Below are 144,179 nucleotides of genomic sequence, written 5' to 3'. Positions count from 1 at the left end.
TCCTGTCTAGACAGAGAACAGGGCCCTTCCTATAATTGTTTGTTGGCATTGACCAGCAGGAAAAACAGGAAGCTATCTGTAGTCCAGCCAATAAAAACTGTTAGTCAGAGGAGCTCCAGTTGTGTGAGCCAACACAGCTTCCTGCTTTGATCTCCACTCTCTGGAGGCTAGGTGATGCTGTATCTCTGAGAGACAGTTTGGTTCATGAGTTTGTTTCAGGACACTCACTTGTCTCTTTTCAACCTGTTGGATGAATGAGTGAGAGAGAAGCCAGACAGTGGTTGAGCAGGTAATGTATATGATATACCACTGGGTGGCAGCACCACATAGTGTAAAAAGTGCAGGTCCATTTACATTAGCTGGTAATGGAGACAGATGTTACATCCCAAGACCTGGCCCTCCCTAAACAAATTGTCACAGCAAAACATACATTAGATAATACAAACAATTTAAAATCAAATCAATCAAATACGATATTATTTGTCACATGCTTCATAAACAACAGGTGTAGACTAACAGTGAAATGCTTACTTATGGGCCCTTCACAACAATGCAGAGAGAAAAATATAGAACAAATATTAACACAAGGAATAAATCCACAATGACTAACGAACGATAACTTGGCTACATACACGGGGTACCAGTACCGAGTCGATGTGCAGGTGTATGAGGTAATTGAGGTAGATATGTACATATAGGTAGGGGTAAAGTGACTAGGCAACAGGATAGATAATAAACAGTAGCAGCAGCGTATGTGATGAGTCAAAAGAGTTAATGCAAAGAGGCTCAATGCAGATAGTCTGGATAGCTATTAGACTTATATCTCCAGCCTCCAGGCTTCTTCTTTATTCTTGTCAAATAGAGATTAGTACCTAGTTAGCTCCCTCTTTCCACCCAATGACTTGTAAACACTATATTCAAATCAGACAGACTGCATGTACACACACGCAGGCCATTGCAGTGATGTCCGAATATTTCCTTCACCTTCATAAAGGTCATACACATATTTCACATTCCTTTTCTGGCCCTTCTGTCCTAACCCAAAAAGAGACAAGTAATTATTTTCCGCCAGCAAAGTGGTTGTTTCACCTTAATGTTTGCGTTTGTAACACTGTAATTATGACAGAATTTACAGCTGAAACAGGGGGCATGGACATTCCAGAGCCAGATGGATGTCTGGCTGTAAATCTGGAGCCTCAGTTACTTGGGGTGATTCCCCCCTGCCTGGCCCGCCCCACTCCCCCCAGCCCGGACACTCACAAAAGGTGAGAGGTTTCCAGATCATTCACACGATATGGCCCCCTGCCACACATAACCTTTTTACAATCATGGAGGGAGACAAGCAGGCTCTCTGGGTTATGGTCCGGACTCCTGACTCCTGTTAATCTAAACGCATCCTCTACAAGCTATGCTGGTTCCATAGTATCATTGATCCCACATATGAAGTGACATTGTAATGGGCAGTTGTTGTGGGAATTGGACACAAAGGTTCTTTTAAGTTCCCAATCCACTCTGGAATTCTCCACCAACACAAAGATTAACAGACTAAGCTTCTGAGAAGTCACACTTAACATTCCATTCAAGCATGACAGGGGTGAGCTAGTATGCCACTTACAAATGTCAAACAAGCTTGTGACCATCCCTCTCTAAGGTCATATTTTCCCGGTGGTAGCGGAGGGTGAGAGGCCCACTGTAAGCCGTCTGTCACAGGCATGGTCCAAGGCCAGAGGAGCTCAGCCAGAACTGTAAGCAAAGCTTCACTGAGGCCCCTCTCCAACTCCATACTCCAACTCTACATGAGTGGGTGAGTCACAAGGTCTGAGGTGCCAACCACCAAACCCAGAGACACTATGTGTCACTACATTTCTATTAGTGTGAGTGATGCTGTTGGTCCTTGTTTGAATGAGTAGTGAAGGTCCACAATGCCGCGGGTGTAATGCCCAAGGGTATGCTATTACAACTCTACCCAGGTCTCTGACAAATCCTAGTAACGTAAGTCTTGCGGTAAGGGCTGCGGTCATATGCAAGCCAATGGACCGCAGATGGAAAAACAAAGCTTGCCTCTTCCTCTCCTCCATTGATTGTGAATGGATTTATGTAATGTAAGTGTTTAATGATAAGTAAATCCTAATAGACAGCTCATGGTTTGTTTGAAATATTGGGCAGTCCGTTTCCTGTATCCCTCCACGTCCCTGAGAATGCAGGGATGAAAACATCCTCATTATCTTAAAGGTTAAACAACAGTGATTACACAATAATACTTACGCCATTACCTCTCTCACACAATGTTAGGGGTCAGGCCTGATTTACTGCTTGTGGACAACACTTCACACAGTAGGGTCATCTCATGGGGTTTTCCCACACTACAAAGCCAGAGTGGTGTATAACCTATTATCAGTGCTAGTGAACTCACTGAATCCTCTAACTCTCAGGTGTACTTATTGCCAGGGGCATTCTCTTGTTCTCAGTCCCAGAATGCATCCCTCTCCCTGGCCTTCCAACATTGCTGTTCTCTGACAGCTCAAAAGGTCAGAGAATCCAACATGATGGACACATGCCTGCTGTGTCTGTCAGCCTGTCAACCTGCTGTCAACCTTGGTTATTACAAACCCTTCACTGAGAGGAAGAAAGTGTTTAACTCCATCTAGACCAGACCCCACAGAGAGAAAGAGAGTGAGAGAGTGAATGAGAGAGAGAGAGAGAGTGAATGAGAGAGAGAGAGAGAGAGATGCTTCCATCGTTTGGTGGTGTAGTGGAGGGTATAAGTAGGTATAGGCTGTATACCCACTTATTTTTCAGTGGGCATGCGTATACTCACTTCTTAATCCCCACTGATAAGTATCAAAGTAGTGTAGTGGAGGTATACACCGTATCAATTAATAGGGCTGATGGAACAGATCGGAAGGTTTATCTTAAAATGTTGATAAAATATTATTTCTTCACATTTTATGCGCAGCAATGTACACACCACAGTACGCCTACATGTGAATGTTCCTAAATGCAATTTGCAGGAAAACACAGGGGGGATTTAAAGATGCAAGAACTATCATGGTTGCTAATATGATTGGGGGAATGCTTTTGGCTGCTAGACAATGAAAGAAAGTTGAAAGAAAACCAATAGAACAGGAGTGTGACGATCCCGGCTGTCTGAGTCGGGTCCTGTCTGGTGACTAGTGTTCCTGTTCGTAATCTCCAGTTTCCCGAGGGTTCGGGAACGCTCCGGGGAGCGCTCTTGTTTTCCGCACCTGCATCCCATCAGCAATCTGCACACCTGGTCCTGATCATCACCCTTCTTAGGCTCTGGCCCAACATCCAGTTCCTGCCGGATCGTTAGCCATGAACAGTATGTTTGTCAGCGTATCAGTCTCTGAGCCAGTAGTGTTAGTTTTGTTGTTTTGCACCCTTTTGACTTGCTGTGTACTGACCTCCGTTTTGTTCTGTCTGCAGTCTCTCACCCGGAACCTTCACCCAACCTCTGCCTGATGGTCGGCGGCTGCCGAGCCAGTACCGGACCAACCACTGCACCCTCAACAACCCATCCACGCCACCCGCTCTGTTCCCTGGATTATTCAGCCTCACTCGGAATCTATTAATAAACACTCACCTTTGTCTCAACGTACCTTGTCCTGGTCTGCTTCTGGGTTCTGGCTTAGTTAACCGTGACAGAACGATCCGGCCAGTAATGAACCCAGCGGACCTGGACTCTGTTCGCCATGCTATTACCCAGCAGGAGAAGATGTTGGGCCATCATAGCATGGTACTACAGGAGATCGTTGTCAGTTGAACCTTTCTACCGGTCTGACGGAGGTCCAGAACCAACGCAAGTGTCCGGTGGAGGATCCACTACCGGTTTCACCCATCTCGCCTGCCGCTTCTGAAGCGGTGTCCATCCGTGAGCCCAAGGTTCCGACGCCGGATAAGTATGAGGGGGAGCTGGGAAGATGCCGTTCCTTCCTTATGCAGTGTGGACTAGTGTTCGATCTACAGCCCTACTCTTATGCCACAGACAAGGCTAGGATAGCCTTTGTGATTGAGTTGCTGCGTGGTCGGAGCGCTGGAGTGGGCTTCAGCCGTTTGGGGGAACGACAGGATCCCTGCATGGCTTCATACCAGGGGTTCACGGCCGAGATGAGGAAGCTCTTCGACCATTCCGTCCGAGGAGGGGACGCAGCTAGGCGCCTGTTTTACGCTCGCCAAGGAACTGCTAGCGTGGGACTCCGTGATCGAGTTCAAGGCGTTGGCTGTGGAGAGTGGGTGGAACGAGGAGTCTCTGCAAGCGGCCTTTTACCAGGGTCTGTCGGAGCAGCTCAAGGATGAGTTGATCTCCTATCCGAGCCTAGTGACCTGGACAGCTTGGTAGCTTTGTCTATTCGGGTGGATAATCGAGTCCGAGAGCCGAAGGAGGGAGAAGCAATGGGGTCCGTCCAATCGATCAGCTTCTCGGTTCCCAGTCGGGTCGGGTGGTGGACCAGAACACGTCGATCATTCTCCACCACAATGGATTAGTGGAGAGGTCCTCTCTCGATTCTGAACCCATGCAAGTGGGCGGCACGGGTTAACCAAGGAGGAGCGTCAACATAGACGTAAGACCAACTGCTGCCTCTACTGTGGTAGCTCGGGACATTACATCTCCACTTGTTCCCGGCGGTCGTCAAGCTGCCCGGCTCGCTAAAGTTGGGAGGACTTTTAGCGAGCCAGTTTCAACCTCTCAGTACCTCTGTCAGACCCGTTTCCCGGCTACCCTTGTGAACAGGAATCAGAGCTTAGCGCTTAACGCTTTTATCGATTCAGGTGCCGATGGAAGCTTTCTTGATGCCGAGTTGGTGGAACAGCTGGGGCTTTCCAAGGAGCAATTGCCGGAAGCCATTGAGGCGACCACTCTGAACGGCAGTAGTCTGGCACGTATCACGATGAGGACTGAACCGGTTAAGATGCGGTTGTCGGGGAATCATTCTGAGATGATTTCATTCTTCATTCTGCCGTCTTCCCATGTTCCTCTGGTCCTTGGATACCCCTGGCTGAAGGGAACACAATCCCACGTTCGATTGGGTGACGGGCAAGGTAACGAGTTGGAGCCTTGATTGTCATGCTAACTGTCTCAAGACTGCCTGCCCCATTCGGTTCCCAGTCAGGTGATTGAGGCTAAACCCCCTAGATTTGTCCCTGGTTCCCGAGACATATCACGATTTGGGGAAGTTTTCAGTAAGCAGAAGGCTCTGTCACTCCCTCCCCACCGACCATATGATTGTGCCATCAACCTGGTTCCTGGAGCTGTCTACCCCCAAGGGAAGGTTATACAGTATCTCCCGACCTGAACGTGAGGCGTTGGAGACCTACATCAAGGAGTCCCTAGCTGCTGGTCTCGTTCGTCCTCGTCATCACCCCTGGGGGCTGGATTCTTCTTTGTGGGTAAGAAGGATGGCTCTCTTCGACCGTGTATTGATTATCGGGGGTTGAATGACATCACGGTCAAGAACAAGTATCCCCTGCCCTTGATGAGTGCTGCCTTCGACTCCTTACAGGGTGCTACGGTGTTCACCAAGCTAGACCTACGCAATGCGTATCACCTGGTCCGGATCAGAGAGGGGGACGAGTGGTTGACGGGTTTCAATACACCGATGGGTCACTCGAGTATCAGGTGATGCCGTTTGGACTGACCAATGCTCCAGCGGTATTCCAGAGTATGGTGAACGACGTCCTGAGAGATATGATCGGTCTCTTTGTGTTTGTTTACCTGGATGACATTCTGATCTTCTCGAAGGAACCTTCCGACCACGTCCAGCATGTCCGGCAGGTTCTGCAGCGATTGTTGGAGAATCGCCTGTTCGTGAAGGCCGAGAAGTGCGAGTTTCACGCCCACACGACATCCTTTCTCGGGTACATCATCTCCAGGGGAGAGATTAGGATGGACCAGGAGAAGGTTAGAGCGGTTCTGGAATGGGCCCAGCCCGGTGCGAGATTGCAGCTCCAGAGATTTTTGGGGTTTGCGAATTTCTACCGCAGATTCATCCGGGATTACAGCCGTGTGGCGCTCCATTAACTGCCTTGACTTCCAGTATCAGGACCTTCAAGTGGAATCCGGAGGCGGATCGTGCGTTTCTGGATTTGAAGAGGCGATTCACCAACGCACGATTTCTCTCTCAACCGGACACGGCCCGTCAGTTCGTCGTTGAAGTGGACGCGTCTGATGTGGGAGTTGGCGCCATCCTGTCGCAGCGATGCTCCACGGACAGTAAACTCCATCCTGCGCCTACTACTCTCGTCGCCTTTCGCCTGCGGAGAGGAATTACGATGTGGGTAACCGGGAGCTTCTCGCGGTGAAACTTGCCTTGGAGGAGTGGCGCCACTGGTTGGAGGGGGCGGAGCAACCGTTTATGGTCTGGACTGACCACAAGAATCTTGCTTACGTGCAATCGGCTAAACGTCTCAACTCCCGTCGGCCAGGTGGGCGTTGTTTTTGGACGATTCAAGTTTTTCCTGACGTTCCGACCTGGATCTAAGAACGGCAAGGCGGGACGCCTTGTCCCGGATGTTCTCAAGACGGAGGAGAGTGGGTCCAAGACCGAGACAATTCTCCCCCGGAACTGCGTCGTGGGAGCAGTTATGTGGAAGATTGAGGAGGAGGTGCTGGCGGCCCTTCGGACTCAGCCCGGTCCCTGTAACGGTCCACCCGGTCGGTTGTTTGTGCCTGAGTCGGTTCGTCCTGCTGTCCTCAAATGGTCCCACGCCAGCAAGATGGCTTGTCACCCTGGCGTGGCTCGGACAATGGCGTTTTCTTCGCAGACGTTTTTGGTGGCCTGCCATGGCCGAGGATACTGGGGTTTTGTTGCTGCCTGTCCAGTGTGTGCGCAGAATAAGAGTACCAATCGGCCCAGCTCTGGACTACTTCACCCCCTTCCTATTCCCGGCGACCATGGTCGCATCTGGCCCTGGACTTCGTCACGGGTTGCCCGCTTCTGAGGGGAACACGGTCGTTCTGACTATCGTGGACAGATTCAGCAAGTTCGCCCACTTTGTGCCAATTGCCAAGCTTCCCTCTGCCTCGGAGACGTCCGAGATCCTGGTTAGGGGAGGTTTTCAGGGTCCACGGTTTGCCCAGTGATATCGTTTCCGACCGTGGCCCTCAGTTTACCTCTGCTGTCTGGAAGTCCTTCTGTTTGGCCATTGGAGCTACTGTCAGTCTCACATCTGGTTTTCACCCCCAATCCAATGGTCAGGCGGAGAGAGCCAACCAGAAGATGGAATCAACGCTACGCTGTCTGGTCTCTTCCAACCCCACCTCCTGGGTCTCTCAGTTGCCTTGGGTTGAGTATGCCCACAATACTCTTCCTACATCTGCCACTGGGATGTCTCCCTTCCAGTGCCTGTATGGCTACCAACCTCCCCTGTTTCCTTCTCAGGAGAAGGAGCTCTCGGTGCCTTCTGTTCAGGCCCATATTCAGTCGTTGCCACCGGACCTGGCATCGGGCCAGAAAGGCACTCCTTAGAGTTTCGGACCGGTATCAGCTCCAGGCGAATCGTCGCCCGATCCCCGCTCCCACCATACCATCGGAGATAGGGGTTTGGTTGGCCACACGGGATCTTCCGTTACGGACTGAGTCTAGGGTTGTTACCGAAGTTCATTGGTCCGTTTGTGGTGGAGAAGGTGATCAATCCAGTGGCAGTTCGACTCAAACTACCGAGGGACGCTCAGAGTCCATCCCACCTTTCATGTCTCCTGCCTCAAGCCTGTCTTCCTCAGTCCTCTGTTGCCTCCTCCGCCTCCTCCTCCTCCTCCTGGATGATCGGAGGTGGTCCTGCCTACACGGTGCGTCGCATCATGGATTCCAGACAGGCGGGGCCGGGTTTCCAGTATCTCGTGGACTGGGAGGGTTGGCCCTGAAGAGAGGAGTTGGATTCCGCGGCGACAGGTCCTAGATGCGGACCTCATCAGTGACTTCTACCGCCTCCATCCTGGCGCTCCGGGAGTCCGCCCGGTGGCGTTGTCGGAGGGGGTACTGTGACGATCCCGGCTGTCTGAGTCGGGTCCTGTCTGGTGACTAGTGTTCCTGTTCGTAATCTCCAGTTTCCCGAGGATCCGGGAACGCTCCGGGGAGCGCTCTTGTTTTCCGCACCTGCATCCCATCAGCAATCTGCACACCTGGTCCTGATATCACCCTTCTTAGGCTCTGGCCCAACATCCAGTTCCTGCCGGATCGTTAGCCATGAACAGTATGTTTGTCAGCGTATCAGTCTCTGAGCCAGTAGTGTTAGTTTTGTTGTTTTGCACCCTTTGACTTGCTGTGTACTGACCTCCGTTTTGTTCTGTCTGCAGTCTCTCACCCCGGAACCTTCACCCAACCTCTGCCTGATGGTCGGCGGCTGCCGAGCCAGTACCGGACCAACCACTGCACCCTCAACAACCCATCCACGCCACCCGCTCTGTTCCCTGGATTATTCAGCCTCACTCGGAATCTATTAATAAACACTCACCTTTGTCTCAACGTACCTTGTCCTGGTCTGCTTCTGGGTTCTGGCTTAGTTAACCGTGACAAGGAGAGTGCATATGAGCAAGTTTATCAAAAGAATTGCCTCCACGTTTCTATGGTTGGATTTAGCCTATAGGCTACTTTAAAGCAAGTGTCACACCCTGGCTCTGGGGACTTTATATGTTGAGCCAGGGTGTGTAGATTCTATGTGTTTGTGTTCTATGTTAATTTTCTAGTGGTTGTATTTCTATGTTGGCCAGAGTGGTTCTCAATCAGAGGCAACGAGTGTCAGCTGTTGCTGGTTGTCTCTGATTGGGAACCACATTTAGACAGGCTGTTTTCCCACAGTAGTTGTGGGATCTTGTTCCGTGTTCCGTGTTGGTTGTGTTTGGACCTAGGACGTCACGTTATCGTTTGTTTATTGTGTTTGTGCACTTAATAAAATAAGATGTACGAATTTCACGCTGCACCTTGGTCCTCCTCCTTCGACGATCGTGACAGCAAGGTAAGACATGCCTCATAATATGAAGTAAAACGTCCAGGTTTCAAACAATTGTCACGATCGTCGGATACAGAGGACCAAGGCGCAGCGTGGAAGGTGAACATATTTATTAAATAATGATTACACGAACAAAAACAACAAATCGATACGTGACGTCCAAAGGTGCAAAACACAAACCTACACAGGAACAAGATCCCACAAACACTGTGGGAAAACTGGCTGCTTAAGTATGGTTCCCAATCAGAGACAACAAGCAACAGCTGATACACATTGCCTCTGATTGAGAACCACACTGGCCAACATAGAACTACAAAACTAGAACGAAAAACAAATGAAAACTCACACCCTGGCTCAACATACTAGAGTCCCCAGAGCCAGGGCGTGACAGTACCCCCCCCCCTCCGGCCGCGCCAACCCAACACCACAGGGGACGGACCGGGTGGGCACTCCGCCTTGGCGGCGGATCCGGCTCCGGGCATGATTCCCACTCCCTCTCCAACCCCCCAAAGTACCCCTGGTCCGGTCTGACCCTGCTGGCCGGAGCTGGACTGAACACCGGTGGAGCGGATTGCTCTAGCTCCGGCGTGGAGCAGCTGACCGGTGCCGGACCAGGCACCGGTGGAACAGGCACGGGCTGTGCCGGACTGACGACGCACACCACTGGCTTGGTGTGGGGAGCAGGAACAGGCCGAACCGGGCTGACGATGCGCACCATAGGCTTGGTGCGTGGAGCAGGAACAGGCCGGGCCGGGCTGACGACGCGCACCACAGGCTCGATGCGAGGAACAGGAACAGGCCGGACCGTACTGGGGACACACACCACTGGCCCTACGCAGGGATCAGGAACGGGCCGGACCGGACTGGTAACACACCCCAGTACCTCTCGCCGTGCCTCTACACTTTCCCTCTCCTCTGTGACCAGTGGCCCCCTTAACCTGGCGGCCTCCTCTGCAAACCCGCTGGACCGCTCTATCGCGGCCTCCTGCTGCCCCGTCGTCCACGGCGTGAGCCCCCCCCTAAAAATTGTCTGGGGGTCTCTCCTCCCCGTGGGCCAGGCCCAGTCGAGGTTGATGTCCTTTAGCGATACCTCTGGCGCTGGCTCCTGGACACGCTGCTTGGTCCAGTGTTGGTGGGATCTTCTGTCACTATCGTCGGATACAGAGGAACAAGGCGCAGCATGGAAGGTGAACATATTTATTAAATAATGATTACACAAACAAAAACAACAAATCGATACGTGACGTCCAAAGTTGCAAAACACAAACCTACACAGGAACAAGATCCCACAAACACTGTGGGAAAACTGGCTGCTTAAGTATGGTTCCCAATCAGAGACAACAAGCAACAGCTGATACACGTTGCCTCTGATTGAGAACCACACTGGCCAACATAGAACTACAAAACTAGAACGAAAAACAAATGAAAACTCACACCCTGGCTCAACATACTAGAGTCCCCAGAGCCAGGGCGTGACAACAATGAAGGAACAAAAAGAATATAGCGATGTTAATGATAGGCCTAACCGCTTTCCCAAAAACCCTCTTTATTATGCAGAACAAAAATATAAACGCAATATGTAAAGTGTTGGTACGATGTTTCAAGAGCTGAAATAAAAGATCCCAGCACAAAAAGCTTATTTATCTCAAATGTTGTGCACAAATGTGTTTACATCCCTGTTAGTGAGCATTTCTCCTTTTCCAAGATAATCCATCCACCTGACAGGTGTGGCATATCAAGAATCTGATTAAAGTAGCATGACCATTACACAGGTGCACCTTGTACTGGGAACAATAAAATGCCACTCTAAAATGAGCATGCAATTGGCATGCTGACTGCAGGAATGTCCCCAGAGCTGTTGCCAGGAAATGTAATGTTCATTTCTCTACCATAAGCCGTAGTTTTAGAGAATTTGGCAGTACGTCCAACCGGCCTCACAACCGCAGACCACGTGTAACCAAGCCAGCCCAGGACCTCCACATCCAGCTTCTTCACCTGCGGGATCGTCTGAGACGAGCCACCTAGACAGCTAATGAAATTGAGGAGTATTTCTGTCTGTAATAAAGCCCTTTTGTGGGGAAAAACTCATTCTGATTGGCTGGACCTGACTCCCCAGTGGGTGGGCCTATGCCCTTCCAGGCCCACCCATGGCTGCGCCCCTGCCCAGTTGTGAAATCCATAGATTAGGGCCTAATTATTTCAATTGACTGATTTCCTTATATGAACTGTAACTCAATAAAATCATTGAAATTGTTGCATGTTGCATTTATATATTTTTTCAGTATAAATGTTAACTAGCTACAAAGTAGCCCATGCCTGCCTGTCAGAATGATATCATGATTATTTGATCATCCAGTGGCCATTTATTTAGCAAACTCCATCTAATTTGCTACAGAAACACGCTAATCAAACAATAGTGCTAGGTGCCTGCACACTTGAATTAAAGGGTAACTCTATTTGTCCCTGACCTCAAAGGTGGTCTCCTGATGTGGTTTAAGCATTGTTATGGACTTAGAACATACAATTTTGATGCTTTTCTGAAGAAGAAAAAAAGTGTGACTTTGAGAATGAAAACCTGACATTTTTGGGGGAAAATCTAAAACCTGTGAATTTCTGACTCAGTTTATCTGTTTCAATAGTAGGCCTACTATTAGCCTACTGCACAGTACAGCTTGGGTTGGCCTAACTGTGAAAGACCAATCTGGGATTTATAATTTTAGGTCATTCAGAGTGTATGTCACTGTTTCTCATAGAATCTTTTCACACAGGCCGCCTTTTGGAAAATGTTTGGCAAAATTAGAGTATACCAAGTTCTCCAGGCTCCACTACACTACTGGGGTTTCCTCAGTTTCTCCACAGAGGCCCCAACAAATGAAGGATGTATAGTGAGAGTTGAAAGTCCCTCTGGATAGTAATTATGGAAAAGGAAAGTAATAACCCCATGTTTGTTATTACCTCAATATGCAGTACAGATGTCGGAGACAGGCAAGACTAAGTGTTGTGTTGTATTCATCAACTTTCTGCCACATACCATGCCATCAAAAGCTAAAGAAACTTTGTTTTGGTTCATTAGCATTCTTCCTCATATTCATGTTTTCTCTCTTTTGAGTGAGTAAGCGATGAGTGTATAAGAAACAGATGACCTAACTAACATTGCTTGTGTTTAAACAGGGCCATTCAGCATGCTCTGTCACTTACTGCAGCACCAACAGCTCCATATCTCCGCTGCTATTCATTATAGACATATGAACGGCTGGAAAATGCTTTCAACTGTCACTATGTTTGCATTGCCATCACCATGGCCTTGAGGCCCAGCTCAGCGCTATGCGTTCACTGATAAGTGTAGCGTGTGCGATAGCAGGCCCATATATCCCTCCTTACAGTAAAAGCCCTGAAACACATCCTCAGGCCTGTAATCAGGTGTGCCGCACGCTGCCCACTACATACACACTCAACACATAGCCCTCTAGGCTGTAACACATAGCCTGTGGCCATGGAAGGGGTTTGCTGCGTCACCATGGGCCCTGTACTGTGGGTCTGTGGCAGCCTCTCCAATGTGGCCCCAGCCTAATAACCCCCTCCAGCTGTACTGTAGGCCTCCTCAAGTAGGGGACGACGAGACAACCAGGGTCTCTGTGTCTGCACCTTGGGGTCATGGTGGGGTCAGGGAGCTGACTTCACGGACACGCTGCAGGTTGGTGGAGTTAGTAACAGCAGCAGCGCCCCTGGTGCTCCTTACCCCATGAGTCAGTCCACCAGCACATTCAAGAACTGAGAATGTATGGTAACCCACCAGATCTCTGCTCATTGCCCTGGGTACAGTACATGTACTCACAAACAAACACACACGTTTTGAAACATCACCTCTAAGTTACCAAGAGCTCTGTACTAAGATAACATTTCATTTAAAAAGTGTCAAAATGAGTTGCTTGAGGTCAGAGACAACAAAGGTTTCCAGCAGGCATCCAAAAGCCTTGTTCTCCTTGTTTCAGACTGAGGCCAACTGGCCTTATCAGAGTGGGTATAATGACATTGAACTCTGTATGTCACACTTGGCTTGTTCCCAATCACTGAGGTTCTGACAGACAAATGATGCCTAATGATTTGCTCTTGAAATACCCCAGCTTTCCCATCCCTTCCAGGAGTTGTGGGCTCTGTGCTGTTGTTCCAGACAAAGCCAGATCTGATTAATAGCTCACACTACATGGAGAGAGAGAGAGAGAGAGAGAGAGAGAGAGAGAGAGAGAGAGAGAGAGAGAGAGAGAGAGAGAGAGAGAGAGAGAGAGAGAGAGAGAGAGAGAGAGAGAGAGAGAGAGAGAGAGAGAGAGAGAGAGAGAGAGCAAGAGAGCGAGAGAGAGAGAGAGAAGTGTTCCCAGAGCTTTGGTGTCCGTCCACCCTGCCAAAGCAAACCCTGCTTTCCCGAGTGGCGCAGCGGTCTAAGGCACTGCATCACAGTGCTAGCTGTGCCACTAGAGATCCTGGTTCAAATCCATGGGGCGGCGCACAATTGGCCCAGCGTCATCCAGGGGAGGGAATGGCCGGCAGGGATGTAGCTCAGTTGGTAGAGCATGGCGTTTGCAACGCCAGGGTTGTGGGTTCGATTCCCATGGGGGGCCAGTATGAAAAATAAAATAAAAATGTATGCACTCACTAACTGTAAGTTGCCCTGGATGAGAGCGTCTGCTAAATGACAAAAATGTAAATGTAATAGGGAAAGATGAGTGGCCTTTGCGTAGCCAGCTGGACCTAGTTAAAAGCTGATCCCGAGAAAATTGGTAATTCTACCTCTCGGGGGGCTGGATCTTTACGAGTGAATGGAAACTAACCTCTGCCTCCAATCTGTCGTTGGAGGGCAGCGGGCAACCAGCAGTCGGTCCGTTTGAGAGGAGATGTGAGGAGGGGAGAAGGGTTAGGGAAACAAGAGCAGGGTTGTCTAGCGAGAGCTGATTATGCGTGCTGGAGGCTGGTTTCCTGGATGCAGTGTTTGTGTTGGAACCTTTTTTCCCACAGCAGATGTTGCACATGAAGGAGGTGTTATTGGATGTTTACCATATTAATAGAATATTTTGGTATGGCATTAGATGGCTGCTTCAATGTGTCCTCTATCATTACACTCCTCTACGGCAACACTATGTGTCTGACTGTAATTCATGTTTATAGCAAGCCTTATAAGGCACTATGTATAAAACAAGGTATTATAAATATAGTGTAAGCCAGCTAATGACTATTACCCCTTCTCCCTCGCCTTGCCTTGTTTTCCCCATCTCCCCAATGCTGTCTAGAAGATCCAGAAGCCTCTTCCTCAGGATCTTACCTCATGGTTCACATAAGGCTTTTGTCTTCTGTTGTTGACACTACTGGGAGCTGGGTCTGTGGCTCTGTCCTGCCCACAGCAGCTGTGCCTACACACAGAGCATTAATCTGCCACTGCAAGGAGACAAACACACTGCAAGGAAACAAACACACTGCAACGAAACAAACACAGCCTAACCTTTTACCTTTTCAACTCACTTGCACTCACACCTAACATTTAACACCTACACAAACAAATGTGACATGCCAGCCCAACAGGGGCAGATGACGCTAGTTCCTTCTTCATAGTAGGGCCATTTGAAGAAAAAAAACAAGAGCATGTGAACTTTAATGTGCCTTAATTACAAACTTGTATGGGATCAGTAAATATATATCTAATTTTTTTTTATTGATAATGAGCCTAGTTTAGCCAAGGAGAAAACACTAAGCTATATAGTAGAGGTCTTCACGGATCTATCCAACCAGGTCTGATCCCACATTTTGTAATTAACCCTCGGATCCCGGGTCGGATCCCGCTCGGTGGACACCGACCTCGGATCTGTGTGAAAATATGTGAAATACAGACCGGATCCGAAATTATATTTGAAGAGTTTAATTAAAACAGCATCAACGCAAATTTCACACCTTTACATTTTATTCTCTTAAATGATTGCTCATCAAACAAAATGGATCAAAATATAATTTGGTGACAAAACGGCATATTCGCAAGAAAACGGCATATTCGCCACTTGTGGGAGAGGAGGAGGACGCAGCGGAAAAGAGTGATAGCCTAGGCCAGAGTTCCCCAACTGGCGGCCCGCGGGCCAAATTCGGTTTTATTTGCCCCCCCCAAAAAAGTTTTCTCAGCAAAAAAAATAACAATAAAAAGTAACATTTTGGAATTTTCATTGTTGTACATAAAACACTGTAAAAACACCAGGAAATCAGCTCCAAGTGATTTTAATTTAGGAAATCTGTTCCCAAGTATTTCAACGCATAATAGAGAGAAATATGTGACCATATAGAAATAATAATAATTAATAATAATTGATTGGATTTATATAGCACTTTTCTAAAAACTGATGTACTCAAAGCGCTTTACATAGGTCACCTCATCCACCATCAATGTGTTGCACCCACCTCAGTGAAGCACGGCGACCAATTTTGTGCCAGAACGCTCACCACACATCACCTATCAGGTGGAGAGGTGAGGAGTGATATATACCAATTAGGAATGAGGGGGATGATTAGGTGGCAATGATGGAATGTGGCCAGGTTGGGAATTTATCCATGACACAGGGGTGAACACCTTTAATCTTACAATAACTGCCATGGGATTTTGAATGACCACAGAGAGTCAGGACACTTGTTTTAACGTCCCATCCAAAAGACAGCACCCTACGCAGAGCAATGTCCCCAAATGTAATCAAGGTTTGAAATGATTGTGTTTTAGTCAAATATTAGATCTGTTTAGGCTTCTTGTGGTCAATTTCCAGTCTAAAAATATTTGTTTTATTATGTTCCGGCCCCCCGACCATCCGCTCAAAAAAAATGTGTCCCGCGGCTGAATCTAGTTGATGATCCCTGGCCTAGGCTATATAAAGTGAGTTTCTGAAACATCGAGTCGTTCTTTGCTGGTGTGAAAAAGAAACTGAATGAAACTGAATGAAACTGAATGAAAGAGAGTACAGGATAGTCTGTATTGCAAATCGTCTGTATTGGCCTCATTTATGCACAATGTGGATACGGAGGGGGAAAAGATTGCCCATATTTTCAAGACCTGAGCTATTTAATATAATTGTTTTATTTATTCAATTTACTAGTTTATTTAGGCTACTTCATTTATTTGTTTAGACTTGGCCTACTTAGTAAGCTATTTTGCTATTTTATTTGGGCTATTTTCTTTATTTAAAAGAACAGTTTGTTAACAAATGTTGAATGACTCGAGTCAAGTGTGATATTTGTCAGCATAAAGCTGAGTGACTCATATGTTTCATTCAAAATAAATAAATTATAGGCCTACTATAATACAGAGTTACTGACACATAATTTCTGATCATCTGTAATAAAGAAAATGTTTGACCAAGTGTGCGTGTGCGGTAGAATGATAGCCATAGGCTTATCTACAGAAAATATTGTAGGATGCAAATGTATTGATTGTGTAAGGCATGGATAGGTAAAATAAATGTCAGAACAACTTCTCCCTTCAATGATGAATCTTTAATTAACTCTATGAACGGTAGGCCTACACAGACGTGGCGTGGATGACTTTTCAAACTCGCATCCAAACCAATCTCAGGCTGTATAGGCTAATTCTGTAAAGGATACACTATCTATCTACATTTAGAACAATACATATTAGGTTATTATAATGAGATTGACCTGAGTTATAGAAACAGCCTACCAAAATATGTCTAACACTGTCTTAACACACAGTTCTCGCTGACTGTAGCCTATTTAGCGTCCTAAAATCACCACATAAAAATCCTGTAATCATAAAAATGTGTTCAACAAAAACAAAATTAACAGATCTCTGAAAACCTCTAAATATTCTACATCGAATTATAGTAGTGTTGTCATAGCGGGAATAGGCTTCTAACCTAGACCTACAAATCCCAATTGTTGGAAATGACACAGGAATGCAGATGGTAGACTCCATCCTTCCGTAGGAAGCTTGCTGGTCAAACAGGCAATAGTCTACCTTTAGTAAAAATCTATGTTTATCAAAACAGTTTATCAAAACTATGTAATAGGCTAGTGTTAATGTTGTTAGTGCTAATGTTGCACAGTAAAATAATAGGCCTACAGAATATTAGGTTACAGACAAAAGTGAATTAACTATTCGCTGCTATTTCTCAAAACCTCATAATGTTCTCCATCTAACTACAGGTATGTCATTATGAAAATACTAAACTGTAGACCACAAATCAATTATTTTAGATACAACCGAAAATGCATGTTAAAGTTCACTGCCAGACAAATCCAAACTATTTTACTGGCTTGCACAGTAAGAAAGCAATTAACTTTATTTTAAATACTGTTGCATACACATAAAACCCAAGTGTTTTTAAGACTAGCTCATTATCTCATCGACCCACTGTCATTCTCCCTGCTTTCACCAGTGGGTTTCACTACCTGCTAACTCCAGAGAGGGTTAACAGAACAGAGTGGGGCTGTGAGGGAGGATGAGGACTCTCCATGCCACCTACAGTAGTGCCCAGGGGGGATACATACTGTGGTGTGTACATGTTTCTGTTACAGTACAAACAACTTCTGGAGGGACTAAGGCCCCTGTTACAAAACTGACTCATGTGCTCCAATGGTACTAACAGACATCAAGAGGTTTTCTGTCTTAGACATGGCAGTGTTGTGCCACATGGTCAGATATGTGACACAATGTACAAATATGAGGGAGCTGTTCTGGTATACACTGAGTGTACAAAACATTAGGAACACCTTCCTAATATTGAGTTGCATCGCCTTTTGCCCTCAGAACAGCCTCAATTTGTGCATGGACTCTACAAGGTGTTGAAAGCATTCCACAGGGATGCTGGCCCATGTTGACTCCAATGCTTCCCACAGTTGTGTCAAGTTGGCTGGATGTACTTTGGGTGGTGGACCATTCTTGATACACATGGGAAACTGTTGAGCGTGAAAAACCCAGCAGCTTTGCAGTTCTTGACACGAACCAATGCGCCTGGCACCTACTACCATACCCCATTCAAAGGCACTTAAATGTTTTTGTCTTGCACATTCACCCACTGAATGGAACGCATACAAAATCCATGTCTCAATTGTCTCAAGGCTTAAAAATCCTTCTTTAACCTGGCTCCTCCATTTCATCTACACTGATTGAAGTGGATTTAACAGGTGACATCAGTAAGTGATCATAGCTTTCATCTGGATTCACCTGGTCAGTCTATGTCATGTATACTCTGTGTGAATATATTTTTTGTTTTAATGACCAGATCCTGTCGGGGTCAGGTAAGAATTTGACGTATCCAATTCTGTTTAGATCTCAATTTCAGGATTCGAGAAGACCTCTATTACATAGTCCCTTGCGGAATGACATTTCAGAGTGGCCTTCGCTTAAAAAACGAGAATAGTACTGTTTGTCCATTTCGTGAAGTATACACTTCCTCAAAATAGTCCGAATTAATCTAAGGTTGCAGTCCAAATTCAAAGTAGACAGCCCTCGGAACCTAAACCCTCAGCCCTTGAATTACGTTTTACATCGTCACATCCAAGTGTACCTTAAATGTCCCTTGACCAAGCGAGGGAGAGTGATGATCGGAGAGGCAACGTCCTTGGTGGAAATCTTGAAATTGAGATTAAAAAAACAACAAACCTAAAACTATTAATGTACCTAGCAAGCTAACGTAGCTAGCTAGCTACAGTTACCCATAGCTGGCTAGCAAGTTTTATAGTTTGGTCATTTATTCCAATACATTTCAGAATTCCCCCCAAAAAATTTATGAAGCTAGATACATTTTATAGGGTCCTCACTACAAGAATAAGTCAATTTGCCAATGCTAAAATCAATGTAATCTATATATACACTACCAGTCAAAAGTTTGGACACACCTACTCATTCAAGGGTTTTTCTTTATTTTTACATTGTAGAATAATAGTGATAACATAAAAACTATGAAATAACACATATGGAACCATGTAGTAACCAAAAAAAGTGTTAAACAAATCAAAATATGTTTTATATTTGAGATTCTTCAAATAGCCACCCTTTGCCTTGATGACAGCTTTGCACACTCTTGGCATTCTCACAACCAGCTTCATGAGGTAGTCACCTGGAATGCATTTCAATTAACAGGTGTGCCTTCTTAAAAGTTAATTTGTGGAATTTCTTTCCTTCTTAATGCATTTGAGCCAATCAGTTGTGTTGTGACAAGGTAGGGGGGGTATACAGAAGATAGCCCTATTTGGTAAAATACCAAGTCCATATTATGGCAACAACAGCTCAAATAAGCAAAGAGAAACAACAGTCCATAATTACTTTAAGACATGAAGGTCAGTCAATACGGAACATTTCAAGGACTTTGAAAGTTTCTTCAAGTGCAGTCGCAAAGACCATCAAGCGCTGATGAAACTGGCTCTCATGAGGATCACCACAGGAATGGAAGACCCAGAGTTACCTCTGCTGCAGAGGATAAGTTCATTAGAGTTACCAGCCTCTGGAATTGCAGCCCAAATAAAAGCTTCACTGAGTTCAAGTAACAGACACATCTCAACATCAACTGTTCAGAAAAGACTGTGTGAATCAGGCCTTCATGGATGAATTGCTGCAAAGAAACCATTACTAAAGGGCCAAGAAACACGAGCAATGGACAATAGACTGGTGGAAATTAGTCCAAATTTAAGATTTTTGCGTCCAACCGCCGTGGCTTTGTGAGACGCAGTGTGGGTGAATGGATGATCTCTGCATGTGTATTTCCCACCGTAAAGCATGGAGGAAGAGGTGTTATGGTGTGGGGGTGCTTTGCTGGTGACACTGTCTGTGATTTATTTAGAATTCAAGGCACACTTAACCAGCATGGCTACCTCAGCATTCTGCAGCGATACGCCATCCCATCTGGTTTGGGCTTAGTGGGACTATCATTTGTTTTTCAACAGGACAATGACCCAACACACCTCCAGGCTGTGTAAGGGCTATTTGACCAAGAAGGAGAGTGATGGAGTGCTGCATCAGATGACCTGGCCTCCACAATCCCCAGACCTCAACCCAACTGAGATGGTTTGGGATGAGCAGAGTGAAAGAAAAGCTGCCAAAAAGTGCTCAGCATATGTGGGAACTCCTTCAAGGCTGTTGGAAAAGCATTCCAGGTTAAGCTGGTTTAGAGAATGCCAATAGTGTGCAAAGCTGTCATCAAGGCAAAGGGTGGCTATTTGAAGAATCTCAAATACAAAATATATTTGGATTTGTTTAACACTTTTTTTGGTTACTACATGATTCCATATGTGTTATTTCATAGTTTTGATGTCTTCACTATTATTCTACAATGTAGAAAATAGTAAAAAAAACGAAAAACCCTTGAATGAGTAGGTGTGTCCAAACTTTTGGTCATATAACACCACAAATTCTTCACTCGCTCCCCCATGCTAAATCGAGGGCCGAGGGGGCAACGTTAGTGAATTGGACCTCCACTTAAGATCGCAATCAAAACTAGTCTGGGTAGCCAATGCAATAGTCTGGGTAGCCATTCTGTTAGAGAAGTAATGTAAGCCCATTACTTCTCTAACAGAAACGCTATTATGAACATCTCCCTTTGAGCCAATATACCAGTCATCTTCAAACTCCTTATGCATCAATAAATGAATGAAATATATATATGAATAATTTTTATTCAGTAAAGGTCCCGTTCATAATTATAAGAGAGCAAATCTGTGCACAAGGACTCATTTATCCTTTGCTAAATCCAGTATTAAACCCCAGTAGATTATTTCTTAACACTTGTTGAGTTTTAGTGAGTAGCACTGTTTTCTGTTCATGAGCACAAGCAGGGAAACAGATTCTCACCAGGAGTCATAGTGGGCTGAAAACGATTCAATAACCTTTGGTGCTTGCCGACAAGGAACATAAACAAATGTGGAAATATTGTGCGTTACGAGACCTTTTCTGGCCCAATATCTGATATGCCGTCGTAACGTAAACAATGTGAATAAAAACAACTGTAGCTAAGTGAAAGCGGCCTGTCCTCTGTGTGAGTATCATTGAGTCCAGGACCCTGACTGTATGACATGAAGCCGGGGCCCCCAGGGGCCATCAGGGACCCCGCTCTGAGCTACAGCAGTGGACTCTCAAGAGACCCACCATGTTTCAAAAGCACCGAATATCCAGTCTTAAGGAGTTATCTTTAACGGTAGCTACGTTTTACTGAACTGCTCAAGACAATACACATGACTAGGGCCTATAGCCAACATGTCTTAACTCTGGCGAGCTAAACAGCTAACAGGGGATGTTGTAGGCTACTTTGTAAACAGTATTGTAAACGGCACAATATGACCTACCTCATATTGACTTGACCCCCGTGTCCACTGGTCATTGGCACTACTACTGTAGGTCTCCACTGGTCACTGCACTGTCTTTCTATTAAAATAGAAAACAGCATGAAAATGTGAAACATTTTTAAAACTATGCATTTGTCATTAAGTTAAAAAAATATAAAAGAAAAGTAAAAGTGGAAAGAACATTTCGTTCAACGGGACAGTCAGGGTTATATTGAGAATACGTACCTATTGCGTAACAAAATGAGAGTACCAGCCGAACGATTAGGGGATATCTAAATTCAAATCCTCCCTCCGTTCGCTACTTGTGACTGGGTGGCGTCCATGTCAGTCAAGAGGAAGGGGTGCTGCTAATTTCTATATGCCTGTAATGTCAATTTGGGTCTCAGATTGCATCCCCGTGTTTTGGTGTTAGGGCATCCTCACTCCTCTCCAAACGCAGAAGACAGACATACGCGCACTGTGGATGTCATAGGACGCGGCGTGAGAGTAGCCTAATATTATTTTAATTTAAACGACACTGAAAGTACACGTACCTACTGGCATTGAAACTAATTTTTTTTCCTGATGATGGCCTATTGACAGTGGAAGGTAACCTACCGGAGAGACCAGACCAGGAGCATCCGTGCACTTTTCCGCGGTAGCATATTCTAGACTGGGCTATATGCTGCCTAGTCTGCTGTAGTGAAAGCACTGACAGCGCAAGGCACCAACAACTTTTCTAATTCCTTTTTCAACGTCAACTTTTAAATTCTGGAATAACATCCAACGGACCTCGCGGATTTCATGTGGCGATTCACTTGACAGAAGAAAATAGTCTGCTTACATTTTTAACATACCGAACTTGTTGGGCTCATCATCAGCTTTGAAATATGTTCAGTAAGTGTTTGGTCGCGTTCTTGAATTTCTCAATTCTGGTGCGTGTGTTGATGGCTCATGAATGTATGCCATGTGATATCCGGACGTGTCTGCCGAAAGCCTGCGAGAGCGGCCGGACTCTGGCCAAGGACCCGTGCGGATGCTGCGACCAATGTATCCGGCTGGAGTGGGAGCCGTGCGGCGGCCAGGACTGGGAACTAGGCTACTGCGCCTTGGGACTAACCTGCGCGGCTGTCAGCCAAACGGGAGCTGTAACGCTCCCTGATATAGGAGTTTGTAAAGGTGGGTAGCCTATCTCTAAAATAAGACTTTTATCACTTTACAGTAGTCCCAATTAAATGTTGGTATTGTTTCCCATTCTGAAATGTGAGCATAACCTAGAGTGGCACAATCATCTTTATTTTATATTAAGGCTACTAGGCAATGATTTCTTATTGATTGATGGAAGAATATGAGGTTTGGCTTTGAGGTTCCAACAACACGATTATTCATCAAGATCACTCTCAGCTCAGGGCATAACAGTTTCATCTCCATAGTAAGTGATTATTGTCATTTGGCTTGAGTACACCACAGTGTGCCAGCCAGTTCATGATTCCATTGACTGTGCTGTGTTGACATTGGGCTGGTTGGACCAGGTTTCAAGGTTTAAGTAGCTCTTGACTGCCAACAAAGGACATCTCATGTTAGATAGACTGTTCACTTTCCCCATTTAAACTCCAGCTCTCTTCGCTTGCAGGCATGACAATAGGTTTGGCAACAGCTTTGGCACCATGCCTCCACGTCAGTCTTACTAGAGTTCAGGCTTTACTGCCAGAGCCCAACCTGACATCTCTAAAAAGTCATTGAATTGAGATGAAACAAAATGACAATTTTCATTTGTCTGATTTAAAAAGCATGGGCGGTCTAACAATGGGAAATGTGTTGACTGTAACTGTGTGTGTACACTTCAAGTACTCTGTCTTAATTTGATCCTGAAACAGATTGGCTGTCCTTGTAGAAAGTGTTTTGCTGTGATGTGGTTGCACAATCAATGGGCTTGTGATGTGCCTCTGAGGGCTCCGTTGGGGTCAAGGCAAAATTGCAAAGGTCTCACCAGCAGGTTTTCATTGGCAGATTTTTCTGAATGACCTAACCATGAATCACACTGTAGTGTCCCCGCCTTCCCTTCTATCAGACCCATGTCCTATACCAGTTGTATACTAACAGTCTATTAAGCTGTTGTGCACATGATATCCCTGGCTCCCAGGAACATTATACTCCAGAGGATGGCTCTCTAAATCTCTTATAGGGCCTCTAGGGTACCCATCCATCACCATTGTGTGTGTGTGTGTGCGTGCAGGCGTGCGGGCACGTGCATGTGTTCTAGCCAAGATTAGCTCTTCACACAGTTGGTGAGGGAGGACAGAAGTTGCCCCCTGAGAGAGGTGGGCATGGGGCATGGTCAGGATCACATCAAACACCCTGCAAGTCAGTCCCTCACACAGGTCTCTGTCCAGACTGAAATAAAGTGATTGCATGGGACTGACATTACCAGAGGTGAGAGAAAGCAGTCCCACGTTGGGGCCGGATCTACATGACACTGCCCTCCATCATCACTCTGTGGGGTATGGAGGTCCGGGGGTCTACAACCCCAGGGTGTCCCAGGAGACAGTGACCCTGATTGGGCTTTATTTAAAGGTTGTGCTCGGAGGCCTTAATCCCCCTCCATACCCCCAGCTACTTCCTCTGTCAAATTAACAACTTTGAATGGGTCTAAAAGTGAATGGCTTCCATGATTAGGTCGTGCCTCTGGTCCCTTAGCGGCGGGCCCCAGCGCATGCACGCGACCCCCCAGCAGAGTTGGCTGGGTGCGGGTGTAACAGATGTTAATCGTACTCTCCTTGCTTTGTGTTTAGTTCAAAGAAATCACCCCAGCCAGTGGTCCCAGTTTAACGTTATTTATTATCTGTGATTAAATAGGAAACAGCACGTTAGTTGTGCAGGGCTTAATGATGTTGATGGCTGTCGATGGTAAAATCTGTAGCATGAAAACAATTGTGTTAGCAGTGAGCTTATGTGACCATTACGTCGGTGCATGCTTAGCTAACACACTTATATACAGCGATCATATACGTCGCTCTGTATAAGAGTGTCTGCTAAATGATGTAAATGTAAATATACCAAAGCACATCCCAGAAAGCCCCTCAATCGCTAACAGGTACCATATACCCACACGTATGAATCACGAATGTACAGCAAACTTGTACACATTGTAAAATATAAAAATAGAATACAGTATTCAGAACGTGACCTACCCCTTGCATCACATTTTCATACTGGGGAGACCTGACGTTCACGATCTCCCCCTATCTGCTAGCGGGGCCAATAACAGCACGCCTTATTGTCATCGTAATTGAACCAACCAATAAGAGTGCTTGAACATTAAATACACATTTCTTTAGAGGCAAGTGGAAACATAAACACCTCCCTCTGTGTTTGCAGGGCCCACACAGGGCCCAGGTTGATCCGGGATTTCCCTCCCAAGCTAGGGGTAGTGTCTTAAAGTGATTTGGTCGCAATCAGGAGTAGGGGGTAAATGTTTCCGCTCTCTGATCCCTGCTCCTATACTCCTCTGCTCCTTGTTCTGGGTGGTCAATATGGAAGGGTGATGGAGTTCGAAGGAAGTAGACCAAGTCTTCAGGTGACATCTGTAGTAGACAAACGTGTACAGTGTATGAGAAAATAATTGGTACAAATGATATTGAACAGAATTCAAAATATCCAGTAAGTGCATACTGTACATCAAGTACGGTCATTTTGAAGGACAGTTTTCACGTTAAAGTGGTTGTTTATTGTCATGACAGCTGTGATTAGGGAAAGTTGCCTGTGAATCCGAACACGTAGATAAGTAACTTCACCCCCAAAGGGTATAGCACCACTTGAGTGATATCAATGTTTAGCCAGGGTGTTTTTGTTTTAGCTGTCTCGCTGTGTTAGTGCCACCTCTTCTCTCTTCAAAGCTCCCACCTTCTCCAGAGCACTTCCATACCGCCTAACAGAATGTCTGTCCTCAAGAGCACAGACTGGACACTGCGTCTTGTCCAGTCCAGTACTCCTTCACATGCTGTCCACTTCCCTCTTCCTCTAGCATTATCTAATGTTTCAAAGACTTCCTTTTTAGCTCGCTATCAGCCACAGGGTCTCAGAGGTCAACTTTCCCATCGCAGCTCCGGATGCCAAGACAAGCAGTCTCCATGGCTGAGAGGACTCCCCCAGAGACCCAGCTGTGATCCAAGCCCTGGCCAGTCAGAGCATGACCAGGCCAGGCGAGCTGAGTGGGGTCATATCACAGCCAGAGGTTCAACCTAATCATTAGCTACAGTAATTAGAGGTTCACCCCCCCATCCTCTCATTATGCTTTGTCAACCTCCTGCCTCCTACTCCTGGAGGTCCCATTTAGTACCCCACAGACTCAGACACCCAGATTCAATGGCCGCCGCATAAAAATACTCTCCCAGGCACAGGAAGGCCCAGAGATGGAAAAAAGGTGGAGGTGCAGATCATTTAGAAGTGACAGGAAATAAGAAGGAGAGTTTTGGCGAGGCAGGAGAGGTCTGTTTGAAAAGCCTGCTTGTCCTTTCTCTCTACCAGCCAGCTGGTCTACCCAGGCTGCCTGATAGACAGAGGAGTTTTCTATGAGATGACATTTCAAGGCCAAGCCAAAGTTAATATGGGTAGTGGGTACCTCTTCCTCCCCCCTCTACTCTCCCCAATGTCACAGCTGGTTTAGCGCATAGGGACAATGACTGTCTGCCACCCAAGATACACCTTGCTCTCTTTCAACTCTGGAAATAATCATTTTTAGAGTCTCCAGACCGAGAAATATTATGTTTGGCCACATTCACACTTTGAGCTCCAGAATTAACATATCAGAGAGAGACATGGGTTAGTCTGGGTGACCACTATAGGCTACATACGGACCTCTACTTCAAGGACCACTTCTGAAAGGAATAGAAGTTCATCCCTGCTTTCCCTCAACATCTAATAACACAATTCTCTGTCTCTTATTAATAAATTAACGAAGTGATTTTTCTTAAGTATTTTCTTCAAAGCCAGCCAAGACGTTCCATCCATACACCATCATAGTTAACCAAGATGGCGTAGCAGTGCGGTCGTGTTTTCTGTAGTGTCCTCATGTAAATAGACTGTTTTTTTTTGTTGTTGTCTTTTTCGTACATATTTCTCAATCTCACGTTCCATCCTTTAACTAAATATACTTTCCTGCAACCCGCCTCACCCAATGTGGAACGGATTCAATTATTTCTTTATAAAGCACATTTTCATCTAGAACATCCGGCTGAAACTAGCCAGCTAGCCAGCTAACTAGCTACTTGCTATTAGCCACCGTTAGCGGTCTTCACCATTGTCCGTGGCCTGCACTACCTACCAGCCAGCTCTAGCCTGGACAATTATCGGCCAGTCTGCACATCGCACTATCGAGCCAGAGCATATCGGATTTTCTGCCGGAATCACTGGACCTTAACACCAGATCATCGCAACTAGCTAGCTGCAACCAAATGGCTGTTGTTGTTGTTGTTGGCTAATCACCACTGTCCCGAAGCAAGCCCCAATTAGCCTTGAGCCAGCCTCGAGCCAGGCCCATCTCCCGGCTATCTACCTCTCTATCAACCGGACGGGACCTCCTAGTGTTGACACGGAGCCCCGCCGATCCACCACGACTGGTCTGCCGACGTAATCGTCTGATGTGGTTTCAACAGGCTTCCCGTTGCGACGACCACGAAAATCCATCTGCTAGCCCCGGCCCGCTAGCACGCGCAATCAACAGCCGTGCCTCCTGCTCGTCTGTGGTGTAGCAGCCTACGAACTGCTCCCGGACTTACCTATTGCTGTTCACTGGACCTTATGATCACTCAGCTACACAGCTAATGCCTGCTGGACTGTTCCTTTACACGGTACCCCATCCTGTTTATCTGTTTAGCCTCAGCTCAAACTTTCGTCGCCATTACCAGCCGTTGTCTTAGCTCTCTCGAATAACACCTGGGATTGCTTTATGCCTCTCTCCCATGTCAATATGTCTTGCCTATTGCTGTTTCGGTTAGTTCTTACTGTACTTTTTCACTGTAGAGCCCCCAGTCCCGCTCAACCTACCTCAGATAGCTCCTTTGTCTCACCCCCAACACACACGGAGACCGGCTCAATCGGTGCCTGCAGTGATGCTATCTCTTTTATCGTTACCCAACGCTTAGGTTTACCTCCACTGTACTCATATCCTTCCATATCCTTGTCTGTACATAATGCCCTGAATCTATTCTACAACGCCCAGAAATCTGCCCCTTTTATTCTCTGTACCCAACGCACTAGAAGACCAGTTCTTAAAGCCTTTAGCCGTATCCTTATTCTATTCCTCCTCTGTTCCTCTGGTGATGTAGAGGTTAACCCAGACCCTGTCGCCCCCAGTATCACTCCTACTCCCCAGGCGCTATCATTTGTTGACTTCTGTAACCGCAAAAGCCTTGGTTTCTTACATGTTAACATCAGAAGCCTCCTCCCTAAGTTTGAGTTATTCACTGCATTAGCACACTCCACCAACCCTGATGTTCTAGCAGTGTCTGAATCCTGGCTTAGGAAGGCCACCAAAGATTCAGAAATGTCCATTCCCAACTACAACATTTTCCGTCTAGATAGCACTGCCAAAGGGGGCGGAGTTGCAATCTACTGTAGCGATAGCCTGCAGAGCTCTATCATACTATCCAGGTCTGTGCCCAAACAGTTTGAGCTTCTACTTCTAAAAATCCACCTTTCCAGAAATAAGTCTCTCACTGTTGCCGCTTGCTACAGACCCCCCTCAGACCCCAGCTGTGCCCTGGACACCATATGTGAATTGATTGCCCCCATCTATCCTCAGAGTTCGTATTGCTTGGTGACCTAAACTGGGATATGCTTAACACCCCGGCCGTCCTACAATCTAAACTAGATGCCCTCAATCTCACACAAATTATCAAGGAACCTACCAGGTACAACCCTAAATCCATTAACAATGGCACCCTCATAGATATCATCCTGACTAATTTACCCTCTAAATACACCTCCACTGTCTTCAACCAGGATCTCAGCGATCACTGCCTCATTGCGTGCGTCCGTAATGGGTCCGCGGTCAAACGACCACCCCTCATCACTGTCAAACGCTCCCTAAAACACTTCAGCAAGCAGGCCTTTCTAATTGACCTGGCCCGGGTATCCTGGATGGATATTGACCTCATTCCATCAGTAGAGGATGCCTGGTTGTTCTTTAAAAGTGCTTTCCTCTCCATCTTAAATAAGCATGCCCCATTCAAAAAATTCAGAACTAAGAACAGATATAGCCCCTGGTTCACCCCAGACTTGACTGCCCTTGACTAGCATAAAAACATCCTGTGACGTACTGCATTAGCCTCGAACAGCCCCCGCGATATGCAACTTTTCAGGGAAGTCAGGAAGTAATATACACAATCAGTTAGGAAAGCAAAAAAGCTTTTTCAAACAGAAATTTGCATCCTGTAGCACTAACTCCAAAAAGTTTTGGGACACTGTAAAGTCCATGGAGAATAAGAGCACCTCCTCCCAGCTGCCCACTGCACTGAGGCTAGGAAACACTGTCACTACCGATAAATCTACGATAATCGAACATTTCAACAAGCATTTTGCTACGGCTGGCCATGCTTTCCACCTGGCTACCCCTACCCCGGACAACAGCTCTGCACCCTCCACTGCAACTTGCCCATGCCCCCCCCTTCTCCTTCACCCAAATTCAGATAGCTGATGTTCTGAAAGAGCTGCAATATCTGGACCCCTACAAATCAGCTGGGCTAGACAATCTAGACCCTTTCTTTCTAAAATTAGCCAAAGAAATTGTCGCAACCCCTATTACCAACCTGTTCAACCTCTCTTTTGTATCGTCTGAGATCCCCAGAGATTGGAAATCTGCCGCTGTCATCCCCCTCTTCAAAGGAGGTGACACTCTAGATCCAAACTGTTACAGACCTATATCCATCCTGCCCTACCTTTCGAAAGTATTTGAAAGCCAAGTTATCAAACAGATCACCGACCATTTCGAATACCACCGTACCTTCTGCGCTATGCAATCTGGTTTCCGAGCTGGTCATGGGTGCACCTCAGCCACGCTCAATGTCCTAAACAATATTATAACCGCGATCGATAAAAGACAGTACTGTGCAGCTGTCTTCATCGACCTGGCCAAGGCTTTCGACTCCGTCAATCACTGCATTCTTATTGTCAGACTAAATAGCCTTGTTTTCTCAAATGACTGCCTCGCCTGGTTCACCAACTACTTCTCAGATAGAGTTAAATGTGTCAAATCGGAGGGCCTGTTGTCTGGACCTATGGCAGTCTCTATGGGGGTGCCACAGGGTTCAATTCTCGGGCCGACTCTATTCTCTGTGTATATCAATGATGTTGCTCTTGCTGCTGGTGACTCTTAGATCCACCTCTACGCAGGCGACACCATTTTGTATACATCTGGCCCTTCATTGGACACTGTGTTAACAAACCTCCAAACGAGCTTCAATGCCATACAGCACTCCTTCCGTAGCCTCCAACTGCTCTTAAACGCTAGTAAAACTAAATGCATGCTCTTCAATCGAACGCTGCTTGCACACGCCCGCCCGACTAGAATCACTACTCTCGGCGGGTCTGACTTAGAATATGTGGACAACTACAAATACCTAGGTGTCTGGTTAGACCGTAAACTCTCCGTCCAGACTCACATTAAGCATCTCCAATCCAAAGTTAAATCTAGAATCGGCTTCCTATTTCACAACAAAGCCTCCTTCACTCATGTTGCCAAACATGCCCTCGTAAAACTGACTATCCTACCGATCCTTGACTTCGGCGAAGTCATTTACAAAATAGGCTCCAACACTCTACTCAGCAAACTGGATGCAGTCTATCACAGTGCCATCCGTTTTGTCACCAAAGCCCCATATACTACCCACCATTGTGACCTGTACGCTCTCGTTAGCTGGCCCTCACTACATATTCGTCGCCAAACCCACTGGCTCCAGGTCATCTATAAATCACTGCTAGGCAAATCCCTGCCTTATCTTAGCTAATTGGTCACCATAGCAACACCCACCCATAGTATGCGCTCCAGCAGGTATATCTCACTGGTCATCCCCAAAGCCAACACCTCCTTTGGCCGCCATTCCTTCCAGTTCTCTGCTGCCAATGACTGGAACAAACTGCAAAGATCTCTGAAGCTGGAGACTCTTATCTCCCTCACTAACTTTAAGCATCAGTTGTCAGAGCAGCTTACCGATCACTGCACCTGTACACAGCCCATCTGTAATTAGCCCACCCAACTACCTCATCCCCATATTGTTATTTATTTAGCTCATTTGCACCCCAGTATCTCTATTTGCACATCATCTTCTGCACATCTATCATTCCAGTGTTAATACTAAATTGTAATTATTTTGCACTATGGCCTATTTATTGCCTTACCTCCATAACTTACAACATTTGCACACACTGTATATAGATTTTCTATTGTGTTATTGACTGTACGTTTTTATTTATCCCATATGTAACTCTGTGTTGTTGTTGTTTTTATCGCACTGCTTTGCTTTATCTTGGCCAGGTCGCAGTTGTAAATGAGAACTTTTTCTCAACTGGCTTACCTGGTTAAATAAAGGTGAAATAATTGTTTAAAAAATAATTGTATTTAATGAATCATCACCGCATTGTCTCCTGGCCCCTAGCAAAGTATGAATGCAAGGCCTCCCTTTCTGAAAGGAAAGAATGAAAAGTACACCTACACTGATTACTGCACAGGCACTCATTTTCTACAACAGTTGTAAACGTGTCTGTGAGAGAAGCCAGAGTATTTTGATAAGCAGTAATCAAGTCTCTACATTGTTGATTGAGGCCCAGGGGCTAAGCCTTTGGAGGGAGAGGAGAGGAGAGGAGCAGAGCGCTGTGGCGTGTTCTGTTTGAGCCTGTTTACTCTGTGGCAGGCAGCACTGCATCAGGCATGAACAGAGCCACCCTGTGGGGGTCCCTGAGGAGCAGAGAGGGGGGCTCGCCCCAGCAGCTGACGTGGTGGGTCTTCTGATCCCAGGGGTTTGGTGGTAATTAAGCCACATGGTAATAGGGGCCCTGTCTCCCCTCCGTCCTCCACCCACCATTGTCATTAGATGTGTTTGTGTAGAGCTCAGCCTGGAGAAGCTGGGTCGTTCCACGGAATGAGTCCCTTTTGGGTAGTGAATTATAAAAAATGTATTTCACATATGTCACGACTTCCTCCGAAGCTGCATACTCTCCTTGTTCGGGCAGGCTTCGGTGTTCGTCGTCACCGGCCTTCTAGCCACTGCCGCTCCTCATCTCATCATTCCATTTGTTTTGTCTTGTTTTTACACACACCTGGTTCATATCCCCTCATCAGTCCCTGTATAAGTGTTCCCTCTGCCCCCCATGTCTTTGTGTGTGATTGTTTCATGTGGAGGTGTCGATAGCTCGGTGAAGCTTTATGTACTGTTATCGGCGGGATATTCACCCGTGTATTTTTTTTCCTCCAGTGCACCGTTATACCGCACTGTATTTGTTCTACGCATTGCTGCAAACCGCTGTATTGGCTGAATAAACAATTTATTCTGTGATTTTCCCCTCCTGCGCCTGACTCCGTCCAAATCACCCGCTACAACATCATTTTTACATTCTGTCATGATGAGCACATGTTCACCTTAATAAAAAACATGTTTTCCCATCTCAAGAGGTTAAATAAATAAAATACTATTGTAAGTGACTATTAAGTGCCAAATAAAGTAACAGGGTTGACCGTAACAGGGTTGACGATTTCATTTTAAATCATTCATAAATCCCCTTGTGACAGGGGGAATGGAAGCTTGTTGTGGCAACAGGGAGGGGCAACTGAATGAAGTTTCAGCAAATTATATATATTTGTAACATTACTAGCCTGTCTATCTATGGGTAACAAGGTTGACGTGTTAGACTCGACCCACTCAGTTTTCCACCACAAAACACCAGAAAAGGGCCAAAAAGAATAGAACCAGCTAACCTACTTTTACACCATGATTTGACTATCAGATGTTCAATGTTTATTTTGTAGAAAATAATAATTAAAATGAATAGTTTCACTATATTAGAATGAGAGTTCAGTTCATGTAACATGGTTGACCTGAAAATGAGGGAAAGGCGCTTTTTAAAAAACCTTAAAATGAAACACTAATCACAAGGTTTGGCATAGGCCATGGTGTAGGTGGTGGCACACAGACAGCAGAGGAGGAATCAGGACAGCCAGCAGAGGGGAACCCTGGGAGGGACCTTCGCTGTGGAACAAAAGCAAACACATCAGCTCAACTGCAGTGGCATGGCACGATATGCAGGACAGGAACAGATCAGGGAGGGATGGCTGATGCAGCCCAGGCCCCACTACACTGCACTGCATCGCTCTGATGATGCTTCTCTTCTTCTTCTCTCCTCTAATATCACATCTCCTCTTCTCCACAGTTCTGCCTGACAGCCCAGAGGCTGGGTTGGAGGATGAGCGCTGCCCCCTGCAGACGGGCTGTGACAGAGCGGGGGCCATGTGTGTGTGTGACTCCCGTCAATCCTGCCTGGGCTCCTTCTCCTACCCTGACATGGAATCCTGCATGAAGGCCAGCAAGACAGGTGAGTCTCCCACAACTAGCAGTCAGGAGCAAAGAATGCAATTCATTGAACGTTGCTAATCCATACCAGATGTCGAACGCTGGTGACTAACGCTAGGAACATATCTTAGTGATGACACACATGCTCAGGCTTTGTCTGAGGGTGCCCCAGCATGGATCTGTGTAGTGCCATTGTCAGTGACTCACGATGACTGACTATGTCCTGTCTCCCCTTCTCTTTCTTTTAGAGAGCCGTAGACATGAGCACCGGGACAGGCACAGGGAGAAGTTTGTGGGCCCCTCCAACCCAGCCTGCATGTTTTCTGGGTGCAACCTGACAGCACAGGGCTGTGTGTGTGAGTCCCAGAGCTGCCACCACCACTTCGCCTACATCAACCGCAGCCAGTGCCAGGAGGCTGCAGGTAACCTTGAACTAACCCAAAACTAACCCAAAACGAACCAACAACTGCTCAAGTCATGTTGCAGAAAGGGGGCTGATATAATAGCTGATACAGTGAACAAAAACAGAGCTGACCTTTTTTATCCTACAAAATTATTGTATCGCTGTCTTTTACGCGATCTCTATTTGAGTTGATCTTAGCGTATTAAGCATATGCGGTAATAGTGAAAGGTATGTACCCTAATATTTACATAGAGTAATGTGCTACCTGACTCATACAGTACAGCGAGTCAGCACAACCTGTGAAAAATCACAGAGGTGTAGTAGACAACCAGTCAGTCTATTTCAAAGTCCTTTCCATGCCAACACTGAGACAGACAGAGAGGCAGAGAGAGGTTCCATTATGAGGAGAATCCACTGTGGAAATATGAAGTGTTAGAAATCTACTTACACAGTGTTCAGGCTGTAAAGTGTAACAGTATAGTGTGTTGGCTGAATGCTGTCCCTGTCCAGGGTTAAAACACTGAGTGAGGAGGAAGATGGAACTCCACAGAGCTCAGGTACCAGAGTGACTATTATGGGCTGTTTGTTTAAATGTGTTTCATAGAGAGGCCAAGGGTAAGTATCCATGTAGCTGCCTCTCTGACTGGCACTTCTAAGTGAGAATTGTTATTGAGGTGGGTTCTATTTCGCCCCTTTGACAGAACTGTGAGAGAGATGCATAAAGCCAATATGGCAGCTCTCTCTGTATGTATGAAGAACATTGGTCTCATTGAAAAAGTGCCAGTGAGTGAACTCAGAGACTCTCTCTCTCTCGTTGTGTTAGTGGGAAGATCTCATTATCTGCTTTATAATAATGCACAACCACATTGTGCCAGAAAGCTCGACTCACGTCAGTTTACTGAGGACTGGAGCACATTTGTTCGGCTTAGTAGGCCCAATTCAAGACATGTTTTTATTCTTATATTTTTTATTCATATTTTTATTATTCTTTTTTTACTCTGCATCGTTGGAAAGGGCTCATAAGCAAACATTTCACGGTATAGTCGCATGTGACAAATACAATTTCATTTGATATGACTAGATTCAGAACTAAAAAGTTTGTTTTAGATTTGATTATATTTGTGCTTTCATTCCTTTTTTTTATTTGATAGTTCAGTTGGAAAATGACAAAAATCTGTTGTTGCAAATCTGTATCATTCCTGATAATATAATGATGTATGGGGTAGAGCAGCCAGTGTAGCTGTAGTAGGGTAGCCGGCGACGTGCCATAGAGGCCTATCTGAGGTTATTAGATCTACAAAGAAATGTTGGGGTTGTTACAGAGCATTTACAGTCCCTTGGCTGTGTATTTGGATATTTCTCCTAAGCCAAATTTGTTCAGTAAATCCCTCTAGACATGTGGGAAACAGTGCTCATATTGTATTGTTGAGCGAGAGTGTCATCACCCTCTCCTGTGTCACTATGAAAAATATACACTAGTCGTCTGCTGCATTTCGCAACTTCTTGTCGTCAAACGCGGCCAAGAGAGGATGACAGCGTGAAATCAAAACACTGAAAACAGTAAACAACAATTTTCAGCAGCTTATGGGTTTTCACCACTCCACACACACCCTTCCGACAGCCCATAATTAAGTAAGGGGTGTTTGCGTGTGTGTGTGTGTGTGTGTGTGTGTGTGTGTGTGTGTGTGTTCAGGGCAGTCATAATTAACTTGTTTTGTTTGACTGGCTTGGTGGAGATCTTGCTGTCTGTCGTCAGTGCTTTTATTATGATAAGTAACCCTGGTTGCAGTGCTCCTGCTAGCATAGTGGCAGGTTGTTTAGAGGGGCCATTGGCCTACCCATCTCATCAAGTAGTGATTTAGCTCTGGGTGAATGTGTCCCTTAGCGCGTGATGTCTACGTATAATATAAGCTCTGGTTTGGCTGCATGAGAGTTACAGTGATTCCAACCCCTCTTCACACACAGTTGAAGAAGAATGCTGACCTTGTTGCCAGTACTTTAAGTACTTTTTCCGCCCTGTATTTGAACATAGCATCCCCTGTCGTTGCTTGGGGCATGTACATTTACACATGGTAGTGGTTTAGGACTGGCTCTTAATGCTCAGAGAGTAGCGTAGCCTTCTGAGGCCAGCCGACCGTCCTGACTAGTGTTCCTGTTTACTGTTTGTTTGAAGACTTGGGGCACAAACCTCATTTGCTACTTCACTTTCTGCAGCACTTGATCACCAACAGCCATCTCTTAGTATCTGTAAAGGCTCTCTATATATGTACTTTAGGTATGCTGACGCACGGCGGTCAATGTCATGATGGGAGCTGTTAGGTGACATTGACACAGGCACCATGTGTTGCTGAGGAGGAAGTATTAGACAGAATCTGAGGATTGATCAGATTAGGGGAAGAGGAAGAGGCCAGGCCAGGCAGCCAGCTAGGGAGCCGGCTAGGGGAAGTCAGGGAAGCCATCTTGACAAGTTATTTGTGTCAAGTGCAGGAAATGGCCTGGGGTCTGTGCTTAGTTCTCCGGCCCTGTGTGTGCTTTTATGGCTTTGATTAATGATAAGGCTTTGAGCTGCTGTGCGCAAGGAGTTTCCCGATGTGGCCTTCAGAAGAGGGGCTTGTTCTGTAGCTCTTAATACTTTGATTTGATTCATGTTGCTGATATGACCTAATGTTGTAATGGCCTACAGAGAGCAGCTCTGGGAAAATGGAAGGTGGATTTTGCACAACTACTGTATATCACGTTACATCAATGTACTTTAAACTCCCAACCATGCGCTGGTCCTCATGGCTAACCTCAGAAGGTTAATATGGTTGAAATGCAATTACATATATACTGACACACTGTTTTGAAGTCACCATGCCTCCATGTTGGTACTCCTCCTCCATTGTTAAAAATATATTGGAAGCTAAAGAAATGCATTTATTAATGTACACATTAATTTTTGCCAGATTTATTATATTACAGACACCATCATTCATAAGTTAAAATTATATTATGTGAGCTAAACATAAAGAATATATACAGTGGGGAAAAAAAGTATTTAGTCAGCCACCAATTGTGCAAGTTCTCCCACTTAAAAAGATGAGAGAGGCCTGTAATTTTCATCATAGGTACACGTCAACTATGACAGACAAAATGAGGGAAAAAAATCCAGAAAATCACATTGTAGGATTTTTAATGAATTGATTTGCAAATTATGGTGGAAAATAAGTATTTGGTCAATAACAAAAAGTTTCTCAATGCTTTGTTATATACCCTTTGTTGGCAATGACACAGGTCAAACGTTTTCTGTAAGTCTTCACAAGGTTATCAACACTGTTGCTGGTATTTTAGTCCATTCCTCAATGCAGGTCTCGTCTATAGCAGTGATGTTTTGGGGCTGTCGCTGGGCAACACAGACTTTCAACTCCCTCCAAAGATTTTCTATGGGGTTGAGATCTGGAGACTGGCTAGGCACTCCAGGACCTTGAAATGCTTCTTACGAAGCCACTCCTTCGTTGCCCGGGCGGTGTGTTTGGGATCATTGTCATGCTGAAAGACCCAGCCACGTTTCATCTTCAATGCCCTTGCTGATGGAAAAAGGTTTTCACTCAAAATCTCACGATACATGGCCCCATTCATTCTTTCCTTTACATGGATCAGTCGTCCTGGTCCCTTTGCAGGAAAAACAGACCCAAAGCATGATGTTTCCACCCCCATGCTTCACAGTAGGTATGGTGTTCTTTGGATGCAACTCAGCATTCTTTGTCCTCCAAACACGATCGAGTTGAGTTTTTACCAAAAAAGTTATATTTTGGTTTCATCTGACCATATGACATTCTCCCCCAATCCTCTTCTGGATCATCCAAATGCACTCTAGCAAACTTCAGACGGGCCTGGACATGTACTGGCTTAAGCAGGGGGACAATCTTGCACTGCAGGATTTGAGTCCTGGCGGCGTAGTGTGTTACTGATGGTAGGCTTTGTTACTTTGGTCCCAGCTCTCTGCCGGTCATTCACTAGGTCCCCGCGTGTGGTTCCGGGATTTTTGCTCACCGTTCTTGTGATAATTTTTGACCCCAAGGGGTGAGATCTTGCGTGGAGCTCCAGATCGAGGGAGATTATCAGTGGTCTTGTATGTCTTCCATTTCCTAATAATTGCTCCCACAGTTGATTTCTTCAAACCAAGCTGCTTACCTATTGCAGATTCAGTCTTCCCAGCCTGGTGCAGGTCTACAATTTTGTTTATGGTGTCCTTTGACAGCTCTTTGGTCTTGGCCATAGTGGAGTTTGGAGTGTGACTGTTTGAGGTTGTGGACATGTGTCTTTTATACTGATAACAAGTTCAAACAGGTGCCCTTAATACAGGTAACGAGTGGAGGACAGAGGAGCCTCTTAAAGAAGAAGTTACAGGTCTGTGAGAGCCAGAAATCTTGCTTGTTTGTAGGTGACCAAATACTTATTTTCCACCATAATTTGCAAATAAATTCATTAAAAATCCTACAATGTGATTTTCTGGAGAAAAAAAATCTCAATTTGTCTGTAATAGTTGACGTGTACCTATGATGAAAATTACAGGCCTCTCTCATCTTTTTAAGTGGGAGAACTTGCACAATTGGTGGCTGACTAAATACTTTTTTTCCCCACTGTATATATATATATATAGCACCAGTCAAAAGTTTAGACACACCTACTCATTCCAGGGTTTTTCTTTATTTTTTTACTATTTTCTACATTGTAGAATAATAGTGAAGATATCAGAACTGTGAAATAACACATATGGAATCATGTAGTAATCAAAATATATTTTATATTTGAGATTCTTCAAAGTAGCCACCCTTTGCCTTGATGACAGCTTTGCACACTCTTGGCATTCTCTCAACCAGCTTCACGAGGAATGCTTTTCCAACAGTCTTGAAGGAGTTCCCACATATGCTGAGCACTTGTTGGCTGCTTTTCCTTCACTCTGCGGTCCAACTCATCCCAAACCATCTCAATTGAGTTGAGGTCGGGTAATTGTGGAGGCCAGGTCATCTGATGCAGCACTCCATCACTCTCCTTGGTCAAATTGCCCTTACACATCCTGGAGGTTTGTTTTGGGTCATTGTCCTGTTGAAAAACAAATGATAGTCCCACTAAGCGCAAACCAGATGGGATGGCGTATCGCTGCAGAATGCTGTGGTAGCCATGCTGGTTAAGTGTAGCTTGAATTCTAAATAAATCACAGACAGTGTCACCAGCAAAGCACCCCCACACCATCACACCTCCTCCTCCATGCTTCACGGTGAGAACCACACATGCAGAGATCATCCGTTCACCTACTCTGTGTCTCACAAAGACACTGTGGTTGGAACCAAAAAATCTCAAATTTGGACTCATCAAATCAAATCAAATTGTATTTGCCACATGCGCTGAATACAACAGGTGTAGACATTACAGTGAAATGCTTACTTACAAGCCCTTAACCAACAATGCAGTTTAAGAAAAAAATTAAAAAAGCAAATAATTAAAGAGCAGCAGTAAAATAAAATAACAGTAGGGAGGTTACTGTATATACAGGGGGTACCGGTACAGAGTCAATGTGCGGGGGCACTGGTTAGTCGAGGTAATTGAGGTAATATGTACATGTGGGTAGAGTTAAAGTAACTATGCATAAATAATAAACAGAGTAGCAGCAGCGTAAAAGAGGGTGTTGGGGTGGGGTGGGGGGGGGGGGGCAATGCAAATAGTCCGGGTAGCCATGATTAGCTGTTCAGGAGTCTCATGGCTCATCAGACCAAAGGACAGATTTCCACCGGTCTAATGTCCATTGCTTGTGTTTCTTGGCCCAAGCAAGTCTCTTCTTATTATTGGTGTCCTTTAGTGTTGGTTTCTTTGCAGCAATTCGACCATGAAGGCCTGATTCACGCAGTCTCCTCTGAACAGTTGATGTTGAGATCTGTCTGTTACTTGACTTCAGTGAAGCATTTATTTGGGCTGCAATCTGAGGTGCAGTTAACTCTAATGAACTTATCCTCTGCAGCAGAGGTAACTCTGGGTCTTCCTTTCCTGTGGCGGTCCTCATGAGAGCCAGTTTCATCATGGCGCTTGAAGGTTTTTGCGACTGCACTTGAAGAAACGTTCAAAGTTCTTGACATTTTGTGGATTGACTGACCTTCATGTCTTAAAGTAATGATGGACTGTCGTTTCTCTTTGCTTATTTTAAAAAATCCAGAAAAACGCATGTCAAAAATGTTATAAATTGATTTGCATTTTAATGAGGGAAATAAGTATTTGACACCCTCTCAATCAGAAAGATTTCTGGCTCCCAGGTCTCTTTTATACAGGTAACGAGCTGAGATTAGGAGCACACTCTTAAAGGGAGTGCTCCTAATCTCAGCTTGTTACCTGTATAAAAGACACCTGCCACAGAAGCAATCAATCAATCAGATTCCAAACTATCCACCATGGCCAAGACCAAAGAGCTCTCCAAGGATGTCAGGGACAAGATTGTAGACCTACACAAGGCTGGAATGGGCTACAAGACCATCGCCAAGCAGCTTGGTGAGAAGGTAACAACAGTTGGTGCAAATGGAAGAAACACAAAATAACTGTCAATCTCCCTTGGCCTGGGGCTCCATGCAAGATCTCACCTCGTGGAGTTGCAATGATCATGAGAACGGAGAGGAATCAGCCCAAAACTACACGAGAGGATCTTGTCAATGATCTCAAGGCAGCTGGGACCATAGTCACCAAGAAAACAATTGGTAACACACTACGCCGTGATGGACTGAAATCCTGCAGCTCCCGCAAGCTCCCCCTGCTCAAGAAAGCACATATACAGGCCCGTCTGAAGTTTGCCAATGAACATCTGAATGATTCAGAGGAGAACTGGGTGGAAGTGTTGTGGTCAGATGAGACCAAAATGGAGCTCTTTGGTATCAACTCAACTCGCCGTGTTTGGAGGAGGAGGAATGCTGCCTATGACCCCAAGAACACCATCCCCACCATCAAACATAGAGGTGGAAACATTATGCTTTGGGGGTGTTTTTCTGCTAAGGAGACAGGACAACTTTACCGCATCAAAGGGACGATGGACGGGGCCATGTACCATCAAATCTTGGGTGAGAACCTCCTTCCCTCAAGCCAGGGCATTGAAAATCGTGGATGGGTATTCCAGCATGACAATGACCCAAAACACACAGCCAAGGCAACAAAGGAGTGGCTCAAGAAGAAGCACATTAAGGTCCTGGAGTGGCCTAGCCAGTCTCCAGACCTTAATCCCATAGAAAATCTGTGGAGGGAGCTGAAGGTTCGAGTTGCCAAACGTCAGCCTCGAAACCTTAATGACTTAGTGAAGATCTGCAAAGAGGAGTGGAACAACATCCCTCCTGAGATGTGTGCAAACCTGGTGGCCAACTACAAGAAATGTCTGTCCTCTGTGATTGCCAACAAGGGTTTTGCCACCAAGTACTAAGTCATGTTTTGCAGAGGGGTCAAATACTTATTTCCCTCATTAAAATGCAAATCAATTTATAACATTTTTGACATGCGTTTTTCTGGATTTTGTCTCTCACTGTTCAAATAAACCTACCATTAAAATTATAGACTGATCATTTCTTTGTCAGTGGGCAAACGTACAAAATCAGCAGGGGATCAAATACTTTTTTCCCCTCACTGTACATGATTCCATATGTGTTATTTCATAGTTCTGATGTCTTCACTATTATTCTACAATGTAGAACATAGTAAAAAATTAAGAAAAACCCTTGAATGAGTAAGTGTGTCCAAACTTTTGACTGGTAATGTATATAAAACCATTTCCGTTAAAGTATCATTTTTAGAGAGTACTAATGTTACTGTCCCCACTACAACAACAAAATACTTAAATACATGTAATTTTGTTCTTGAAACATTTAATTGAAATTCTGTAGAATTCCATTAATTCCTATTGAGGGCTGCTCCTTCTGAGGAGTGATAAATATGGCTGACTGGTGGCTTCAAAGCCTCTCATTGGTCAATACATAGCATTAGCAATCTGGTGTTTGTATACATCATTGGTGAAATGGGGCAGTATTAAAGTTTAGTATAAGCGTATGAGTACTTTTTAAAAGGGAGGAAGTGGAGGGAGGAAAAAGGGAGGAATTGTAGTTGATGCGGTTCAGACACGGGAGCCGTGCCCACCATGATGCCATGGTACAAACGAAGCTGCGCACTACAGAGTTGGCCCACCTGTAGCACCACACTCCCTGCCGCCCGGCTCTTTCCCCTGAAAGCATCATTAGTTCTACTTGGCTGCAGCATCTTTGTGGTATCGCTATTACTTGCCAGTCCAGACTGCCAGCAGCTGGCAGAGGTGCTAGACTTCTCCTCGCTCTGTGTTTGTGTGTCATTTGCGGAAACTACGGCCCCTGTCGTGCCCAGTGAGCCTGCTCATGTCCAAGTGTGTGTGTTGTGTGTGTTTGGGTGTGTGTGTGTGTGGGGGTGGGTGTGTGTGTGTGTCTCACCGCATTGATTTCAGAGGGGAAACAAAACACAGCTTGTGTGGCGGTTCAGACAAAGAGCGTCCCCGCTAGGCGAGGTGGGATCACTGTCTCAGCCTGTCAGTCCTCTCACTGCTCCCAGTCACCTAACTGATAGCCCTGATCACCAGACACCACAACTCTTCCCAAGACCCAGCCTCAACCCACGAGCCCTGCCCTGCTCCAGCCATCAAGCCCTGCCCCAACCCAAGCCCCAGCCCCTGCCCCTGCCCCCAGCCTCAGATCCATCCCTGCCCTCCTGCCCTTGCCCCAGCTCTCCACCTCTAGCCCGGCCACAAACTGGGCAGCTGCAGAGTGTAGCAGCCCAAATAATGTTTTATGTTCAGTGTCTTCTAAGGCTGATCCAGAGACCGTTAACTCTGTTTGAAGCTCCCCTCATGGCCCCTTTGTTCCTGTTTCATACAACTTGGACCATACTTGTGCCATCCTTCCACTCCCATGCATTCTGTGCCAGCTCATTTGTAGACAATGGCCCATTGAAAAGAATCAGTCCCCTTTTCTCAGACATTGTTCAGCCCTTTCAGCATCATAAAAGCTCAGCCTCTCACTCACTTTCCCTGGCCCAATCTCATTGGAGATCTGACAATACGGGGAAGGGTATGTGTTGAGCTACTCTGAGCAGAGAACACTCGACCCGCAGCTGCAGCTCTGCTGCCTGGGACACCAGGATCCCATTTTTCAGCGTGAGAGAGCGAGGAGCTGTGAGGTCTGTGTGTGTTTTTGAGTGTGGATGGTGGGCTGCTGCTGCTCTCCCTCCTAACTGCTCTAACCAGAGTGTGAGGTTCAGACATCTTTGTTTCTCTCTCCTGTGACCCTGTGCCTTTTGCCACCTCCCAGACTTAGTTCTTTAACATAGAGAACAACGCAGACGTTTTCAGACCCCTCCGCCAGTGGGCACGTGGCCAGACCTCCACAGCTTTTGTGAGAGAGAGACAGGCCTGATGTGTCCCTTTGCGGACAAACTGTATAAAACCTGAGGACGGACCAGAAGCCCATGTACTAAGACAGCTTTGTTCTCTGCTGACTTGCTTCCAAAGTCAGTCACTGAACAGAACTCACATTGTGTGCTTTTTCCATGAGTAAACTCAGGCTGTCAACACAGCCTCCTCTGCCTACCAGAGCTGCTGTAGTCAGACAAATACTGTGCATCTGTGCCCTCTGTAGAAAAAAAGCTCATTTACAAATAGTTATTTTTTCTTGAATGGGCTTCTGAGATGCCAGAAATATGCATTGTTTACAATAGCCCATTATGTGGTAATAAACCAATTTCTGGATTCCACCTCAAGCCCGGCTTCCGGTTGTGTGTGTGTGTGTGTGTGCGTCTGCGTGTGTGTGTGTATTAAGGCTTTGCTAGGGAGTTGCTAGGTTTTCCATACTATCTCACCACCCCAACAAGAGAACATTTTGGCCATTCTACAGACTGAATTGATCAAGCATGCCAAATTAGGCCTTTGTGTTTTTGTTTTGAGCTGGAGAATAGCAACCATTGTGATACAGAGATTGCTCTAGTGACCACTGACTCTCTAATTACCCTATTGGTGCTTCTAAATAGAACACAAACATGTGCTGAAATCTATCCTCCAGTGAGTTTACCATGCTGTTTCCAAGCTTTGTGTCTGCCCATTGTACTCATAAATGTATCCTTTAGAAAATTATATTAATTGGACCTCCAAAGTTTGGAGCATTTCCACAAATGGATACAATATCATTCATTTGAATGACAATAGTATGTCTGCCAGCTGGTTTTCCCAGCGTACTCCAGTCCACCCATTGTTAGAAGTGAATAAGCAATCTGTTTTCTTTGACTGGAGCACATACAATACACTGAAAGTTTTATTCAATGCAAACATTGCACAACATTTAATTCATGGTTTAAAAAGTGTTCATATGCAAATCACTCTGTTGGACAGCAGTACACGTACACACACTCACACATAGACACACTCTTCACATACGCTGCTGCTACTCTGTTTATTATCTATCCTGATTGCCTAGTCACTTTTACCCCTACCTACAATTACCTCAACTACCTCGTACCCCTGCACATTGACTCGGTACTGGTACTCCTTGTATATAGCCTCATTATTGTTATTTTATTGTGTTACTATTTCCTTGTTTGTTTTTTTGCTAATCTTTTCTTACTTTTTAACTCTGCATTGTTGGAAAAGTAAGCATTTCACGGTAAAGTCTACACCTGTTGTATTCGGCACATGTGACAAATACAATTTGATATGATTTGATTTGACACTGACTTAGAAATAAAACCTCTGAAAATCAGCCTGTCTAACTGAAGTTTATTTAACTCAAATGCAGGGATTAGGCCAAAAACCGTTAAAAGTGTTTTTGCTCGCCTTAATTCAGCGGAATTTTCCACCTTCTCTATGACACTATTCAGTAACAAAGTTTATCAATGCGAGCTTTGTGCCTGCCCCCACTGTTCACAGGTTCCTATAGCAAACCGTACAGTACAGATACCTCACGCTAAAGGTATTTTAGGATCCAAAAAGTTGGATTCGGAACCAAATGGCCTGAGGACCACCAGACCCGGATCCGAACGGACCCGAGGACAATCAGACCTGGATCCGAACGGACCCAATATATTTTTTTAAAGGGGGACTCGGCCCCGAACGGACCAGAAAACAATCAGAACCAAACCCGAATGCACCCAACAATAACCAGACCTAGGCCCGACCCATAACCTAACTGGTCCGTTTCTAGACCAGACCCAATTGGACCCGTGTGACAATTGTTTTTATGTTTATCAGCGAAGTTGCTCTTTTGGTTAAGAAATATACAGTGAGGGAAAAAAGTATTTGATCCCCTGCTGATTTTGTACGTTTGCCCACTGACAAAGAAATTATCAGTCTATAATTTGAATGGTAGATTTATTTGAACAGTGAGAGACAGAATAACAACAAAAAAATCCAGAAAAACGTATGTAAAAAATGTTATAAATTGATTAGCATTTTACTGAGGGAAATAAGTATTTGACCCCCTCTCAATCAGAAAGATTTCTGGCTCCCAGGTGTCTTTTATACAGGTAACGAGCTGAGATTAGGAGCACACTCTTAAAGGGGGTGCTCCTAATCTCAGTTTGTTACCTGTATAAAAGACACCTGTCCACAGAAGCAATCAATCAATCAGATTCCAAACTCTCCACCATGGCCAAGACCAAAGAGCTCTCCAAGGATGTCAGGGACAAGATTGTAGACCTACACAAGGCTGGAATGGGCTACAAGACCATCGCCAAGCAGCTTGTTGAGAAGGTGACAACAGTTGGTGCGATTATTCGCAAATGGAAGAAACACAAAAGAACTGTCAATCTCCCTCGGCCTGGGGCTCCATGCAAGATCTCACCTCGTGGAGTTGCAATGATCATGAAAACGGTGAACTACAGCCCAGAACTACACGCAAGGATCTTGTCAATGATCTCAAGGCAGCTGGGACCATAGTCACCAAGAAAACAATTGGTAACACACTACGCCGTGAAGGACTGAAATCTTGCAGCGCCTGCAAGGTCCCCCTGCTCAAGAGAGCACATATACAGGGCCATCTGAAGTTTGCCAATGAACATCTGAATGATTCAGAGGAGAACTGGGTGAAAGTGTTGTGGTCAGATGAGACCAAAATTGAGCTCTTTGGCATCAACTCAACTTGCCGTGTTTGGAGGAGGAGGAATTCTGCCTATGACCTCAAGAACACCATCCCCACCGTCAAACATAAAGGTGGAAACATTAAGCTTTGGGGGTGTTTTTCTGCTAAGGGGACAGGACAACTTCACCGCATCAAAGGGACGATGGACAGGGCCATGTACCATCAAATCTTGGGTGAGAACCTCCTTCCCTCAGCCAGGGCATTGAAAATGGGTCGTGGATGGGTATTCCAGCATGACAATGACCCAAAACACACAGCCAAGGCAACAAAGGAGTGGCTCAAGAAGAAGCACATTAAGGTCCTGGAGTGGCCTAGCCAGTCTCCGGACCTTAATCGCATAGAAAATCTGTGAAGGGAGCTGAAGGTTCGAGTTGCCAAACGTCAGCCTTGAAACCTTAATGACTTGGAGAAGATCTGCAAAGAGTAGTGGAACAAAATCCCTCCTGAGATGTGTGAAAACCTGGTGGCCAACTAAAAGAAACGTCTGACCTCTGTGATTGCCAACAAGGGTTTTGCCACCAAGTACTAAGTCATGTTTTGCAGAGGGGTCAAATACTTATTTCCCTCATTAAAATGCAAATCAATTTATAACATTTTTGACATGCATTATTCTGGATTTTTTTGTTGTTACTCTGTCTCTCACTGTTCAAATAAACCTACCATTAAAATTATAGACTGATCATGTCTTTGTCAGTGGGCAAACTTACAAAATCAGCAGGGGATCAAATACTTTTTTCCCTCACTGTATCTTTATATGTTGGCTAGGCCTTCTACACTGAAAAAATATATTAATGCAACATGTAAAGTGTTGGTCCCATGTTTCATGAGCTGAATAAAAGATCCCAGAAATGTTCCATTCGCACAAAAAGCTTATTTCTCTCAAAAGTTGTACAATTTGTTTACGTTCTTGTTAGTGAACATTTCTCCTTTGCCAAGATAATCCATCCACCAGAAAGGTGTGGCATATCAAGAAGCTGATTAAACAGCAGGATCATTACACAGGTGCACCTTGTGCTGGGGACAATAAAAGGCCACTGTAAAATGTGCCGTTTTGTCACACAACACAATGCCACAGATATCTCAAGTTTTGAGGGAGCATGCAATTGGCATGCTGACTGCAGGAATGTCCACCAGAACTGTTGCCAAATAATTTAATGTTCATTTCTCTACCAACGTCATTTTAGAGAATTTGGCAGTACGTCCAACCGGCCTCACAACCGCAGACCACGTGTAACCACACCAGCCCAGGACCTCCACATCCGGCTTCTTTACCTGCGGGATTGTCTGAGACCAGCCACCCGGACAGCTGATGAAACTGAATAGTATTTCTGTCTGTAATAAAGCCCTTTTGTGGGGAAAAACTGGCTCCCCAGTGTGTGGGCATGGCTCCCAAGTGGGTGGGCCTATGCCCTCCCAGGCCCACCCATGGCTGCGCCCCTGCCCAGTCATGTGAAATCCATTGATTAGGGCCTAATGAATTTATTTCAACTGGCTGATTTCCTTACTTGAACTGTAACACAGTGAAATTGTTGCATGTTGCGTTTATATTTTTGTTCAGTATATAAGTCAATAAATTCCCCTTATTAGCGTAAAATAAATATGCTATAGGCTATGCAGAGCCTTGGTCGGATCCATTCAGGTCCACTCTGATCTATCAGCTGTAGTTACATAGACCCGATGACAGTCAAACAGGACCCGACCCGTACCTAAGGGAAAAGCTAGAATTTTTGACCCGGACGGCTCAGTTCCCGGGTCGGGTCTGGGGTATTCGGCTCGGGTGGACCTGTGAAGACCTCTACCTCAAACTCCTGCACTATTTATTCAGAGAAGGAAAAATCCAACACCTTCATCCTCAATTTCATCTGTCAGATATTCCCCTACCCCAAATATGATTATCTTGCTCAAGTCACAACTTAATGTTTCAACCTTTCTGGGTAAGGCAAACTTCAGACGATTATCATGACGGGGAGCATTGGGTCGGACCGATATGTTCAACCTCAGAGGGTTTGACCACTGAAAGTAATACTTGAGGCATTGGCTGTATGTGGAGTTGGACTGTGCCCTGGGCTCCAGACCCTCCATTTGTCATTTCAGTTTCCCATCTGGTGGGAAAAACCTCAGGGATCTTCTTACAGGTGCTCAAATGTTAGGGATGAGACACATCCTCTGCTAGAGTCGTGTTGCACCAGGGAACCGCCAAAAGTCTGGGAAGGACATCAACAAACCAGCTTCTGGACGATCCACGAACCCCAAGCTTTTTCAACCCATTTTATTCTCTCTCCACCAAAACCATAATGCATGCAGAGATTGTCAAGTATTCCTCTCATATTCAATCATAGCCATTACATTTCCCTCTCTTATGAGGCAATAAGATATTTATCAGCTTCATGGCGTTCCCTTTCCTAAAGGCCCAAGAAAATACATGAAATAGAAACATAATTACCCATTTTCTCCACAGTCATCAATCATACACTGCTTTATTCCACCCTTCCACTCTCTCTCCCCCAGTCCTCCGTAACAGCCATAGATCTACACTCTAGCCTAGTCCTAGTAGGAGATCTGTGAAATGACTTAGCCATTGACAATTATAGGACAGGATGTGAGTCTGCAGCACCCAATCCCTTGATTCTGTATACATTACAGTGACATGGTAGAACCAATAAACAGTGGTTAAGGATTGGGTAAGCCAAGCTTTGTAAGGTAGCTACTGTTCTTCGACAATATGAGTACAGAGGGGCACTCCAGTCCACTTTTATTTTCCTGAATGGTGTCCAAAGTACACCCCTGAGCCCCTGCACCCCCTAACCAGGGTATCAGGACCATTATGTTGGCTCTGGCATCTGAATAGACAAGCTCTTCCTGCTATGCTAAGTTTAGTGTGATTTCTAAAATAAGGCTCAAGGCAGGAGAAAAAGGCCAGTGTTGAACATGGCCTTGTATTAATGGGTGGTGAGATGGAGAGGCTGTTTGGATTGAGAGCTGGATCCAGTGGGCAGGCAGGGATCAGGGCAGGCATTAGACAGGATGTGCTGAGAGGTTTGTCGTGTCTAGAGCCGAGCGTAGCTCTCACTCTCCGTCCTAACAGGATGCTGTAAAGCTGCCACGGAGTGAAGGGGATCTGAAGACTGTACTGAGCTGTGAACTCAGCCCCCAGCCTGCAACATGAGCACCACTGTTCCACACTGTTCCACTAACACTAGCATGCAGGCCAGGGAGACCCACTCCTCTACCCCCTTTTTCCTGCCGCCCTGCGAACAGTGTGGGCACTGTTGTAGCCTGGAGCCGGGTGGAAGGTGGTGTTACAGTATGCCTTAGTGAAGGTTGTTATTGTATGTGACTGACTCGGTGTGTGTGTATTTCAGAGGAGCTGAAGTGTGCCGGGATCACATGCCCTGCTATGCCCGTGCCTTCCTGCCCTGAGGGCTCGGTTCTGAGCAAGAGCTACACTCCCCCTGCTGGCTGCTGCCCCACCGTGCCCCCCCAGTGCACCTGTGATCTCCGCGCGTGCCACAAGCCCCGGTGCCCCTCCGGCCAGAAGCCTGTGCCACTCAGCCAGGCCACCGGCGAACCAGGGGACTGCTGCGACGTGTTCGAGTGCCTGAAAGGTAACGTATATAAACCTAGCAAGCCATAAATTGGTGTAGGCTTCTTTGTTTTCTTGCTGAGAGAAGTGGTGCTGGTGTGAAATGTAATGCCTTTGCGGAGGTAATTATTTCAATCAGAAAACAATTTTCCCCCAAAGTCCCAGTTGACTAAATGTCCTGTGATGAAAAGGAGAGTTGGTAATTAGATGGTAATTACGGTTGGGTTGTTTATCAGCCTCTCCGCCACTGCAGAGTGTGACGACGGTTCATATATTTTTTTCAGGGGTATATCTGCAAATAATCATAATGAGCCTCGTTATGCAGATTGTGTCTGTGGAGTGTGTTCGCAACTGGTGTGTGGGTGTGTGTTTGTATGTGTGTTTGTTTGTGAGAGAGAGAGAGAGAGAGAGAGAGAGAGAGAGAGAGAGAGAGAGAGAGAGAGAGAGAGAGAGAGAGAGAGAGAGAGAGAGAGAGAGAGAGAGAGAGAGAGAGAGAGAGAGAGAGAGAGAGAGAGAGAGAGAAAGCGAGAGCAGATGTTGGTAGTGCGGCCAGGTCACTCTCCTCCTCCAACAGCCCAGAGTTAGACTTCACATTCACAGCAGCTAGCCAGTCAGGGAGGCACAGAGTCAGGGAGAGAGGGAGTTAGTCAGGGAGGGAGGCAGGAAGGGGACCTGAACCTGGCTGTTTACTCTGCGCTCCCAGCAAATATTTGCTGTTTTACCAACAGAACAAATTCCCATTCTGGCCCCTCTGTGTCCATAAATGTGTGCCGTGTCCCGGAATGAATGGACTTAATGAGTGCAGTGACCAGAAAAGTGCTTAGGCTACCAATATGCTCAACAGAAGTGCAGTGTCAAAGAGTTCCTGTCTGGTCACACGTCCAAAAGGAAAAGGTTCAACAGTTCATTGATGGGAATGCTTTTTATGTGCTCCAGTCTGCCAGGGGGAGTGTAATCGAGTCAGGCAGGCCGTCGAGGGCTGAATGGCGGCTGCAGAGGCTAGGGGATCAGTGTTTTGATAACAAGTGTCTGCTGCTCTTTGGATCCGGACTTGACACCCTTTGTGCCTGCCCTACTGGCGGTTAGCCCTGCATGACTGCGCCCACATCAGAAAGCACACAGAGAGGGACTGGGGATGAAGACATGGCACCTACCCCCTAGTATCCCCCCTAGTCTCCCACAAGAACTCCTCAGAAAATATGTTGGGTCACTCACAAACACCAAACCCCATCCACAAAACACACTATTATTAACAAAGTTTTGGATTCCTATAATATTTTTCAGTGAAACACATAATAGTACCCAACTGTCAGTGACCTTAGGTATTGAGCACATGTTATTATAGACCAGAGGTTGGCTTTTGGTGGGTATTTGGTCAGTGTACAGACTAATGTGACAATGGGCCTGACCTGTGTGTTTTGCCCATGTTTGACGAGAGACCGTTTCCAGCTCTGGCTGAAGAATGAGTCTGAGTGGCTGGGCAGGAGCTTGCATGGTCTTCCTGACCTGATGTTATGTGACATTACAGATGGTCCCAAATGACCATGCTAACAGCAGCCTACTGTTTATCATCCCTTTGACAAGCAAACAGTCTGGACTCGCGTGTAGCATGGATTTAGGTCAGGACAGGACACTCACTGGAGTTTAACCACGACTTGATGTAGACTAGTATGGTACATGCTTTCCAAGAACTTTAAAGCTGTAAACTGAGAAAAATCCCCTCAGAATTCTTGTTTATAATTTGGGTTTTGCATTTTTGTTTGCTGGGAAAGAGAAGTTACACCATGTCGGTTTGTAATGAATGTTTTAGGGTGGGCCAGTGTCAGGGTTTTATGGCACGTTCAGCCCCAGCCACTATCCCATCCTCAATTTGGATAGTACTGGAAATCAGAAAGCATGAATGGAATTTAGTGTCCCTGCCACAAGTTTGTTTTAGGGATTACCATTAACAAATACTGCGGAAATCACATGTGAACATCCTGTCATGTGACTTCCTATTGTTTCCCAAGCGTTAAAAATGTTTCCATGCCTTTTGATTTCTGCCTGGCAAAGTATTTATTGCATTTTCTCTGCTTGGTTATGCTTCACGCAAGGCAGGCAGGCAGGCAGAGAGACAGACAGACAGACAGACAGACAGACAGACAGACAGACAGACAGACAGACAGACAGACAGACAGACAGACAGAGAGACAGAGAGAGAGAGAGAGAGAGAGAGAGAGAGAGAGAGAGAGAGAGAGAGAGAGAGAGAGAGAGAGAGAGAGAGAGAGAACAAATCCTCACTTTACTTTCAACTCAGTTGGCCCACCTGCTTTGTATTAGAGTGCAGGGCTGGTCCAGGAAGCAGGGAGAAAGGTGAGGGGTCAGAACAGCACTCTACCAGGGTATGGTATACAGATGCTGCCTCCCCCCATGGAAACCTTAATGGGGATAGCTACATCTGTTAGCATCTGGGCACCCTTGACTGCCAGAGCCAGACTTCTCCTGTGTGTGGTGCTGGTACCTCTCCCTCTGCTCCGCCATATATTAAACCATGACCAGGGTCTACTTACGTAACCATTCTCCTGCAGTAACCTAATGGTCATGGTTTTAATGAGAAGCTAATGTGGTCTTTCAAGATCCTGAGTCACTGAGTCATAGGCATAGCCAATGACAGTGTCATAGACAAATGGTTTATCTGGTAATCCAATAAAATGACATATGGCAATCACTGAAATTATGGAACTTCATGGCGATAAAGCTGTCTTTGATTAACAAAATACTAAATAGATAGAGTGCTTTTCCTTTACCACTCTCTTTCTCACACACATACAAACAGCCACTCTCTCGGGGTGTTACAGGAGCATCGCGTGCAGTGGCTGGACGGTAGTGTCTGCGAGGCGGCTGCTCAGGGCTTGTTATGGGTCTCTAATGATCCGTACAGTAGTCATTGTTCTGTGGGTTGGCGCTTGGAGACAGACAGCGGAGGTTTCCGGTACTTACGCTGGCTTTACATCGCCTGTCTGCTGTCTGCAGCTCAGCTCTCAAGACCACACTGTGCCAGCCCATTGCTGTTTTCTTTTACAGAGCACTGGGCTGAGCTGAGCTACGCTGCGAGTGCCGCCTCCACCAAGACTCCACAGATCTCTGCTAAATTCCACCTAATGGAGCTGGCTTCATTGTCTAATGCTGTTGGAGCCCAGTCCCCAGGGCTCTCGGCTCAAGTGCCTAGCTCAGCACGACTATACACAAATACACTTCTGTTCCATCCACAGCTAGCTACACTGTAATTATTGCTTCTGAGTTAATGCACGGATACAGAAGCAACAAACTCATTCTGACCTGGGGTGGATAAGCTATTTAATACATACCAAATGGGATGGTTTAGCATAGTATGGTCATTCACAGCCGTGAATGTATGTTAGCCATCAAGAGCCCCACATGTCGTTCAGGTTGACAGCGTCTGTTTCCCCTTCCACTTTTCCCAGTTTCCCCCAAGTGTGTCCACAACGGGAAGGAGTTTTCCGAGGGGGAGGTGTACCGTATGGACCCGTGCTGGCTCTGCCAGTGTCGAGGAGGGATATCCTTCTGCTCCAAAGCGGAATGTGCGGAACTGGACTGTGAGAACTTCTACATCCCAGAGGGAGAATGCTGCCCCGTATGCATAGGTACACACATCATTTTAAAGTTATACAACAGTATCTATTACAGATAGATAAATAGATGGTTTTATAGATATGTGAAATTTTGTATGACATGACTAGATTGGTGGAGGTGAGCTGGCACAGTCCGGGAGGCCGTTTGTCATTAGTGTTGCTCTGAGTGTGGCCAGACAGGCAGGGAGGCTAGCAGGGAGGTTAGCAGGGAGGCTAGTAGGGAGGCAGGCAGACGTACGGAGCAGACAGGGCTGTAATACATTCCCCCAGGGCTCCCAACACGCTGTACAATATCCTTACCTTAATGGCTTCCGTTTACATCCAGCTGGACTCAACACTCATTAACATGCTTCACATACAAGGACCGGTCAAAAGAATGAGCAATGGGTAGGAGGTCAAGAACATGAACCTCCTTTGAGTGAGTGCTTTGGCTTCATTATATCTGGTTGCCTTAATGGAGGGAGACCCCTTTTGTACCTGACCTCGACACTAAAACACATGCCCTCAGAGGCAGGTAAAAACACTGGTACCTGCGGTTGGAGCTGTTAAAAGGCTTCAGTTTGGGCAGCGCATATGGCCAACAAATGACGGTCTCGTGAAGCATAGTGGTGGTGGTGGAGAGATTTGGCTGTTTGTGTTTTTGTAATTGATCAGACACAAGAGAGGGAGGGAGACTGAGGGATGTTATTGGAGGTCAGTGTTGGAGGTACACCTGGAATGTTCAGCCCCTGAGATTTTGGGGAATGCTTTCATCTTGTGTCCCTGCTTGGCCATGGAAAGCTCCAGTCATTGATGAGGCCATTGTCAGTGTTACTGTGCTAAGCTGGGGATGGTATCTGGTTCGTGGTCGTTATTAAGAGCAACCTAAGCTGCACACCTGTTCTAATCCATTTGTAGACAGGTCAAGTCACCTACAGCCCTAAAAGTGCTTAAAGGCTGTGTGTGAAGGCATCACAATTTGTATTTTTAGGCTTGCTATTGATAGTGTGAGAGATGGATGGAGAGAGAAAGAAAGGGATGGATTGAGAGGAAAGCAGTATAATCACACACAGATTGAGGAATCACAGCAGCCAAATCTCTGCTGGAATCAAATCGGGCAAATAGGACTCTGTCTTTAGGGAGACCCACTCCTTCACCACACACACAAACACACACACACACACACCTCAGCCATGAGGTGGTCATTCAAAAATCCTGTTAAACACTATTATTGCACACAGAGTGAGTCCATGCAACTTATTATGTGACTTGTTAAGCACATTTTTACTCGTTAATGTATTTAGGCTTGCCATAACAATGGGGTTGAATACTTATTGACTCAAGACATTTCAGCTTTTCATTTGTAATTAATTAGATTTTTATTCTACGAAAAATATAATTCCACTTTGACATTATGGGGTATTGTGTGTAGACCAGTGACCCAAAAATTTCAATTTAATCCATTTCAAATGTAGGCTGTAACACAACAAAATGTGGAAAAAGTCAAGGGGTGTGAATACTTTCTGAAGGCACTGTAATGCTCTTGCTATGGAGTGAAATATATGGCGCTGAACCCTGAACTGTTCTTTGGCCTTTGGGGGCACGGATGAAACTGTATCTGTGTAACATGCACGTGGCTGAGGTTAACTCCTCTTAAGGGAAATTACTGGACACTGCAGAGACAGGAAATTAGATATGTATGTCTCGCTGTGCTTTTAATGAACTCATCTCTCTCCAATATGACATGCTCTTCCATCCAGCTCTATTACGTACCACACAGCATTTACAAGTAAGGATGGTATACCAAACAGCACAGTATAGTTGCCACACTTCTCTCCTTCTGATCCCAGCCTCTGTCTGTCTCCTTCTCTGTGTCCAGATGTGGAGCTCCTGTCCATGGACAGCACGGAGGCCAGCTGCTGGCTGAACAACAAGCTGCGTGGCCACGAGGAACAGTGGAAGGAGGATGACTGCACCTTCTGTCAGTGTGTGGATGGAGAGCCCCACTGTACCGCCATGGCCTGCAAACAGAGCTGTCAGAACCCCGTCAAGATCCCTGGAGAATGCTGCCCCTTCTGCGAGGGTACGTATGGAGATACACACACACAATAATAGCTGTATGCACATACTGTACCTGATCACATACAGCCTGTAGCAGGGAGTACAGTTGGCTTATAGCTGCCTTACACATACAACTGACAAAAACTGACTGGCTAAGTTGAAGTAGTTGGAGATTTAAGTCTGAAAATAGCAAAGAACAGGTCAAACGTAATGCTAAATATGTTCTAGGCATAGCCCACATAGTCATAAGAAGTCAATTTCCTCACAAGGAAATATCTCACGTCACGCTTCTTCTGAAGTAGCCTTATATTGCATGTATAGCCAATGGACATACCAAACGTTTTGATGGAAGATTGAATTTTCTGTTCATGTAGCCTAATAGTGCAGGAAAGACTGTTACATGAACTCACAGTTTTAATCTAATTACAATGTCTAATTCAATGTTTCTGATGTATTGTATAAGGTTCAGGGGCACCACCATCAATCGCATCTGGCATTCCATTGAACTCTTCATATAGCCAACAAAGTGTTTCTGTCAAAGCTGATATCATAAACAACTTGCAACTCACCAGCTGATTTTCAGGAAAACACCCCCATTAATGCCACACCCTCACATGTCAATGTAGCTACATCCGATGTATAACAAGTCAATGTACATCTGGCAATTGACGTCTTCATCGGTAAATGGAACTGTTCCTACTGCGCTGGACCAAACTACAAAATAATTTGTGTTTGACAATACAGTCAGTTTGAGCTTGGAACCTGACTGGTGGAACTGAACTGTAGGATAGTCTCTCCCCCTGAAGCTATGTGGAGGCCATGTTGGCGGCTCATTAAAGGGGAGGCCACGGAGCATTCTTCAGCTGCAGGCTCCTTTGTGATTTTTTATTGGCCCAGCCCGCAATATGAGACCCACCTGCATGAGGCATGGTTTAGACTGAGGGCTTAAAGCCGATTTATGGTAATTCCGGAGTCTGTATTGGCCGTACAGTTTTCACTGTGATGCGGCCTCTGCAGAAGTCAGGGCATTCATATTTATTGCGCTTCGCGGAGCAGAGCATAGCTGTTGTGAAGGAAGTTGTCAACCAATCATGTCAATGCGGAGCTATACGGAGCTCTCCGCATTGTTACAAAATTTGGGAGGCTCACGGTGATGCGGTACGGAGCTTGATTTGGCCTCCGCAAGCCTCCAGAGGCTCTGCAATTGCGTCACAACTTCCATACGGAGCCTCCGGACTGCATTGCCGGATCAAGCTTAATTGGAGTGGATCACAGTTTTTTCGTTTGGTGCTCCTCCCGCTGAACGTGGCAGGATAATGGAGGGGCCCCCCAACTAGACCCCCACCTAGCTTCCCCTGGTTGTGGCTTGTACATGTGTGACTCAGGCCAGCATTACACCTCATCCCTGGTGGGCTCCAGTGATGATGTGGCCCTCTGGGTCTGTCCAGTGCCAGCCTCTGACTCACCAGACTCCCACACAGGGGCTTCTCTGTTAGGGCTAGAGCCAAGCCAAGCCGTGCTCCTGCACTCCTCCAGGTCGTTTAGACAACATGTGAGATGCTCATTCATCAAAGCCCTATGATAGAGAGCACCTATATCTGGTGTAATGGCCCTGCATTTATCTCTAATCACAGCTCTCTCTCTCAGATGGGAGCAACGTGAACACTGAACCATTTATGTTGGCATGGAGATGGATGTGTAATATTATGTGTCTAACTATACTGTTCTATACTCTTTACTCTCTACTCTCATAAAAGCCTCATTTGAGAATAGCATGACATGTCTCTGAGTGTTATAGGTTTCACAGAGGCAAGTATAGTATGACATGTATAGAGAGTTATAGCAGCATCATATGAAGGTTATAACCTGCTTTTCTGTCCCACAGAGCCTTCGTATGAGACAGTGAGCCCTATGCTGTGTCCTCGTCTGGAGAACTGCACTTTCTCAGGGAAGGACTGCCCCTACGGCTTCCAGCAGGACAACAACGGCTGCCTGCTCTGCCAGTGCCTCAACCGTGAGTCTCACACCAGACACAAAGAGTTAAACACCGATACATAAACACACATATACAGTGCCTTGCAAAAGTATTCATCCCCTGTGGCGTTTTTCCTATTTTGTTGCATTACAAGCTGTAATTTAAATGGATTTTTATTTGAATTTCATGTAATGGACATACACATAAAGTGGTGTGTGCATACAGTGAGGGAAAAAAGTATTTGATCCCTTGCTGATTTTGTAAGTTTGCCCACTGACAAAGACATGATCAGTCTATAATTTTAATGGTAGGTTTATTTGAACAGTGAGAGACAGAATAACAACAACAAAATCCAGAAAAATGCATGTCAAAAATGTTATAAATTGATTTGCATTTTAATGAGGGAAATAAGTATTTGACCCCCTCTCAATCAGAAAGATTTCTGGCTCACAGGTGTCTTTTATACAGGTAACGAGCTGAGATTAGGAGCACACTCTTAAAGGGAGTGCTCCTAATCTCAGTTTGTTACCTGTATAAAAGACACCTGTCCACAGAAGCAATCAATCAATCAGATTCCAAACTCTCCACCATGGCCAAGACCAAAGAGCTCTCCAAGGATGTCAGGGACAAGATTGTAGACCTACACAAGGCTGGAATGGGCTACAAGACCATCGCCAAGCAGCTTGGTGAGAAGGTGACAACAGTTGGTGCGTTTATTCGCAAATGGAAGAAACACAAAATAACTGTCAATCTCCCTCGGCCTGGGGCTCCATGCAAGATCTCACCTCGTGGAGTTGCAATAATCATGAGAACGGTATCAGCCCAGAACTACACGGGAGGATCTTGTCAATGATCTCAAGGCAGCTGGGACCATAGTCACCAAGAAAACAATTGGTAACACACTACGCCATGAAATACTGAAATCCTGCAGCGCCCGCAAGGTCCCTCTGCTCAAGAAAGCACATATACAGGGCCGTCTGAAGTTTGCCAATGAACATCTGAATGATTCAGAGGAGAACTGGGTGAAAGTGTTGTGGTCAGATGAGACCAAAATCGAGCTCTTTGGCATCAACTCAACTCGCCGTGTTGGGAGGAGGAGGAATGCTGCCTATGACCCCAAGAACATTATCCCCACCGTCAAACATGGAGGTGGAAACATTATGCTTTGGTGGTGTTTTTCTGCTAAGGGGACAGGACAACTTCACCGCATCAAAGGGACGATGGACGGGGCCATGTACCATCAAATCTTGGGTGAGAACCTCCTTCCCTCAGCCAGGGCATTGAAAATGGGTCGTGGATGGGTATTCCAGCATGACAATGACCCAAAACACATGGCCAAGGCAACAAAGGAGTGGCTCTAGAAGAAGCACATTAAGGTCCTGGAGTGGCCTAGCCAGTCTCCAGACCTTAATCCCATAGAAAATCTGTGGAGGGAGCTGAAGGTTCGAGTTGCCAAACGTCAGCCTCGAAACCTTAATGACTTGGAGAAGATCTGCAAAGAGGAGTGGAACAAAATCCCTCCTGAGATGTGTGCAAACCTGGTGGCCAACTACAAGAAACGTCTGACCTCTGTGATTGCCAACAAGGGTTTTGCCACCAAGTACTAAGTCATGTTTTGCAGAGGGGTCAAATACTTATTTCCCTCATTAAAATGCAAATCAATTTATAACATTTTTGACATGCGTTTTTCTGGATTTTTTTGTTGTTATTCTGTCTCTCACTGTTCAAATAAACCTACCATTAAAAGTATAGACTGATCATGTCTTTGTCAGTGGGCAAACGTACAAAATCAGCAGGGGATCAAATACTTTTTTCCTTCACTGTATGTATTCACCCCCTTTGCTATGAAGCCCCTAAATAAGATCTGGTGCAACCAATTACCTTCAGAAGTCACATAATTAGTTAAATAAAGTCCACCTGTGTGCAATCTAAGTGTCACATGATCCGTCACATGATCTCAGTATATATACACCTGTTCTGAAAGGCCCCAGAGTCTGCAACACCACTAAGCAAGGGGCACCACCAAGCAAGCAGCACCATGAAGACCAAGGAGCTCTCCAAACAGGTCAGGGACAAAGTTGTGGAGAAGTACAGATCAGGGTTGGGTTATAAAAAAATATCAGAAACTTTGAACATCCCATGGAGCACTATTAAATCCATTATTAAAAAATTGAAAGAATATGGCACCACAACAAACCTGCCAAGAGAGGGCCGCCCACCAAAACTCATGGACCAGGCAAGGAGGGCATTAATCAGAGATGCAACAAAGAAACTAAAGATAACCCTGAAGGAGCTGCAAAGCTCCACAGCGGAGATTGGAGTATCTGTCCATAGGACCACTTTAAGCCATACACTCCACAGAGCTGGGCTTTACTGAAGAGTGGCCAGAAAAAAGCCATTGCTTAAAGAAAAAAATAAACAAACACGTTTGGTGTTCGCCAAAAGGCATGTGGGAAACTTCCCAAACATATGGAAGAAGGTACTCTGGTCAGATGAGACTACAATTGAGCTTTTTGGGCATCAAGGAAAACGCTATGTCTGGCGCAAACCCAACACCTCTCATCACCTCGAGAACACCATCCCCACAGTGAAGCATGGTGGTGGCAGCATCATGCTGTGGGGATGTTTTTCATCGGCAGGGACTGGGAAACTGGTCAGAATTGAAGGAATGAAGGAGGGCGCTAAATACAGGGAAATTCTTGAGGGAAACCTGTTTCAGTCTTCCAGAGATTTGAGACTGGGACGGAGGTTCACCTTCCAGCAGGACAATGACCCTAAGCATACTGCTAAAGCAACACTTGAGTGGTTTAAGGGGAAACATTTCATGTCTTGGAATGGCCTAGTCAAAGCCCAGACCTCAATCCAATTGAGAATCTGTGGTATGACTTAAAGATTGCTGTACACCAGCGGAACCCATCCAACTTGAAGGAGCTGAGGCAGTTTTCCTTGAAGAATGGGCAAAAATCCCAGTGGCTAGATGTGCCAAGCTTATAGAGACATACTTGCAGCTGTAATTGCTGCAAAAGGTGTCTCTACAAAGTATTGACTTTGGGGGTGTGAATAGTTATGCACGCTCAAGTTTTCTGTTTTTTTGTCTTATTTCTTGTTTGTTTCACAATAAAAAATATTTTGTATCTTCAAAGTGGTAGGCATGTTGTGTAAATCAAATGATACAAACCCCCAAAAAAATCCATTTTAATTCCAGGTTGTAAGGCAACAAAATAGGAAAAATGCCAAGGGGGGTGAATACTTTCGCAAGCCACTGTACCATAAACACACACATACTGGAACTGGTTCCAAATGACGAATCCCTGGCACATCATCTCCATAACACTAACATAAAGCACACACATTAACAAATATCTGTCGCACCTCATTTGTTTCCATGGCTGCATGGTATTTGCCGTTTTTTCTGTCATTGGAATTCGCTCATGAAAAGCCCTTTAGCAAACTAACATGGTGTTGATGGATGAGCCAGCCAATGGTAATGTCACCTCCATGTGAACTGTTTCAGATGACTCCTGCCCTGACCTGGGGAAATACTGCTCCCTGCAATGCCCTGTGGGATATGAGAAGGATGACTTTGGCTGCGAGGTGTGTGAGTGTAGCTCTCCAATGCCCAAGTGCCGACCCCTGACATGCAGCAAGACCTGCCCCTACGGATATGTGTAAGTCCTCTGAATGGTCTCCATATCTTCAAGTTAAACACTGCTCATTGTTCACCCCTTAGTTTCCACCCTGCTCAAAGGCTGTTACAGCACCACTGGTTACGACTGAAAGGCCAAAGCCTGAAGGAATGGTGATTTGTGTGGTTTATTATTGACATGGGCCCTGACATACAATCCGCCCTCTCTTTAGCTGGAAAAACACAATACGTTTCTACGCTGTAGTTATAAATAGTCCTCCTTCACTCATTGTTTGCATTTTTCAGTCATGTAATTTTTTATGATGTAAACTTCAACTGTGTAAACTCTTGGTTATTTGACAAGTGCGCTATTCGCACTGTGAAATATTTGGCTCTGACAATGGAACACCAGTGCTGTATCTTGGCTGACAGTACTATCTGTTGATCTACATGTGTGTACAGACAACATCATATTACTTCAGGTGTAGTAGTTGGCAAGGGACAGTGCCAGGTCTGACTGGGCAGAGAGGAAGTATCGTTACACACCTGGCAGCCTCACCCTCGCCCCACCTGCAAAGATCTAATGGGGCCAACTGAGGGGCCAATCAGGGCCCTAATCTGTGTCTCTGTGGCTGCATTTACACAGGCAGCCCAATTCTAAACTATTGGTCTTTTGATCAATCACATCAGATCTTTTCACACTTTTTCAGAGCTGATCGGTTTAGTCAAAAGACCAATTAGTGCAAAAAATATCATAATTGGGCTGTCTGTGTAAACGCAGCCAGAGTGACCAGTGCAGTTTGCGGTCCGCCCCTGCCCCTCTACCCCCTCCCCCCTGCACCCCTCTCATAACCCCCCTAACTCAATCAAACATCTGGAAGTGATCTACTCTCCCCAGCAGCACTTTCATTTCATAAATCATCTTTCCGTCTCAAAACAACGATAAAAATCACATCTGCACAAAAGCGGCCTTTATGAATTGTATACAGTGGGATTCTTCTGGTATCTGAACCATGCTCTCTGGAGCCTCCGCTCAAGATGGGCCTGATATGTCTGCACAGGATGCCAGCAGAGAGGCACCCCGAGGGGGAAGAGGAGAAGGAAGCGGTGGCTTCATCACTCATAAGCACCGGTTCAGGACTGGCTTCAGAAGTCTGAATCCTCGATGAGCTAAGTAATGCATCCCTCTTCTAGCAGAGTGGTGCTTCTAACATGGATCAGTGAAAAGACACAGAGACGGCTTCGTATAAATTGGCTGCATTTATGACCTCTGCAGAGAACTCATTTGTGGCGAATGTGCCTAAACCACGATTAATACAAACCTCATAAACTATACTTGCTTTGAACAGTCCAGTTTTCTTATCTCAACAGTGTAGAGGGGAGAAACGTGAGCACTGAGCAGTGGGCTATCAGAGTGGGTCAGAGCCCTAAAGGTGTGTTTACATTGACATTTGGCACAGTTGAGCGCCTCGGGCAGGACACAAAGGAGGACTTAAAGCGTTTCCCCTCCTCAATAGGCCTAAATCACCATCGGACCTGACAGGACGTGCACGGCATTCTCCTGCTGCCCTGCCCGGCACAGAGAAAGCAGCCCCAGAGCCAAGCACGGTGCACCAAATTCCACACACCACCTTTAAACAAAGCCCAGCTCCCAAGGTGGCCAGACTTTCTGTCTCTGTGTTTGTACACTGAGGGCCCAGCCAGCTCAGAGCTCAGCCTGGCCTCTCCATACTGCCTTTACTGCTGTTTCAGCAGAGATTTGCCCTCTGCTAGTGGATCGGCTGCTGTGGGACACAGGGTTAATCTCCTGTTTTATTTATGTGGCCGACAGTGACTAATAGTATAATTAATCCCACCAAACGAGATCAATGTTTAATTGAAAAATGTCTTATGGGTTACTTGTTCCAGAAAAAGCGAGAGCGTGGGAGACACAAATAGAAAGAGAGACTGGAGTGATGGATCAGCATAATTTCTCAACCTGCTACTCATCTACACTGAGTGTACAAAACATGGCATAGACTGACCAGGTGAATCCGGTGAAAGCTATGATCCCTTATTGATGTCACTTGTTAAATCCACTTCAATCAGTGTAGATGAAGGGGAGGAGACAGGTTAAAGAAGGATTTTTAAGCCTTGAGGCAATTGAGACATGGATTGTGTGTGTGCCATTCAAAGGGTGAAAATATTGAAGTGCCTTTGAACGGGATATGGTAGTGGGTGCCAGGTTTGTGGTTTGTGTCAAGAACTGCAACGCTCTGGGTTTTTCACTCTCAACAGTTTCCCATGTGTATCAAGAATGGTCCACCACCCAAAGGACATCCAGCCAACTTGACACAACTGTGGGAAGCATTGGAGTCAACATGGGCCAGCATCACTGTGGAATGCTTTCAACACCTTGTAGAGTCCATGCCCCGACGAATTGAGGCTGTTCTGAGGGCAAAAGGTGGGGGTGCAACTCAATTTTAGGAAGGTGTTCTTTTTTTGGGGGGGTTCTTTTTCTTTTGTAATTTTAACCCCTTTTTCTCCCCAATTGTTGTGATTACAATCTTGTCTCATCGCTGCAACTCCGCATCAGGCTCGGGAGAGGCAAAGGTTGAGTCATACATCCTCCAAAACATGACCCGCCAAACCGCGCTTCTTAACACCCGCTTGCTTAACCCGTAAGCCAGCTGCACCAATGTGTTGGAGGAAACACAGTTAAACTGACGACGAAGTCAGCCTGCAGGCTCCCGGCCTGCCACAAGGAGTCGCTAGAGCACGATGAGCCAAGTATAGCCCCCCCGGCCAAACCCTCCCCTAACTCGGACGACGCTGGGACAATTGTGGCCGCCCTATGGGACTCCCTGTCACGGCCGGTAATGACACAGGATCGAACCCCAGGCTGTAGTGACGCCGCAACACTGCGATGCAGTGCCTTAGACCGCTGCGCCACTCGGGAGGCCAGGAAGGAGTTCTTAATGTTTTATACACTCATTGTGCGTTTTATGACATCCATAGCTGGATTCAACTAGGTCACATGTTCTGTGTCTGTTCCTAGCTAAATTACGGGCCGTTTTCTCTCTGTGTGTATCCTCCATAGCTTTAGGCCATTCAGTGGGGGTTTAGTTTAATTTCAGGTCCCTGTGTAGATCGTCTCTCAAACTCCTCAGGGTTTGTTTTTCCTCTGGTACTAACTCGTCCCTGTGTCTGGGGCTGTATCTGCTCTCCACAGTTTAACTCCCTGCTCTGTTTACAAATCAACCATGATGAGCTCATAGTTAATAAAGAGCAGGGCCCCTCAGTCCTTATGTTCCTTAATCAACCGGGCTGCATTAATATAATCTGGCCCTGCTCTGGGGCTCACATGTCAGCCAAAGGCTTTGGTAGGGAGTTTTTCCTAGCCACCATGCTTCTACATCTGCATTGCTTGCTGTTTGGGGTTTTAGGCTGGGTTTCTGTATAGCACTTTGTGACATCTGCTGATGTAAAAAGGGCTTTATAAATACATTTGATTGATTGATTGATTGAGTACCTATCTGAATAGGTTGAATCAAATGGAAAGCATCCGAATTGGCTTTAAACCCAGTGCCCTAGACTCTAGCATTGGTATGGTGTTTGTGCTGTGCACCATGGGGCTCTCACGTGTTCCAGGGTGCTGCTTTTATCTGGCCTCTTCAAAGGCAGCTAATATAGCAGGGGGAAAAAAGAACCATATATCTATTATACCAGACCTGACCATCTGGCTCTACGGCAGCACTCCACCAGACCGCTCACAAGACCACTGGGTACTGAACTTTCATTGCAAAATGCATTTAACATGCACCATTTGAGCTGTAAAGATGGCCTTCTTATCTTGCCCTCTCACATTACATATCTGATAAAGACATTTGTGTGCTCTATCTATGCCACAGGAGGAATAAGCACGGCTGTGAGATGTGTCGCTGTGTCAAGTGTCCCCCCTTCACCTGTGACAAGCACTGCAGCGATGGCTACCGGCAGAACAGGAAGGGCTGCTCCATCTGCATGTGCAAAGGTATGGTGCTCATCTGTCTGTCTGTCTCATCTGGTCCGCATCAATGTTCATCCCTCTGGGTCAGCCAGTCACATGACTACAGTTCCATAACAACAAAAGTAGTGTGTGTGTGTGACCATGTGTGTGATTGTGAAAGTGATCGTGTCTGTGTCCTGTAAAATGGTTCAGGGTGAGGAGGAGATGATATACTGTACATTAGAGAGATAAGACTCTCTCTGAGGTGTTTACTTTCTCCTACTATGTAGCAGATGTGATTTGCTGTGACCTTTAGCTGGTCTGCTGTGAAGCCTGTTATGAATGGATGTTTTGATTCTTGTTTTTATTTAGCTCTCTAAGGTCTGTGTGTGCATGTCTGATTAGATTTGCCAACCACACAAGTTAAAGAAAGTTTGTGGACAGCTTATTTATACACTGCCAGTTTTATCTGATGTGTTTATTTAATTTTTTCAGTAATATTATAAATATGTTAGCTTGGCATATATTTTTGGTTTCTTGCTTAGCACCCCATTTCCACACAGACACTCATGTCTATTCCAGGGTCCTGATGTTTACCTTATTTTGATACTCTTGGATCAGGTACTCAGTGGACTGTTCAAGTATTTATGGATAGGAAACTTTTGGGTAACTGTACCTTTTTCCCTGTGTATAACAGTGTGTTATAACAGTGTTGTTAAGAGAGAAGAGACACAAACATCCGCACCGGATGTGGAAACATGGTGCGATTCACTGAACTACTACAGTACGTTCTATTCTAAAACACTGTTCTACCCAGACTTAACAGCCACACTGGGTTTATAACACATTGGAGGCCAGTTATTGGCATTTGTGGGGTTTTATAAATGAAACCTGTCCCTCAAAAGAAACACAGGACCTCAGTTTTGGGTCCGGTGCCAAAAACCTCAGAGAAATGATTAAACTGTATTTATTTGTGGTGCTGTTGTAAATGGATTATTGGGAAATATAGGGACTTTAAAAGGAAGGTCACATATTGGTGTTTGATGAAGGTGGAGCTGAGAGGATCCAGGGACTGTAACAGAGCCAAGACAATAACATTGGCTGCCTTAAATAGTTATTCTTAATGAAATGTCCACTTTGAATTTACTCCTGTGTTTCTCATGCCCTGAAACATCCCTGGTGACTGTTTCTCACAGGTTCAAGTCACCAGCCTCCCTCCCTGCCTAACGTCTTTTTGTCTGTGTTCATGTTTGTTTTCCAGAGAGTGGCCACATGCCAAGCACCACTGCCCCCACCCCTATGCCCAGCTACTGCCTGACCTCCAACGGGCACCGCTATGAGAAGGGCGAGAGCTGGCACGACGGCTGCCGCGACTGCTACTGCCACACTGGGAGAGAGATGTGTGTGCTCATATCCTGCCCTGTGCCCAGTTGCCCCAACCCCGTGGTCAGGCCTGACCAGTGCTGCCCCACTTGTGAAGGTACATCTCGTCTATCAACACACACCTACACAGACAGATCTGGCAGGTCACAGTCCCCCAGGATCTCACTCTCCTAAGAACCCCAGTCCACTTACTGCCCCAGCAGTCAACCCAGGCCTCAGGCTCCATAAACACTTTGTGTTTCTGTAAGGAGTAACACACACTGATACACAGTTACACACCCACGCCTTTTCATCCACACCCCTCCCAGTCACTCAGGATATTTATAGGGGAGTGACTAAGTGGACTGTTCAAATATTTAGGAGTGAAAGAATGTCTACAACTTTCAGTTGCCCGTTTGTCAGGAGACAAGACATTCCTATTGGGGAGTCAAATGTTTTATCTGTACAGTTGTACTAGACTAGAGGATACTATGGTCAACCACAAATAGTTGTGTAACTGCCAGGCTTTAGTCTTTCACCATTGATCTCACATCTAATTGTAGTAAGATGTGAATCATGTTCTTTGTAGTCTCTGCACTCTTTGAGTGTGTTGTTGTGTTGCTGTTATCTGTCTCTCCTAACCTATGTGTCGTCTGTCCAGATGAGTCAGGCAGTGGTCAGCCGGAGGGCATGGACCTGGTGGTGTGCCGGGCCCCTGGGGGGGAACTCTATGTGGAGGGAGAGACCTGGAACCTGGACGACTGTACACGCTGCACCTGCAGGAAGGGCCGCGTCCTGTGTGACACTGAAGTGTGTCCCCCTGCTGTGTGTCAGGCCCCAACCAGGAACAAGGACACATGTTGCCATGTCTGCCCAGGTACAGTACCTTACATCCCCTGCATCTGTCATAGGCTGCTTTACTAGGAAACATGTAGTGCCAAGCCAATTTCTTCTCTGTAAATGTAGAACTCTATCATCATATTAGCCTTGACAAGAGCAAATTCAGATAATATCAAAAGCCCTTACAGTACATCCAGGAATAACTCCAGAAGGAAATGTCAGTTTGTGGTCAGTCAGAGTGGGATAAATCTGAGCTGGAGCCATTATCAGCAGCATGTGGTTGTGGACTGAGGGGCCTTTCCTGGGTGCATGATGCACGCTGTCGGAGAGTTTAATGTCAGGCTTTTAAAGAAACCAGACCAAACCGGCTGGGTTTACATGGGGGTATATCCTCCAGACAGGAACACGTGGACAATCCTGTCTGTTTACACTGGTCATTTGTAGGGCCAGGAGTTTTTCCCGGCAATGTGATATTACTAGGAAAAACTTTGGGCCCTAGTTATAGCCTATATAACTAGTTTATCGTGGTCAGGTCTGCACTATTTCAATACCCCCGCCCCTCTCTCCTCCCACTGCCCTACCACCTCCCGCTCCTCACTCCTCCCCCCGCCCCACCACCACCTCCCGCTCCTCCCCCCGCCCCACCACCACCTCCTCCCTCCCCAACCGCCGCCCAACCACCTCCTCCCGCCCCTCACTCCTCCCTCAGCCCCTCAAGCATGAGCCCCACAAATAAAAAATGCATGACTGCCCCTGAAACCCACAGAGCCTCCTTGGGAACGCTCGGCTAGCTGCGTTATCACCACATCTCCCCCCAGAAAAGCAGATTGTCATAGGCAGCCCTTTGATATATGTATGGGCCTAGCTCTAAGGAATGTGGGAATAACACACATTTCAATGACAGGCCCCATGATGTATGTGTACAGTACTGCTGAGATGTACAATCTAACTAAAGCTTTGGTCACAGGAAGGCCATTGATCTATGGGCCTGGGGGAAATGAGATACAGAGATAAGCCTGAGATTTAACTGACAGACAGCACAGAAGCCATGTGTTCCCTAGTCATTAAATAGCCTCCTGCTAGTTTTTACCGTCCAGTAAAAAACATCTTATCTCAAACACAGACCTACAGTCCCAATAACCACTCTGGATTAACATGCTATACTGCCGGTGATAGCCTGGGAGCCAGGGGAATATCTGTGATAAAGTTAACCCTTGGTGTGCCTCTCTCTCCATCCCTCCGTCCACAGAGGGTCCCCTGCTCCCAGTGAGCACCAGTCAGCAGGAGTACTGTATCTCCAGCGAGGGAGACGTGCTGTTGGCTGGGGACACCTGGAAGGCCAACGCCTGCACCAGTTGTTCCTGCAACAACGGAACCATTCAGTGTTTCTCCCAGCGCTGCCTGCCTGCCAACTGCAGGGTGCCCGTCCTGCGCAAGGGCCAGTGCTGCCCTCACTGTCTGGGTAAGTGTGGGGGTGGGGACGGACCCATATTAAGTATGCATTAAAACAAGTTGTTCCTTTGGGACAAGGTACAGCTTGTTATTGAGAAAAGTATTATTCACAGTGTAACTTGTAGGAAGGGAGGAAAAGTCTTCAGATTTTTCGGTTAGCTAGAATAAAGCAAGTGTGTACGAGTCGCATCCTGAGTGCCAGTCTCGCTGGCGCTGCATGGGAAAACACAGTTACTCACAGCAACATTCCATGTGACACAACCCACTCCGAGCAAAAACATTCCCCAAGCATCCGCACATTCACACGTGTTTCCTGTCTCCGGCTGAGCCGGCCCGCCACTCTCAATGCCGTCACAAGAAGGCAATGCTCTGTCAGCTTTTCCTATAGAGGAAAACCTTGGCACTGCATTGTTCCCTGTGATTTGTAGCCGTTTCATCTTGGCTTTGTTTTGGTTATTTACTCAGTGGAAAACAGCACTTTTACATAAGACTCTTGACAAAGGAGGGTCATGGAAGCTTAGGGAACACGTCCTGCAAACACACCTTATCTACAGACACTTCTGTGACATTGACTTATGTGGGATTTGTTTTTAGTTCAAGTGTGTTTGACATGAGTGACTAGGTATGTGAATTATGGTTGTGATATCCTGATTTACAGAAATGACAACAACGTCTGTTCCAATGATGGTGTCGACCAAGGCCCCCAAGACCAGTGCTACTACCACAGTGGACAACACAGTCTGGATCACCACTGCCACTGTGCCTCCTATCATCGCTGCTACAGGTAACACTAACTCTGTCTGCCTGCCTGTCTCTCTTTCACCCTCTCTTTCACTTACTCACTCACTCCTCCTATGGCCCACAGCGATGGTTAACTAATAATAATATGGGACTGGGTGGTAACAACTGCCTCAGCTCAGCCCTGTGACTTGGCATCATTGTCCATACTTTCCCATCCAGCATGTTGAGGATGTTTCCATTGTTGGGGGGGATATAGGGACACTTTGACAAATGAGCTAAATGCACACTGACACATGATAAATCGATGTGGCCAAAATAATACTAACCCGTAAGAGTCCTGGGACAGAGACCATTCATCTGAAGACTGTATCTGACGTATTGGCCAGGGAAAACTGCCAAACACTAAGGAAGGACATGAGCTGCTTTTCATTTCAATTGATTAGAAGGGGAATAATGTAATGGAAATATTGGCCCGTGTGACAGCAGTGTGTGTAGTCTAGTCTGTGGGGGAGAGCTGATATTGATACTGTGATTCTCCTTGCAGACGGAAACAGCCTGGGAGAGAACTTCCCCAGCCAAACTGAGATGGCTCTCATCTACCAATCAGCAGCCTGGATACTGGCCTGTCTACTCCTGGCCATTGTCATCTTCCTCATCGTGGCGCTCCTCATCAACAAGAAAAAGAAGTGGGTGCAGATGTCCTGCTACAGCGCCCCCAAGAAGGTGAGAGGCAATGTGGGTAAATCAGCTCATTAGGCCCGTACTGTACGCACAGCTTCACCAATTAATTGCAACATTTCCATTTGAGCAGACGCTCTTATCCAGAGCAACTTCAGGGTTAAGTACCTTGCTCAAGGGCACAGACAGGTTTTTCTCCTAGTTGGCTCGGGATTCGAACCAGCGACCTTTCGGTTACTGCCCCAACGCTCTTAACGGCTAGGCTACCTGCTGCAACCCAGCGCAGACATTACTTCCTTTTTTTATGGCATTGCTGCCCAAACTTAGACCCCTGTGGTGATAATCATAGCACCATAGCGGGGCGGGCGGTTGTTTTGGGTTTTAATCTGTGGGTGGGTCGTGGGTTTTCCTTGATCTTCCAGCTCCTGCTACAACCCGTGTTCAGGGTGTCATAAAGTAGGGATTCATGTCTTTTCCAGCACTTAATTCTGAAGGAGCTCTTTGAACTGTGTCAAGTTTATCATAAAATGTGATAGTTTTACAACACCGCCATGAAATTAGGCTAGTGGCACAGAAAATCGTAAATCGTCACATACTTTCTGAACAGTCTCTCCCGTCCGAACTAGACATAGTGCACGCTAACACAAAGCAGTAGGATTCAATCAATAACTGGCAAGAGAATTGATATTTGAAACCCTGGGAATCTTCCCTTTCTCTCTTCTCCATTCTTAGACTGTGATCCTGAAGAAGCATGTGAATAAGAACTCGTTGGTGTACATGGAACCTTCAAAGGAGAACAAGTTCCAGAGCGTGAAGAATGACTGCGGCATCAACTTCTCCCCAGAGATGAGCTCACCGTGTGTGGAAAGAATGAGCATCCCTCGGGCTAAGCTGAGTATGGGCCAGGGCAGGGGGCAGCGCTAGATCCCTCCAGGCCCCCTGACCACCAGCCCTCTAACCGGACTCCCAAACTCTACACCGCCCACAGGGCTACCCAGCACTTCCTCTTCTCTCTTTCACACATTTCCATGGTGATCGATCCACAAACTATACATTGTACTGTACAGCCACACACATGCCTGGGATTCCCCCCCTTCTCTCTCTCTCTGGCAGTAAAACTGATGATCCACAACGAAACACAAAACAATGCAACTTCCTGTTGCTTTATCATACTGCTATATCCTGCGTTTGGAGCTTTACTGTGGCCTGGCTGCTGGTGCAGTGAGGAGAGACAGGGGAGGCAGGAGGATGTGGCCATTCTGGGACTTTGCCATACAGTTCACCACAGACAGAGTGACAGTCAGAGAGACTACTACTCAGCCAGAGAGCTCTGGACTGTGAACATTATCATTATTGCTTCTCGCCTCCTCTGGAACTGGAACATGAAGCTAATAGGAGGAATATAAAAAGCTTTAGGACAGCGGTTTGGGTTCTAGTCTAGAGGGTCTCCAGTCTGCTGGTTTCCATGTGCTGCAGCGCAGCACTCAATTGATCAACAATTGTTTTAGATGTGAAGCCAATTTAACTTGTCTTCCAGTTGTAATCAAAATTGGATGGGAGGGATTAGCAGATATGGCTAGATCCATGACTCTCTCCTCTCCACAGTCAATGACTGAGCAACATCAAAACCCAGCAGACTCAGGGAAAAGAGACCCATACTCCTGCTTTAGAACGTGTGGTTTCCATCTTAGCTTCTTTTTTTTTGTATTTCTATGTGTACTAGTTGTAGTGTATTTCTTGGTTTTGTTATGGTCTCCATGGTGGCAAGATTAAAACATTGTAAACGCCAGACTAAACATTACCCATTAACGCAGAGGAAGGATACTCTTCTCTTCCCACTTACTGTAGTGGTTTCTGTCTGCCTCAAGGATGATGACCAAGTCATTCCATTCAGAAAACAACCAACCACCCTGGAGAGAGGGAACAAATACAGTATGAGTGAATGTAGTCTTCCTCAGCTGTGAAGCCAGTGTGTCTGTAATACAGGAGGGTCCTTCATCCTTCTCTACATTTTACATTTTAATCATTTAGCAGACGCTCTTATCCAGAGCGACTTACAGTTAGTGAGTGCATACATTTTTTTTTTCATACTGGCCCCCCGTGGGAATCGAACACACAACCCTGGCGTTGCAAGCACCATGCTCTACCAACTGAGCTACACGGGGCTGACTCTACTCAATAACTCTTAGTCCGGTTTCCTTCAGAAGGAATCATCCCATTGACTGAACTTCATCATGTAGAAATGGAAATGGACTTCAAGAGTAAGTGGACTAACATGATTCCAGACTTATTTTATAGCTTGCAGATAAGAGGACTCGTTACAAGAAACTACAAAAGCAGTGCCAGACCTTCTGGAGTGACTCATGAGGAATGTCGATATACAGTAAACCTCACTTATATGTTAATTTACAGCCGTGCGCAAACAGGAGCTACTGTTTCCAGAGAATGTTAACATGTACATTAGTAGCCTTAATTTTATAGCCTTAAATGTTTATCATATTTCATTGTTTCTCCTATAATGACATATGCTAGCCCAATTCAGTACATTTTGAATAGTTCAACTGATGTGCTATGTATTCCATGTCCAGGTAACCTGACTGAAGGTCTCCCCATTCCCACCAGTTTATAACGTATTACAGCGAAAAGGGCCAAGGGGCTCAAGGAGACTGCTATGAACTATAAATACTAGTCCATTACAACATCAGCGCATGTTCATGAAATGTAGCACTTTTGTTAGGATCCAGTGTTTTAAAAAGCTGTGGGGGAGAATTCCTAGAGGGATAAAGGCCTAATCAGGGATTTGATAGGCATATTTAGCACATAATGATAAACCACTCAAGTTAACATACTGTTGCAGCACAGTCTTGGCTTGTTAACAATCTGATCTATCTAGTGAAAGAGCTGTGCTTGGAGCATTACAAAACAGACTGGGGTTTAATAAGAAATCTTTGGACCTGATTCTGTAGATACATTGCCACTCTCTCGATACAAAGACCATTGTGATGACAAAACTGGGTGGAGACAAATGTAGATTTCTATTGAAGAGTTTTAAAAGTAATTCAGTAGATTTGTTTGAATCAACAACCATGAAGTGAAGAGGCGACTTGTAAAAGCTTACGCAGTTATTTGTTTTTCCTATGTGTAAAAAAGGTAGATAAAAGTAGTGGACAGCAGAGTACCTTATTTATATTTTCACATAGCTTTATTTATTAATACTAATCTATAGTTTGAGATGTGTTTTTGGCAAATGAACTTGGTAGCCAAAGCTGCTGTACATTTTCGATATTGTAAACCATTTACCATTTCTATCTGCTTTGTTTTTCAAGCTTATTTATTTTACTGTTTCAAACTGTAAATACATTTTTCTTAGATGTTGAACTGTAACATTTACACTTATTTTGAAAAAATAAAATGTGTGAACAAAAATAACTTCGCCTTTAACGTTTAGGAAGACATTTCAGGGTTTGTGTCATTTTCATGGTGAGATCATGTTTGCAATTATGAAGTGTGCTGTGCTTATAAAAAAGACTGGACTGGAAAACCCTCCAAATAAAATAAATATCCATATCCATAAATATCAACTTACCAACAGATGGGTTCAAAAGAGGAAAACATATCATACTATGGTTAGATGTGACATCTGTTCCTTTAACTACTCTTGCCCAGTGCTGCCGAAGGTGATCAGCTTTCCCTCTCCCTTAGTTTGCAGAAGGTTTTAATGTTCCCTTTTCTCTTTAGCATTGTTGCTCTGCTTATCTGTGTTGTGTTAAGAGGATGTGGACGGGCAGGGATGTGTGTGTGGTGTTTCTCAAAGCCTAGAGCAGGGTTCCGCAACTGGCGGCCCGCGGGAGGTTTTATTTGGTACGATCTTTGCCCCCATGTGCAGTTGCAAACCGTAGTCTGGCTTTTTTATGGCAGTTTTGGAGCAGTGGCTTCTTCCTTGCTGAGCGGCCTTTCAGGTTATGTCGATATAGGACTCGTTTTACTGTGGATATAGATACTTTTGTACCTGTTTCCTCCAGCATCTTCACAAGGTCCTTTGCTGTTGTTCTGGGATTGATTTGCACCAAAGTACGTTCATCTCTAGGAGACAGAACGCGTCTCCTTCCTGAGCGGTATGACGGCTGCGTGGTCCCATGGTGTTTATACTTGCGTACTATTGTTTGTACAGATGAACGTGGTACCTTCAGGCGTTTGGAAATTGCTCCCAAGGATGAACCAGACTGGTGAAGGTCTGCAATTTCTTTTCTGAGGTCTTGGCTGACTTCTTTTGATTTTCCCATGATGTCAAGCAAAGAGGCACTGAGTTTGAAGGTAGGCCTTGAAATACATCCACAGGTACACCTCCAATTGACTCAAATTATGTAAATTAGCCTATCAGAAGCTTCTAAAGCCATGACATCATTTTCTGGAATTTTCCAAGCTGTTTAAAGGCACAGTCAACTTAGTGTATGTAAACTTCTGACCTACTGGAATTGTGATACAGTGAATTAATTATAAGTGAAATAATCTGTCTCTAAACAATTGTTGGGAAAATTACTTGTGTCATGCACAAAGTAGATGTCCTAACGGACTTGCCAAAACTATAGTTTGTTAACAAGAAATGTGTGGAGTGGTTGAAAAACAAGTTTTAATGACTCCAAGTGTATGTAAACTTCCGACTTCAACTGTATATATATATATATATATCCCCTGCTGATTTTGTACGTTTGCCCACTGACAAAGAAATGATCAGTCTATCATTTTAATGGTTGGTTTATTTGAACAGTGAGAGGCAGAATAACAACGACAAAATCCAGAAAAACGCATGTCAAAAATGTTATAAATTGATTTGCATTTTTAATGAGGGAAATAAGTATTTGACCCCTTCTCATCAGAAAGATTTCTGGCTCCCAGGTGTCTTTTATACAGGTAATGAGCTGAGATTAGGAGCACACTCTTAAAGGGAGTGCTCCTAATCTCAGTTTGTTACCTGTATAAAAGACACCTGTCCACAGAAGCAATCAATCAATCAGATTCCAAACTCTCCACCATGGCCAAGACCAAAGAGCTCTCCAAGGATGTCAGGGACGAGATTGTAGACCTACACAAGGCTGGAATGGGCTACAACACCAACGCCAAGCAGCTTGGTGAGAAGGTGACAACAGTTGGTGCGATTATTCGCAAATGGAAGAAACACAAAATAACTGTAAATCTCCCTTGGCCTGGGGCTCCTTGCAAGATCTCACCTCGTGGAGTTGCAATGATCATGAGAACGGTGAGGAATCAGCCCAGAACTACATGGGAGGATCTTGTCAATGATCTCAAGGCAGCTGGGACCTAGTCACCAAGAAAACAATTGGTAACACACTACGCCGTGAAGGACTGAAATCCTGCAGCGCCCGCAAGGTCCCCCTGCTCAAGAAAGCACATATACAGGCCTGTCTGAATAATAATAATATGCCATTTAGCAGACGCTTTTATCCAAAGCGACTTACAGTCATGTGTGCATACATTTTTACGTATGGGTGGTCCCGGAGATCGAACCCACTACCCTGGCGTTACAAGCGCCATGCTCTACCAATTGAGCTACAGAGGACCACAAGTTTGCCAATGAACATCTGAATGATTCAGAGGAGAACTGGGTGAAAGTGTTGTGATCAGATGAGACCAAAATCAAGCTCTTTGGCATCAACTCAACTCGCCATGTTTGGAGGAGGAGGAATGCTGCCTATGACCCCAAGAACACCATCCCCACCGTCAAACATGGAGGTGGAAACATTATGCTTTGAGGGTGTTTTTCTGCTAAGGGGAGAGGACAACTTCACCGCATCAAAGGGACGATGGACGGGGCCATGTACCGTCAAATCTTGGGTGAGAACCTCCTTCCCTCAGCCAGGGCATTGAAAATGGGTCATGGGTGGGTATTCCAGCATGACAATGACCCAAAACACACGGCCAAGGCAACAAAGGAGTGGCTCAAGAAGAAGCACATTAAGGTCCTGGAGTGGCCTAGCCAGTCTCCAGACCTTAATCCCATAAAAAATCTGTGGAGGGAGCTGAAGGTTCGAGTTGCCAAACGTCAGCCTCGAAAGCGTAATGACTTGGAGAAGATCTGCAAAGAGGAGTGGGACAAAATCCCTCCTGAGATGTGTGCAAACCTGGTGGCCAACTACAAGAAACGTCTGACCTCTGTGATTGCCAACAAGGGCTTTGCCGCCAAGTACTAAGTCATGTTTTGCAGAGGGGTCAAATACTTATTTCCCTCATAAAAATGCAAATCAATTTTTGACATGCGTTTTTCTGGATTTTTTAGTTGTTATTCTGTCTCTCACTGTTCAAATAAACCTCCCATTAAAATTATAGACTGATCATTTCTTTGTTAGTGGGCAAACGTACAAAATCAGCAGGGGATCAAATACATACATATATATATATGTGTGTGTGTGTGTGTGTATATACAGTGGGGAAAAAAATTATTTAGTCAGCCACCAATTGTGCAAGTTCTCCCACTTAAAACGATGAGAGAGGCCTGAAATTTTCATCATAGGTACACGTCAACTATGACAGACAAATTGAGAAAAGAAAATCCAGAAAATCACATTGTAAGATTTTTAATGAATTTATTTGCAAATTATGGTGGAAAATAAGTATTTGGTCACCTACAAACAACCACGATTTCTGGCTCTCACAGACCTGTAACTTCTTCTTTAAGAGTCTCCTCTGTCCTCCACTCGTTACCTGTATTAATGGCACCTGTTTGAACTTGTTATCAGTATAAAAGACACCTGTCCACAACCTCAAACAGTCACACTCCAAACTCCACTATGGCCAAGACCAAAGAGCTGTCAAAGGACACCAGAAACAAAATTGTAGACCTGCACCAGGCTGGGAAGACTGAATCTGCAATAGGTAAGCAGCTTGGTTTGAAGAAATCAACTGTGGGAGCAATTATTAGGAAATGGAAGACATACAAGACCACTGATAATCTCCTTCGATCTGGGGCTCCACGCAAGATCTCACCCTGTGGGGTCAAAATGATCACAAGAACGGTGAGCAAAAATCCCAGAACCACACGGGGGGACCTAGTGAATGACCTGCAGAGAGCTGGGACCAAAGTAACAAAGCCTACCATCAGTAACACACTATGCCGCCAGGGACTCAAATCCTGCAGTGCCAGACGTGTCCCCCTGCTTAAGCCAGTACATGTCCAGGCCCATCTGAAGTTTGCTAGAGTGCATTTGGATGATCCAGAAGAGGATTGGGAGAATGTCATATGGTCAGATGAAACCAAAATATAACTTTTTGGTAAAAACTCAACTCGTCGTGTTTGGAGGACAAAGAATGCTGAGTTGCATCCAAAGAACACCATACCTACTGTGAAGCATGGGGGTGGAAACATCATGCTTTGGGGCTGTTTTTCTGCAAAGGGACCAGGACGACTGATCCATGTAAAGGAAAGAATGAATCGGGCCATGTATCGTGAGATTTTGAGTGAAAACCTCCTTCCATCAGCAAGGGCATTGAAGATGAAACGTGGCTGGGTCTTTCAGCATGACAATGATCCCAAACACACCGCCCGGAAGGTAGCTTAGTGGGTAAGAGCGTTGTACCAGTAACCGAAAGGTCGCTGGTTCTAATCCCCGAGCCGACTAGGTGAAAAAATTCTGTCGATGTGCCCTTGAGCAAGGCACTTAACCCTAATTGCTCCTGTAAGTCGCTCTGGATAAGAGCGTCTGCTAAATGACGTTAATAATGAAAAAGTATTTGGTCAATAACAAAAGTTTCTCAATACTTTGTTATATACCCTTTGTTGGCAATGACACAGGTCAAACGTTTTCTGTAAGTCTTCACAAGGTTTTCACACACTGTTGCTGGTATTTTGGCCCATTCCTCCATGCAGATCTCCTCTAGAGCAGTGATGTTTTGGGGCTGTCGCTGGGCAACACAGACTTTCAACTCCCTCCAAAGATTTTCTATGGCGTTGAGATCTGGAGACTGGCTAGGCCACTCCAGGACCTTGAAATGCTTCTTACGGAGCCACTCCTTCGTTTCCCGGGCGGTGTGTTTGGGATCATTGTCATGCTGAAAGACCCAGCCACGTTTCATCTTCAATGCCCTTGCTGATGGAAGGAGGTTTTCACTCAAAATCTCACGATACATGGCCCCATTCATTCTTTCCTTTACACGGATCAGTCGTCCTGGTCCCTTTGCAGAAAAACAGCCCCAAAGCATGATGTTTCCACCCCCATGCTTCACAGTAGGTATGGTGTTCTTTGGATGCAACTCAGCATTCTTTGTCCTCCAAACACGACGAGTTGAGTTTTTACCAAAAAGTTATATTTTGGTTTCATCTGACCATATGACATTCTCCCAATCCTCTTCTGGATCATCCAAATGCACTCTAGCAAACTTCAGACGGGCCTGGACATGTACTGGCTTAAGCAGGGGGACACGTCTGGCACTGCAGGATTTGAGTCCCTGGCGGCGTAGTGTGTTACTGATGGTAGGCTTTGTTACTTTGGTCCCAGCTCTCTGCAGGTCATTCAATAGGTCCCCCGTGTGGTTCTGGGATTTTTGCTCACCGTTCTTGTGATCATTTTGACCCCACGGGGTGAGATCTTGCGTGGAGCCCCAGATCGAGGGAGATTATCAGTGGTCTTGTATGTCTTCCATTTCCTAATAATTGCTCCCACAGTTGATTTCTTCAAACCAAGCTGCTTACCTATTGCAGATTCAGTCTTCCCAGCCTGGTGCAGGTCTACAATTTTGTTTCTGGTGTCCTTTGACAGCTCTTTGGTCTTGGCCATAGTGGAGTTTGGAGTGTGACTGTTTGAGGTTGTGGACAGGTGTCTTTTATACTGATAACAAGTTCAAACAGGTGCCATTAATACAGGTAACGAGTGGAGGACAGAGGAGCCTCTTAAAGAAGAAGTTACAGGTCTGTGAGAGCCAGAAATATTGCTTGTTTGTAGGTGACCAAATACTTATTTTCCACCATAATTTGCAAATAGATTCATTAAAAATCCTACAATGTGATTTTCTGGATTTTCTTTTCTCATTTTGTCTGTCATAGTTGACGTGTACCTATGATGAAAATTACAGGCCTCTCATCTTTTTAAGTGGGAGAACTTGCACAATTGGTGGCTGACTAAATACCTTTTTCCCCCACTGTATATACACTGTATATACAGTACCAGTCAAAAGTTTGGACATACCTACTCATTCAAGGGTTTTTCTTTATTTGTACTAAACTCAGCAAAAAAAGAAACGTCCCTTTTTCAGGACCCTGTCTTTCAAAGAAAATGTGTAAAAATCCAAATAACTTCACAGATCTTCATTGTAAAGGGTTTAAACACTGCTTCCCATGCTTGTTCAATGAACCATAAACAACTAATGAATATGCACCTGTGGAACGGTCGTTAAGACACGAACAGCTTACAGACGGTAGGCAATTAAGGTCATACTAAAGAGGCCTTTCTACTGACTGAAAAACACCAAAGAAAGATGCCCAGGGTCCCTGCTCATCTGCGTGAACGTGCAAGGAGGTATGAGGACTGCAGATGTGGCCAGGGCAATAAATTGCAATGTCCGTACTGTGAGACGCCTAAGACGGCGCTACAGGGAGACAGGACGGACAGCTGATCGTCCTCGCAGTGGCAGACCACGTGTAACAACACCTGCACAGAATCGGTACATCCGAACATCACACCTGCGGGACAGGTACAGGATGGCAACAACAACTGCCCGAGTTACACCAGGAACGCACAATCCCTCCATCAGTGCTCAGACTGTCCGCAATAGGATGAGAGAGGCTGGACTGGGGGCTTGTAGGCCTGTTTTAAGGCAGGTCCTCACCAGACATCACCAGCAACAACGTCGCCTATGGGCACAAACCCACCGTCGCTGGACCAGACAGGACTGGCAAAAGGTGCTCTTCACTGACGAGTCACGGTTTTGTCTCACCAGGGGTGATGGTCGGATTCGCGTTTATCGTCGAAGGAATGAGCGTTACACCGAGGCCTGTACTCTGGAGCGGGATCGATTTGGAGATGGAGGGTCCGTCATGGTCTGGGGCGGTGTGTCACAGCATCATCGGACTGAGCTTGTTGTCATTGCAGGCAATCTCAACGCTGTGCGTTACAAGGAAGACATCCTCCTCCCTCATGTGGTACCCTTCCTGCAGGCTCATCCTGACATGACCCTCCAGCATGACAATGCCACCAGCCATACTGCTCGTTCTGTGTGTGATTTCCTGCAAGACAGGAATGTCAGTGTTCTGCCATGGCCAGCGAAGAGCCCAGATCTCAATTCCATTGAGCACGTCTGGGACCTGTTGGATCGGAGGGTGAGGGCTAGGGCCATTCCCCCCAGAAATGTCCGGGAACTTGCAGGTGCCTTGGTGGAAGAGTGGGGTATCATCTCACAGCAAGAACTGGTAAATCTGGTGCAGTCCATGAGGAGGAGATGCACTGCAGTACTTAATGCCGCTGGTGGCCACACCAAATACTGACTGTTACTTTTGATTTTGACCCCCCCTTTGTTCAGGGACACATTATTCAATTTCTGTTAGTCACATGTCTGTGGAACTTGTTCAGTTTATGTCTCAGTTGTTGAATCTTGTTATGTTCCTACAAATATTTAAACATGTTAAGTTTGCTGAAAATAAACGCAGTTGACAGTGAGAGGACGTTTATTTTTTACTGAGTTTATTTTCTACATTGTAGAATAATAGTGAAGACATCAAAACTATGAAATAACACATATGGAATCATGTAGTAACCAAAAAAAGTGTTAAACAAATCAAAATATATTTGAGATTTGAGATTCTTCAAAGTAGCCACCCTTTGCCTTGATGACAGCTTTGCACACGCTTGGCATTCTCTCAACCAGCTTCATGAGGTAGTCACCTGGAATGCATTTCAATTAACAGGTGTGCCTTCTTAAAAGTTAATTTGTGGAATTTCTTTCCTTCTTAATGAGCCAATCAGTTGTCTTGTGACAAGGTAGGGGTGGTATACAGAAGATAGCCCTATCTGGTAAAAGACAGTCCATATTATGGCAAGAACAGCTCAAATAAGCAAATAGAAATGACAGTTCATCATTACTTTAAAGACATGAAGGTCAGTCAATCCGGAACATTTCTTCAAGTGCAGTCGCAAAAACCATCAAGCGCTATGATGAAACTGGCTCTCATGAGGACCGCCACAGGAAAAGAAGACCCAGAGTTACCTCTGCTGCAGAGGATAAGTTCATTAGAGTTAACTGCACCTCAGATTGCAGCCCAAATAAATGCTTCACAGAGTTCAAGTAACAGACAGATCTCAACATCAACTGTTCAGAGGAGACTGTGTGAATCAGGCCTTCAAATTGCTGCAAAGAAACCACTACTAAAGGACACCAATTAGAAGAAGAGACCTGCTTGGGCCAAGAAACACGAGCAATGGACATTAGAACGGTGGAAATCTGTCCTTTGGTCTGATGAGTCCAAATGTGAGATTTTTGGTTCCAACCACCGTGTCTTTGTGAGACGCAGAGTAGGTGAACAAATGATCTCTGCATGTGTGGTTCCCACCGTGAAGCATAGAGGAGGTGGTGTGATGGTGTGGGGGTGCTTTGCTGGTGATTTATTTAGAATTTAAGGCACACTTAACCAGCATGGCTACCACAGCATTCTGCAGCGATACGCCATCCCATCTGGTTTGGGCTTAGTGGGACTATAATTTGTTTTTCAACAGGACAATGACCCAACACACCTCCAAGCTGTGTAAGGGCTGTTTGACCAAGAAGGAGAGTGATGGAGTGCTGCATCAGATGACCTGGCCTCCACAATCCCCCGACCTCAACCCAATTGAGATGGTTTGGGATGAGTCGGACGGCAGAGTGAAGGAAAAGCAGCCAACAAGTGCTAAGCATATGTGGGAACTCCTTCAAGACTGTTGGGAAAGCATTCCAGGTGAAGCTGGTTGAGAGAATGCCAAGAGTGTGCAAAGCTGTCATCAAGGCAAAGGGTGGCTATTTAAAGAATCTCAAATATATTTTGATTTGTTTAACACTTTTTTGGTTACTACATTATGTATTATTTGGCCAACTACAAGAAATGTCTGTCCTATGTTATTGCCAACAAGGGTTTTGCCACCATGTACTAAGTCATGTTTTGCAGAGGGGTCAAATACTTATTTCCCTCATTAAAATGCAAATCAATTTATAACATTTTTGACATGCGTTTTTCTGGATTTTGTCTCTCACTGTTCAAATAAACCTACCATTAAAATTATAGACTGATCATTTCTTTGTCAGTGGGCAAACGTACAAAATCAGCAGGGGATCAAATACTTTTTTCCCCTCACTGTACATGATTCCATATGTGTTATTTCATAGTTCTGATGTCTTCACTATTATTCTACAATGTAGAAAATAGTGAAAATAACAAAAAACCCTTGAATGAGTAGGTGTGTCCAAACATTTGTCTGGTACTGTATATGTATTTATTTGAGCATTTTCATTGTTGGACATAAAATACTAAAAACACCTGGAAATCAGCTCCAGATGATTTCAATTTTGGAAACCTGTTCCCAAGTATTCATACGCATAACAGGGAGACTAAAATGTAAATGTAAATGTGATCATATACAAAAGTAAGCAAGGTTTGAAATGATTATACGTTTTAGTCAAATATAAAATCGGTTTAGGCTTCTTGCTGTCAATTTGCAGTCTATAAATTATTTGTAATTATGTTACGGCCCCTGACCATCCTCAAGAAAAAATAAGAAAAAATCAGTCCGCAGCTGAATCTAGTTGATGATCCCTTGCTTAGAGGACTCTATGGATGAGGAATGGGGAATGCAGTGGCCAGACCTCAGTCTCACAGTCAAGGCTTCATAAAACGACAGACAGAAAAATGCTGAGCCAGGAAGGCTTGAACGGACAACCTGAAGAATTCACACTGCGGACCGTGCCTCTGTTGCAACTTGTCTGTCACCATTTGCTCATAAACCTCAACATTAGGAAGTGAAGACTGCTCTGAAAACTCAATCACCCATTTGAGGTGCCTTTCTTCTTTAGTTTCTTACAGCATAAAGTTTTTTTCCATACCATCGGAGTTCACATTCAACAGGAAAATGTTGGGAGATTCATAGTAGTCAAAAAACTCAGTAATAGAATATTCAGAGTCCATAGTTATTCATCAAGTTTCTCAGCTATGTCCAAGGTTGGAGCTGCTTTTGTATTATGAATATATTCATTGTTCCCGCAGAACAATCTCACAGAAGAGAACCACAAACTGAGGGAAAATATGTGATTTATTGCTATTATTCATCATGTCACAATATGGAATTGGCCATTTATTTGGAAATATAGCAACACATCTGCAATCAAAAAAAAAATCCTCCTCAGAATGTATATTAACCGTTACATTAAGGCAGGTACAGTAAGAAGATTAGAAACCATCTTTTTGTCTTGTAGTTGTAGGGAGGAGCACAAAATGCTGTGAGGTTCAGAGATGATTGTAACTGGATCACAATTTAACACTAAAAGTTAACTTTTGCCGTTAGGTTCAGAGTCTCAAAAGGAAAGCCATAATAAAGCTGTCATCTTTCTAAACAGATACTGTTTCTCTATAAAGAAAAGTGCCACAGGAAGCCTGCTGTGCTGGGAGCAGCTTGGAGCTTGTCCTGAGCAGTAACACATCTTCGGTTTCACAGAAGAATCTTGTAGTAATCGTCCTTGTAGCTGTACAAAACCACCACAGCAACTCTGCAAAGACAACACACTCATCAAGTCCCAATATCAAAGCCCATTTCTCAATAACGCAATGTTTGTCCAAAACAACCCCAACCCCATATGGCCATTAGCAGGCTATGTTGAAGTACACAAGTGTACAATAGATTATGAACACCTGCTCTTTCCGTGACATAGACTGATCAGGTGAATCCAGGTGAAAGCTATGATCCCTTATTGATGTCACTTGTTAAATCCACTTCGATCAGTGTAGATGAAGGGGAGGAGACAGGTTAAAGAAGGATTTTGAAGCCGAGACAATTGAGACATGGATTGTGTATGTGTACCATTCAGAGGGTGAATGAGCAAGACAAAAGATTTAAGTGCCTTTGAACGGGGTAGGGTAGTAGGTGCCAGGTGCACCGGTTTGTGTCAAGAACTGCAACGCTGCTGGGTTTTTCACATTCAACAGTTTCAAGAATGGTCAACCACCCAAAGGACATCCAGCCAACTTGACAACTGTGGGAAGAATTGGATTTAACATGGGCCAGCATCCCTGTGGAACGCTTTTGACACCGTGTAGAGTCCATGCCCCGACGAATTGATGCTGTTCTGAGGGCAACTCAATATTAGGAAGGTGTTCTTAATGTTTTGTACATTCGGTGTATGTTTCTATGTGTAAAGGGAATGCATAACAATTACTACGGACATCAATGACAGACAATAACCTATAACTGCTTTCTTGTGTAAGCCTAGCACACCAGGTAAAGTCGGTTTAGTATGTTTTAACTGGCCGGTTCTTTGTGGAAAAACAGCCTAATTGGACTATTCTTATTCATTGTCACCATCATTATTGGCCCTTTCTTTTCATTCTTTCACAGGGTATTTCAGATGATCTGGCGGGCATCAAGTTACGAGTCTGTTTTGAAGTAAATGAAAGAGCGGCTGTAGCTGCAGCTCAATGACTGTGGAGCCATATGGGCAGAGTAGTTTATAGGCACAGTGCAGCCAGGCGACTGTTTACTACTGTGGCCTTTGGCCCACTTACCATGCCTTCAGAAAATATTCATACCCCTTGACTTATTCCACATTGAGTTACAGCCTGAATTCAAAATTGATTAAATATATTTTTTTTCCTCACCCATCTACACACAATACCCCACAATGACAAAGTGAAAACATGTTTTTAGACATTTTTGCAAACACCCGAGTGAATACTTTGTAGAATCACCTTTGGCAGTGATTACAGCTGTAAGTCTTTCTGGGTAAGTCTCTAAGAGCTTTCCACACCTGGATTGTGCAACATTTGCACATTATTCTTTCAAAATGTATTAAGCTCTGTCAAATTGTTTGATGATCATTGATATACAACCATTTTCAGGTCTTGCCATAGATTTCCAAGTAGATTTAAGTCAAAACTGTAACTCTGCCACTCATGAACATTCACTGTCTTCTTGGTAAGCAACTCCAGTGTAGATTTGTCCTTATGTTTTAGGTTATTGTCCTGCTGAAAGGTGAATTCATCTCCCAGTGTCTGGTGGAAAGCAGAATAAACCAGGTTTTCCTCTATGATTGTGTCTGTGCTTAGCTCCATTCCGTTTCTTTTTTTATCCTGAAAAACTGGCCAGTCCTTAATGATTACAAATATACCCATAACATGATGCAGCCACCACTATGCTTGAAGATATGGAGAGTGGTACTCAGTAATGTGTGTATTGGATTTGCACCAAACATAACACTTTGTATTCAGGACAAACAGTTAATTGCTTTGCCACATTTTTAGCAGTTTTACTTTAGTGCCTTGTTGCAAACAGGATGCATGTTTTGGAATATTTGTATTCTGTACAGGCTTCTTTCTTTTCACTCTGTCAATTAGGTTAGTATTGTGGAGTAAAATGTTGTTGATCCATCCTCAGTTTTCTCCTATAACAGACAAACTCTGTAACTCTGTTTTAAAGTCACCATTGGCCTCATGGTGAAATCCCTAAGCGGTTTCCTTCCTCTCCGGCAACTAAGTTAGGAAGGTCCCGTGTGGCTTAGTTGGTAGAGCATGGCATTTGCAATGCCAGGGTTGTGGGTTCGAGTCTCACGGGGGACCAGAACGAATGAAAATGTATGTACTCACTACTGTAAGTCGCTCTGGATAAGAGCATCTGCTAAATGACTAAAATGTAAAATTAAGGATGCCTGTATCTTTGTAGTGAATGGGTCGATTGAGACGCCATCCAAAGTGTAATTAATAACTTCACCATGCTCAAAGGGATATTCAATGTATGCTTTTTTATTTTTACCCATCTACCAATAGGTGCCCTTCTTTGTGAAAACCTCCATGGTCTTCATGGTTGAATCGCCGTTTGAAATTCACTGCTCCACTGAGGGACCTTACAGATAACTGTATGTGTGGGGTACAGAGATGAGGTGGTCACTCAAAAATCATGTTAAACACTATTATTGCACACAGAGTGAGTCCATGCAACTTATTATGTGACTTGTTTAAGCACATTTTTACTCCTGAACTTATTTAGGCTTGCCATAACAAAGGGGCTGAATACTTATTGACTCAATACATTTTAGCTTTTCATGTTTTATTAAAAACCTAATTCCACTTTGACATTATGGGGCATTGTGTGTAGGTCAGGGACGAAAAAAAATAAAAAATAAATCCATTTTAAATTCAGGCTGTACCACAACAAAATGTGGAAAAGGTCAAGGGGTGTGAATACTTTCTGAAGGCACTGTATCTGGCCCTCTCTGTGACCTAGTTCAAGCGAAAACAAACAAACATGCACATAAAATCCACTGTGAATATCTCCATTGTTAGCAAATGATGGTAATTTATCAGTAAACACTTTTCCCTCATCAGTGAATGAGACACACATTAAATTAAAACCAACTGCTCTGGATGGTCTACGAAGAGCCCTGTTAGAGCCAGCGAAATGGGCTCTTGCTTTCTTCTATGTTATACCCATTCATGAGAGAGAATCCATCAAATCCTACATAGGCTCCTTGTTCTGAGCATCCAAATAAAACTAGGCAGTCTTTGAGCAGGGCTATAGGCAGTGAGGCTGATATTAGCCCAGTCCCCTGTACAGAAGGCCTGCAGTGGGGCTTTAACCCTGCCTGTGACCTGGTCTATGGCCCAGGGCTCTGGGTGTCACTCACAGTGAAGAAACTCAGACAGCAGTCAGACAGAGACAGGACAAATCCTTACCCCAAATGGAAATCTGATCATCTGAGGAGTTGGTGTTTTACAGACTGTAGTTATCTTTGACCTGCTCTGTTTGAAGAGTTGACTGACATCCACACACCTGGGGTATGGGCTGGGCTTTTCTGGTGTTTGCTGGTCATAAAAGGAAGTCTGGTTTTTAAAGGACCTTTAATGCTCTCAACCGTTTTCCTCAGGTTTCATGATTTTTAATAAAAAGGCGAGTTACGGCCTGAGTCAGACCCCGGGAGCACACAGGGGCGAGGCGATAGGGTCTACTGCCCTGCTCTCACACTCTGGCTGGGCTGGGTTTGCCTGCCCTGGAACACCCAGACCCTGAATAAAAAAAATAAAAAAATAATGCCCAGTACACAGCTACAACTACGCACCTTTTTAGGATTTTGAAGTGGTGGATCTCCTCACAGATGGACTTGAGGTAGCGCTGCTTGGGGAGACGTGACAGCAGATGTTTAACGCTGATGTTGAACTGCTCATCTCCATCAAACTGGAGAGACAAGTGGCAGAAAGAGAGAGCGAGAAACCAGCAATCAGACATTCAACATAGCTGCTGCGATCAAACAAACAGGGCTGTTTATGTAGTTGTAGTTACCGTGTCGGAGACTGTGTAAACATTCACTCCACCATCTGCAGTTAATGGTGGGAAATATAAAAGATAGATCTGCGGGTTGTGGATTTTCCACAATGTATATTTTTGCCTGTCGAGGCTGGCGGTGCAGTAAAGCTGCCCAGTGAGAGAGGCGGCTGGGAGAGTTAAGAGTCCCAGTCCCTCACTGCTCTGTGGGGTAATTAGTCCGTGTGATGCATGGTTTCCTGTGAGTCTGGGCATTGTAATTTGTTTTATACAGTGAAAGTGTTTTCTCTGACACTCACTCACAAAGCCACATGTGCGATGTGAGAGGGGAACTGTATAGGACCGCCATTCATTTGGCGCGAGCGTCTGCTTAGTTATGCAACCCTGCTTGTGTTCAGAGCATTTTTTATCTTTCCTATGTTTCTTAACACCATATAATTGACGTTCTCATTTTTTGTTGTTGATGAAAGCCAGGGGTTCCGGCTTCGTTTGGCAGGCCCTGCGATCAGGAGTTTGGAATGTGAGTGTTCACACCTTGTCCCAGCTGGTAAGTCTGTGGTGTTTGTGGGAGGGGGACTCAGGGCAGGTGACCTAAAGGGTCCTGGCAGGACTGCTGGAGGAGGAGAGTGAAGGTGTTCCCCCAGCTCCCCAGACAGGAATCCCTCCATACCCTCCTCCATCCTGCCAAGATGTCCTTTATTGACTGTGCAGACAGAGTTCATGATAAGCAGAGCTGGGTACAGACCTCCAATGATAGGAAGTTGATGAGGGTTTCCTTCGGCAGGTCCACCTGGGACAAAAAACAACAGAGGGAGGTGCGTTAGACTCCACAAAGACAATGGATGTTATTTCACCATGTACTCCCAGACCATACCGTACATAGCATGCTGTCTGTTTTCTAAGGAAGTAAATGTGACCTCAGCCACAGTATCCAAATATAAACTATAAATATCAAGACACATTGCACATTGGCAACACAAAACAGAAGGTTCAGTTCCCTCAGCTTAAGGTCATTTGCACACTGTGCTGTATCAATGTACTCTGTGAGCAGAACATTACCTAATTATTCTTCATTCATGGTGCTCTCACCACCACTGACTGCACTACTGTAAAGGTCCTTCGCAGGAAATCATAGGACCATCATATGCCTTTATATTTTGGGAAAATTGGATTTCTCTTTAGTTAGGGGTATTACCTATGACAGACAGGTAGGATTACTGATGATGTAACCTGGAACCAAACTTACAGCTCTGAGTAAATACATACCGGCATCTAGGCGATTATGTCTGTAATGTTTCAATAACTTACACTCCAGCATCTAGCCTCTAACTCTCTGATGTGAACCAGACACAAACATATGGAATGACAAATGTATTTGGAGTATGTCGTATCAGTAAATACTACACTGTACAATTTACTCTGTGAATACCTCCTTTCAAATTTACTCCAAAACCACAAATAAACTAAATATGGTAGCAATTTAGCTCCAAATGACATGCCCTCTCCTTTTGTTTTCTGTTTATTGTTCTGGAGCAACTGGAATCACTTTGTAGCTATCTACCTCCAGGGGAGCTCTCTAAATCCCACTGCACGCTGATGTTTGCTATTATAGCTATCAGCTAACTTCTGTCCTCATTTCACTATTTCACACATGGATTCAACAGATAAGGTGTAAAGCGGGGAAAACAGCAAATTACTTACAGCCAGAACTTCGATGTCATTGCTCTTGTTCTGTAAATTGCTAGCAAGATAATGCAATCTGGTTTGTATCTGAAAAAGAGAGAGTGGGGGAAAAAAATAGTAATTGCTCCGATGAATCCAATGAAACTGGGAAACAAAAGCCACTTCATCTTCACATGCAATTGGTCTCCATGCGAGCCAATGGGGTTTAAAACTGGGCTGGCCGTGCGTAAAAGGCGTCGTGTTGTCTGACCTTGATGGATGCTACATTGCTTAAGTGAGACAGAGCTGGGAACCACAGCCAGAGAGAGTTGTCTCGTGGTCGGCTGCGTGACTGGGCTTAGCTCAGTCTGTCTGTTAAAGTCTACTTCAGGACAGGTTTGAGTGACCGGTGTGATTGACAAACCTGTGTCTCGTAGCGCCGTTTAGCACTGGAGGACACCTTCTCTGGAGAGATAAGTAACACGTTCATGTTACTGGAGGCGCTGCTCCCGTGCTGCTCTGATGATCCTGTCAAGCCACAGCGCGCGCACGCACGCACGCACGCACACGCACACACACACACCCCTAATGAGACCATGGGAATATGGCTGAGCTGAGTTCCTCTACAGCCTTCTCACACCATCACCGACAGACACCAGTACACTGAGAAGCCATCATTGTTACCCAGCCTAATACGGCCAGTGTGTTGCATTAAGGTTTACATATACTGTGCGTGTGAGCCAGAAGTGGTGTGAAATGTAACACTAGCATTAATGACTTTGCAGCTCACATAATTCACCATCACCCTTTAAATTATCCATTCAACACAGCTCTACCACCATGTAGGAGCTCGTATGAAATCAAACCCAGAACCAAGTCAATGGTACTGAGGGTCATCCCTGGATACAGGGTCGAGAAGAGGCTGTTCAACTGTACCAGAGGTATTGACGAGTGACCCCTTGGGGTTCTGAAGAGAGACAGTCTCAGAGATTTCCCTGTTGGAGGAGAGACAAACACAGCTGTATTAGTCTCTTTCCCCAACAACACTAGAAGTCTATTACAGAGTTAGTGTGTGGGTTAGTAAACCGTGTTGTCACCGAATATTTCTCTCCTCAAAGAATTTGGTCCGACATTTCTGAACAATGTGATCCACAAGGTCAGACTCTGGAATCCTCTTCTCTGACTGCCTTTCCTTCTCAAAGGACTTGACCTGGGGACACACGGGGGATAGGGAGGGGAATCAGACCTGCTTCCAACACAAACTTTCATTCTACATTCTCATATTTTTCATATCAAACTAATGTATACATCAAACCATTTGGAATTCATATCAATACCATTTATATGCACTAAGCTTACAGCACAGGTGCAGTCCATTCATAGTACAAGTAGGAGAAACAGCCAACTAAGCCATATTCCATTTCACACTACATAGTCAGATGCTGGCCAAGTGAATGTATCAAAGTGCTGCATTCCACCCAGGACTTACAATCACATACAGTTGCAGTAAAGCACAGTTACTATGTAAAGAGCTTTGAGCATTTGGAAAAGCTCTATATAAAAATCAATTATAATTACCTTGATGTAGTTCCCCTCCTTGTCTGAGACCAGGGCCATGCAGGTGATGCCAGCCTGTCTACAGTGCTCCAGCAAAGTCTCCTGGGACTGGACACAACGACACAGTCAGACACAGAGGGGAACAAGAAACAGTGACACCAGAGCCATATTTAGAGAGTTACGCCAACTTTTAGAATATTGTTCTAATTCTAGAATTACAGCTACATAGCATTGTTTAAATATTCCCCATGTAATGTTAAAATGGGGAGTGTACACGGCTGTCATAGAACGTGTCGCTCAGTTGGTAGAGAAGGCGCTTGCAACGCCAGGGTTGTGCGTTCGATTCCCACGAGGGACTAATACGAGAAAATACACAAATGTATGCACTCACTACTGTAAGTCACTCTGGATAAGAGCGTCTGCTAAAATGTCAAATGTAAATGCATCATAATGCTCATTCCAGACATTCATTTTTATAGTATTTTTTAAATATTCCCCATGTAAATGTTAATTGGGAGCTAACATGGCTGGCATAGAACGTAAAAGTGTCATGTAAATGCATCATAATGCAGAATCGCACTGGCCCTACTCTAGATGGCTCTGATTGACTGTAGAAAGAAAACACTACTTTGTAATAGCCAAGTGTAAAAACTGTATATCCTGCTCCCAACATCACAATGGGCTCCAGATCCTGCAACCCATTTCTAGACCCAGACTAACATTTACAGCAACTGCTACTATGTGGATTAACCAACTGTGTGGTTTTGGTGAACTAGAACCTGCCTTGCATGTTATTGCACAACATGTGCTTGCTATAGGGGTTGTGGTTTACAGTGTATTAGCTTGAGGATAAACTCTCCCTCAGCCCCATGTTTCTTATGTACGATGACAGTGGGATTATGGGAAAGATAGTTTGATGTGATGTGGCCTCCTGTAGCTCAGTTGGTAGAGCATGGCGCTTGCAACGCCAAGGTTGTGGGTTCGATTCCCACGGTGGGCCAGTATGAAAAATGTATGCACTCACTAACTGTAAGTCGCTCTGGATAAGAGCGTCTGCTAAATTACTAAAATGTAAAATGTGTTTAGTAAAGGTGGGCTGTCTGTCTAAGAGTACGAGTTGGAAGCAGTCCTGGTGGTTTAGGGGTGTCCTGAAAGCTGGGTTCTGGCAGGTTTCAGTGGCTTTCCTACATCTCATCAGTTCCTGTGCAAACAGAGAGCGTGTGCCGTACGTGTTGGACAACACGAGTGGAATGTCATAATAAAAGCAGAAAACTCCCCCATTTCACACTGAGATCAGAGTGGGTGCTGTGGTGGGGATAGGAGAGAGAGACCAGGGAAGGTTGAGATACCACTGGGCCATGGCAGCGAAAGGTCTGGATAATTCAAATGTGTGCTGGTGGAATGCTTCACTTGTGCCTCAAATTCCTCCGGCGCGGCGGAGAACCAAGTTTTGCTTGGAACGGAGAGCTGCTCTCCCCAGTGCCCAAACCGGGGCCTGTCCAGGTAGTGTACTCACCTGTGGCTGTGTGTGAGCAGCAGAGCTGATTTATCCTAATCAAATACTGCCAGACAGGTTTCCTCTGGCAGGCAGAGCTGGGTCAGACCAGAACAGTAGACTGCTGAGGTACAATCTCTTTACTGTTTATGACCTCTGCTCTGCTCTCCAGGAGTCTCGCTCCCCACCAGCTTCCTCACAGCAGCTCTCTCACTGACAGACAGAGCGAGCGAGCTAAGGCTACAGGTCCACCACTGTGGATGACTGAGGGCCGACCAGCTTTCTGCCATATGCCTCCCAGCTGACCACATGTGGAAAGGGTTCACCATATTTGTCTAGTAAAAGCTAGAGGGGCTTTTATTTCACTGTACTTGTGCACGTGACAAAACTTTCAACTTTACCATCTCCAGACTATAAATTAGCACTTACTGGAGATTTGGTCAGTAAAAGCAGTGCATGTGAAAGGTGTTAACAATAGACCAGGAGGGGAGCAGCTTGACACTTTAAAAATAAACTGAACACGGCCACCTGACCACTGGATGTTGTCTCGCTCACTACAGAGGCAGTCTGAATCAGGCCATCACATAAACATGAAGAATGTGAGAGGCATGGCCCAGCACAGTGACACTACACCATTCACATTCACCAGGGAGATAACTACACATCTCAGGTGAGAGTTGGTCAACAGACTTCACCTACAAACTGAAAGTAAAAACTGCAAATAGAACTCTATACAGTAACAGAGATGAGGAAAGTCGACCAAAGAAACAACTGGGCATCGTGTTTTTTAAACGAGCTACATTAACAGACTTATAAAAGGAACCTCAAAATGGATCCCATTCCCCTGAGTGTTTACAGTTCCATCTACGGTAAAGGTAAATAACTTTACAGTAGCTTGCGAAAGTATTCACCCCCCTTGGAATTTTTCCTATTTTGTTGCCTTATAACCTGGAATTAAAATTGATTTTTTTTTTTTTTTTTTGGGGGTTGTATCATTTGATTTACACAACATGCCTACCACTTTGAAGATGCAAAAACATTTTGGGGGTGAAACAAAAAGACAAAAAAACAGAAAACTTGAGCGTGCATAACTAATCACCCCCCCAAAGTCAATACTTTGTAGAGCCACCTTTTGCAGCAATTACAGCTGCAAGTCTCTTGGGGTACATCTCTATAAGCTTGGCACATCTAGCCACTGGGATTTTTGCCTATTCTTCAAGGCAAATCTGCTCCAGCTACATCAAGTTGGATAGGTTCCGCTGGTGTACAGCAATCTTTAAATCATACCACAGATTCTCAATTGGATTGAGGTCTGGGCTTTGACTAGGCCATTCCAAGACATTTAAATGTTTCCCCTTAAACCACTCAAGTGTTGCTTTAGCAGTATGCTTAGGGTCATTGTCCTGCTGGAAGGTGAACCTCCGTCCCAGTCTCAAATCTCTGGAAGAATGAAACAGGTTTCCCTCAATTCCGACCAGTTTCCCAATCCCTGCCAATGAAAAACATCGGGGTGATGGTGTTCTCGGGGTGATGAGAGGTGTTGGGTTTGCGCCAGACATTGCGTTTTCCTTGATGGCCAAAAAGCTCAATTTTAGTCTCATCTGACCAGAGTACCTTATTCCATATGTTTGGGGAGTCTCCCACATGCCTTTTGGCGAACACCAAACATGTTTGCTTATTTTTTTCTCTAAGCAATGGATTTTTTCTGGCCACTCTTCCGTAAAGCCCAGCTCCTTGGTCTCTTTGTTGCCTCTCTGATTAATGCCCTCTTTGCCTGGTCCGTGAGTTTTGGTGGGTGGCCCTCTCTTGGCAGGTTTGTTGTGGTGCCATATTCGTTCAATTTTTTAATAATTGATTTAATGCTGCTCCGTGGGATGTTCAAAGTTTCTGATATTTTTTTATAACCCAACCCTGATCTGTACTTCTCCACAACTTTGTCCCTGACCCTGTTTGGAGAGCTCCTTGGTCTTCATGGTGCCGCTTGCTTGGTGGTGCCCCTTGCTTAGTGGTGTGGCAGACTTTATTTAACTAATTATGTGACTTCTGAAGGTAATTGTTTGCACCAGATCTTATTTAGGGGCTTAATAGCAAAGGGGGTGAATACATATGCACACACCACTTTTCCGTTATTTATTTTTTAGAATTATTTTAAACAAGTTATTTTTTGTCATTTCACTTCACCAATTTGGACTATTTTGTGCATGTCCATTACATGAAATCCAAATAAAATCCATTTAAATTACAGGTTGTAATGCAACAAAATAGGAAAAACGCCAAGGGGGATGAATACTTTTGCAAGGCACTGTACATGCAGTTTGGTCTGCCTATCCATGTGGGGTAGAATAGAATGGAGGTGTTGCCACCTGTTGGTTTGGTATTTTCACAGCAGACGGCACTACGGGCTGCTCATCACTGACCTGTGACACGTCATAGACAATGTCAGCAGAAACACCGGCTGTCCACAGCTTCTGGACCACGTTGATGGCTCGGCCCATGGAGGTGTGACCTACTGGCACCACCAGCACATCACACAAACTGATAGAGGGCTAGCAGACACAGAGTTAGGTTAAAACATGCTCACACAAAGAGTTCCACACAAATTCTCAGTTAACTACAGAGGGGGTAGACCCATCAACTGTCATTGTACAGTATATACAAATGGGAGCCTTTCCAAAACAGCTAAATTTTAGAGGCTGTATAATAACAGACATTAACTTTCATGGAGGCTCAAAGTAATAAGCCATTAACAAATATGACCTTCTGTGTCTGTGGGTCATTAACACTGATGAATTGTTAATAGTACTCACCGGCTCCTCCATGCTGGCCAGGGCAGCACAGATCTTGTCCAGAGCCACACTGGCCCCTACTGCCGAAGGGACAGGAGCAGAGGACACTGGGCCACGGAACTCAAGGATCTACAGGAAGAGAACCCTGATAAGGACTAAATCCTGATAGTTCAACACTTCCAAGGACCTGAGCAGGAGGGTGGTAGGATGGGGACATTACCAGGTGGTCGTATCTTCCTCCTGCAGCCATGATGTCTGGCACTGTGCGTCTGCGTTTCTTGATGAAGGCCACAAACTGGAAGATGACCCCACAATGGTGTTGCACCTTATAAACCAGACCCAGATTTACAACCACCTACAAGACACACAAAAACGAGAGAGAATCAATAAATCCGCAGGAAACACACACAAAATGCCATTCTCTTCATACACCAGACTCGGAGTAAGAGTTAGGAAGTGGGAGATCTAGTAGTAGTGGTACCTGTAGCTTGACTCCCAGCCTCCTGAGCAGGCCAGTGAGTTCCTCCAGGTCTTTGAGGCCCTGCTTGGCCAGCTGGGTGACGGCAGTCTTCTGTTTGGTCAAAGAGGTGATGAGGGGGACCAGGTCCTGCAGGTCTCCTTTCTGCTCTATGTACTTATACAGAGTCTGTAACTGACAGGGAGACACAGACAACATCGGACATGGACAGAGAAAATACAGTATCGGTTCAAAAAAGGCTGACCTTGAGCAGAGAAAAGTGGAGACACTGATGAATTCACCAGACCAGTCATAAGCACCAGATGCCAGAGACAACAGGAGGTACTTACACTGTTGTTGGACAGGGACAGGTTACAGAACTTGGCCTCCACCTCTCTTCTGGTCAGCTTTTCACTCTATGAACAGAGACAGGATACCATTATACAATTTTATAGTTCCAGTTGTAGAACAAAAATGTAAATGGACAAAACTTATTTCACACAATGTACGCATGCATAGTGTGTTTAACTTGCACATGAGCGCCGTGTGTAGAGTACTAACCATGGCGTCACAGAGGATGCTGGAGGCGTGGCTCAGTTTGTCCTCGGGGACGCCGCTGTGTAGCAGAATGGCCTTCAGCAGGCTGGTGTGGTTCAGGTAGATGTGGTAGTTCCTCTCCTAACACACCATCCAACAACACACCATTACACCACCCAACAGTGTCTCTCCTGGTAGAGAGTGGTAGTTCCTATCCTAACAGCATCATCAAACACAAACACAATAACACCTGAGCACAATTACAGTCCAGCCTCATCCCTAAAGCACTACTGTAGGACTGCTCAGTGAATAATGGCCACAGGCTGGATGCTGCCCTCTCATTCAGAGTGACATACATTCTTAAAAGCTTTCACACACAGAGAAGGGGCGGGGGGGGTTATACAGTAAGTGGTGCAATCAGGGAGAGGGAGGGCCTTTTAGAGGTGGCCTGGCGGCATGCTGGTCTTCTAGCTGTAGTAGAGCAGGCCTGGGTTGGAATGGGTTCGTGCTGGGTGAACTGTGCCTCCTGCACTGTCTAGAACCCAGGGAGTGAACAGGTCTGTGACCAGAGCTAGACAGAGAGTGGACAGTAGTGTCTGGGGCCGAGTTGAGACAGGGAGTATACTGTAAAGGACAGTATGGTCTGTGACCTTAGCTAGACTGACAGGGGAAGTAACATGGTAAGAGGAATTACTAGACGGAGTGGTAACAGTGTGGTACCTGCAGGACACTGAACTCCTCGATAATCTCTGAGATGGTGAAGATGGTCTCAGCGTCAGGCAGCAGGCTGTTAGTGACAGGGACAATGATGTCAAAGGCACACTCCAGCAGCTCCCTGGGGTGGGCCCTGTCCAGCTTTCTGGGCCGGAACACACGCTCAATGCTCCACCTGCACACACACACCATTAAATTAAGCTGGTTTCATTACATTACACTGGGCATAAACACATGCTCGATGCTGTACACACACACACACGTACACACACACACACACACGCACGTACACACGCAAGTACACACGCAAGTACACACGCAAGTACACACGCACACACAGGATGACATCCACAGGTTTATCAAAGACTGAACATGCATATGAAATGGTTAGATTCAAGTACTCAGTGATTGACTCCTGACTATGAGATTTACCTCTTGAAATGGGTAATATTATTTCTGGCCACAAATCTTGCGAATGCCATCTGGAATGGAGACAAGAGAGAGAATAAGTAAAACAGTGCATGCAGGACTACAATACATCACTATGGAAACACACAGTTAGTCCCGAGGTTGTCCCAGGGTTGTCCCGGAGTTATCCTGGCCCTAGTCCACTGAGTGCTGGGATCATTGAGGGCTAGTTAACGGAGCGTGTAGTACTTCCTGCTTCCTGATGCTCACCCGGAGGTCATAGGGCAGGGTGACCAGCATGCCACTGTGGTCCATGAAGCAGGCCGGCTCACTGCCCTCATACAGCTTCCTGTTCCTGGGGAGGAGCAGGGGGGTCTGGAGACGCACAGCCCCTGGAAAGACAGCCACAGAGACACTAATGTAAATGTATGATAATAAGTTTAATGTACACTAAACAAATTATAAACGCAACATACAACAATTTCAAAGATTTTACTGAGTTACAGTTCATAAGGAAATCAGTCAATTGAAATAAATTAATTAGGCCCTAATCTATGGATTTCACATGACTGGGAATACAGATATGCATCTGTTGGTCACAGATACCTATTTTTTTTTTTTTTTTTAAGGTAGGGGCGTGGATCAGGAGACCAGTCAGTATCTGGTGTGACTACCATTTGCCTCATGCAGCGCGACATCTCCTTCGCATAGTTGATCAGGCTGTTGATTGTTGCCTGTGGAATGTTGTCCCACTCCTCTTCAATGGCTGTGCGAAGTTTCTGGATATTGGCGGGAACTGGAACACGCTGTCAATCCAGAGCATTCCAAACATGCCAGGTGAGTATGCAGGCCATGGAAGAACTAGGACATTTTCAGCTTCCAGGAATTGTGTACAGATCCTTGCGACATGGGGCTGTCCATTATCATGCTGAAACATGAGGTGATGGCGGCGGATGTAGTCCCCTGTAGCTCAGTTGGTAGAGCATGGCGCTTGCAACGCCAGGGTTGTGGGTTCGTTTCCCACGGGGGGCCAGTATGAAAATGTATGCACTCACTAACTGTAAGTCGCTCTGGATAAGAACGTCTGCTAAATGACAAAAAAATATTAAAAAATGACAATGGGCCTCAGGATCTCATCACGGTATCTCTGTGCATTCAAATTGGGTTCGATAGGTTGTGGGTTCGATTCCCACGGAGGGGTATGAAAAAAATAAATAATGTATGCACTAACTGTAAGTCGCTCTGGATAAGAGCGTCTGCTAAATGACTAAAATGTAAATGTAAATTGCCATCGATAAAATGCAATTGTGTTCGTTGTCTGTAGCTTATGCCTTCCAATACCATAACCCCACCATGGGGCACTCTGTTCACAACACTGTCATCAGCAAACCGCTCGCCCACACGACGCTATACATGCTGTCTGACATCTGCCCGGTACAGTTGAAACTGGGTTTCATCCGTGAAGAGCACACTTCTCCAGCGTGACAGTGGCCATCGAAGGTGAGCATTTGCCCACTGAAGTCGGTCACGATGCCGAACTGCAGTCAGGTCAAGATCCTGCTGAGGACGACGAGCATGCAGATGAGCTTCCCTGAGACGGTTTCTGACAGTTTGTGCATAAATTCTTTAGTTGAGCAAAGCCACAGTTTCATCAGCTGTCTGGGTGGCTGGTCTCAGATGATCCCGCAGGTGATGAAGCTAGATGTGGAGGGCTGGCGTGGTTACAAGTAGTCTGCGGTTATAGGCCGGTTGGAAGTACTGCCAAATTCTCTAAAACGACGTTGGAGGTGGCTTATGGTAGAGAAATGAACATTCAATTCACTGACAACAGCTCTGGTGGACATTCCTGCAGTCAGCATACCAATTGCATGCTCCCTCAAAATGTGAGACATCTGTGGCATTGTGTTGTGTGACAAAACTGCACATTTTAGAGTGGCCTTTTATTATCCCCAGCACAAGGTGCACCTGTGTAATGATCATGCTGTTTAATCAGCATCTTGATATGCCACACCTGTCAGGTGGATGGATTATCTTGGCAAAGGAGAAATGCTCACTAACAGGGTTGTACACAACATTTTAGAGAAATACGCGTTTTGTGCATACAGGAACATTTCTGGGATCTTTTATTTCAGCTCATGAAACATGGCACCAACACTTTACATGTTGCGTTAATATTTTTGTTCAGTATACATACAAATATAAACATTAAAAGACACAATCTGGAAGTTCAACTTCAACCAGTGTGCCTGCCAGCCAAATACAGCATCTACTTTGCATATTGCATAATTTTAAAAAAGTAATCTAAACCTGGACAGACCAGAAACTGAATAAACAACTCCAATAAAGAACCGCAGCGAGTTAAAATGTCTACAACATGTATCAATATACACAAAAGTATGTGGACACACCTTCAAATTAGTGGATTTGGCTATTTCAGCCACACCCGTTGCTGACAGGTGTATACAATCGAGCACACAGCCATGCAATATCCATAGACAAACATTGCCAGGAGAACACTACCTGCCCGAATGCATAGTGCCAACTGTAAAGTTTGGTGGATGAGGAATAATGGTCTGGGGCTGTTTTTCATGGTTCGGGCTAGGCCCCTTTGTTCCAGTGAAGGGCAACTTTGTGGCAACAGTTTGGGGAAGGCCTTTTCCTGTTTCAACATGACAATGCCCCCATGCATAAAGCGTGGTCCATACAGAAACGGTTTGTCAAGATCGGTGTGGAAGAACTTGACTGGCCTGCACAGAGCCCTGACCTCAACCCCATCGAACACCTTTGGGATGAATTGGAACGCCGACTGCGAGCCAGGCCTAATCGCCCAACATCAGTGCCCGACCTATTTGAAGAATCTCAAATATGTTTTGATTTGTTTAACACTTTTTTGGTTAATACATGATTCCATATGTGTTATTTCATAGTTTATGTCTTCACTATTATTCTACAATGTAAAAAATAGTAAAAATACTGAAAAACCCTTGAATGGGTAGGTGTGTCCAAACTTTTGACTGGTAGTGTATGCGAGCAGATGTTCAAATCAAGGCCCCAGTGAGGTCTTCATAACAGCAACTTTAAAGTGGAATGGGTCAAGTCATTTGCACAAGAGAGTAAACTTCACTTCAGCTCTTAAAATGAGACTCTGAATCTGGACTCACCATGTTTCTTGAAGATCCTGGTGATTGTTTCGTACACATACTGTTGCAATTTGGCACTGTTTAAATTAAAGTTGCCCTGCAGCAAAACAAAGACAGTCTGTTAGGAATCAAAAGGCATCGATTAAAGCTCAAACAGTCCCGCCAGATATGAACCAGATGACAGGAGAACTGTATAATCACAGAAGCAGCATCATTACTGTGTCTACAGTGACACCTACAGGAGGAGATGGGTAGCTCTTCCTACTCTGGACCATTCTATTCTTGGAGTTCAACAGTTTCTCCAAGACTTGTCTGTCATAAACAATAGTTTGAGATGCTATGATGTGGTAGAGAGGATAGTGACGCCCAAGTATTAATGTCTGGTTGGCTTTGGGTTGTGTTTGTCTTTGTATGGTAGGCCGCTAGGACAGGTTTGAGGGTCTGCTCCACTGTGTTGGCCGGAGCAGTAGGCCTGGTACCTTGTGGAGGTCAACATCGTAGGTGTAGTCCATGACGGGGGAGGTGTTCTGGGAGAACAGCTTGTTGACCATGGTGCGGTAGGCCTTGCCGTTGACGTTAGCCATGGTGTGCTGCAGGACCTCGTGGAGCTCCGACTCCTCCATCTGGGGCGGGGGCAGCAGATCACTCTTCAGGAGCTCCTGGGCCGTGGGACGCAGGGCCGGGTCATGGTTCAGCAGCCAGCCAATCACCTTCCTCTGAGATAGACACTGGGCTAAGGATCAGTCAATCAAAGTAAAACTGCCTATACTGTGTAATGTCACTCAGTTTGGTTTCATTACAAACTTCCCATTGTGGGACTTTAAAGTGACCTACTACTTCAACTTTTTACATAGTTTCACAAAAATTCAGAGAGCTGAGAGTATAACTTGTGTAACATGAATTGAATACGTCCTTCCTCACCTGCGTTCCACTCTTACACTCAGGGAAGTCTTCAGGGAAGTGGATGTCCTCCTGCAGAGTGGAATGACAAGAGTAATGGGACAGTGATGAGAGATGAGTGAGTGAGACCCTTCCCGTTGCCCCCCCAACCCCACACCTGTGCTGGACAGACTCACCGTGCGCAGCTGGCTCAGGACTGAAATGCGTTCAGAGCCAGTGGTCATGGGTCGGTAGGACATCTCAAACAGGATGATACCCAAGCTAAACAGATCCACTTTCTAAGGAGAAACACAGATCACGGATGAACCCTCTTCCCTTTACATCTGGTTTAAACAATCAATCCTGAATTATATATCTCCTACTAAGGATACAGTAACACTGTTGGAAAACCTTGAACTACCTCAAAACAGATGGAGGACACTAGTATATGCTCCACCAAGGAGTCAAGGCCCTTAAATCATTACAAGTTATTATAATTCCTAGACTACTTTGAGATTACTTTTTTGGATGAATGACTGTACTGAGACAGTGTCTCTTTATTTTATTCTTCTGAATTGACGTTGGTGTGTGTTCCATTCATATTTCTTGCCTGGTTGTAAGTGGCTTTGGTATTTCCTTGCACCTCTGGACTGACATATAGGGCAGTACCAACCATACCAGTCATATTCCCTGTTCAGAAATAAAACATAATCAGTTTTGCAAATATATAGTCACAGACCCTGAGACACGTTATAAGCCAGTTAGAGAAGAATGGATTTTGCTTCTCAGTACCTGTTGGGTCCGGTTTGAGAATCAGAACAGATCCACTCTCCTCAATATCCAGTTTACCTGCTGCGGCCTGAGGGGAGGAGATGATTTCTACAGTCAAAACCAGTTCTTTGTTAATTATTGAGTTATTTGGACACAGAATAAAAACACAAGGAATACACAAACTTTTTTTTAAAGCTTCAACATTCCACTTTAGCCAGAAGATTCCGACCCTACCGTTACGCTTGTTTACACTGAGCTGCACCGGGGTTGGAACACCATCATGGTTAAATTAAGACTTGTGACTGATGACTTGAAATGGTCTTGATTGTTGAACAATGACCAGTCAACAGCATTGGCACGCAAAGGCAGGCTTGCATATCCAGAGATTATGGACCAGAAAGCACTTGCTTCATTTTCTCAGGTTTTGCTTGACAAAAACAGAGTAGGCCTACATTATATAATCCATATAAACATATACAGTGCATTTCGGAAAGTATTCAGACCCCTTGACTTTTTCCACATTCTGTTCCATTACAGCCTTAATCTAAAATTGATTAAATTGTATTTTTTTCCCTCATCAATCTACACACAATACCCCAGAATGACAAAGCAAAAACACGTTTTTAGATATTTAAAAAAATATCACATGTAGATAAGTATTCAGACCCCTTACTCATTACTTTATTGAAGCATCTCTGGCAGCGATTACAGCCTAGAGTTTTCTTGGGTATGACGCTACAAGCTTGGCACACCTGTATTTGGGGAGTTTCTTCCATTCTTCTTTGCAGATCCTCTCAAGCTGTCAGGTTGGATGGGTGCGTTGCTGCACAGCTATTTTCAGGTCTCTCCAGAGATGTTCGATCGGGTTCAAGTCTGGGCTCTGGCTGGGCCACTCAAGGACATTCAGAGACTTGTCCCGAAGCCACTCCTGCGTTGTCTTGGCTGTGTGCTTAGAGTCGTCGTCCTGTTGGAAGGTGAACCTTCACCCCAGTCTGAGGTCCTGAGCAGGTTTTCATCAAGGATCTCTCTGTACTTTGCACCGTTCATCTTTCCCCTCGATCCTGACTAGTCTCCCAGTCCCTGCCACTTGAAAAATATCCCCACAACATGATGCTTCAGCTTAGGGATGGTGCCAGGTTTCCTCCAGACGTGACGCTTGGCATTCAGGCCAAAGAGTACAATCTTGGTTTCATCAGACCAGAGAATCTTGTTTCTCATGGTCTGAGAGTCCTTTAGGTGCCTTTTGACAAACTCCAAGTGTGCTGTCATGTGCCTTTTACTGAGGAGGGATTGTTGGAGTGCTGCAGAGATGGTTGTCCTTCTGGAAGGTTCTCCCATCTCCACAGAGGAACTCTGGAGCTCTGTCAGGGTGACCATCGGGTTCTTGATCACCTCCCTGACCAAGGCCCTTCTCCCCCGATTGCTCAGTTTGTCCGGGCAGCCAGCTCTAGGAAGAGTCTTGGTGGTTCCAAACTTCTTCCATTTAAGAATGATGGAGGCCACTGTGTTCTTGGGGACCTTCAATGTTGCAGACATTTGTTGGTACCCTTCCCCAGATCTGTCTCGACACAATCCTGTCGTCTCGGAGCTCTACGGACAATTCCTTCGACCTCATGGCTTGGTTTTTGCTCCGACATGCACTGTCAACTGTGGGACCTTACAGTGGGGAAAAAAAGTATTTAGTCAGCCACTATTTGTGCAAGTTCTCCCACTTAAAAAGATGAGAGAGGCCTGTAATTTTCATCATAGGTACACGTCAACAATGAAAGACAAATTGAGGAAAAAAATTCCAGAAAATCACATTGTAGGATTCTTTATGAATTTATTTGCAAATTATGGTGGAAAATAAATATTTGGTCACCTACAAACAAGCAAGATTTCTGGCTCTCACAGACCTGTAACTTCTTCTTTAAGAGGCTCCTCTGTCCTCCACTCGTTACCTGTATTAATGGCATCTGTTTGAACTTGTTATCAGTATAAAAGACACCTGTCCACAACCTCAAACAGTCACACTCCAAAGTCCACTATGGCCAAGACCAAAGAGCTGACAAAGGACACCAGAAACAAAAGTGTAGACCTGCACCAGGCTGGGAAGACTGAATCTGCAATAGGTAAGCAGCTTGGTTTGAAGAAATCAAATGTGGGAGCAATTATTAGGAAATGGAAGACATACAAGACCACTGATAATCTCCTTCGATCTGGGGTTCCACGCAAGATCTCACCCCGTAGGGTTCAAAATGATCACAAGAACGGTGAGCAAAAATCCCAGAACCACACGGGGGGACCTAGTGAATGACCTGCAGAGAGCTGGGACCAAAGTAACAAAGCCTACCATCAGTAACACACTACGCCGCCAGGGACTCAAATCCTGCAGTGCAAGACGTGTCCGCCTGCTTAAGCCAGTACATGTCCAGGCCCGTCTGAAGTTTGCTAGAGTGCATTTGGATGATCCAGAAGAGGATTGGGAGAATGTCATATGGTCAGATGAAACCAAAATATAACTTTTTGGTAAAAACTCAACTCGTCGTGTTTGGAGGACAAAGAATGCTGAGTTGCAACCAAAGAACCCCATACCTACTGTGAAGTATGGGGGTGGAAACATCATGCTTTGGGGCTATTTTTCTGCAAAGGGACCAGGACGACTGATCCGTGTAAAGGAAAGAATGAATGGGGCCATGTATCCTGAGATTTTGAGTGAAAACCTCCTTCCATCAGCAAGGGCATTGAAGATGAAACGTGGCTGGGTCTTTCAGCATGACAATGATCCCAAACACACCGCCCGGGCAACGAAGGAGTGGCTTCGTAAGAAGCATTTCAAGGTCCTTGAGTGGCCTAGCCAGTCTCCTGATCTCAACCCCATAGAAAATCTTTGGAGGGAGTTGAAAGTCCATGTTGCCCAGCGACAGCCCCAAAACATCACTGCTCTAGAGGAGATCTGCATGGAGGAATGGGCCAAAATACCAGCAACAGTGTGTGAAAACCTTGTGAAGACTTACAGAAAACGTTTGACCTGTGTCATTGCCAACAAAGGGTATATAACAAAGTATTGAGAAACTTTTGTTATTGACCAAATACTTATTTTCCACCATAATTTGCAAATAAATTCATTAAAAATCCTACAATGTGATTTTCTGGAATTGTTTTACTCATTTTGTCTGTCATAGTTGACGTGTACCTATGATGAAAATTACAGGCCTCTCTCATCTTTTTAAGTGGGAGAACTTGCACAATTGTTGGCTGACTAAATACTTTTTTTCCCCACTGTATATAGACAGTTGTGTGCCTTTCCAAAACATGTCCAATCAATTGAATTTACCACAGGTGGACTCCAATCAAGTTGTTGAAACATTTCAAGGATGATGAATGGAAACAGGATGCAGCTGAGCTCAATTTCGAGTCTCATAGCAAAGGGTCTGAATACTTATGTAAATAAGGTATCTGTTTTTTATTTTTAATACATTTGCAAAAATGTCTTAACCCGTTTTCGCTTTGTCCTTATGGGGTATTGTGGGGTATTTATTTAATGCCTTTTAGAATAAGGCTGTAACATAACAAAATGTGGAAAAGGTCAAGGGGTCTGAATACTTTCCGAATGCACTGTATACAGTTTAGAAATCTACTATGGAGGCACCTTTGCCAGAACAATACATCGGTTACCTGGTGATTTCATTGATCCTTTTCATATTTCAGATATGCCTAGTTTGGTCTGCTACTGGCTGGCTATATGTCTAAAGATAGTTGTAACATCGCACTGTCTTCAATATTATGGGATGAAGATAACATATTCTGGCAAATTAATTACGGTATATGTGAGGAAGAAAAGGTCTACCCAGTTCAGTTGGCAACGAGCATTCTGTGGGCAGTCCGCCCTCCAAAGTGATAGCGGGCGGTGTAGACAGATCATGCTTTCCAGCCAATCCTGCAACCTCCACTGCATACAGGTAGGCCGTATGATCCTGCTTGCTCTGGACTCCAGAGAAGTGACATGATATCCGTAGTTGATATTGACTGCTAAAATGAATGACTTTCAGCTACAAATGCAGGTGAAAAAAAACGCAGTTTATTTCTGTACCTTGCATTTTGAAAATGCATAACCGTTTATGGCTATAATGAGGTTACATTTGCGCAGCTGTTGTGCGCGCATGGTTGCGAGCTTTGAAGCACTGCTTTTTGAGTGTTGCGAGAAAAAATAAAAAGTTTGAGAATCAGCAAGTTTCAGAGCTAGCAAACAGATTGCTAATTTGCTGTACAGCTATAGGATCAGGTGCAGCGCAAACATCAAATTGTAGAGAGAGGGTATTGCCATAAATATATAGCTCAAAAAATTGTTTGGTGATCAAGAATACTTTACAAGCTCACCAGCAGTGGGGCATCAAGCAACAATTACTAGCATAGGCCTACTGGTCTTTTGGTATGTCATAATTGCTTGAAATGAATAATGTACTTATGAAGCTTGCATTTGGAATTTGTTATTAACATTATTACATAATCTAAATGTGTTATAGACAAAATAATGAGAAGGGCTGTCTGGTTCCTCAATAAACAGACAAAGATTTGTAGTTGAATGTACAGATTATTTTTTTTACTTGACTTAAGACTTGACTTGAAAGAACTTGTGGCTCTACTCGACTTGACTTGCGCTTAGAATGCACGACTTGGACAGGACTCGAGACTCAACCCTTTCTACTTGGGATTTGACTTGAGACTCTGCCCTTGTGTCTTGAGACTTGCTTTTGACTCAAATATTAGTGACTTGTTCCCACCTCTGAACAAGCGAAACGGTAGGGTCGGAATATTTTGACTACATTCCACTTAGGCTGCGTTCACACAGGCAGCCCAATTCTGATTTTTTGTTTTGCACTAATTGGTCTTTCAACCAATCACATCAGATCTTTTTCCGAGCTGATCTGATTGGTCAAAAGACCAATTAGTGAAAGAAATGATCAGAATTGGTCTGCCTGTAAACGCAGCCTTAAGCTTTTTCACACTGCAGGCCTTAATGCTCAAATCAGTTTTGTTTTTCAAATCCGTTTTGGACTACTGACAGCAACAAGTTACCAAATCGGATGTGTGTGTTCAGACAGCAGTCATTTGCTGACAAGGCTATGCTAGTTGTCATAGTAATGACGGGAGTGTGTGCAGTGGTGTAGGCTGATTGATGGTGGTGCTTGTGCTTCATATCACTCAGAAGTAATGTAGCAAGCTAAGGTGACAATGCCTGCCATTTCCCAGTTGCTTTGAATGTTCAAAATCATAGTGTAAGAACACTTAAAGCCTCAAAGGATGATCCAACTTTCAAAACGAGTCCTTTTTGGATAGCCACAGAAGTCAACTAGCTAGCTAGGTAGCTGTTTAGCTTTATAGCACATTCACTAATTTGTTTGTAAACAATTAAAAAGCTAGTTAGCTACCACATGTTCTTGTCAAACTGTCAACAGAGTAGCTAGCAAGCAACAAAATATGCCAAATAACCTAGTCTAAAATCCACTTAAATCAGATTTGACCGTTCAGACAAGTCGCATGGCCAGGAATCAGATTTGTATCCGACTTCAAACCACCTACGAAGGTGGTTTGAAATGTGGCTTGAAATATCTGATTCCATGTGCTTTTTGGCTGTTCAGACTGCAGGAAAAAGAACAAGATTCAAATTGGATATGCAAATAAATAGGATTTGAGTCACTTCAAACTGCCAATGTGAACACGGCTTTAGAGACCTCAACATGAACTTCAAGGTATCAGTTAATTAATCTCCATCACCAGGAGACAGCGGAGCCGAGGACATTAATGCATACCACATTAGCAGGATGGTCTGTGGCCAGGCCAAAATCTCCAATTTTCACATGGTCCTGAGAGTCCAAGAAAATGTTGACGGGCTTGAGGTCTCGATGAATCATCCCCTGTTGGAAAGATGGAGGTGATCAATTAGTGCTAATTGGAACCATTGCTGAAAGCATGTCATGCATGCCATCATTGTTGTTCTGGGCTGTGCTGTGACAACTTGGAAGGAAGGAACATGCATACCAAAACATTTGAGTGTTTGAGAAAAAGAGAAGAGGATCCTTTAATTTACAATTTTGCAAAGGTGGATAATGAGTCATCAATAATTCCTACATGACAAATTATATCCCACTTCAATTTCCACTATGAACCTTTCTTTGACATTGGGATCTGAAGATTTAGCAGATACTTGGAGTGGAACAGCAGAATCACAAGCAGTGACTGTCTTGGACTCCCTCCTTCCTAACCGAATGTGACAGGACAGTCCCACCTCTCTCCTCTCTCCTCTCTTCTCAAATTCTCTGATCTTCACATTACATCTCTGTTCCACACCCTAAAGCAGACATTTAACCCTGCAGTACACTCTGAGGAGGACATTAATTAGGGGAGGCGGAGGGTTCACAGACAGACCTGTTGGTGGATGTAAGCCAGTCCATCCAGGACCTCCCTGAAGAATCTCCACAGGCGACTTTTGTCCTGATGGAGGCCCTGGTCAATGGTGTCTCGTAAAGTGCTTTTTTCACAGTATTCCATCTGGAGGGAGAAGAGAACACAGGTTAGATATTAGACATAGAACAGTGTCCTCTAGTGGGGTATTAGTTGAGTGCTAGTGAACTGAGCCTTACCTGGATGTAAAGATAATGGGCTATGAGCTGTGGCCTCTCAGAGTCTGTGCTCTCTATCATGTCACCACCCATTCTCTTGCTTGGCTCTTCCTGAGGGATGGAGATTACATTGATTAAATTGATGCAAGTAACACACAGCATGACGATAATATGTGACTGAATTCAGGAAGGAGAGCTTATGTCCAATTTTCAAGAATGACTATTTTTATTTTTTATTATTCATTTTATAAAAGTACACTCAGAGCTTCAAAATGGTATATCATACACTGTAGTTGAGGGAAACATTGGAAAGTTATGCTTCTTTGAAATCTGATTATCTTGTTATCCCACTTTGGAGAAAAGTAGGAGAATAATGCCCTTGAATGATTTTCACGCTTTCTAGAGAGCGCTTCTTTGTTTACGCTCCCATTCAGCATAGTTTACAACCTCTTATGCCTCAGCCCCAACCATCTCTTTAAGAAATCACATGTAAAAGCACAAGTCAGCATGACGTTGTCCTCCAGAAAGTAGTCTCTCTATTATCTTCCTTCATTATCTCAACCAATCATGGATCCTGCCTTTCTCCCTAAATACAGTGCTTTTCCATGGCTAAACTAGGCTCATCATTAATTTCTCTCATCAATATTTACAGATCTCATACAAGTTTGTAATTAAGGCATATGAAAGTTCACATGTTCAAGGAGGCGTTTCTGCACAGAAAATACATAAATAAATAAATAAATAACGGCCCTACTGTGAAGTAGGAAATGGCGTCAAATGCCTACGATTCTGAATCGGGTCACATCTAAACACTAACCTGGGATATGCTGCCATCTCCATTGTCAAAAATGATGTCACTCTCCGAGTCACTGTTTGATGGGCTAGACGCAAACAAACCAAAGCAAATACCAAAAGTCAATAATTGTAGTTCCATATATCAAGAGTACAGAGCATATACTATGTGAAAAGAATCTCCGATAGATGCTATTACACCATCAAAGCTATTTTGTCCTGCACACTCCAATAGTTATGATGCCTTAGGAGAACTCACAGGAACGAGGCACAGAAAACATCATCATCATCATCATCCTCCTCCTCCTCCTCCTCCTCGTCGCTGGACTCGTGACCACTGCACTTGGCGCTAGAGGACCTCTCGATGGAGGTGCTCCACTCCACCGAGCTGGCCAGGGCAGGGGGTGGGGCGTTATCCTCCACGTTGTCAAGCATGCTGATTCCCAGCTCGTTGAGGCCTAGAGAAGGGGCTTGGACCTGAGGCAGTCTCTCCGCTGTGCTCCGGGCCTCGGAGCTGTCCGAGCTCAGTACCCCCATGGAGGTGGTCTCGTGCCTCTCGATCCAGGCGTTGTAGTAGCGGACGATGTTCTCATGGTTGAGGCGCGACAGCAGCGTCACCTCACCTTTGATCCTACGGAACTGCTTACTGGCCGGGTTCACCTGGATACGCTTCACAGCATAGTAACAGCCATCCAGCTTGTTCTGGACCTAAACACAACGACAGGATGGAAAGAGAAAAAGAGATGGGTCGGGAGACAAACATTATGTGAACAATAACCATGGACTTAATAAAGGGGAAGGCTATGAAAGCTACTGTCAGCTATGCTATATTAAACATGGGTTACCTTGATAACGGCACCAAAAGCTCCTTTCCCCAGCAGCTGTAACTCCTCAAACTCGTTGAAGTAGCGTGAGAACTGCCTCTGCAGCCCAGTGCTGAATGGAGCATTGAGGATGTGACTGTGAGGGATGACCGACGACACAAAGTCATCACCAATGTCTGGGAGAGGACAGAATACATCCGTTAGGATTCTACAGTGAGGGAAAAAGTATTTGATTCCCTGCTGATTTTGTACGTTTGCCCACTGACAAAGACATGATCAGTCTATAATTTTAATGGTAGGTTTATTTGAACAGTGAGAGACAGAATAACAACAACAAAAATCCAGAAAAACGCATGTCAAAAATGTTATAAATTGATTTGCATTTTAATGAGGGAAATAAGTATTTGACCCCCTCTCAATCAGAAAGATTTCTGGCTCCCAGGTGTCTTTTATACAGGTAACGAGCTGAGATTAGGAGCACACTCTTAAAGGAGTGCTCCTAATCTCAGCTTGTTACCTGTATAAAAGACACCTGTCCACAGAAGCAATCAATCAGATTCCAAACTCTCCACCATGGCCAAGACCAAAGAGCTCTCCAAGGATGTCAGGGACAAGATTGTAGACCTACACAAGGCTGGAATGGGCTACAAGACCATCGCCAAGCAGCTTGGTGAGAAGGTGACAACAGTTGGTGCGATTATTCGCAAATGGAAGAAACACAAAATAATTGTCAATCTCCCTCGGCCTGGGGCTCCATGCAAGATCTCACCTCGTGGAGTTGCAATGATCATGAGAACGGTGAGGAATCAGCCCAGAACTACACGGGAGGATCTTGTCAATGATCTCAAGGCAGCTGGGACCATAGTCCGTGAAGGACTGAAATCCTGCAGCGCCCGCAAGGTCCCCCTGCTCAAGAAAGCACATATACAGGCCTGTCTGAAGTTTGCCAATGAACATCTGAATGATTCAGAGGAGAACTGGGTGAAAGTGTTGTGGTCAGATGAGACCAAAATTGAGCTCTTTGGCATCAACTCAACTTGCCGTGTTTGGAGGATGAGGAATGCTGCCTATGACCCCAAGAACACCATCCCCACCGTCAAACATGGAGGTGGAAACATTATGCTAAGGGGGTGTTTTTCTGCTAAGGGGACAGGACAACTTCACCGCATCAAAGGGACGATGGACGGGGCCATGTACCGTCAAATCTTGGGTGAGAACCTCTTTCCCTCAGCCAGGGCATTGAAAATAGGTCGTGGATGGGTATTCCAGCATGACAATGACCCAAAACACACGGCCAAGGCAACAAAGGAGTGGCTCAAGAAGAAACACATTAAGGTCTTGGAGTGGCCTAGCCAGTCTCCAGACCATAATCCCATAGAAAATCTGTGGAGGGAGCTGAAGGTTTGAGTTGCCAAACGTCAGCCTCGAAACCTTAATGACTTGGAGAAGATCTGCAAAGAGGAGTGGGACAAAATCCCTCCTGAGATGTGTGCAAACCTGGTGGCCAACTACAAGAAATGTCTGACTTCTGATTGCCAATAAGGCTTTTGCCACCAAGTACTAAGTCATGTTTTGCAGAGGGGTCAAATACTTATTTCCCTCATTAAAATGCAAATCAATTTATAACATTTTTGACATGCATTTTTCTGGATTTTTTTGTTGTTATTCTGTCTCTCACTGTTCAAATAAACCTACCATTAAAATTATAGACTGATCATGTCTTTGTCAGTGGGAAAACATACGAAATCAACAGGTTTATCAAATACTTTTTTCCCCCCTCACTGTATATCTTGAATCAAGACTCTTAAAAAGGCAACCATTTCCCCACAACATTATAGGCTTGGAGACTGAAAATAGCTAGTGGCCCTGATCTGAACTTAGTTGTCACCTTCTGGACTAGCGTCCTGGCACTGTGGAGGGGTCTTTGGAAGTGGAGGGTTGAGGAAAGAGTGGTCCAAGAGCTGCTGGGTGTTCCAGCGGTCAGCATCATTCAGACACACACACCTATCGCACAGAACAGAACAGAGAACGGTGCATTAAGCATGGAAACTTCCAAATTAACAGAGCTGACATTCCTGGCATGGCCCACTGTGGCCCGTCAACATCTAATCCTCTGGTCCACATTGTGTTACTCTGTAAAGCACATTTTCATTTAGAATTCAACCACAGGAAACATTTTAGTTTTAATAGAATGCCACCATTAAAATGTGAGGTACAGAAATGGAAGTGGCTGAGACTAGCTGTCTGGCTGACACTAAGTAATACCCTCTGCCCATTTCTTTGTAGATCCATGGAGCGGAGAGTGAGCAGCCAGGAGCTGGGTGGTGTGCTGGCGGAGGCGGTCCAGTGGGATGGGGTTCTATGTAAAAATGTATGCGCACATGACTGTAAGTCGCTTTGGATAAAAGCGTCTGCTAAATGGCATATTATTATTATTACACCGAGACTAGCTGTCTGGCCGACACCGAATCTAGCTGTCTGGCCAAACTGAATGGATGGTTCTTGTCAGGCAGGCATACCTGTTGAGGAAGTCTTGGAAGTCAGCGGGCAGGCTGGTGGGCACAGACACTGGGTACTCCCTGACCTCCTTCCCCTGGCTCAGTACCAGCAGCATCAGCCCCAGGCTCCACACGTCCCCTTTCTTCCCAGCCTTGGTGGGCAGCGCGTCCTCACAGAAGCGCACGCGGGCCTGCTCAAAGATGTCCTCCTTGCAGATGTCGCCCAGTCTCTTGGAGAGGCTGTAGTCTGTGAGACGCACATTGCCCAAGTGGTCCAGCAGCACGCTGGAGGCGCCCAGCTGCTTGTGGACCACAGAGTTGGAGTGGAGGTAGTCGAGGGCAGCCAGGAGCTGGGTGGTGTGCTGGCGGAGGCGGTCCAGTGGGATGGGGTTCTGGCTGGACAGGCTCTGGCTCAGGCTGCTGCTGCCTCCCACATGCTCTACCAGCAGGTCCACCACCAGGCAGTCATCCCTCTCACTGGAGCTCAAGGCCTGGTAGTGCACCAGGTTAGGGTGTTTCAGCTTTAGCAGGGAGTTCAGCTCACTCTCCGCTCCATGGATCTACAAAGAAATGGGCAGAGGGTATTACTTAGTGTGTAGGCCTCTGTTCCAATATCTTGACATCTATTAGTCCTACATCTGATGTCAGGATCTCAGCTAGGAATTACTCACCTGCTTTTTACAATTGTCAATCTTCCCCTTTTCTTCACTGGTGAAGAACTTGCCAATCTTCTTGTTCCAGCGTAGGATCCACTCATATACTATAGCAAACTCTCCGTTGGTCGCATCGAAAGCATTATAAACATTACGGCCAAGTCTCTCACTCTCCCCTGCCAGAGACACAGACACATAGCATATTGAGGCACACAACTCAACACTGACAGTACAGTAAACTACAATGCAGAAACCATAATGAGAGATTTACAGAGAATTTTAAGCTCTTACCGAGGCACTTCCCTCTATGCACCATGAGGTCCCCAAGGGTACTGTTGCTGAAGTAAAGCACTTCCTGTGAGCGTGGGCTATCCTCGCTGTATGTGTCCCGTCTGGTTACAACAAAAACAACATGCAGTGTTAGCTATGGGTAGTTCAGGCACAGAGCTATATATTATTTACACACGTGGCTGGTCCGTGCCTGTGGCGGGTGTTGGAGTTGGTCAGTCTCCGGGGGTTGGCCCCTCTTCTGGGCTCAGTAAGCTCAGGTGGAGGCCCAGGGGAATAAGATGAGCTGCCCAATACAGAACTGTCTACGGCAGGCTGGTCCATACTCTCAAGGCGCTCCTGGGCAGTCACAAAGCCAGATTATGGTGAAATCAAACATTTATTTCAGGCTCTGTTTTGCATTTCAGGCTCTGTTTTGCATTAAAATATTTCTTTTAAAAGGTGTATTTCAGGTCTAGTAGAACATGGCTTTCATATATTTGGTTTCAAATAATATATTAATTGATGATCAGTGGCCTAAAAACACACATAGTTAATCATTCCAAACAATTTTCCAGAGGTGTAATAAGAATTGCTTATCTACTAAAACAGCACGAGTTTGCAAAATGTACACATTTGAAGATTATGAAGGAACCTGTTTGGCCATTTCCTTTCTCCTCTTCTCCTCTCGTTTCTCCTCCTCTCTTCTTTTGATTTCAGCCATGATCTCAAATTGCTTTAGACAAGAATGAGTTGAGAGGTACAGTAAGGAGGACAGTAAGTGTTTGTTTGTGTGTGTTTGTTTGTTTGTTTGTTTGTGTGCGTGTATCAGCATGCATGCGTCCTCACCGTCTGCTCCTCCTGCCTGCGGCGTTGGTCCAGTTTCTCCTGCTCCTCCAGGGCTAGCCTCTCCTGCTGCAGCCGCTGGTTCTTCAGCATCTCCTCATGGAAGGAGCTGGACGGAGGCTTGTTGTGTTCACTCAGGAAGCCCTGGACATGGTCGGCCAGCTCATAGATCATCACCTGGGAGAAGAGAGGGTAGATTATGGGAAGACAAATATTTTCTGTCACTGAGATGCGGCTATTGCAAAATGGCACAGGATTTCATGGGTCATCTACTCTTAACTACGAGTAGATATTATACTATTCAGATCTACATGTTTGGTTCAGAGTGGAGAATGTCTGTTGGCATCCGTCTGTCTGTCTGCCTGTATATGTCTATCTCACCTCCCCACATCGCTCTGCAGCCAGTTTAGTGAGCTGTGTCTGGAGGCTCTGGAGGTTGTCATTGGAGAGACCTTTGGCATTCTTCAGCTCAAACTCTGGAGGTCTGTCGCCCAAGTAAACAACAAACAGGAATTATTGCTATGCATCTATAACATTTTGCTTAAAACTGATTAAATTATTAGGCGATTGTACCAAACCAAAAGACATGTTGACTGTACATTTGTGCCTAGCTCTCGAAAACCCAAGGGGTAACAAGGGGGCTTACAGCAGGTCCCCCTCTTGGGTTCTCATCTGAAGGTATGGACCACAGCTGGCTCCATGTGAACTATAATCCCGACGCTTTGTTTTAACGTTTAGAAACATTGTTAATCCTCACTTGTGATATGGTTTTGGAAACCTTTGGAACTTAACTTTTTATATAAGTGAGAAAATATATATAAATACAGAAGATACACTTACTGTACGCAGTTCAGCAAAGTTGCACCCGGCTTCGTTTTCACACGGTCTCGGCTACGACACATACTCCCACCTTGCGCTCCTATTGGACCATTCCATTTAACATTTCCATCTGGATCACGTTTTTCAAATTACAGCCGGGAGTAACTTTGCTAAACTGTGTACAGTAAGTGTATCATTTGTATTTGAAAAATAATGTCGCTCATATGAAAGTTAAATTCCAAATGTTTCCAAAACCGTATCGCGAGCGAGGCATATTTGCGTTTAGGCAGAGCATTTGGCCAGCGTCGGGCAGCATCAGAAGCTAGCGTCAGGGCATTTGCCTCAGGTGGCATATAGCTACAATTCCTTCAGAAAGTATTCATACACCTTGAGTTATTCCAAATGTTGTTGTGTTACAGCCGGAATTCAAAATAGGTTAAATTGACTTTTTTCCTCACCCATCTACACACAATACCCCATAATGACAAAGTGAAAACATGTTCTTAAAAATTTGTGCAAATGTATTCAAAATGAAATACAGAAATATATCATTTTCATAAGTATTCACAACCCTGAGTCAATACATGTTAGAATCACCTTTGGCAGCGATTACAGCTGTGAGTCTTTCTGCACACCTGGATTGTACAATATTTGCACATCATTCTTTTTTTATATTTTTCAAGCTCTGTCAAGTTGATTGTTGATCATGGCTAGACAGCCATTTTCAAGTCTTGCCATAGATTTTCAAGCCGATTTAAGTCAAAACTTTAACTACTCAAGAACATTCAATGTCGTCTTGGCAAGCAACTCCAGCGTATATTTGGCCTTGGATTTTAGATGATTGTCCTGCTGAAAGGTGAATGTATCTCCCAGTGTCTGTTGGAAAGCTGATTGAACTAGGTTTTCCTGTGCTTAGCACTATTCCGTTTATTTTTATCCTAAAAAACTCCCTAGTCCTTGCCGATGACAAGCATACCCATAACATGATGCAGCCACCACCATGCTTGAAAATATGAAGAGTGGTACTCAGTGATGTGTTGTATTGGATTGGCCCTAAACATAACAATTTGTATTCAGGACATAAAGTTCACTTATTTGCCACAGTTTTTGCAGTTTTACTTTAGTGCCTTATTGCAAACAGGATGCATGTTTTGGAATATTTTCCGTATGTACCGTCAGTTAAGTTAGTATTGTGGAGTAACTACAATGTTGTTGATACATCTTCAGTTCTTCTATCACAGCCATTAAACTCTGTAACTGTTTTAAAGTCACCATTGGCCTCATGGTGAAATCCCTGAGCGATTTCCTTCCTCTCCAGCAACTGAGTTAGGAAGGACGCCTGTATCTTTGTAGTGACTGGGTGGATTGATTCACCATCCAAAGTGTAATTAATAACTTCACCATGCTCAAAGGGATATTCAATGTCCGCATTTTTATTTTTTTGTACCCATCTAACAATAGGTGACCTTTGTGAGGCACTGGAATTACCAGACGGATTACCAGGACGTGTACTCCGAGCATGTGCTGACCAACTGGCAAGTGTCTTCACTGACATTTTCAACATGTCCCCTGACTGAGTCTGTAATACCAACATGTTTCAAACAGACCACCATAGTCCCCGTGCCCAAGGACTCTAAGATAACCTGCCTAAATGACTACCGACCCGTAGCACTGACGTCTGTAGCCATGAAGTGCTTTGAAAGGCTGGTCATGGCTCACATCAACACCATTATCCCAGAAACCCTAGACCCACTCCAATTTGCATACCGCCCCAACAGATCCACAGATGATGCTATCTCTATTGCACTCCACACTGCCCTTTCCCACCTGGACAAGAGGAACACCTACGTGAGAATGCTATTCACTGACTACAGCTCAGCATTCAACACCATAGTGCCCTCAAAGCTCATCACTAAGCTAAGGATCCTGGGACTAAACACCTCCCTCTGCAACTGGATCCTGGACTTCCTGACGGGCCGCCCCCCAGGTGGTAAGGGTAGGTAACAACACATCTGCCACACTGATCCTCAACACGGGGCCCTCAGGGGTGCGTGCTCAGTCCCCTCCTGTACTTCCTGTTCACCCATGACTGCATGGCCAGGCACGACTCCAACACCATCATTAAGTTTGCCGACGACACAACAGTGGTAGGCCTGATCACCAACAACGATGAGACAGCCTATAGGGAGGAGGTCAGAGACCTGGCCATGTGGTGCCAGGATAACAACCTCTCCCTCAACGTGACCAAGACAAAGGAGATGATTGTGGACTACAGGAAAAAAAAAAAAGAGGACTGAGCACGCCCCCATTCTCATCGACGGGGCTGTAGTGGAACAGGTTGAGAGCTTCAAGTTCCTTGGTGTCCACATCACCAACGAACTATTATGGTCCAAACACACCAAGACAGTCGTGAAGAGGGCACGACAAAGCCTATTCCCCCTCAGGAGACTGAAAAGATTTGGCATGGGTCCTCAGATCCTCAAAAAATTCTACAGCTGCTGCACCATCGAGAGCATCCTAAATGGTTGCATCACCGCCTGGTATGGCAACTGCTTGGCCTCCGACCGTAAGGCACTACAGAGGGTAGTGCGTACGGCCCAGTACATCACTGGGGCCAAGCTTCCTGCCATCCAGGACCTCTATACCAGGCGGTGTCAGAGGAAGGCCCTCAAAATTGTCAAAGACTCCAGCCACCCTAGTCATAGACTGTTCTCTCTGCTACCGCACGGCAAGCAGTACCGGAGTGCCAAGTCTAGGTCCAAAATACTTCTCAACAGCTTCTACCCCCAAGCCATAAGACTCCTAAACAGCTAATCATGGCTACCCGGGCTATTTGCACTGCCCCCCCCACCCCATCATTTTACGCTGCTGCTACTCTGTTAATTATTTATGCATAGTCACTAACTCCCCAACTGCCCACATGTACATATTACTTCAACTACCTCAACTAGCCGGTGCCCCCGCACATTGACTCTGCACCGGTACCCCCTGTATATATAGCCTCCCTACTGTTATTTTATTTTACTTCTGCACTGTTGGTTAAGGGCTGTAAGTAAGCATTTCACTGTAATGTCTGCACCTGTTGTATTCGGCGCATGTGGCCAATAAAATTTGATTTGATTTGAAAACCTCCCTGGTCTTTGTGGTTAAATCTGTGTTTGAAATTCACTGCTCCTCTGAGGGACTTTACCGATAATTGTATGTGTGGGGTAGAGATGAGGTAGTCATTCAAAAGTCATGTTAAACACTATTATTTAACACAGTCTCAATTTAATCAATTTTAAATTCAGGTTGTAACAACAAAATGTGGAAAAGGTCAAGGGGTGGAATGACCCAATGTAATGTAATTGGAGTCATGATAAGGGCCATACAGTCTTCCTAGTGCCAGAGGTTTATACTAGGCAGGCAATATTATGCAACATTATAAACATCTGAATCTAGGGCAAGGAACACTGATATATCCATCCCATTGATGGATTGAGTAATGATACTCACACATCAGGGTACGTAGGTGGGCATTGGACCTGCAGATCCACTGTCACATAACTTTCCTTCCCATTGCTTAGCCCATTTGGTCGCAGACACAGGTATACCTCTGGTGGCACTTTAATCTGGATGAGGATAAAACAACAGAGAGGATATTGGAAACCTAGCCACAAATAGACATGCATGGCGTTGGTGTAATTAGCACAACTTTGCATCAGCAATAGTGATGGGCATTCCGAGTATTTTCGGTAAGTCGCCTCATTTGGCTCTGTTCACGTAAAAGAGCCGGCTCATTTGGCTCCAAAACAGCTATTCGTTCAAAATGCTTAAAAATGCTTTAAAAAATTGCAAATCTCCAATGTAAAGCGCAAAAGGTAGGCTACCATTATGTCAGATCGTGAAATGCTCCTTCAAATAATTTTTTACCTGAACAAATTCTTCAATTTCTTCTACTACGCTCTCCCCACTATTTATTGTTCCTGCAGTGAGGATTCACCCTCTTTCGACAATTATTTTGTAACTTATCAGCAGGAAAATGTTGTTTTGAACTCAAAAAGCAGTGGTAACAGTATGCAGCCAAATGAACGGCTCTTTTACCGATGCGATTCGGCTCCGTTCCCCAAAAAGAGCCGTTCAAAAAGAGCCGTTCGTTCGCAGCAATCAGGAACTCATTTTGGCAAAAAGTTGCTACTATCTATTCATACGTCAATTGTGTTGAAAGTAGGCCAACCTTCCATGGATGCTTATTCCGCAGATCCTGAAAATCTTCTCCAAAAATGGATGCAAGCGCTTCTAGTTCGTTTTCCTGTTGAACTGAATAGTCGTCTGTCCAGGTAGAAGTCTGATGACAACTCATCCTAGCCGCGCTACATGAGCACTCATGTCTCGCGCACACACCCCTCTCTAAATATCGAGGCGATTTAACTACAACGTAACACTCGTCTTTTGTTACTTCGAAACACTACAATATCAACATTGAATAAATTTACGCGACTGATAATGTATCTGGTTCCAAAACGTTGAACTTCCAGCATTGACTGCACCACGTATTCACAACATTGTTGCAATGCTGTCGCCAGAGACGTAAGAGGAAGTGATACATCCCGCTCACCAATGTTTTCTAGTTCATATACTGTCAATGAACTTAGCATTGGTGCCTATGAGAGAACCACCCCATTAAGCAGACCGGAACTTAATGGTAAGCGACCTTCTTCTTCCTCTTTGGTATCATGGCGCTCCGCAAACAAATGTTCTAGCTGCATGCCGCCACCTACTGTATGTACTGGTATGAATTCATTTCACTTTCTGAAAAAAATGCCCTACCAACTAACCTACACCAATTTAAATCTCATCACCGGTAAACGGCTTTCTTCTTCTTCTTCTTCAAGGTTTTATTGGTGGACTAGATCCAAAAAGGTGTATTGCCGCCAGCTATTGGGTGGGGTAAAAACGGACATACTTTAACTAATATATATTTTTAAATATATATATACAGTACCAGTCAAAAGTTTGGACACACCTACTCATTCCAGGGTTTTTCTTTATTTTTACTATTTTCTACATTGTAGAATAATAGTGAAGACATCAAAACTATGAAATAACACATATGGAATCATGTAGTAACCAGACAAGTGTTAAACAAATCAAAATATATTTTATGTTTGAGATTCTTCAAAGCAGCCACCCTTTGCTTGACGACAGCTTTGCACACTCTTGGCAATAAAAAACAAATATTTGGAATAAATTATTTTAGAATAGATATTCAATGGTATAGGCTATTGGTGTAAAATGCTCTGGGTGTGATGAGAGAGTTCAAAGAGAGGCCTGTACTCAGAACAAGCTGTGTGACATTGAGTTGTGTGAGATTCTAAAAATGATCTCTCCAATAACATCAGTGATCAATGCTGGTTTGGTCATTGGCTGGCAGAATAACATAATTGGACTGCAATGGAATCCTAAACCATAGCATCCAGCACCTATCTATCTGTGGAGAAATAGCGAGAAAGTAACACCTATAAATAGGCAGGCCTAACATCCAGTGGGACAGCCTAGAGGAGAAAAATGCTCTCATATAATCCAGCCATGGATATAATCTAACAGACTCCAAAGATAACCATCCGCCAGTGTCCCCCTGTCTGACCCGCCTAAAGGGTGTTGGAGGGGGTGGGACGAATAAGGATCTCAGTTTGCTAACTCAACACGACGGGACCCAACTGGATTGACACCTGTTACACGCCATGACCATAAAAGGAGAGAGCTGAACCAATCAGGGCTCAGCACGGCAGACACAGGCCAGTCAGACAGCCAGCTCGGAGGAAGGACAGGACTGTCATTACCCTCAGCTGTTCACCATGTTTAGGGGCTCAGCCCACATACCAGCAGCAGCCTGGTCCACTGACATATACAGTGTTCTACTGACTGGTGGACCAAAGCCTCTCTCATTTGTCTCCTTAAGAAGGCCCACAAATCTGTTTTTGCCACCCTGCATTCAAGGAAGGCCCTCATATTGCTATGGTATAAGTGTCTCATACCTGTCAATGGATTTTATATAATGTGTCTCCTCCCTCAGACACCCATTGACTACTCCACCCACATCAAATGTGTATCAATGAAAACACTGTGACACATCTGCTCAGTGTTTTTAGAGATAATTGTATTAAGTACAATTTCAGTAAATGTCAGAATCCCTTTTCAGTTTTCTCACAAACTCTGGCTTTTAAAACAATAACACCATCAATCTACATTTACAATGACTAATGCACCTTTTTGTGTAATCTCAAAAATAATGATTGATCAGAACCTTTATTTTAATAATGTCTTATCAACAGTTTTCAGAATTCTTTAAAATGTCAAATTGAATTTCAAAATGAACTGGCTATAATTGAACTATCTTTAGCTTTGTGTAAAAAAAACTAACATTTAAAAATAAAAGCTAAACCTACAGTGTACAAAACACTAAGAAAACCTGCTCTTTCCATGACTTAGACTGACCAGGTGAATCAAATCGAATCGAATCAAATCAAATTGTATTTACCACATGCGCCGAATACAACAGGTGTAGACCTTACAGTGAAATGCTTACTTACAAGCCCTTAACCAACAATGCAGTGTTAAGAAAAATGAGTGTGAAGTAGAAAATAGATAAGTAAAAAATTAAAAAGAATTAAAGAGCAGCAGTAAAATAACAGTAGCGAGGCTATATACAGGGGGTACCGGTACAGAGTCAATGTGCGGGGGCACTGGTTAGTCGAGGTAATTAAGGTAATATGTACATGTAGAGTTAAAGTGAAAGCTATGATCCCTTAATGATGTCACTTGTTAAATCCACTTCAATCAGTGTAGATGAAAGGGAGGAGACAGGTTAAAGAAGGATTTTTAAGCCTTGAGACAATTGAGACATGGATTGTGTATGTGTGCCATTCAGAGGTTGAATGGGAAATACAAAAGATGTAATTGCCTTTGAACGGGGTATGGTAGTAGGTGCCAGGCGCACCGGTTTGAGTGTGTCAAGAACTGCAACGCTGCTGGGTTTTTCAAACTCAACAGTTTCCCGTGTGTATCAAGAATGGTCCACCACCCAAAGGACATCCAGCCAACTTGACACAACTGTGGGAAGCATCGGAGTCAACATGGGCCAGCATCCCTGTGGAACGATTTTGACACCTTGTAGAGTCCATGCCCCAACAAATTGAGGCTGTTCTGTGGGCAAAAGGGGGTGCAACTCAATATTAGGAAGGTGTTTCTAATGTTTTGTACACTCAGTGTATATGAAGTATTTTAATGAAGAAGACAATTTAAACGGACCTAACAACATGGCCTGACATTAAGAATACCATTATAACATCCAGACATCTTTAAAAAACAAAACAACATTCCCTTTTCACTTCTCTCATCTTATTTCTAAAGCAGATCAGTCTGGCATGTCTCAGGAAGCATCTCACCATTTTTGAGGAGTCCCATCCCAACCGGTCACATACATTTACTTCTAATGTTGTTTTCTTTTTTCTAGATGCTCTTATTTGGACTTGTGTGAACTCCAGGCTCCGCCCCTGATCCCCAGACCCCGCTCTTATTTAAGGGGTCCTCTCACCCTCGCCCTTTGTCCCAGTGGAAGCATCAGTCTTGCAATACAACTTGGTGAGTGCATATTACTTGCATATTATTACTATTTATTTCTATGGAAAACATCAGACTTTGTCGGGACTGGGAGTCCACATTTTAGTTATTTGAGTACATCTTGACCTGGCACTGGTCTCTGACATTGGATGTAGTTTTTTACCTGGATGAATTCTTTGTAGCTTTATTGAGGCATGAACTAGAAGTACACTTTAAACTGAAGTCACTGCTTATTGGAATGGATTGATGGTATCGCTCCAAAATAATAAGCAACACTCAGCTATTCAGAGATTTGTGAATGATAAATTACTTATCATCAGGTGATTGTGAGGAGGGTGCAGGTAATTATTGTGTAATAACTTAGTAAACAGTTACTGGTACACTGATCAATGCTGGTTTGGTCAGGTACATTGAGACAGATCTAAAAGTGTCTAATAAATGAAGCCATTATAGGGAGATGGGGTAAAGAGCCATGCTGTAAACAGAGGTGTTACAATGTGCCGACAGCTGCTCTCTGGGTTGGCTCCAACTCTCCCATGCCTGAAATAGCTCCAGATAGAGGTCCATGGAGGTCAATGTGGCACAATGTGTAAGCTGTGTTTGGAGCAGACAGGGTGTGGAGCTTAAAATAGATAGCTTGTCTTGCCTGCTGTTGCCAATGATATGGCCCTTTTTGGAGCTACCTCTGCGGCCCTAAAATGGCCTAGGAACCATCATGACAGCTGAGCTACAGTATCGGCAGGGGCGCAACTTTCACTGGGGACATGTCCACCCCACATTCTGAAATTGCATTTTTGTCCCCCGCAGTTTTATCATTGGAATGTGATACAAAACAAGGCAACGGTGTGATTTAGGACCATGCAGAAGCATCTGAGCGGTTGGGTTGGCTGTTTGGAGTGTTTATCTGACAAGAAAATGTAATTACAATAATTATTATTATTATGTCCCCCCTACTTCTAAAACCAAAGTTGCGTCCCTGAGTATCGGTAACTTCACAACAAGCTTGGATTAAAAAATAAATAAAAGCATACATTAGTTAGGATTCTATAGATAGCTGCTATTTTAAATACAAGGAATTGATAACATTTTCAAAATACGTTTTAGTCATTTAGCAGACGCTCTGAGCGACTTACAGGAGCAATTAGGGTTAAGTGCCTTGCTCAAGGGCACATCGGCATATTTTTCACCTAGTCAGATCAGGGATTTGAACCAGCAACCTTTCAGTTACTGGCCCAATGCTCTTAACCGCTAGGCTACCTGCCACCAAAATAGTTATAAGACAAGTTGTAAAAATGGTACTACAGTAGTAAAAAAATACAACTATATTAACCATTGTATGAAATAGAGAGCAGTATATTAACTTCCAAAAGACACACAAATGCAGGATATTGAAAAACCTGGATTCGCATGCAGACATTTTCCATAAATTGTCTGTGGTTGTGAACAAAAACCAATTAGGAAAGGCCTGCTTGAAATGCAATCAATGGTTGGGGGGGTTACAGCTGTTCCCACCACTCATTCTCAACCTTGTGTCTCTATGTCACCCACAGACCATACCAGTAAAGCCTAACCATGTGTGACGACGACGAGACTACCGCCCTTGTGTGCGACAATGGCTCTGGCTTGGTCAAGGCTGGATTTGCCGGAGATGACGCTCCCCGTGCTGTCTTCCCTTCCATTGTGGGAAGGCCCCGCCACCAGGTATTGTACTTAAGAAAAACTACCATGATGTAACTGGGGCTGGTATAGATTGTGTCATTGTACAGACACATATTTTTAGGGGAGGGGTATCAAACTGTGTCAAAAAGAGTGCAATATGCTGCTGTGCCATCTGTCATGTAGGCTTTGATGATGATGTAATTCCTAACTTCTCTTCTCCAGGGTGTGATGGTGGGTATGGGTCAGAAGGACAGCTACGTAGGTGATGAGGCTCAGAGCAAGAGGGGTATCTTGACTCTGAAGTACCCTATCGAGCATGGCATCATCACTAACTGGGACGATATGGAGAAGGTGGGTCGTAGATTACAACATCTTGCACTGAAGGAAGAGTTTTGGTATTGATTTTGGCACAAGACTAGAAGTAAATATATGCAGCATAACAACATAATAAACAGAGAACTTCAACTCTCTCATATTTTTGCAGATCTGGCACCACACCTTCTACAATGAGCTGCGTGTGGCCCCTGAGGAGCACCCCACCCTGTTGACAGAGGCTCCCCTGAACCCCAAGGCCAACAGAGAGAAGATGACCCAGGTAATTTTAACTGCATTATTCCCCCACTTCAAATCCATGTTTTCTGTTAGAGGCAATGCTATGGATAACCGTCAAGCAAACTTCTGAAATGTCTCTCTTATTCTTATGTTATAGATCATGTTTGAGACCTTCAACGTTCCCGCTATGTATGTGGCCATCCAGGCTGTCCTGTCCTTGTACGCCTCCGGTCGTACCACAGGTCAGTATTCCAGGACACTGCCTCTTATATGTACCATTGTCAACCATGGATAGTTGATATATTACTGATACAATATGTAGTTTGCTGCCACACATTAGTGGTCAATATGACAATAGGAGACAACTCAAATGAAGTTGATGCACGTGTTACAATATGTTGAATAAGTGTGCTGTTTAGTTGTCAGAGACAGCTAGATGAATTGTGCCCTGGTTGTCGAGGACGTGTTAATCCCTGTCTGGCAGGGTATGTGGCACACCTGCCATTGATGTCAGCGGCATTGTTAGTTTATGATGTGACAAATGCTTGTAGTGATTCCCATATGGCAGCCGGCCATTCCTCTGTCTGTCATGTCTGTCTGACTAATGTGCCTTGTCTGCCCCCTATAGGTATTGTGCTGGACTCTGGTGATGGTGTGACCCACAATGTCCCCATCTATGAGGGTTATGCTCTTCCCCATGCCATCATGCGTCTGGATCTGGCTGGTCGCGATCTGACTGACTACCTGATGAAGATCCTGACAGAGCGTGGCTACTCTTTCGTGACCACAGGTAAGGATGTGTAGGAGAGCTAACTGTCAATGAGGTTATGCCTCATTTTTAAGATTATTGTAATTTCTGTATGTTTACGGCAATCTCTTGCTGTGCAGTTGTGTGAAAGTTCTTCCTCTCATCATTGAAACTTGCCCCCCTTAGCTGAGCGTGAGATTGTGCGTGACATCAAGGAGAAGCTGTGCTATGTCGCCCTGGACTTCGAGAATGAGATGGCCACTGCTGCCTCCTCCTCCTCCCTGGAGAAGAGCTACGAGCTTCCCGACGGTCAGGTCATTACCATTGGTAATGAGCGTTTCCGTTGCCCAGAGACCCTCTTCCAGCCTTCCTTCATTGGTGAGGCATGCTTATGCATTATACATTATGGTTGCGATACAATATGTTATTACAACAACAACAAAATGGTGTGTTCTGTGTCAATTAATGGACTGTAATATCTTCTACCAGGTATGGAGTCCGCTGGTATCCATGAGACCGCCTACAACAGCATCATGAAGTGTGACATTGACATCCGTAAGGACCTGTACGCCAACAATGTGCTGTCAGGTGGTACCACCATGTACCCTGGTATTGCTGACCGTATGCAGAAGGAGATCACAGCCCTGGCCCCCAGCACAATGAAGATCAAGGTGAGGGACAATCCCACCATATTAACATTTTTTTACATTTTAGTCATTTAGCAGACGCTCTTATCCAGAGCGACTTACAGTTAGTGAATACATTTTTTATTTATTTTTTACTGGCCCCCCGTGGGAAACGAACCCACAACCCTGGTGTTGCAAACGCCATGCTCTATCAACTGAGCTACATCCCTGCCGGCCATTCCCTCCCCTACCCTGGACGACGCTGGGCCAATTGTGCGCCGCCCATGAGTCTCCCGGTCGCGGCCGGCTGCGACAGAGCCTGGATTCGAACCAGGATCTCTAGTGGCACAGTTAGCACTGCGATGCAGTGCCTTCGACCACTGCGCCACTCAGGAGCTTAACCTTCTGGATGTCAACCATCAAGTTAATTTAAATGTTCAGGTATGCATATGCAGTGGGTCTACGTGAAACTAAGCAATTCTCTGTACTCTGTTCATCTTCTAGATCATTGCTCCCCCTGAGCGTAAGTACTCTGTCTGGATCGGTGGCTCCATCCTGGCTTCCCTATCCACCTTCCAGGCCATGTGGATCAGCAAGCAGGAGTATGATGAGGCAGGCCCCTCCATTGTTCACAGGAAGTGCTTCTAAACAATCAACCCCTTCACCCATACATTTGTAATGCGTCATTTACTGTATATACATGTTGTAATAAAAGTAGATCCTTGTAACAGCAGATTTGTTTTGACTCTTTTCTGCATTGTAGGGCGGCAGGTAGCCTAGCGGTTAAGAGTGTTTGGCCAGTAATCGAAAGGTTGCTGGTTGAAATCCCCAAGCCGACTAGGTGAAAAATCTGCCGATGTACCCTTGAGCAAGGCACTTAACCCTCATTGCTCCTGTAAATCCCTCTTGATAAGAGAGTCTGCTAAAATGTAAATGTAAAAATTATATAGACCTATTAAAATGCCATACACCAACTTGTAGATATATCTATCTATATTTTATTCAAATGTACAAGCGCATAGAAATATTCAATTTAAAACGTGAATATAAAATTTTTACAGTATTGTTGGTATTCATATTTTCCTAGCCATTAGATCATACTAGATATGATTCCACATATTCTGGCCCAGTTTCTAAACTTTACAGTAGCCTGTCTTGAGTCTAGCAATCAAGCTGTTGGCTGTTTTTTTATTGCATAATTTGGAAAATCTACATATTTGACAATTTAGGGATATTTCAATGATAATCCCACCATAGAATTACATATATTCCCACTTACATCAATGCGCAGTCTGAGACTGGTACTGTAGCTGCTCAACAGGCACCTATAAAGGCATCTGCATTTCCTTTGTGTGGGGCTTGATATTTGAACCCATTCTAGCCAATCAGAGCGCACCATGTAGAAGCGCTGCCGTTTGAAAGATAAGAAGAAAAAAATTCAGGGAAGCGTAGTCTGCTAGCAATGTAGCTAGCTAGGGCAATTACGATTAGATAAAAACAAGAGAATAGCCACATGTATTGAAGTAAATACAAGAATATAGATTTTGGCATACTGTACTATAAATGAGCAAGTATAGCTATGAGAATTGTTATTGAGCTAGCTAACTAGCTACACTACAGCAGGCTAGCTAACTGTTAACAGTAGCGAACGTCGGCTAGCCGTCACGAGAATTATAGCGATTCTGCTGGGTCTGGATAGTTGGCACAGCGGTTGTTTTTATTTGATGGTCGACCTAGCTAGTTGCAGGTTAAATGTAGAAGGATTTGGTTTGTTAAATTAACGTTAGATGGATTATTTTGAATGAGAAGAAGAACGTACCCGAAGAGTTGTTTTGATTAAAAGGAAGGGAAGTGCGGACGTGGGATAGTTAGCTAGCTGTTATACTAACGTTAGATTGAAGAAGGATACGCATAGATGATCTGCTAGGTAAATTGGTAGCTGTGTTGAACATTTGAAGAAGGCACAGTGAAAGTCATTGTTAAAGTGAAAGATGAAGATCATTGAAAGAAATGTGATGCGTCTGGCTGTTGTGCAACACCTTCGTGCTGCTTATGGGATAAAGATGAAGAATTGGAACAAAAACAAAGCACACACCAGCTGCAAGTTGACAGTTAACCATTCGGTAAGTCTGTTTTGTTTAGATTGCAAGCTAGATACACACGAGAAACGTGCATAATTTTAGACAGAAGTGTCAAACTTTGGTTGTAAAACTGCCTGGATTAGTCAGCTGGCTAAATTACTTGTTTGTGAACCATCCTGCCTGACTAATTTCCATCGGTCGGTGCACTTTCACCTAGCCCTTGGCTTGATCATGACTCAGTTCCATTACATTACACAAGTCATTGGACGAAGGCGTCTTCTGTAGTTTTTTTTTGTTAAGATCACGGAAGCTCAGTCTGAACATTAACATGCATCGCTTGCGGTACGGTTTTGGAAGAATAAGGACCTTATCTTTCATATCAGCGAGAAATAATAAAAAACAAACACGTTTAAATTGATACACACCTTGTTAGTGTTCCCACACAGCCATATATCCATGTTACATTGCATGTTTATGGAAGACAAGAGGCAACCACCTGTGATAATTAACGTTAGCTACAGTTGAAGTCGAAAGTTTACATACGCTTAGGTTGGAGTCTTTAAAACTCGTTTTTCAACCACTCCACAAATGTCTTGTTAACAAACTATAGTATTTCACTTTCAATTCACTGTATCACAATTCCAGTGGGTCAGAAGTTTACATACACTAAGTTGACTGTGCCTTTTAAACCGCTTGGAAAATTCCAGAACATGATGTCATGGCTTTCGAAGCTTCTGATAGGCTAATTGACATAATTTGAGTCAATTGGAGGTGTACCTGTGGATGTATTTCAAGGCCTACCTTCAAACTCAGTGCCTCTTTGCTTGACATCTTGGGAAAATCAAAAGAAATCAGCCAAGACCTCAGAAAAAATATTATAGACCTCCACAAGTCTGGTTCATCCTTGGGAGCAATTTCCAAACGCCTGAAGGTACCACGTTCATCTGTACAAACAATAGTACGCAAGTATAAACACCATGGCACCACGCAGCCGTCATACCGCTCAGGAAGGAGACGCGTTCTGTATCCTAGAGATTAACGTAGTTTGGTGCGAAAAGTGCAAATCTATCCCAGAACAACAGCAAAGGATCTTGTGAAGATGCTGGAGGAAACCGGTACAAAGTATCTATATCCACAGTAAAACGAGTCCTATATCGACATAACCTGAAAGGCCGCTCAGCAAGGAAGAAGCCACTGCTCCAAAACCGCCATAAAAAAGCCAGACTACGGTTTGCATCTGCACATGGGGACAAATATTGTACTTTTTGAATAGAATAGAACTGTTTGGCCATAGGAAAAAGGGGGGAGCTTGCAAGCCGAAGAACACCATCCCAACCGTGAAGCACGGGGGTGGCAGCATCATGCTGTGGGGGTGCTTTGCTGCAGGAGGGACTGGTGCACTTCACAAAATAGATGGCATCATGAGGAAGGAAAATGATGTGGATATATTGAAGCAACATCTCAAGACATCAGTCAGGAAGTTAAAGCTTGGTCGCAAATGGGTCTTCCAAATGGACAATGACCCCAAGCATACTTCCAAAGTTGTGGCAAAATGGCTTAAAGACAACAAAGTCAAGGTATTGGAGTGGCCATCACAAAGCCCTGACCTCAATCCTATAGAAAATGTGTGGGCAGAACTGAAAAGGCGTGTTCGAGCAAGGAGGCCTACAAACCTGACTCAGTTACACCAGCTCTGTCAGGAGGAATGGGCCAAAATTCACCCAACTTATTGTGGGAAGCTTGTGGAAGGCTACCCGAAACATTTAAAGTTAAACAATTTAAAGGCAATGCTACCAAATACTAGTTGAGTGTATGTAAACTTCTGACCCACTGGGAATGCGATGAAAGAAATAAAATCTGAAATAAATCATTCTCTCTACTATTATTCTGACATTTCACATTCTTAAACTAAAGTGGTGATCCTAACTGACCTAAGACAGGGAATTTTTACTAGGATTAAATGTCAGGAATTGTGAAAAACTGAGTTTAAATGTATTTGGCTAAGGTGTATGTAAACTTCTGACTTCAACTGTATCTAGCATCCTCTGAACACCTGTGTGTAAGCGTACAGTAACTCGGGAAGTGAAGCAGAAGTGTAGTTTTGTTGGATGGAGGCACCCATAGAGGTATGTACAGTATCTCACAAAAGTGAGTACACCCCTCACATTTTTGTAAATATTTGAGTATATCTTTTCATGTGACAACACTGAAGAAATGACACTTTGCTACAATGTAAAGTAGTGAGTGTACAGCTTGTATAACAGTGTACATTTGCTGTCCCCTCAAAATAACTTAACACACAGCCATTCATGTCTAAACCACTGGCAACAAAAGTGAGTACACCCCTAAGTGAAAATGTCCAAATTGGGCCCAATTAGCCATTCCCCCGGTGTCATGTGACTTGTTAGTGTTACAAGGTCTCAGGTGTGAATGGGGAGCAGGTGTGTTAAATTTGGTGGCATCGCTCTCACACTCCCTCATACTGGTCACTGGAAGTTCAACATGGCACCTCATGGAAAAGAACTCTCTGAGGATCTGAAAAAAAGAATTGTTGTTCTACATAAAGATGGCCTGGGCTATAAGAAGATTGCCAAGACCCTGAAACTGAGCTGCAGCACGTTGGCCAAGACCATACAGCGGTTTAACAGCACAGGTTCCACTCAGAACAGGCCTCACCATGGTCGACCGAAGAAGTTGAGTGCACGTGCTCAGCGTCATATCCAGAGGTTGTCTTTGGGAAATAGACGTATGAGTGCTGCCAGCATTGCTGCAGAGGTTGGAGGGGTGGGGGGTCAGCCTGTCAGTGCTCAGACCATACGCTGCACACTGCATCAAATTGGTCAGCATGGCTGTCATCCCAGAAGGAAGCCTTTTCTAAAGATGATGCACAAGAAAGCCCGCAAACAGTTTGCTGAAGACAAGCAGACTAAGGACATGGATAACTGGAACCATGTCCTGTGGTCTGATGAGACCAAGAAACGTATTTGGTTCAGATGGTGTCAAGCGTGTGTGGCGGCAACCAGGTGAGGAGTACAAAGACAAGTGTGTCTTGCCTACAGTCAAGCATGGTGGTGGGAGTGTCATGGTCTGGGGCTGCATGAGTGCTGCCGGCACTGGGGAGCTACAGTTCATTGAGGGAACCATGAATGCCAACATGTACTGTGACATACTGAAGCAGAGCATGATCCCCTTCCTTCGGAGACTGGGCCGCAGGGCAGTATTCCAACATGATAACGACCCCAAACACACCTCCAAGACGACCACTGCCTTGCTAAATAAGCTGAGGGAAAAGGTGATGGACTGGCCAAGCATGTCTCCAGACCTAAACCCTATTGAGCATCTGTGGGGCATCCTCAAACGGAAGGTGGAGGAGTGCAAGGTCTCTAACATCCACCAGCTCCGTGATGTCGTCATGGAGGAGTGGAAGAGGACTCCAGTGGCAACCTGTGAAGCTCTGGTGAACCCCATGCCCAAGAGGGTTAAGGCAATGCTGGAAAATGATGGTGGCCACACAAAATATTGACACTTTGGGCCCAATTTGGACATTTTCACTTAGGGGTGTACTCACTTTTGTTGCCAGCGGTTTAGACATTAATGGCTGTGTGTTATGTTATTTTGAGGGGACAGCAAATTTACACTGTTATACAAGCTGTACACTCACTACTTTACATTGTAGCAAAGTGTCATTTCAAATCAAATAAAATTTTATTGGCCACATGCGCCGAATACAACAGGTGCAGACATTACAGTGAAATGCTTACTTACAGCCCTTAACCAACAGTGCATTTATTTTTAATAAAAAAGTAGAATAAAACAGCAAAAAAGTGTTGAGAAAAAAAGAGCAGAAGTAAAATATAATAACAGTAGGGAGGCTATATATACAGGGGGGTACCGGTGCGGGGGCACCGGCTAGTTGAAGTAATATGTACATGTGGGTAGAGCTAACGTGACTATGCATAAATAATTAAGAGTAGCAGCAGCGTAAAAAGATGGGGTGGGGGGGCAGTGCAAATAGTCCGGGTAGCCATGATTAGCTGTTCAGGAGTCTTGTGGCTTGGGGGTAGAAGCTGTTGAGAAGTCTTTTGGACCTAGACTTGGCACTCCGGTACCGCTTGCCGTGCGGTAGCAGAGAGAACAGTCTATGACTAGGGTGGCTGTAGTTACTGACAATTTTGAGGGCCTTCCTCTGACACCGCCTGGTATAGAGGTCCTGGATGGCAGGAAGCTTGGCCCCAGTGATGTACTGGGCCGTACGCACTACCCTCTGTAGTGCCTTGCGGTCGGAGGCCAAGGAGTTGCCATACCAGGCGGTGATGCATCCAGTAAGGATGCTCTCGATGGTGCAGCTGTATAATTTTTTTGAGGATCTGAGGACCCATGCCAAATCTTTTCAGTCTCCTGAGGGGGAATAGGCTTTGTCGTGCCCTCTTCACAACTGTCTTGGTGTGTTTGGACCATGATAGTTCGTTGGTGATGTGGACACCAAGGAACTTGAAGCTCTCAACCTGTTCCACTACAGCCCCGTCGATGAGAATGGGGGCGTGCTCAGTCCTCTTTTTTTTTTCCTGTAGTCCACAATCATCTCCATTGTCTTGGTCACGTTGAGGGAGAGGTTGTTATCCTGGCACCACATGGCCAGGTCTCTGACCTCCTCCCTATAGGCTGTCTCATCGTTGTCGGTGATCAGGCCTACCACTGTTGTGTCGTCGGAAAACGTAATGATGGTGTTGGAGTCGTGCCTGGCCATGCAGTCATGGGTGAACAGAGATTACAGGAGGGGACTGAGCACGCACCCCTGAGGGGCCCCCGTGTTGAGGATCAGTGTGGCAGATGTGTTGTTACCTACCCTTACCACCTGGGGGCGGCCCGTCAGGAAGTCCAGGATCCAGTTGCAGAGGGAGGTGTTTGGTCCCAGGATCCTTAGCTTAGTGATGAGCTTTGAGGGCACTATGGTGTTGAATGCTGAGCTGTAGTCAATGAATAGCATTCTCACGTAGGTGTTCCTCTTGTCCAGGTGGGAAATGGCAGTGTGGAGTGCAATAGAGATTGCATCATCTGTGGATCTGTTGGGGGCGGTATGCAAATTGGAGTGGGTCTAGGGTTTCTGGGATAATGGTGTTGATGTGAGCCATGACCAGCCTTTCAAAGCACTTCATGGCTACAGACGTCAGTGCTACGGGTCGGTAGTCATTTAGGCAGGTTATCTTAGAGTCCTTGGGCACGGGGACTATGGTGGTCTGTTTGAAACATGTTGGTATTACAGACTCAGTCAGGGACATGTTGAAAATGTCAGTGAAGACACTTGCCAGTTGGTCAGCACATGCTCGGAGTACACGTCCTGGTAATCCGTCTGGCCCTGCAGCCTTGTGAATGTTGACCTGCTTAAAAGTCTTACTCACATCGGCTACGGAGAGCGTGATCACATAGTCATCCGTAACAGCTGGTGCTCTCATGCATGCTTCAGTGTTGCTTGCCTCAAAGCGAGCAGAGAAGTGGTTGAGCTCGTCTGGAAGTCTTGTGACACTGGGCAGCTCGCGGCTGTGCTTCCCTTTGTAGTCTGTAATAGTTTAAGCCCTGCCACATCCGACGAGCGTCAGAGCCGGTCTTTCTTCAGTGTTGTCACATGGAAAGATATACTCAAATATCTACAAAAATGTGAGGGGTGTTCTTACTTTTGTGAGATACTGTATCTGTGCAAAACTGCTACAGTATCTTATTTATTTAAAAATTATTCCACGCTGATGAAAGATAAGGGCCATATGTTTCGAAAGCCATATTGCTATCGATGATTATTGACTCTAAAAGTTCAAACACAGCTTCCGGATTGTAGTTCATGTGAGGCAGTAGTGGGCGAAGCTAATGGCTGAGAACTGTACGGAGAAGGCAGAATGCTGCCTAGAATATTCAAGAGCTAACTTTTACCCAGCCCCATTTGTTAAGCCTGTCATTGTAATTGACTTTCATTGTTGGATTAATGTTAGTCTGTCTGCTAGCCCAAGATGTACTCTTAAGGAGCGTAATGTTACTATTAATCATTAAGGTCCAAGGACCTTATGTTATTTTCAGAGGTAGACTGACTCTGGCAGCCAAATACTCAATATAAACGTGAATCGATTCTCAATTGCGATCGGGTTCTAGAAACATAAAGCCCTTTACTTTCATATCATGGCCGCGTTGGAACACTAACCCTATACATGTATCAATTTAATGGTTTGGGAAATGATTTCTCGCTGATATGGAAGATAAGGTCCTTATGCTCCCAAAACCGTACCGCAATGCAATGCGTGTTAATGTTCATACCGAGCATCGAGGCTCTTAACAAAAGGACCCCGTACAGAAGATGCCTTCGTCCAATGACTCTTATGTGTAATGTAATGGAACTGCATGTCATGATCAAGGTCTAGTCTGTCAACCAGAAGTGAGTTGGAGGTTCACTCCCCAACAAGTAATGTTTTTAAGGGGTGGGCTAGCCATACTAGCTAGCTATCTATGATGAATGTATGTTGCTAGCTAAGTGAATTGTTCCTTGTTGTAAATGATTCAAATACATGACAATAGAAGACACATTTGGGGCTGTCTGCCCCGTGTTATGACAAATTCCTAAAAAGGCATTCATATTAGCACAGACTGTTTTATTGAGCTTGGTGATGAGATAGTGGTACAAGGAATGCTCGCTTTGGCAGGTAGACCCATTTTGATTTAAGGCAATTGGTTTTGTCCATTTAACTCTTACATTCTCTCAAATGTACTGGCAGGAAATCTACTAAATAAAAGGCACAGGACTGTAGTAGGCTATAGGCTGTTGTTTTTCAAAAGCACATTGAAGCACTTGTTTTCTAGTCTCTCCCTCTAAAATACTTAGAGAAATGTTTGGCACTTGGCAGGCACAACATACAGCTAGCTTATATTTGATCAGGTGATGAGTTTTAAACTACTGCCTTGGGCAGTGGAATGCGTAACGTTCTAAACCAGTTGTCATAGCCTGCTGCTGGAAAAGGACGATTAACATGTAAAGACTTGAGTGCCTTTTCACATATATTTATGTGGTGTGGTTTGATTGATGGGATATCAAATCAAAGGTTATTAGTGAGCTAGGCCGATATAGGAGGATTAAACCAGCGGCCGTGCAAAGCCTTCTTTATTGAAATCAAACATGAAGTGGAAATAAGGACTTTTGTTTTTCCAGGTGAAAGTGTTTGGTGTACCGCTGGAGAGCCTTCCGCAGTACAATGTGGAGAATGGGAGTGTACCATGGTAAGATAAACACCTGTCTTAGATGGTCTAGCTATCTAACTCAATATTTTGTTGTCCTCTATTTGCGCGTATTCTGCCTATTATTTGTCCTTTTCAAGGTCTAATGTTTCTCCCATCCCCTTGCTCTCCCAGCTTTCTCATGGATGCGTGCACAAGTCTGCTAGAGCATGTGGATACAGAGGGCTTGTTCAGAAAGTCTGGTTCCATTGTCCGCCTGAAAGCACTCCGGGTGAGTGATGGCTGGAGGTTGACCCTGCTGGAGTTTTTTTATTTTATTTTTTATTTCACAGTTGACCTTTGACCTGGCTGCTGGAATAGTTTAACACAAGGCATCATTGTTTGTTTTGTCTCTGTAGGCGAAGTTGGATAAGGAGTGCCTGTCCGCTGCCCTGCCGTGTGATGTTGCTGGCCTGGTCAAGCAGTTCTTCAGGGAGCTACCAGATCCTGTCCTGCCCACAGAGCTGCATGATGCCTTCCTCAAGGCCCAGCAGCTGCCCACAGAGGAAGAGAGGACCTCTGCCACCCTGCTGCTGTCCTGTGTACTGCCTGACAGAAACATGAGCATCCTACATTATTTCTTTGGCTTCCTCCACAAAGTCTCTCAGAGGTACGATTTCACAAGTTTATGTCTCGTAATTAAATAGTATATCTGTACCAGTTCGGACTTGGTCAATCATTCTTTCTCACCCTGGTTTTGCTTTGTCTCAGGAGTGCTGTGAATAAGATGGACAGCAGTAACCTGTCTGTGATACTGGCTCCCAACCTTCTGCACGCTGGAGACGGGGCAGACAAGATGAACGCCAGCACAGAGAAACGCCTCAAGCAACAGGCAGCCGTGGTCCACTGCCTTATAGAACACGCTCTGGATTTCGGTAACAGTTCAAGCTTTGTTATTGTAGTTTCATCAATCAACTGGGGATTAAAAGTTAATGTCCATAGCTCACAGTTTCGAAATGTGTCTCTGTGTGTTAGGTGTGGTACCTCAGTACATCATGGAGAAGATTCCAGCCATGCTGGGCTGCGAGGCTGGTGTTCTCTCCCCTACTCTAGATGGACTAGACGAGTTAGACACAAACTCTGGGGCCAAGAGGAGACACAGGCGCAGTTTAGGAGGTAAGATACCATGGAAAAACTGGGCAGGATATTGCCTGGTGTAGAATTAATTTATTCTGTATAGCATTTGGTCATTGAAAATATCCGATGTTGTAGGCTTATCGCTTTCTCAGTAAAGCTCCACTGAATTTCAAAATCTGGAATATTTTTTGTCTCGCATTTCAGATATGGTCAATGGAGCTCGGAATAAGTTAAAAACAAATAGAACACCCACAAATACTCCCCAGTCAGACGGATATGGTAGGTATCTATTCAGGTTAGGTCACGCCTCCTGCTGTCAAATGAGAGCGTCAATGCCTCATAGCTCTGACACATATTAATCTCATCCAACTTATAACAAGGAATCAGCTACTTGACTTTCACAGAAATGCGCTTAAACTCTTAATAAACTCTTAATTTAAATTTGATCTCAGATTGTTTTCATTTGCTCATACAGTGGGGGGAAAAAGTATTTAGTCAGCCACCAATTGTGCAAGTTCTCCCACTTAAAAATATGAGAGAGGCCTGTAATTTTCATCATAGGTACACGTCAACTATGACAGACAAAATGAGAAAACATTTTCCAGAAAATCACATTGTAGGATTTTTAATTAATTAATTTGCTAATTATGTTGGAAAATAAGTATTTGGTCAATAACAAAAGTTTCTCAATACTTTGTTATATACCCTTTGTCGGCAATGACACAGGTCAAACGTTTTCTGTAAGTCTTCACAAGGTTTTCACACACTGTTGCTGGTATTTTGGCCCATTCCTCCATGTAGATCTCCTCTAGAGCAGTGATGTTTTGGGGCTGTCGCTGGGCAACACGGACTTTCAACTCCCTCCAAAGATTTTCTATGGGGTTAGATCTGGAGACTGGCTAGGCCTCTCCAGGACCTTGAAATGCTTCTTACGAAGCCACTCCTTCGTTGCCCGGGCGGTGTGTTTGGGATTATTGTCATGCTGAAAGACCCAGCCACGTTTCATCTTCAATGCCCTTGCTGGTGGAAGGAGGTTTTCACTCAAAATCTCACGATACATGGCCCCATTCATTCTTTCCTTTACACCGGATCAGTCGTCCTGGTCCCTTTGCAGAAAAACAGCCCCAAAGCATGATGTTTCCACCCCCATGCTTCACAGTAGGTATGGTGTTCTTTGGATGCAACTCAGCATTCTTTGTCCTCCAAACACGACGAGTTGAGTTTTTACCAAAAAGTTATATTTTGGTTTCATCTGACCATATGACATTCTCCCAATCCTCTTCTGGATCATCCAAATGCACTCTAGCAAACTTCAGACAGGCCTGGACATGTACTGGCTTAAGCAGGGGAACACGTCTGGCACTGCAGGATTTGAGTCCCTGGCGGCGTAGTGTGTTACTGATGGTAGGCTTTGTTACTTTGGTCCCAGCTCTCTGCAGGTCATTCACTAGGTCCCCCTGTGTGGTTCTGGGATTTTTGCTCACCGTTCTTGTGATCATTTTGACCCCACGGGGTGAGATCTTGCGTGGAGCCCCAGATCGAGGGAGATTATCAGTGGTCTTGTATGTCTTCCATTTCCTAATAATTGCTCCCACAGTTGATTTCTTCAAACCAAGCTGCTTACCTATTGCAAATTCAAACTTCCCAGCCTGGTGCAGGTCTACAATTTTGTTTCTGGTGTCCTTTGACAGCTCTTTGGTCTTGGCCATAGTGGAGTTTGGAGTGTGACTGTTTGAGGTTGTGGACAGGTGTATTTTATACTGATAACAAGTTCAAACAGGTGCCATTAATACAGGTAACGAGTGGAGGACAGAGGAGCCTCTTAAAGAAGAAGTTACAGGTCTGTGAGAGCCAGAAATCGTGGTTGTTTGTAGGTGACCAAATGCTTATTTTCCACCATAATTTGCAAATAAATCCATTAAAAATCCTACAATGTGATTTTCTGGAGAAAAAAATTCTCAATTTGTCTGTCATAGTTGACGTGTACCTATGATGAAAATTACAGGCCTCTCTCATCTTTTTAAGTGGGAGAACTTGCCCAATTGGTGGCTGACTAAATACTTTTTTCCCCCACTGTATGTAGTGAATGACTAGCGACGCTGTCTTGTTAGCATTTTATTTCTATTATTACGTTAAATGATTTGATGCCTGCCCAAATTGTCTTGCCTACTCTTTGCCTGGGTGCTTGTCATTGGCTTTAATATTCTCCATCAATGCAAATCCAGAATCCTCACAAATTATTTCAGCTGACTCAGTTCTGAATAGGTTTTAGTGGGAGACTTGGGGAACCTAAACCTAAATTCACTCATGATTTTTCCCAGTTTTTTCTTCTTCAACTCCTGTGATAATTACTCCCAACTCCAAGAGAAAACTTCCTTTGGAATCTGGTCAAAGTTATGGCTCCAGCAAGAAACGGAGATCCATCAAAAAGAACCTTGGTTTAGAGTTACTACCGAATGCTCTGTTCGGTGGAAGTTCTACTCCTGGACCAGGTAACAAGGCCCTATATAATCAAAACGGGTGACAACATTTTTTTATACAGACAAAAAAAGAGTTGTGTGCTGAGTGTGTTCCTCTTTGTTCCTGTTGTTCAGGTTACCTGGACCCCAGTGCCTCAGATTCCCTGAACTCCTCCCAGAATGCGTTGTCCTCAGTTGGGAGGTCCAGCAGGCAGTCTGCCAGCTCTGCAAGGAGAAAGAGCAAACGACTAAGTCACCGGCATGTTGTCAACAGGTACATACACTACCGGTCAAAAGTTTTAGAACACCTACTCATTCAAGGGTTTTTCTTTATTTTTTATTATTTTCTACATTGTTGAATACATCACTTTTCTCTCTGTTGCATCGGAGGAGAGGCCTTCTTGAATATTTGTATGTAATTATGTATAATATGTCTAACTTGACAATGGTTGAAACGGTATGCTCACATGTTCTTGTCTGTTTTTCAGAGTGGAGTCGGGGAAGGCTGGTTGCTTCTCTCCCAAGGTCACCAAGAAAGAAAACGTTTGCAAGTCCCTGCGCCTTCGCTTCAGCCTGGGCAAGAGCAGCAGAGACCCTGTAAGTTCAGATACCCATGTATGACATGCTGATTATCTGCTCCTCAAATTGGAGGGAAAGACTGCTCTCAATCCCAGCCTTGATGACCCCCCTTAGCCTATTGACTTGAATTGTATTAATCAAAGATTAATAATTTACAGTTATGCATTAGGGTGCAATTGTAAGGTACAATTTAGCACAGAAGCACTTTCTTATTTCTAATATTTTTATGTTGTATTTTTGGCTTTAATCTTTGGATTAACTACTTACATTTTGTCTGTCGATTTTATGGCAATTTGGGCATGTTCATGTTTACTTTCAATAATGCTTGCTGGGTTAATAAATTGAACGAAGCTCATTTAAGAGATTATGAATTTTTAATTTTTCCTTTAAATCAAACATTCTTGTTTTCAAGATGAGAATTCCGTTATTTCTGCATGACTGTTCTGTAACATTTGAAGGAATGTTTATACTAATAAACTAGTGAACCAAGATCTTTATATCCTCAATTCTAGGATATTAAATATTATTTTAGATTTGTGAAATCTAACATTTAAGACTTAAAACATTTTAATATATTAACCAAATATTATGTTAACATAAACTAAACTGTAACCTGGTTTGGGTACGACAGTAATTTTATAATGCGTCATACTGATGTATATTTGCAATTTAATAAAACAACATTGACCAACACATTTCTTCTGAGTAACTTTTTGCCATACTCCAAAGACCCTCAAATTACAATCCATCAGATTGTCATATAACTAAACAAGGTTCTAGTGCACGGCTACATTTATATGCTTTACTAAAAAGTAGACGCTTCCATCCCAACAATGTCATTTCTCATTCCATGCTGGTGATTCAGAAAGAGGGTTCAGAGTCCATTGGTTGGCGACTTGCCACTCAAGAGAGCACCACCGGTTTTCGTTTCACCAAAGAAACCGAATTTAGCCTGGCTGTATTGCGAAACAAGAGCTCGTCGAATGGTGAGTACCTTTTTTAAAACCTAACTTTTCTAAATGTACTTTCATAATTAATGTGCTAAGAGCTAAACTAATGCATGAAATGGATCAGTGTTTGTTATGTGTTGTCCCTTGGTGGAAGCGATGTCTGCTACTGCCCCCCCATTGTGCTCCACAGGCTCCGAGTTCTACAGTAAGTCAGAGGACAACTTGCTGACCCCCCAGTGTGATGACGGCAGTGCCCTCCGGACATCCTGTAGCGGGGAGACCCCTGATGAGGGTCTTGTCTTGAGCGGGGGCTCCTTCACCGACACCCCCATGAACATGTGTCTGAAGAACAACTACTACTCTGAGCCTGCCATCGTGGTGGCTAAACCCCCCATGGTGGCCAGCTTCCCCAAGAAGCTGTGCTGTGCCTCCAGAGCTGAGAGCCTGGAGAGTGAGGGTTTGTTCAGCGAGTCCCAGACCTTGACCAGGCCCACCTTGCTCAAGATCAAAGGAGCCTTCACTGAGTCAGGCAGCGATCTGGAGGCAGTCTCGAGAGACCACAGCGCCCCCTCAGGAGAGGTCAAGCCATCACAGCCTGAGAACACTCAAACAGATTCAACTCCTTCTGAATCTTCAACACTCAAGGGTGCGTCACCAAACAAAGAGAGTTTTAGCATGCCAACACCTCAGAGGCGTCTGGCTGATGATCAGAACATCACATTTGGTCAGATCGCGTTTGTTCCTCTTTCTCCCTTGTCTATAGACAGCGCCCTGTTTGAAGTGGGAGGGTGTGGCAGTCTGTCAGAGAAGGCCTGTGACCGGTCGCTGTGTGCTGGTGACAGCGGTGACAGATCTGTGGAGGCAGAGACTGTGGCTGAGCAGGTGTACTGTAGTAGGCTGATCGATTCCCTGGACATCCAGAGCCCTACTCACTTCACACGCAGCATCGCTGCTGGGGTCCAGTCCACTCCATACAGAGCTTCCGGGCTGGAGTACTTTCAGGAGCTCAACACCCCTCTTCCCCCCATGGGTACAGTATCTGTAATGGTACATGATGATGAGTCTGTGGCATCCCCAGAGCCCAGTACCCACCCCCAGAGGCAGGAGAATCAGCAGGTGGAGCAGCCCTCCCCAGGCACCCTGGAGGCCCGCAGGGTAAGGGTGGCAGACCATATCCAGCGCTTCAACAAGCTCATCCTATATTCACCCAAATCACAGGCCAAAGCAGTCAGGTCCCCCCTCAAGTTCCAGCGTACCCCTGTGCGCCAGTCTGTCCGCAGGATCAACTCTCTGCTGGTGGACAGGAGGCCTGCACTGGCTGGGAACGCCTCCAGACGGGGCCAGGACACCCCCACCCCTGTAGGGAAGGCTGTCAGCCTGGAGAGTGGCCTGTCTGCTGGGGCTCAGCCCCAGCCTCACCAGTGCCAGGCAGACAACCATGGAGGCCCCACAAATGACAAGGGCCGCTCCACAAAAACCTGCCCTCCTCCGGTCCCACCCAAGAAGCCAGCCAGCGTAATCCGCAAACCCAGGAGTTGCGCTCTGGGTGACGTGACCAACAAGGTACAACCTAAGGCCAAAGGTGACACACCCGTTAAGAACAGTCTAGGAGTTGAAGGTCAGAAGTCTGTGGTGCAGCAGGTGGCTGAGAAGGATGTGTGTTGCTACAGAGGCTCCCCCAGGAACCCCCTCAACGATGGTAGACTGCTGTCAGCCACCAAGCCCATAGACCTCTAGTCAAGTAGAACGTCCCGTTTACCATGCAGGTCTCCCTATCTGGACATAGGCTGTCACTGTATTACTTCAAAACATTCCCTTCTATGTTTTCAGGGGTTTAAATTATTTTAATTTCTAGTTGCTGTTCTCCGTGAGTTGTTTGGGGCGACTGATCTGATGTATGTCAACTTTTTTTTACTCTATTGTTGGTAAAAGTTTTGCAAATGCATATCAGTGTAAAGGAATGAGTGTGTTTGTAGTCTGTTAGACTAGTGTGAAAGCCAAATGCTGAACGGTTGGTTGTATGGCAGGAAGTTTCTAGATTTTATACTTGCTTTTATTTATCTTTTCATTGAGTTCGTCATTTGGTAAAGATCTACGAAGGAAACTATTTCCCCCCCCCAAAAAAAACATTTAAATGTATTTTCTTTTTAAAAAACTGCTTTGGATTAAACATGTGAACCGATCAAGGCACCTTTTTAGGGGAATGTATTAATAAAACCTTTCAAGCAGTATTGATTTAATTCACCTCTGCATTTGCAGTCCTACAATTTCCAATCTCTTCAGAAGTAGTGCATTACCATGAATTTTTGATAAATAGAAAATAAATCAAAACATTCAGAACACTTAGTTTTTTTCTTGGGAACAATTCATAATACTGTATGCATTTGTCTGCACAAATGCTGAAATAGTACATGTTATTATAATATAAGGAAACAACACCTCGACATCACTACTGGTACTTACAGCTTCATTCCACAAGGGGGTGTACTAAAATCACTTGTTGGGGAAGCTGCAATGTAGCAGAAGTACTGTATGTAATTTGACACTACTCAGTGGCGAACCTTGACTATAGGGCCTAGGACTTCAGAGGGACAAAAAATCTTATGTATCAAATCAATTAAATAACATTACTTAATACTCCCAACATATCTTCTGTATTCGGACCGTTCTAGTGAAGGAGGAGCAATGCTTTTTGATGACATTATGAATTAATCAAACAGGCCTGGCCGTGCTTCGGGCTGCTGCACACACAGAGACAGAACCGGCATGGACACAATGCAACCAGCAAAACAAAAAACACTGTTTACACAACCTATGGTAGCCTAACAACTATCACACCATCACCAATAGGCGACAACAACAGTGTCAGATCAAAGGTGACTCGTGGTGCTGAAAGGACATTGACCTTAATACCTGTGCACTCCATGGCACGGAAGGAGAGACCATTTTCGGCAACAACAAAATAAGACTGCTGATAGGGTGACAGCATCACACACAGTATCAAATAATGTTAAAGAATATGCAGCCAATTTACTCCCCATGAAATCATAACAAAAAAGCACAATCATTTAATTTCCAAAATGAAATTAACAAACCAGCTATCACTTCCCATTGCAAATATATTTTTATAATGTTATTCCCAATAACTGGTGATCTAAAGTTTAAATGCAACAATGTTTCACAGTCATTATTTTCAAATAGATAGCTAACAGCAAGTGAGCTGCAACAAAAAACATTGCCACTCACCATGTGATGATTTGTAAAGTAAGTTTGAAAGTTAATCTTGAAAAGGGTGATGCTAACAAATTTGCAACATCCACCTTGAAGTTGATAACAGCCACTGCAGCTGCCGTCGCCATTGTCACACTACTACAACACAAGCTAGCTAACACTGACCACATTTACATGCACACCAATATCCCGTTATTATTCATGATACTCAATTATTCTGTTTTTGAGTTGATGCATTTAAACACCATATCCCATTTACAGTAACCCGAAAAGGCTTGTATCCCGGTTATGAGAAACCCGGATAAGACGCCTGGGATATGCTGATCTTAGAAGGGATACTGTGGCATGTAAACATCTTATCCCGTTTACTGTTTTTGTCTGCACAGACTCAATTTCAAATATAATGGGTGTTGTGTGATGTTTTCATCTGATTGTCAAACAAATCACTTCAAAAAGTAGGCTACCTGTGCAATTAGATCCACCATAATGCCATAACAATTAATTTAGCTGATACTCCGTACTGGACCATATAGCCTACTGGCTACTTTCACCCTTAATTTAGACAAGTTTCTGCCAGGCCCAGCCAATCAATTAATCAGTGTCCATATTTGAGTTACTATACCATTTAACCCAAATGAACTTAAATGAGGAATATTCTGTTTATTCATGGTTACAGGGATACTCGCGAAAGGGATATCAAAGGTGCATGTAAACAGCTTATCCCAAATAAGACCTTTAAAGCCAATTCATGCATGATCCGAAAATGTGGTCGGTGGCTCCATATGGAGGGTGTGATGCAATTGCGGAGCCTCCGGAGGCTTGCAGAGGCCAAATTTAGCTCCGCACCGCATCGGTGTGCCTCCCAAATTTTGTAACAATGCAGAGGGCTC

At 44.8% G+C, this 144,179-nt stretch overlaps 4 protein-coding genes across 7 annotated transcripts; 3 read left to right on the top strand and 1 right to left on the bottom strand.

Annotated features, from left to right (window-relative positions):
- The first annotated feature begins 21,682 nt into the window (after positions 1–21,682).
- On the top strand, positions 21,683–71,350 carry LOC121544947 (cysteine-rich motor neuron 1 protein-like). 2 transcript variants are annotated; one of them, XM_041855214.2, is made up of 15 exons: positions 21,683–22,440; positions 32,683–32,844; positions 33,071–33,244; positions 48,740–48,982; positions 52,425–52,604; positions 54,451–54,654; positions 56,518–56,646; positions 60,122–60,275; positions 64,123–64,244; positions 65,461–65,679; positions 66,223–66,438; positions 67,651–67,863; positions 68,512–68,637; positions 69,139–69,317; positions 70,005–71,350. In XM_041855214.2, the coding sequence occupies exons 1-15, from the start codon at positions 22,152–22,154 to the stop codon at positions 70,194–70,196; spliced, it is 2,802 nt and encodes a 933-aa protein (XP_041711148.1). In that variant the 5' UTR covers positions 21,683–22,151; the 3' UTR covers positions 70,197–71,350. The 2 variants fall into 2 exon arrangements, with proteins under 2 accessions (XP_041711148.1, XP_041711149.1); XM_041855215.2 differs by lacking the exon at positions 52,425–52,604.
- Positions 71,351–82,534: 11,184 nt separating this feature from the next.
- On the bottom strand, positions 82,535–119,125 carry LOC121544946 (eIF-2-alpha kinase GCN2). 2 transcript variants are annotated; one of them, XM_041855213.2, is made up of 39 exons: positions 118,691–119,123; positions 117,970–118,085; positions 114,037–114,139; positions 113,659–113,832; positions 113,465–113,545; positions 113,024–113,169; positions 112,834–112,934; positions 112,561–112,718; positions 111,911–112,449; positions 111,280–111,395; positions 109,413–109,567; positions 108,827–109,275; positions 108,593–108,656; positions 107,797–107,886; positions 107,582–107,704; positions 106,966–107,070; positions 101,195–101,261; positions 101,013–101,092; positions 100,600–100,701; positions 100,445–100,495; positions 100,003–100,239; positions 99,545–99,620; positions 96,654–96,775; positions 96,408–96,457; positions 95,982–96,150; positions 95,286–95,402; positions 95,075–95,140; positions 94,749–94,919; positions 94,488–94,622; positions 94,289–94,396; positions 93,899–94,027; positions 90,008–90,094; positions 89,527–89,639; positions 89,366–89,424; positions 88,854–88,957; positions 88,469–88,537; positions 87,513–87,557; positions 86,565–86,680; positions 82,535–83,006 (listed from the first exon to the last, which is right to left on the bottom strand). In XM_041855213.2, exons 1-39 carry the CDS (start codon positions 118,814–118,816, stop codon positions 82,949–82,951), a joined length of 4,977 nt encoding a protein of 1,658 aa, XP_041711147.1. In that variant the 5' UTR covers positions 118,817–119,123; the 3' UTR covers positions 82,535–82,948. The 2 variants fall into 2 exon arrangements, with proteins under 2 accessions (XP_041711147.1, XP_041711146.1); XM_041855212.2 differs by lacking the exon at positions 82,535–83,006 and adding an exon at positions 85,683–86,310 and having other exon boundaries at positions 118,691–119,125.
- Positions 119,126–121,997: 2,872 nt separating this feature from the next.
- LOC121544945 (actin, alpha cardiac muscle-like) lies at positions 121,998–126,394 on the top strand. The gene is made up of 9 exons (XM_041855211.1): positions 121,998–122,097; positions 123,627–123,777; positions 123,958–124,086; positions 124,220–124,330; positions 124,445–124,529; positions 124,916–125,077; positions 125,222–125,413; positions 125,525–125,706; positions 126,166–126,394. The coding sequence occupies exons 2-9, from the start codon at positions 123,649–123,651 to the stop codon at positions 126,307–126,309; spliced, it is 1,134 nt and encodes a 377-aa protein (XP_041711145.1). The 5' UTR covers positions 121,998–122,097; positions 123,627–123,648; the 3' UTR covers positions 126,310–126,394.
- A 660-nt stretch (positions 126,395–127,054) lies between these two features.
- On the top strand, positions 127,055–142,289 carry LOC121544944 (rho GTPase-activating protein 11A). Of its 2 annotated transcripts, XM_041855210.2 has the most exons (13): positions 127,055–127,784; positions 134,929–134,996; positions 135,129–135,225; positions 135,353–135,603; positions 135,705–135,868; positions 135,969–136,109; positions 136,275–136,349; positions 138,392–138,562; positions 138,665–138,803; positions 139,018–139,126; positions 139,974–140,094; positions 140,249–140,704; positions 140,822–142,289. In XM_041855210.2, exons 1-13 carry the CDS (start codon positions 127,653–127,655, stop codon positions 141,793–141,795), a joined length of 2,898 nt encoding a protein of 965 aa, XP_041711144.1. In that variant the 5' UTR covers positions 127,055–127,652; the 3' UTR covers positions 141,796–142,289. The 2 variants fall into 2 exon arrangements, with proteins under 2 accessions (XP_041711144.1, XP_041711143.1); XM_041855209.2 differs by having other exon boundaries at positions 140,249–142,289.
- Positions 142,290–144,179: the final 1,890 nt, after the last annotated feature.

Source organism: Coregonus clupeaformis, chromosome 29 (assembly GCF_020615455.1).
Source record: "Coregonus clupeaformis isolate EN_2021a chromosome 29, ASM2061545v1, whole genome shotgun sequence".
Classification (NCBI taxonomy): domain Eukaryota; kingdom Metazoa; phylum Chordata; class Actinopteri; order Salmoniformes; family Salmonidae; genus Coregonus; species Coregonus clupeaformis.
Note: the sequence above shows the minus strand (reverse complement) of the source record. Positions and strands in the feature narration are given on the sequence as shown.

Bases quoted from the DNA above. Each gene is read 5' to 3' on its own strand.
- LOC121544947 (XM_041855214.2), top strand. From the start codon at position 22,152: ATGTTCAGTAAGTGTTTGGTCGCGTTCTTGAATTTCTCAATTCTGGTG. The intron at 65,680-66,222 runs GTACATCTCGTC...TCGTCTGTCCAG, and splicing joins GTGCTGCCCCACTTGTGAAG to ATGAGTCAGGCAGTGGTCAG. The intron at 68,638-69,138 runs GTAACACTAACT...TTCTCCTTGCAG, and splicing joins TCCTATCATCGCTGCTACAG to ACGGAAACAGCCTGGGAGAG.
- LOC121544946 (XM_041855212.2), bottom strand. From the start codon at position 118,816: ATGAGTTGTCATCAGACTTCTACCTGGACAGACGACTATTCAGTTCAA. The intron at 118,086-118,690 runs GTTGGCCTACTT...ATCCTCATCCAG, and splicing joins GGAATAAGCATCCATGGAAG to ATTAAAGTGCCACCAGAGGT. The intron at 109,568-111,279 runs GTGACAACTAAG...GTCCTCTCCCAG, and splicing joins CCAGGACGCTAGTCCAGAAG to ACATTGGTGATGACTTTGTG.
- LOC121544945 (XM_041855211.1), top strand. From the start codon at position 123,649: ATGTGTGACGACGACGAGACTACCGCCCTTGTGTGCGACAATGGCTCT. The intron at 125,078-125,221 runs GTAAGGATGTGT...TGCCCCCCTTAG, and splicing joins CTACTCTTTCGTGACCACAG to CTGAGCGTGAGATTGTGCGT. The intron at 125,414-125,524 runs GTGAGGCATGCT...ATCTTCTACCAG, and splicing joins CTTCCAGCCTTCCTTCATTG to GTATGGAGTCCGCTGGTATC.
- LOC121544944 (XM_041855209.2), top strand. From the start codon at position 127,653: ATGAAGATCATTGAAAGAAATGTGATGCGTCTGGCTGTTGTGCAACAC. The intron at 127,785-134,928 runs GTAAGTCTGTTT...TTGTTTTTCCAG, and splicing joins AGTTGACAGTTAACCATTCG to GTGAAAGTGTTTGGTGTACC. The intron at 136,110-136,274 runs GTAAGATACCAT...CTCGCATTTCAG, and splicing joins ACACAGGCGCAGTTTAGGAG to ATATGGTCAATGGAGCTCGG.